General features: G+C 38.5%; 13 protein-coding genes across 26 annotated transcripts; 11 read left to right on the forward strand and 2 right to left on the reverse strand.

Moving 5' to 3' along the window:
* Positions 1–1,698: 1,698 nt before the first annotated feature.
* Positions 1,699–3,672, forward strand: LOC135678439 (PRA1 family protein F2-like). Its single transcript, XM_065191268.1, has one exon. The coding sequence runs from the start codon at positions 1,781–1,783 to the stop codon at positions 2,402–2,404; it is 624 nt and encodes a 207-aa protein (XP_065047340.1). The 5' UTR covers positions 1,699–1,780; the 3' UTR covers positions 2,405–3,672.
* A 1,988-nt stretch (positions 3,673–5,660) lies between these two features.
* On the forward strand, positions 5,661–6,807 carry LOC103990365 (photosystem II reaction center W protein, chloroplastic-like). 3 transcript variants are annotated; one of them, XM_065193868.1, is made up of 3 exons: positions 5,661–6,158; positions 6,253–6,354; positions 6,427–6,807. In XM_065193868.1, exons 2-3 carry the CDS (start codon positions 6,264–6,266, stop codon positions 6,729–6,731), a joined length of 396 nt encoding a protein of 131 aa, XP_065049940.1. In that variant the 5' UTR covers positions 5,661–6,158; positions 6,253–6,263; the 3' UTR covers positions 6,732–6,807. The 3 variants fall into 3 exon arrangements, with proteins under 3 accessions (XP_065049940.1, XP_065049939.1, XP_065049938.1); XM_065193867.1 differs by having other exon boundaries at positions 5,661–5,889; positions 5,958–6,354; XM_065193866.1 differs by having other exon boundaries at positions 5,661–6,354.
* Positions 6,808–7,601: 794 nt separating this feature from the next.
* On the forward strand, positions 7,602–17,114 carry LOC103990364 (putative uridine kinase C227.14). 2 transcript variants are annotated; one of them, XM_009409469.3, is made up of 12 exons: positions 7,602–7,753; positions 12,437–12,570; positions 12,634–12,677; positions 12,880–12,957; positions 14,280–14,469; positions 14,564–14,594; positions 14,671–14,729; positions 14,947–15,020; positions 15,361–15,447; positions 15,791–15,852; positions 15,931–15,959; positions 16,719–17,114. In XM_009409469.3, exons 1-12 carry the CDS (start codon positions 7,708–7,710, stop codon positions 16,803–16,805), a joined length of 921 nt encoding a protein of 306 aa, XP_009407744.2. In that variant the 5' UTR covers positions 7,602–7,707; the 3' UTR covers positions 16,806–17,114. The 2 variants fall into 2 exon arrangements, with proteins under 2 accessions (XP_009407744.2, XP_065047341.1); XM_065191269.1 differs by lacking the exon at positions 15,361–15,447.
* Positions 17,115–17,409: 295 nt separating this feature from the next.
* LOC103990363 (NADH dehydrogenase [ubiquinone] flavoprotein 2, mitochondrial) lies at positions 17,410–27,370 on the forward strand. Of its 3 annotated transcripts, none has more exons than XM_065191271.1 (13): positions 17,410–17,625; positions 18,530–18,814; positions 19,914–19,967; positions 20,478–21,261; positions 21,353–21,397; positions 21,497–21,562; positions 23,010–23,126; positions 25,184–25,261; positions 25,384–25,489; positions 25,582–25,628; positions 25,763–25,840; positions 26,824–26,889; positions 26,967–27,370. In XM_065191271.1, exons 4-13 carry the CDS (start codon positions 21,187–21,189, stop codon positions 27,072–27,074), a joined length of 786 nt encoding a protein of 261 aa, XP_065047343.1. In that variant the 5' UTR covers positions 17,410–17,625; positions 18,530–18,814; positions 19,914–19,967; positions 20,478–21,186; the 3' UTR covers positions 27,075–27,370. The 3 variants fall into 3 exon arrangements, with proteins under 3 accessions (XP_065047343.1, XP_065047342.1, XP_065047344.1); XM_065191270.1 differs by having other exon boundaries at positions 17,410–17,586; XM_065191272.1 differs by having other exon boundaries at positions 17,410–17,586; positions 18,538–18,814.
* Positions 27,371–28,334: 964 nt separating this feature from the next.
* On the forward strand, positions 28,335–37,004 carry LOC135678440 (basic leucine zipper 63-like). 5 transcript variants are annotated; one of them, XR_010514953.1, is made up of 7 exons: positions 28,335–29,090; positions 32,008–32,080; positions 33,781–33,949; positions 34,258–34,327; positions 34,411–34,536; positions 35,137–35,316; positions 36,197–36,224. XR_010514953.1 is itself a non-coding variant. In XM_065191275.1 (6 exons), exons 1-6 carry the CDS (start codon positions 28,662–28,664, stop codon positions 36,614–36,616), a joined length of 1,287 nt encoding a protein of 428 aa, XP_065047347.1. In that variant the 5' UTR covers positions 28,341–28,661; the 3' UTR covers positions 36,617–37,004. The 5 variants fall into 5 exon arrangements, 3 of the variants coding, with proteins under 3 accessions (XP_065047347.1, XP_065047345.1, XP_065047348.1); XR_010514952.1 differs by having other exon boundaries at positions 28,337–29,090; positions 34,258–34,333; XM_065191275.1 differs by lacking the exon at positions 35,137–35,316 and having other exon boundaries at positions 28,341–29,090; positions 36,197–37,004.
* A 1,662-nt stretch (positions 37,005–38,666) lies between these two features.
* LOC103990359 (GDP-mannose 3,5-epimerase 1) lies at positions 38,667–42,534 on the forward strand. The gene is made up of 7 exons (XM_009409462.3): positions 38,667–38,869; positions 39,713–40,129; positions 41,099–41,192; positions 41,298–41,427; positions 41,520–41,652; positions 41,843–42,050; positions 42,132–42,534. Exons 2-7 carry the CDS (start codon positions 39,714–39,716, stop codon positions 42,285–42,287), a joined length of 1,137 nt encoding a protein of 378 aa, XP_009407737.2. The 5' UTR covers positions 38,667–38,869; position 39,713; the 3' UTR covers positions 42,288–42,534.
* A 1,311-nt stretch (positions 42,535–43,845) lies between these two features.
* On the reverse strand, positions 43,846–61,969 carry LOC135678441 (protein gar2-like). Its single transcript, XM_065191277.1, has 12 exons — positions 60,894–61,969; positions 58,084–58,173; positions 57,734–57,970; positions 56,158–56,379; positions 55,971–56,076; positions 49,339–49,497; positions 44,989–45,050; positions 44,833–44,912; positions 44,658–44,734; positions 44,542–44,582; positions 44,355–44,400; positions 43,846–44,283 (listed from the first exon to the last, which is right to left on the reverse strand). Exons 1-12 carry the CDS (start codon positions 61,830–61,832, stop codon positions 44,276–44,278), a joined length of 2,067 nt encoding a protein of 688 aa, XP_065047349.1. The 5' UTR covers positions 61,833–61,969; the 3' UTR covers positions 43,846–44,275.
* A 1,459-nt stretch (positions 61,970–63,428) lies between these two features.
* On the forward strand, positions 63,429–64,477 carry LOC135678443 (calmodulin-like protein 8). The gene is made up of 4 exons (XM_065191279.1): positions 63,429–63,546; positions 63,641–63,801; positions 63,883–63,963; positions 64,047–64,477. Exons 1-4 carry the CDS (start codon positions 63,474–63,476, stop codon positions 64,176–64,178), a joined length of 447 nt encoding a protein of 148 aa, XP_065047351.1. The 5' UTR covers positions 63,429–63,473; the 3' UTR covers positions 64,179–64,477.
* An 815-nt stretch (positions 64,478–65,292) lies between these two features.
* LOC135678442 (VAN3-binding protein-like) lies at positions 65,293–69,433 on the reverse strand. Its single transcript, XM_065191278.1, has 7 exons — positions 69,000–69,433; positions 68,423–68,536; positions 66,685–67,078; positions 66,354–66,605; positions 66,219–66,268; positions 66,088–66,145; positions 65,293–65,989 (listed from the first exon to the last, which is right to left on the reverse strand). The coding sequence occupies exons 1-7, from the start codon at positions 69,294–69,296 to the stop codon at positions 65,781–65,783; spliced, it is 1,374 nt and encodes a 457-aa protein (XP_065047350.1). The 5' UTR covers positions 69,297–69,433; the 3' UTR covers positions 65,293–65,780.
* Positions 69,434–86,430: 16,997 nt separating this feature from the next.
* LOC103990355 (type IV inositol polyphosphate 5-phosphatase 7-like) lies at positions 86,431–91,503 on the forward strand. 3 transcript variants are annotated; one of them, XM_065191282.1, is made up of 14 exons: positions 86,431–87,163; positions 87,265–87,352; positions 87,661–87,729; positions 87,856–87,943; positions 88,027–88,131; positions 88,257–88,754; positions 88,872–89,007; positions 89,294–89,487; positions 89,593–89,701; positions 89,941–90,089; positions 90,188–90,446; positions 90,682–90,761; positions 90,933–90,973; positions 91,069–91,503. In XM_065191282.1, exons 1-11 carry the CDS (start codon positions 87,134–87,136, stop codon positions 90,411–90,413), a joined length of 1,692 nt encoding a protein of 563 aa, XP_065047354.1. In that variant the 5' UTR covers positions 86,431–87,133; the 3' UTR covers positions 90,414–90,446; positions 90,682–90,761; positions 90,933–90,973; positions 91,069–91,503. The 3 variants fall into 3 exon arrangements, with proteins under 3 accessions (XP_065047354.1, XP_065047353.1, XP_065047355.1); XM_065191281.1 differs by having other exon boundaries at positions 90,682–90,973; XM_065191283.1 differs by lacking the exon at positions 90,682–90,761.
* A 4,983-nt stretch (positions 91,504–96,486) lies between these two features.
* On the forward strand, positions 96,487–102,458 carry LOC135678444 (folate-biopterin transporter 1, chloroplastic-like). Of its 2 annotated transcripts, none has more exons than XM_065191284.1 (9): positions 96,487–96,911; positions 97,714–97,976; positions 98,246–98,310; positions 98,398–98,560; positions 98,736–98,884; positions 98,974–99,225; positions 100,565–100,733; positions 100,811–100,903; positions 101,790–102,458. In XM_065191284.1, the coding sequence occupies exons 1-9, from the start codon at positions 96,557–96,559 to the stop codon at positions 102,081–102,083; spliced, it is 1,803 nt and encodes a 600-aa protein (XP_065047356.1). In that variant the 5' UTR covers positions 96,487–96,556; the 3' UTR covers positions 102,084–102,458. The 2 variants fall into 2 exon arrangements, with proteins under 2 accessions (XP_065047356.1, XP_065047357.1); XM_065191285.1 differs by having other exon boundaries at positions 96,488–96,911; positions 100,565–100,634.
* Positions 102,459–104,723: 2,265 nt separating this feature from the next.
* LOC135678445 (NADPH-dependent aldehyde reductase-like protein, chloroplastic) lies at positions 104,724–105,749 on the forward strand. Its single transcript, XM_065191286.1, has one exon. It carries the CDS (start codon positions 104,770–104,772, stop codon positions 105,622–105,624), a length of 855 nt encoding a protein of 284 aa, XP_065047358.1. The 5' UTR covers positions 104,724–104,769; the 3' UTR covers positions 105,625–105,749.
* A 4,887-nt stretch (positions 105,750–110,636) lies between these two features.
* On the forward strand, positions 110,637–116,054 carry LOC135582482 (protein FAR1-RELATED SEQUENCE 9-like). 2 transcript variants are annotated; one of them, XM_065191287.1, is made up of 4 exons: positions 110,637–111,108; positions 111,225–111,292; positions 111,971–114,097; positions 115,573–116,054. In XM_065191287.1, the coding sequence occupies exons 3-4, from the start codon at positions 112,013–112,015 to the stop codon at positions 115,618–115,620; spliced, it is 2,133 nt and encodes a 710-aa protein (XP_065047359.1). In that variant the 5' UTR covers positions 110,637–111,108; positions 111,225–111,292; positions 111,971–112,012; the 3' UTR covers positions 115,621–116,054. The 2 variants fall into 2 exon arrangements, with proteins under 2 accessions (XP_065047359.1, XP_009407730.2); XM_009409455.3 differs by having other exon boundaries at positions 111,995–114,097.
* The last annotated feature ends 3,475 nt before the right edge of the window (positions 116,055–119,529 follow it).

Below are 119,529 nucleotides of genomic sequence, written 5' to 3' on the forward strand. Positions count from 1 at the left end.
TTTGGTTATTACTCATATCTTATCTTAATATTTTAATATTAAAAAGAGGGCCCATATGTCATGAGCATATTTCATTGACCCTCTCAATAAATGCTCTAGTGAAGATGTTTCACCTTCAACCCATAGTACCTTTATCCATGACGATAAGTACCATGTGCTTCCTACATTCAACACTTCTACCTCAACGTAGACTCCATTAGAATTAGTGATTATTCAGTAATTCTAATCTCATTCGAAAGACTATCTTGATTTGAAAGAGTAAATAGAAGAGCTCATCTATCACATTAGGTGTTTCATGCATAAGCACAAAGATTCATTTGCATGAACCAAGAGACTAGTGGAGAGGTAGATTGACATCATAATCGATAGTCCAACCTTCGAAGGAGACATTGCATTAACTCACAAAGAATATGATAATGCTAAAGGCAGGTAGAAGATTCGAAGATAACTTTTAAAGAATAGAAGACATGGCATCTTGAACCCAATCATGATTACACCGTTGTCATCTCTGTTAGAATAATTAATGTCAATAGAGTCTTGATCGACTAAATCGATAAATTTTATTATGATGCATTCTAGAAGCTAAGGTTGATTAACGAACTAACCAACTCTGAATAAACTTATAGTGTCAATCTATCACATATCAATGAAAGTTCTTAATAAGATCTGAGGTTGAGGAACTAAAGCATTTGGATGGAGTCTTGCTAATTCTACGTCTAATGGACCCTTGATATGCTAATCAAGCCCCTCATCAAGTGGCCCTTGACCGAGTTTGCCCTGACTAAACCATTAAATTTGAGACACATTACCCGAGGCAAAGAGGGTAAAGCACCTTGACTTAAGGTAAATGTTGAAGTCTCCCCATGGAGCTTGACCTAATAGTATACTATTAACACTAAAGTTGATAAGTTATTAGGTGCTAGTTTTATATTCTGGAATACAATTCCATAATGGCTTGCAAACATTATACTTGTTTAGAAAGTTAATAAAAAATTAGAGAATTAGTATCAATTATGATGCATTCTAGAAGCTAAGGTTGATTAATATAATTATCCTCTACCAAACATTAATTAGCCTATCCATACCACTAGGGGACACAAGTTATTGATATTTATGAATGTCTTTTGGAGATATAACTAATTCAGGCGCACACCACTTTCATCATCGACTAAGAATATATTATTATCTAATTATGTCATTTAGAAGAATAAAAAATAATGAATCAAATATCGAAGGTCCAAATGGGACATAATGCTGAAGCTTATGCAAATGACATAATCATGAAAAGTAAAACCAGCAACACACCTCTGGCTAAGTGCTTTATATTGGTAAATGGGAGTCCAATTGTCTCTGTTGTTACATGCCCAACACACTCATTAAGTTTAACTCGATCAAATTGAGCACGTTGTCTTTTCCTTAAAGAAGACTATCTAGTCATTATGATGAGACCATTTAAACCCTTAAATCTATTAGAAATTCTACATAATGTATTACATGACATCCACTGAGAACATCGAGACTCACATCTCTCCAATCTGTCAAGTCTATTTGACCTGTGTTTGATTCCTCGTTTAAGATTGACCAAAGTCAACCTGAAATGGAATAATAAATACAATTCTTTTATATATATATATTTTTATTTATTTACAATTAACGCTTGCGCAGACGACTATTATTATGACAACGACAAACCGTTTCTCTGTTCAAAGTAAGACCTCCATTTCAGATCTAGCGTTAGGGTTCTCAGCTACTTCACAGAGGACCTCCGAGGCCCGAAACCATGTCGTCGGCTTCTCGCCCTTGGCCGGGCTACGGCGCCATACGCACCGCCCCCGAGGAGGCGGCGGAGCCGCTCTCTCCGCGGGTCCCCTTCGCCTCCGGTTCCCGCGCTGTCGAGATGTTCTCCCGCGCCAAGGAGCGCGGCACGGCCCTGGTTGCCACCCGGCGGCCCTGGCGCGAGCTCGCTGACCCCTCCGCTTTCTCAAGCCCTTACGGCTACCGCGACGCTGTGGCCCGTGTCCGCCGCAACCTCGCCTACTTCCGCGTCAACTACGCTCTCGTCGCCCTCTTCGTCCTCTTCTGCAGCCTCCTCTGGCACCCCGTCTCCATGATCGTGTTCCTTGCCGTCTTCGTCGCCTGGTTCTTCCTCTACTTCTTCCGCGACGAGCCGGTGGTGTTCTTTGGCCGCGCCGTCGACGACCGCCTCGTGCTGGCTGCGCTCTCCCTGGTCACCCTGGTCGCTCTCCTGTTCACGCACGTCGGATTGAACGTTCTGGTCTCGCTGATCACCGTCGCTGTGCTCGTCGGACTGCACGCCGCATTCCGCATCACGGATGACCAATTCCTGGACGAGCAGGAAGTGGCTGATGGGGGCTTGCGGTCGTTTGTTGGCAGCCGAGCTTGACCGTACTCAACCTTCCCAATCAAAAAACTGGTTTGACATATTCTATCACCGTTTTGCTGAAATTGAGGTTTGATGGAGCGGTTTTTGTTGCGATCATGTCGAATTTGTCGGAGGGTGCTTCAACCGATTGCCACTTTGGTAGGATCAGATTCGTGGTGGATACTGACTGTGCCGGCATTTTCTGCCTTCTGGTAAAGTGATCTCTGACTTTGTTTGGTTTAGAGAAGTCAAAGTCTTCATTTCTTTTGCTTGATCTGATTACTCTTTGTGAATGCTAACCTGGAAAATTGATCATTTTCCTCACAAGGTTGATATTTTATCATTATCCTGTATTTTTTGCTCCCTCTTTCTATCATTATCAATGAGCTTTGTATTTGATGGTTATAAATTGTATAATTATTATGCTAAATTTTCATATATTGTCATTGTTGTTATTTTATTAGTTGATCATTTAGTAGATCTCACTTTCCATGTAGTTCTTGGATCCATTGAAGAGGTTTAGATATTTCAGATCTACTGTTGGAAATCATAATGTGATTCTAGGAATTTATTCATATGTCACAGCCATGTTTGTCATGATAAAATATTGCCAACATTTACACACGTGACCACTACTTAGCTGCTAAACAGTGTATTGGTTCATAAATTCTTTTATTCCTTCTAAGCTGTTCGATCATCTACCAAGATTCAATGAAACCATGTCAGTACCTCCTGAGTCGAGATCTTGCAGCGATTGAAACACTCGGCTTGTTTCCTGCTATCCTTCACGGCAGAGCAAAGAAGGATAATACATTTTCTACCTCCTCACAACCAAAGATCATAGAGATGAAGAGAAGAGCAGACATGGTCTCTGCATTGTTATCCATTGTTTATACTGTTGGCACACCAAGTAAGAGGATGAATCACACAGAAGCCGGTAGGGAAAGAGTTTGTAGATGAAGATGAATCACACAGAAGTATCGGTATGTGCTCTGATCCAGGGAAGACAAGATACACAGTGTTAAACACCATTAACTCTTGCAATTTAAACTGCAAATATCTACTGATTTGTTTGATAACAAAATCTGGTTGCTTTGACAATTATTTGTTCTCTAGTGTCTTCCACGCATCTGTGGATTTGTAGAAACTCTCATGCATTTGTAGTTATCCATCTTCCTGAGGGAAGAGACTGCTTGCTGTGCACAGCCAACAAGTGTTTTGCACTGGAAATTTGTTAGTGCTCATCATGCCATCTTAGTAATGTGAAAGAAGTAACAGTAGAAAGTTTACAGATTGGAATGACTTGTATATTTCTTCTCTCATGAACTCTTTTAAACTTTAATTAGACAAGCCTATAAACCTTTTATAAGAGAATTTTATTTTTGTTTTGGGAGTATGCACACATGAAATATTATTTTTGTTTCGGGAGGCTGCAACATTCTGGTGGATGACAATTAGTCGATTCCAAGGCCGGTGTCACAATGAAGAGTAAGGAAAATAATATAAGCTTGAACAGTAGGATTCCTAACATATGTTAGAATTTATTTATATGATAAATTGATTCATAATAAATTATTAATATAATAATATATGTAATTTAGGATAAAGATTGATTGTAGCTCCAATGGTTTTGGTCATTGACCTCTTAAGTCCTTATGATTTACTTGTGTATAAAATAACTCATATTTTCAAAAACATAATATGTAAGTTTCTCATGTCAAGTCTGAGTTAATAAATATTAGAGTTTGCTTACGTAACATGTTGACTCTTAAGACCTCTATTAATGTCTAGAGGAGGCATTGTCGTGGAAGTGACCACCAATAGCAATACAAAATTGTTGCTGCTTAGCAAGGCATCATACGCATGTAGCCTCTCTTGTGGTGACAACGAGCTTATGAGCTTTTAGTCTTGCCTCAGGTAGATGTGTATCGACCAATTCAACACTAAGCACGTAGTGGTCTCTCTCTTTTTCTCCTCTTAGGTGTTTTTGTCTCCATTGCCTTACACTTTATCCTCTCCTACCCCCACACCTACCATGTCTACGACGTGATGGTCTCTCTCTCTCTCTCTCTTACTTTTGCCTCTGGTGTCTCTTACTTCTGCCTCTTCACCTTCATCAATTGTTATAGCCTCCATCGCTTCCTTTTCCTCGATAAGCTGGTCAGGGAGAGCGAATGGGTGCACGAGGGTTACATAGACCAGCTCAATCGCTCTTTCCACTTGCTCTTTGTCTTCATGATGTCATGTTTCGTGGGGGAGGTGGCTTACAGGGCATGGTGATACTTGTCGGTATCTAAGCGGGTGTCATTCGTGATGGTAGGCAACGTCGTGGTGGGCGACGTGATGGCATACACCCTAGAGCTGGCGAGTAACATTCGAAAGCTCTTGAGCTTATCATCCGCGTGGGAGAGGTTATGTGTATACGTCACCCTACTAGGCAACAACGGCTTGGTGCTATTGTTGGTGGTCGTTTTCACGATAATGTCTTATCTCGTCATCGATTGAGATCTTAGTTTTTTTTTTTTTTTAAATTTAAATTACACATGTCATTATATTAATGATTTATTGTGAGTCAGTATGCTACATAAGTATACTCTAATGTCTGTTAACTGGGAGGGGCTTATATGTTATGTTTTTAAAAATATATGATTATTTTATATGCGAGTAAACCATAAGAACTTAAGAAATCAATAAACAAAACAAATCTTAACCCTAAATTATATATGTTATTATATTAATAATTTATTATGAATCAATATGTTAAATTCTAACATATGTTAATTTAGACTTGACGAGACAAGATTCCATGCTATGTTTTTTAAAATATAAAAGTTATTTTAGATATCAGTAAATCATAAAAATTTAAAATATGCATGACCAAAATTACATCGGTAAATCATATAACTTTAACCCTATCTTAAATAGCATAGCATTTGCATACTCCTTTCCCATGGATTGATACGTTAACATCTTCACTCTCCCTTTTCTAACTTTTTCTTTCCCTGTTTATATAAGGATATATATATAGCATTAGGATCTCTATAGAGAAACATTTAATATCAATTCGTTCGCCTAACTCACCCAGCTCGCCGTGTTCCGTTCCTCTGTTCCTGTCCATTTCTGGTTGCCTCGAAGTTTTCTTTCTTGGTGATTGCTGATGGGATCCGACGTATGAAACGGTTGTTTGTGTGTTCCACGTAAAGAGTGTTTTTGGAAGCTATGATTTCCTTCCTTTCCTTCCTCCCTCGAGATCTCTTCGTCTGTGAAGGTTGAAGCAGATACACTTGCAGACGCGGAAACGGGAATCAGAAACCCTCAGTGGCCGTCACTCTCTGAACCGACAGGACGAAGGGAGAGAAAAGATGCTTACGTGCGTCCCTACTGCGGTACAGGTCGAGGTCTTCGGATCTGAGCTCACCTCGACTATGCTCATCTCAACCTGAACTCCTCGCGTCGGCATGATCTCTATCGAACTCGCTCATCAAGAAATCTTGTTTTAGATTCAGGTCAACTTTATGGCTTTGGCCATCTTCTCTGGAAAACATACGTTAAGTCGCCGCATTTCATGCTGCAGGATACAGAGAGCAGAAGTGTTCATACAACTACACCACATCTTCGCAGATGCTCGTATTGCTGATTTCAAGTTTAAACAAACGATACAATCCAAATGGAAGGAACCGATTGGCCACGAGAGGATGAGGCCTGCGAGGAGAGCCGACCATCCCGTGTTTTCCTTCCGATGGCCGAGATTTTGTGTTTGTGTTGCATGGCTGTGGTTTGTCCGCACGCTTTGCTGCTCCTTTAAATGAGATAGCTCCCTGGAGCAAGCATGTTTCTCTGCCGCAATCACCAGAGTTCTGTTCCCTCAGGTTTAACGGTAATGGCCACCATCATCGCCGCCGTGCCAACTCCCACCATTATAAGCGCTGCCGTGCCCAAGGGCACTGTTGGACTCTCACCGTCGGTCCTCGGTATGCTTTTAGCTCATTGATTGCACGAGGACCAGTGGCAAGTAGTTCCGAGTCGGGAATGCGTTGTTGCAGGTCTGCCTCGGATTAGGACGGGACGTGGAAGGGTGAGGTGCTCGTCGGAGGCGAAGCCAGTCCCCTTCTCCGGCGCGGGAATGGGTGCGGCGCTCCTCTCCGCAGCATGCGTCATGGGGGCGTCGAGCCCGGTGCTGGCCCTGGTGGATGAGAGGATGAGCACAGAAGGGACTGGCTTGAGCTTGGGCATCAGCAACAACCTTCTGACGTGGATCCTCGTCGGCGTCTTTGCCCTCATTTGGGCGCTCTACTTCGTCTACACCTCCACTCTCGAGGAGGACGATGAGTCTGGGTTGTCCCTTTAAGCTCTCAACCGCAGAGACTGCCGTAGAAATGAAAGCATGGTTGCTTCAAAGACTGGTGCCATATTTAGTTCCTGTATGACAATTCTTGTTCTTCTGTGTAGAATGAGAGCTGAAAGGGAATCTTTCGATCTGGCCGCGAACTGGCGTGGAAGACAATGGGGGTATCTACCTAACGTAGAAGGTGATCGTGGTTCCATCCCAAAGGTTTCATAGCTATAAAAATCGATCGTTGATACATAATACAAAAAAAAAAAAAAAAAACTATAATCCCTACTCAAAATTAATATAAGCATTAGAAAGGTCGAGTCGAAAATACTCACCTTACACTAACCTACCGTTAGGGCATCGAGGAGATCGAGGTAACTCAAGCCCTCTCTCGGGACAACTCTTAAAGTTCAGAGACCATTTCAGAATAATCATTATTGGCTCATATTCAATTCGTATCTCTCATCTTACTCTTAAAAAGATTATTCAAGATAATCTTATGCCTTCGAGACGAGATAAAATCGTATTGACTCATAATCCATGTTAATGTTAAGAGTTTGACACACAAAAATTAAACTATCATATATTTAATGGTTGGATAATAGAACTTTGTGAGTTCATATATTTAATATATATCCTATATTCTTGGATTTTCTTGAACAAACAAATGAATCATATATTCGATTTTGATGTTTTAAGCCAATAAGGAAGATTTTGTGCTTATTAATTGTAGTACTTTAGTATAATACACAAATATAATCAACTAATAAAATCGATTGTACTGTCACATTATATGCATGTATGTAAATATGTATAAAATAATTAAGTTATACGGTATATATAATCAACTTTGCTGTATGTGTTGATTTAAACGAATATACTTGTTTCCATTCGCTGCTGTATTCGAGTCTCTCTCCTCCGTTCTGGGAACATCCCCTCTGCTTCTCTTCCCTCCTGTGCTGCGAAAGAAGCCGCCTCTCGACTTCCCCCCATGATTTCCTCGTCTGCCGTGGCCCGTCTCGGCTGCATCCCGCCTGGTATACCCTCCTCTCGTCTCATCCTTCTCCTCCTTTTCGCCGCCACTGGCCCGATTCCGGAATGAAGGCACACAGCTTCGTCGTCTCCTTCCCGTTGTCTCTTTCTCTTGGAATCTCCGGTTATTGGGATAGGTCCAAGCTATCGATGGCCAATTCCACTTGGTTTCACTTGCTTTTGGTCTCGTTCGCTGATGATCCACCGACTACATGGCTTGGCCTCGATCGGATTGGGTGTACCCGATCCCGATCCGGCGAACCTTTTTGTCTATTGATCGAGTACATGAAGCCTTGAGAGTGATAAAGTAAACGAGAAATAAACCGTAACTCGACTTTAGTAATAACGTAAAGCATATTTTTTTAGTTCTTCTGAAGAAAACATTCAATTAGCAACGTTTTCGTGAGAAAAATTACCTACCAACCAACCCAAACATAACTGGGTTCGATGATCCTTTTTTATCATTCAATTTGGATAAGTCAAAACTAAGCTGGTGAATTGTGTGTGTTTGTGTGTGTGTGCATCTGTCTCATTGCACATGTATTTCGTTGCAGTCCCCACTTTCTGCACCCTTTGAACATGCTTTTGACGTTTTAACAGACTTATTTCATCCCATATGCCTAATTATTCTGATCAGCCAAATGGAATTAAGATAGGCACACAGGTTAAATGTAGAGAAAGGGTGTTGTTTTTAGAGTGTTTGAATGGGGTTGGAGAGAAGGGGAGATAGAAAAGAGTTTTTGAATTTTACATCATTGAGCTCTCAACAGGCATTCCAAGAGTAATCCACTTGAGAAGGCATGCTAAATGCTCAATGATACCATGCACGACTGAGATGAGGTGATAATAGATGTGCACCTAGATAACAAAGATGATATCATATCAAGTGTTTGAACAAATGCCTAACTTTTAGCGTTTGGATTTCTGCTAGATCCTAAAGGAAACAATAATAAAGTGTTAAGTATATTTTGTTCAGTACTTGACTATAAATTAAGAATATAGCCAGGGCATAAACTAGCCTGGAAGACCATTTTTTTCTTGTCCAGACAGGGTTCAGCGATCCATTATATTGTATTAAGGTATATATGTTAGCAGCTACAATAAATTCCTACAGAATGGTTCTGATCTGGATAAAAAAATCCTGTAGTTAATTGCTTAGAAGTTGGCATAAAAACCTCTAAAAGAGTGAGTATTAGAAATTTAGGATAAAAAAAGGTGGAGTAATGAAATAAAACATCTATTAAAGAAATTGTGTACCATTAAGTTTAGAGTTTTGTTTGCTATGCGATTGGAGATTGTAAAAAGGCATTGATAAGGTAATGTATCTGGACGTCTGATGGTGATTTGGATCTGAAATATGATAAACACTTCATAAATGATACCAACATTAGTGTTAAGCCAAAGTATCTTATGTAATAGATATGGTTGTTGCCATATGCTATTAATCAGAAAATATAAAATTATGGGATTAAGTGAGGAGATGGCTTTTTATTGGAAGTGGGGATATAATATTAATGAGCTCCAAAAATGCTAAAAAGAGAACAAAGTTTGTGTTGTAATGTTATTTGGTTCAAGTAAAGAATGTCTAAATTTGCATTTATGTTGTGTTCAGAAGTGCAAGGAAAATTTTGGCACATAATATATTTACTAGGAAAGTTCTTGGGAGGATCTAGAAAAGATTGTTGGAAGGCTATAATATTAACAAGAATGGCCTTACAATCCTACTCTAGAGCTAGAAGTGAAATTGTTTTCTATTAATTTTAGTGTAGGGGCAATTCATTGGAGAATAATATAAAGAAATGAATGTTAGCCTTGGTTTTCAATTTAGGGCATTGGACCTATCCTAGACCGTTATACGTACGAGTTGTACTGGCACATGATGTGTTAGGAGGCCGATATGTATTAAGTTCAGGAAAATTTCTAAAAAAAGACCAAAAAATAAAGAAAAAAAGATGTTACTGCTCGTTATAAGTGCTGTAGTGAGCATACCAGGTACTTGGGTAGTACAAGACCTATAACAGGTGGTACAGGCCTTGAACTGTACCACTTGATCCCATGCTGGTATGCTGTCGGACCAATAAATACCATCTGTCCTGAACCATATCAGGCGGTGTTGCACACCTTAATGTTAGCAACTGTTATCTATCATGTATGGTTGGAGAGGACAAGAAGGATTTATAGAGGTCAAAGGCTTTTGGGCTACACAAGAGAAAAGACTGCTTTCGGGCTACATTATAAAACACTTGAACATCAAAATCTGTGTGCTATTCGGCTATTAGAATTTAGAACTCAGATGCCAAGAATTTCTACACCACATTTGCATCCCATCAATCTATTACTATCACTACTTGAATTGAGATTAGAAGCAGATCTCTAGTTCTCAACTTTACTAGAAATTTTACAAGGTATTAAATGGTAAATTAGGCATTCCTAGTTCCTATAGTCAAGGATAAAAATTTGGACCAATGCCAATATGGAGTGTTGGTCGATCTGTTATAGTACTAATACTGTACAATGTATCCGGTGTTGGTGTGGTCATTTACAGTCATCACTAGCCAGATCATAGTGAATGAGCGTGAAAAGAGAGAGCTATGCAAGTAGGAGCAGTAAAGCGGAGGAGTGGCTGGAGAAGGCTTGACAACACGGAGTAAAGTCGAGGAGTGGATGGAGAAGGCTCTGATGTGACAGCATGGATAGGAAGGAGAAGAATGAGGAGGATGAGATGTAGCAGCTAGAGATAAGAGGAGGCAACAACAAAGCAACAACAAAGAGGGGAGGAAGATGAGAAGGACGGAACATGGATGAGGGAGAGATGGAGGAGTGGAAGAGAGGAGGACGAGAAGCATGCAACATGGAGGAGCGATAGCAACAGGGAAAGCAGAAAATAAAAAGTAAAAAAGAAGAGCAAAATACAATTAAGATTACATTGGGTATAAATACCAGGTAGTAGTCTTACCATCCGATATAGCTGGGTACAGTCAGCTTACCACCCATAGATCTTGGTACAATAAGCTTAATTAGCAGTAAGCTTGGTTTGGACTAGGTTGGGGGAAATTGTCTGGTTCATGTACTAGTGAACCATCAACCGGTAGAAACTGGTTCTTACCGACCACTAAAGTCAAAACTGTGATCCCTGCCTTCTAACACATTTTCTAGATTAGAGGAAATCCATGTTATCAACTGCTGTTTGTCACATATGGTTAGAGAGGATTCAAAAGATATTTAGAGGTCAAAATTCTCATAAGAGAAAAGACTGCTTTCAGCTACCCTATAAAGCACTAGAACATCAGAACTGTACACCATTGGGATTTAGGACTCAGGCACAGGAATTTCCATGCTATGTTGACATTAAATCAACCCATTAAATCAACTTCACTATGAACATAACAGTGTGTTGAGAAGTAATTTTGACTTTTTTTAGTTTGCATAGTCTTAAATTCCAGTTTTCTAATATAGTCATCATTGTTGTTCTCTGGATTACCAGACCGAACAGGATTTATGCCAGCATATTTGATCTCACTTTCTATAGTTGAGTGTGAACCAAATCGATGACCTATTTTCAGTTGATCCATGTTTAATTATTGTTGATTGGATCCCATGATATCATTCTTTTAGTGTTTTCTATTTGATAGATCACAGTAGGAGCTTAGTACTTGGTGTGTAGGTGGTGAGTAAAGTTCTAAAGCGGCCATGTGTCCCACTATGAAAAATATGAACCACTTGTCTCTTGACTGTACATCAGACTATGACTTCTCTGCACAGAAGAGGGAAATAATAGTAAGAAGCACGCTTCTTTCCAAAACATCTCCTTCATTTTTATCTTTAACTTTTTACTATGAATTTATTAACCTTTTATCTTCTCCAATCCAATGTGTGCTACCCCTTTGTGTTGAAATTGATAATGTTAATGGAACCTCAACTTTATTACTGTGCTTCAATTGGAAGGTTTTCTTCCATCTTAGTTCCTTCACAGTCCTTTTTGAAATAATCTTGGCTTTATATAGTGCCATATGTTTCTCATGTGTAAAATTTTTTCATTAGTTTGCTGGATGGGTTTTGGAGCTGAACACCTGTATATCCTGATATAAATTTGATATTCCAATGTTCTTAGCCACTGATTGAAAATTTCGTTAAATTTATACTTCACGGATTTACTTGAAAATGAACTTTAATTTGATTTTCAACATATGCTGCAGAGTGTGAAATGAGTAGGAAAGAGCTTTACAGACCCATTATTCAACATGACCTAGAATGAATATAAAAAATAAACAGATAGTTGTATCCTGGGGCTTAATATGCTGTGAACTCGTGCACTGTGAAGCTAAATTGGACCTTTAAGAAAGTGCTACTAAATAGCTCCCCTCAGACACCTGCATTTTTTTTGTTGTTAAATTAACAAAATTCTGCTTTTGCATTTAATACATGTTTTTTGAGACTCTGTGTTGCAATTAAATTGATCAATGCCAACACATCTTAAGCACTTTGAAGGACTTGAATTTGGAAGTTGATTCCTGTCGAAGATTCTTTGGTACTTAGGAGGAACCATGCCAACACTTCTTAGGCACTTTGAAGGACTTGAATTTGGAAGTTGATTCCTGTTGTAGATTATTTGGTACTTAAAAGGAACCATGCCAACACTTCTTAAGCACTTTGAAGGACTTGAATTTATAAGTTGATTCCTATTGCAGATTCTTTGGTACTTAGAAGGAACCACGCTGACTCACATCATTTTCTTGTGTCAAACTTTTCACCACCAAGAGGGATCTTGAAACAGATACTTTGTCGAAGTTTGATCTTCACTCAGAAGCATAGCAATCAGAAGGTAAACACAACATTTTGTGGTTATTGTTTTGTCACTTCTCTTAACTCTTCGTGCCTATTTTAGGTTCTATGTTACCAAAAGCAAGAATTTCCTGTGCTATCAGAAAGGTATGTTTTGAGCAAGTTACTCATCACTATGAAATTATCACTAATCACACCATGCACTTATAATGCCATTTTCATTTGTTGCTCGCATGATATTTTATTTGCTAAAGTATATTTGTTTCTTTGTTCACGTTGATACTTCAATAATATTATTTTCTAATAGTAATTCCATATTACTAAAAGTTAAGCCTATTGATACTTGAAGGTCCATCGAAAAGGTATATGATTCCTTGGCTGAACGTCTTCTTTCATCTTTTGCAAAGGTTCAAGATATCAATTCAAAGTAAGTTTATTTACTTGTTACAGTAATGATTTAATTATTGCATGATACCATTTATACATTGAGTTTGTTGATTTATTATGTTCATTATTTACACATAAATTTAGATCAATGCTTGTATCTTTTACCTTGAATATAATTGATTATTAATGTACAATAAGACCAACATGGTTTAGGGTTTCAACCTTAACTGACTGTAGTTACCGGGATCCCTTTACCCCTCTTACTGCTTTTAGAATTATGACCAATGTTCCTTTTGTTATTCATGATACCTTGTATTTAGGATCACACCGTTATGCTTTTGAGAACATATAGGGATTCACTTTTGTCAATGTTATTCATGACTCATTCGTGACCATCAATAAGCAACAGTCTGAGAAGACTTCTTTCATTGCCAGCCCTCATGATATCTGGAACGATGGCTACAATGTTGATAATAGTGATGATGTTGGACAACGATCCCATGTCTTGCAACACAAAGGGGTGGACAATGAACAAAGGGTCAAGAATATAGTTATACCATCCAAGATAAAGACCGTAGTGTCAGATCCACCATAATCATTTTTAAGAGAATTGAACAATGACAATGGAAAGGCACCTGATGACTATAAGAAGAAAAAAGTGAGTACAGCTGAAATCAAGTTTGATAGGAGTTCCTTGTGATTGCAGCTTTTCCACATGGATTTTATGGCAACACTGGTGTGGAAGTTGGCCCCAAATTGTTGAATTGGAGTCTTCATATAATCCATGACAACAGCATGTTGAAATGGAGGCAGCTAGGCACACCAGCAAAGGTTCAAAGTTTCAAATCTATTGATTTGAAACTTGAGTCTCAGCTTGATAGTCTACAATCAACCAGTCGAATTTGCTTTAGGATGAAGGGCAGTTTGGGCCAGAAGAAACAATTAGTTCAGTAGGTGCTGAAGTTTCATTCTATGGGTCCTGAAAACATGTTGGAACAAAATTTCTCAGGCAATATGCCAAGAAGTCACAAAACTTAAAAGAACAATATGAAGATATACTTCATTTTCAGAATTCATTCTGCAGGTACCAAATTTGTTTCCTTCTTTTCTGTTTGCTTTTCAGTTCACTGTTGATATATCTTATGCGTTAAAGGGGAAAGCTTCATTTAGCTTTATTGTAAAACCTCCTGACTCTGATAATCTATACGAGATTATATATTACCAAAGCAGAAGAGATGGCTGCTAACAGAAATTCTTCAATAAATATCTTATTCTACGATGTTGTGCTTCTGAAAGCATTTGCTTCACCTAAAATTATAATCTTCTGGTATTGAACCCGAAGTAACTTCTCGTGGATTGCAGGTACATTGTTGGTTTGGCTGGTCCACCTGGTGCAGGCAAGACGACCCTATCATCTGAAGTAGTTCGCCGTCTAAACAATCTTTGGTCCCAAAAAGCTACTGGAAAGAATTCTGTTTCACCTCTTGAATTTGCTATAGTGCTTCCCATGGATGGATTTCATCTCTACCGTTCCCAGCTAGATGCTATGGAGGTTATGCTTCTGTTGTTGACTGGAATTTATGTTCATTCATCTTTTGTCTCAATACGTAGCAAAAGCCAAAATTGACATGATCTTAAACTGATAGAATCCTGAGGAAGCTCATGCAAGAAGAGGAGGTATGAACTGTCAAATATATTTACTAAGTTTGAGGTTATTTTTGCAAAATTTTGACCTTGAGATTGATGAAATCAGCTCCATGGACATTCAATCCAGAACTGCTCTTAAAATGTCTGCTTTCTTTACGGAATGAGGTAGAACTGCAACTTATGCACATCACTTCTTGGATTAAGTCAATCCTTTATAATTATCACTTGGGCCTTTTTATGTTTGCTAATAATTTGTCCATTTTATTTAAAGATAGTATGGTTGTATAATTCTTCAGAGCCCTGTTTAGATTTAAATTGAAACACAAAGTTAAATGGTGGTCTTCATGCTTCAATATGCTCAATGTGAAGATTGTTTTCTCAGGGATCAACTTATGCTCCATCATTTGATCATGGTGTTGGTGATCCAGTGGAAGATGATGTATTTGTAAGTTCTGAGTAAGTAAAATATTCCCTTTTGAATTTACTGGCCTATAGTTCAAACTCCAAACTATCCTTCTGTTCAATTAAACCATGGTCTATGAATAATATAAATATGTAAGGTTCCTTTATTTTGTTAAACACTGTTATTCTTGATTGTGATGGCATGTATTTTGGTTGCTCTTTTTCCTCCGGTCTGGTAGCTTGTCCAAGTTGTATTGCATTATTGTATGTACCTGTTCCCAATGTGTGTGTTGGCATATATACACACAGATGATACATTCAACAGGTTTCTTAATACGTATAGATCTTCAATGTCAATGCATCCTGTATTGAACATATCATTTTCTTTTGGCAGGCATAAAGTAGTCATTGTAGAAGGCAATTATTTGTTCTTGGAAGAAGGAATTTGGCAAGATATTTGTTCCATTTTTGATGAGAAATGGTAAGGTTGTCTAAAAGGCATCAAATATATGATTTTCTTTAAACATTAATTTAAAAATAAGTTGTAGACAATTGGTTATATCTGAGGTTTAGTTGTTGCTCATGTACTTAAAAAGATAATTTATGATATGTCTTTTCTGATTGGATTCTCCACTCAGTAAACATTGGTTGAGCATAGTTGAGAGAGTATCTTGAATGACCATGGGCTCAACCTAAGCCTTGATTTTATGGTGTAGCTAATGCTTTTTATTAGATATCTTGCTTCAGTCTACAGAACATTGATCTGATATATTATTCATTTTAGATTTTACATGTGTTAACTTATTTATATCTTTCTTCTGAAGGTTCCTTGACATTGACATCAATGTAGCAATGGAACGGGTTCTAAAAAGACATATATCTACAGGTTAGTTATCAGCGTATTGGGCGATTCATGCTTCACTCGTTGTTGGTGGTGTCTTATCTTTCTCATATTGTTCTACAGGAAAAGAGCCAGATGTTGCAAAATGGCGGGTAAGAATATTTCTAGTATTTTTCCTCAGACAGTTTGCTTTTCAATTCCTATCCCAATAGAATTGTTGGAAATTTAGATAACTCATAAGAGCAAATAAAAAATGCCAACTAATGTATCAATGTCCTTGGATGCGTGGCCATATGACCCTTGGTAATCAGGGACAGTAACTTAGCAAGGAATGAGATGTAGGGTATAACATTTAGACATCTCAAGTACTGGATGCACTTAGGACGGTTGACTTATTTGGCATGAAATATGAGTCCACTTAAATCTTTATATCTGATTCTGTTGACACTCGACACTACTCTTGAACCTATTTCAAATTTGTTTGAGATCCCTTGCATGTAAGATAGTTGAGGTTTGGAGCAGGCTTTACAGAATGTATGAATTATTGAAGATTTTTAGGCAGTAAATTCCTGTCTCACATTCAGATTTAGCTAGAGGTAATAGATCAACAGGAATGTGTTAAATGCAACATGTGAAACATTTGTGTTGATATCTATGTTTTCATTATTTGAGTTTGTGAATTCGCTACACATTCTTTCTGTTTACTTCTCTTCTAACTTGCAATTAACAAGTTTCTGAACTGCTGTATTTTCTTCATCAAAACAGCATTCGTTTTATAAATTTTAGTCTGTTTCTTGTTGTGGCCAAACTCCTAATTTATCAGTTGGAAGCAATCAAAAGTATTTTCTTATAGATCTTTCCAATATTTTCTTGAACTAAATACACTTTTGGTTTTATTCTGATTAAACCAGATCGAGTATAATGATCGACCAAATGCAGAGCTCATAATGGGATCAAAGAAAAATGCAGATCTTGTAATCAAGTCAGTGGACTTCTAATTGTGTCATGCATTTGTCAAGAGGAAACAAATCAAATAAGGCTGGTGTTTCTTCTGGCACAAAATAATGGCTGCCATGTGCACAGTCAATAAATTGCATAAGTTCATTTTTTTTCTAATTCCTATCGTGTACTTTAAGTCTTTATTATTAGTCTGGAAAAAATGTTAGCACAACTGAAGTTTGCGGAGACCAATCGAATGTATTGGCACACGATATATTGAGGTGTATGTATCAAGTTATACCGACGTGTATCGATGTATCATATTTATTATCCAGATGTATCATATTTATTATCCACATCGAATAGTACATTTTAGTAGGTCAAATCTTGCAAATAATAGAATATAGTAATCAATATACTTCGATCTGAATCCTCCAATCCGAGCAAATTAAATGAATTGTGGTTTAATTTCTAACTTTTTAAACTAAACCGCTTAATATAAATATCCGATTCAAATCACAGTAAATGCTGCTAAGTTCTACCAATTTAATCATTCGCCAACACTCACATCGCCCATTCACATATTTGTGGGCTCGTTGTGGGCTTCACGAGTTACTCCAATCAAAAGGCAGCTTGGGGCTTCGGGGAACCTATTTCTCGATCCAATCATGGCCTGATTCCCAACTTATAGCACGCCGCCGGCCTCCTCCGTCAAACCCTCCAGACAGCCGAGGCACCAGCCGCCGCTCCAGCCACCTCCGAGCATCCTCTACCAGTCTCTCCTCACCATCGATCTTCCTCCGTCGCTCCCGAGCGTGTTTTCGTCGATTCCCACCGCCGGTCCGTCCCTCCTCCATCGACCAAATTGATCTTTGTTTGGTAACACGTCGTTGAACGACTGCAAGTTCTGCTAGGATCTAAGAGTTCTTATAATTCTTGATCCTGTTGTAACTTTGTGATTGCTAATTTCTTAACCTTGCATCTGTGCCTGTTGTTCCTACAGCAAGCTGGCTGCTTTCAGTTTTCTTGTTGTGGGAATTTTCAATCTATGGATACATTCAAGTAGGTGTATGGTAGGAACCATTTAATTTGCTTTTGTTGTCTTAAAAGAAAAAAGGAAATGTACATCCGTTTTGTTGGTAGCCTTATAAGATTGTGTTCTTTACTGTTAAATAAGTGGACTGGAAATAAATGGCGACAAATTTTGGAGTTCATTTTATGCACCCTGGAAGACTGATCTCATTCCATGTATGGTCCCAATGTTGCATCTCTATATTCTGTCAGTAGGGCTTCCGATGTGGATCATAGTTAGATGTCAAAAAGCACGAAATCTGCATGCTTAGTGTCATTGTAACTTCCAATTTGAATCATACTTGTATGGAAAACAGCATAAATGAGTGCTGGATGATAAATGTTGAAAACCTATATATGTCCATACTTATCTTGAACTTGATTCATATAAATATTTGTGCTGTCAATCCAATGATTTGAGGAGGCCAAATTATAAGTAGCACCACCACCACCATTACTTAGGTTCAAGTATGAAATTGGAAATTGTTATCTGCAGAATGCTCGAGATCTTCCCGTCGTTTCCGTTTGTTAAGATGTGCAAAAAGACATATAAACTATAAAGAGTTTATGCAATTCTTTGTTGCGTTATCTTCTTTAGATTTTTAATTTGAGAAGCCAGTTTATTTTTGAATAAATTATCATTATAGTTTTCATCTTGGAATAGAAAATTTTGCCTTCTCATGCCTTTTTTATAATTTAAATTCTTTTGTAGATTTTTAGGTTTGAGCACCCATAGCTTATTTCATTATGGCAAGTGAAGACTCTAAAGACTTGCTGAAGAATGTGGATTGGAAGACAGTGGGCAATGCTGTCAATAGTGATTCACTTGGACCAGTCACTAAAAAGCGGCTTCCTAAGAAAATTAGAGAAGTCCCTGACTATTATTTTCTTCCACGAAGGTCATTACCTTCTTCTATTGCAATTTTTGGAGCTATCTGTGCAGCTGGAGTTGGAGCAGGAATGCTGCTGGAGGTTTGGATTAACAAAAAGATTAAAGGTACTTACTTGTTGTATGCAAAGTTAAGATACTTCAGATACTTTCTTTATGTGATGTTGTGCAATTTACTAATTTCCACAGTTGAGAGAACTTACATGATCAATCTAGAATTAAAATGTCTGATCTAATGAAACCATCTTCGACAACGAATGAGGGATTGCACTGCATCCTTAAATCAACTGGTCTTGAATAGTCTAGATTAAGTTTTTTAGTGTTGTATATTTTAATGCTTAATTGCTTTCAAAATGTAGCTTTTTATAATTATAGATGCATGATCCATGTTCCAAAAACCCGCCAGATCAGCTCAAAACTGGATGAATATTTGTTATCCATTGGTTTATATGCTCTGGGTCATGGTTTAAAATTTCATATAATGGACCTGTATCTGACCCCTGGCCGGATTGGTAGCGGTCGTGTACAAACCTATGTATCGACACATATGCTGGTACACACCGTGATACCAGAAGAGAGAGGAGGTGAATACCTTGGCTAGCAATGGGGATGCTCACGGGCCGACAGTGGTGGTCAGCAGTGTGTGTTGCTAGAGAGCTCGGAAGAGATAGGCGAGAGAGAGAGAGAGAGAGAGAGAGAAGGGTGCACCATGGTCTAACCTAAAAAAAGATATGGAAAGCACAAACGAATGAACCAGACCAGCCTGCTGGGAAAGGGGTAGTCACCGTGTCCCGGGTCACCACCAGATCGGTAAATTCCATCCTGTATGTACCAGTCCAGGTGAAATCAGGAACCTTGCTCCTGGTTAGCAGGTTAGCGCATTAAGTGCTTGTGCCTTTGTAAACTCCATGAATTCAAGAATGAGAATATTGTTAATTTTTTATCTCATTTACTCTTGCGACTTGGCAACTCATTGAGAAATCAGCCAAAGTATTCTGGTTAAGCTTCTGACTTTGAGGTTTGTATGGTCTACACTCACTTTTGCTAAAGATATAAATAAGGTCTTTAGAATATTTATTTATCTTTTGTTGTCTTTATTATATGCATTTTAAATATAGGAAAAGAATAAAGATATGAGATACTCACTAGTCAGAGAAATTTGGTGCTCTTCCATGCATTTGCTAAATCAAACTATTCTGACATGCAGAGGATGGTGGAGTCCTTTGGGAGAGGGACAAATTCTGAAAGCAATTACGCAGATGTACATAGTTGGTTATCCTACTATAAAATCAGCAATTCCAGCTATTACTGCATCAGAAGCAATAAGAAGTTTCTGTTTTCTCCTCTGGCATTGTGTGATTTGCAATGACCTTTATGGTTCTGTACTTCTTTGGGTTTTCTAGACATTCTTTCTTTGAAGATCCTCATTGTCCGAGCTTTTGTTGCGTGTTCTCTAGGTCCTTTTTCTAGGAGTTTGTTTTGTACTTTTACATCAAATTGGCAAAAAGTTTTGATGTTATTGGAGAGTGTTGATAATGAAATTTTGAAAGCAAGTATTTTATGTGAACTTATTTTAACTTGTTTTATGGCGGCAGGTTTCCTGTTGTCTATTTGAGCTTGCTAATTTACTCTATTTTTGTGTTTTTTTCAATTGAAATCCAGTGCAGGATAGATTTTTGGTGATTCTACTTTATCGTCTTCTTTTGATTTCTCAGAAGCATTATAGGAATCTCAACACAAAGCAAAAGTTCTTACTCTGTAAATTCCACAGGGAAAGCAGTTATATCATCGATCGTAGCAGGAAAGATTACCAGCATTACAATGAGCAATTAGCTCTCAAGCTTTCCTGTCCGGTTGCAGCAGAATCCCTACATGCATGGGTAAGCCGTCTTGTCTTTGTCTTGTTTGAGGTATATTTGTTTTTGGCTACGTAGAATGGATCGTCAACATAAACTCCATAGAGGAAAAAGAAAAAGAAAAAGAAAATTCACATTTATTTGGGATGAGTCTGACATCATGTCGAAATTTATCAAGTTTGGATTCTGATACATTGGGATGGAACAACAGACACCAAAGTCAGGCTTTGGATCCAATGTCTTCATTTCCATCACTTAAAAAGTGGATGATGGTTTTCTAATCGAATAATTCGTTCTGGTTTTTGAAAATTACGGTGATCCAACTTTTATTTTGTTATATAATTTTTAACTGTTTCAAAGTCAAAATTGGTCAAAATTGACTAGATCAAATCAGCACATACCATTTCTCATCGAGGTTTGGAGAACCACGCCGAACGAAGCAATTTTTGTAGGGTGAATCGGTCCGGCTCATTCGATTTTACGGTTTAAATGGGCGTGAACCGTAATGGGTCTTAGCAAACTGAGGACGACGTGCTGGTTGCCCATTCGGTTCTTTCCTAATACACCGCCCGGTTCCGATTTAAGTCTCTCTCTCTCTCTCTCTCTCTCTCGGGAGATGCCACCATGTTGTCGTCGGCGGCGTCCCTCGCTTCCAAACGCCTCCCCGCGATCTGTCGATTTCTCCGCTCCTCCTCTCCGGTAGGCTTCTCTCCGTCGATGCCTCTTCCAATAACCATTATTTCTCCTTCGTTTTTCATTTGGGATCCCTAAATGTTGGATTGCCTTCCAGGTTGCATTCGCCCCCGCCAGATCTTTCTCCACTGCTTTGAACTACGTGAGGCCATTTGATCTGACATTTATTTGTTGATTTTTCTTTCTGTTACGCCGGTTGGGATCAATTCGTGGTAAGGTTGGCAAATTTGTGTTCTGTCAGCACCTTGATTCGCCTGACAGCAATTCGGATCTTCCATGGGACTTTAGTGAAGCAAATAAGGAAAAGGTACGGACTTTTCTCTTGTCTTTGTAATCTATGTTTCAATCCGTGAGTGTTGGGATACTTTTTGTGCTTTCTGTCATCTTATCTATTTTAAGGCAAAAGTGAAGTAATTAGATTCTTCCATAGTACCTATTTTTTCCTTAAATTTCGGCTGTGACTACGTTGGTGGTGAAATTTAAAGCTTTCATGTTGCTTATCTTTAATCTTCGATAAATAAAGAAAATGCAAGGGGGCATATCTACTATTACATCTCTTCATTGTTGAACCAACACGCAGAGACTGGTTTAATTTCTAAATCTTGTCATCATCTATTCTTTTGCAACTTATGCATGTTTCTTCCTGAAGAGATTGAGCCACTAGGTGTCCAACAGATGATCAAGAGACTGCTTAGGAAAAAAAAATTAGAATAAAATTGGGGGAGATTAACTATGTCTTTTGGATAAGTAATATGTGTGTGAACTGGTAAAATGTGGAGCAAGGTATCATCTTGTTTACATGTTAAATTTTTTAAAACTCATCTGTGGATCACCTTTACCTGCAATAAATAGAAAGCTGCAAGTTGTTTAATAATAACAAGTGGTAGACTAAAGGATGTTTGAAGGCCCCGGAGGATCATGTTGGGCAACTTGGAATGGTATCTAGGTTGAACTCCATTTACCTTTCTAAAGCTTGTGAAAAATTACCATGAGGCTTGGAAGAACAGTTTAAAGTGAATGGAACCTATTATTGAAAATTGTTGTTCTGTTGAGATGAATTATAGGGCATAACATGATTTGGTAGATAATTATATAAGTCATACTTTCTGGACTGTCTTAATTATATTCAGATGTAAAAAAATGGAATACAGAAGTCAAAGAAAGTTGGGGGCAACTTAAATTAGGGATGATTCTGATGAGTAAATATGATGAGAATACGAAACATGGTGCAATGATAGTAGTAACTTCATAAGAGAGTTCAAAGTGGTACAATGCACCAGAGTCGGCAGTGTAGTCTTGGAGTAGATGTAGTTTGAAGCTTTATAAAAATCTAAAGAAGAACGTAGAAATTGAATAGAAGAAGACATTTTGTTCCTTTTGGTTTTTAGCCATAAGAGGAAGGCATATGGGTTTCAACTTCCTGTCTACATTCATTATCCTTGTATTAGATTATCATTGGAACAAATTATGAGGCAAATTGCAAACTCCTGTAACCTTCATATTCACAATGATGATACATAAGAAAAATGAATCCAAATTAAGTGTACTTCAATGGACCCTCTAGGTTCAAATTAGAAATATATCATAAGCAATCATTAGTTGCTCTTGAGTTTGAATTTTGTGATGTTACTCCTCGTGTATGAATTTTGCTCTCATTGTTATCTTTCTTCAGCTTTGGCAACAATGGAGATCAAATCTCTTTGTATCTAGTATAATATTTAAGACTTAGAGGTCATCTCCATGAGTAAATGCAGGTCAAGGAGATACTCTCCCATTATCCTTCCAACTATAAGCAGTCTGCTGTTATTCCACTGTTGGATCTTGCACAGCAGCAACATGGCGGATGGCTACCACTGTCTGCAATGAATGTGGTATGTTAAGGCTCTCGGAATCCGTGAATATAGTTCTTTTAGATATCCTTATCTGACCTAATTTTTAATTGATATTATTGCTAAGTTTTTTTATGATGATTATGGGCTATCAGTAAGATTCTTCTTTACCTATTCGTTTAGCATATATATATATATATATATATATATATATATATATCAGGGCTATTTTCTTTTACGACCATATTTGTTTTTGAAGAAGAATACCTTTGTGTTTTAACTTTAGAAACTGAATCTGAATGCTCGAGCAAAGAGTACCATCCATTGAGGCATGCTTGACAACAGTGGTCCTTTAAACTCAAATAATATTGTTACTTTTTTGTAGCTAGATGCAAGATTCGCAATATCGTACCGTACCGATATTTCGATCTGAGCTCGATATTGGTATGGTACGGTGTACCAAGTGATACACCGAGGTGCATCGAGAGTACTGTACGGCTATTATAACGTGCTGTATTGCTACAGTACTGTAGTAATACACTGTATTGCTACAGTGTATTGTAGTAATACACTGTATTACTACAGTGTACTAGTGTACTGTGCGGCTATTATAACAGTGCACTGCAACAGTACTGTACTGTTGTAGTATGTTGCAGTGCTACAGCTGTACTGTTGCATTGACTGGATGGATTATGGATAGAAGTATAATTTCAAATAAAAATGAAGAAAATATAGAAAATAAAATAATTTAGCAAATAGAAAGAAGATAAGAACACAAAAATGATTCTAAATGTCATCTGATTGATCCTTACCTTTCGATTGCCCATTTGTTGAAGATGAAAAATTTTCAAGTGTGAGTTCAGTCAACATTTCACATTCATAAATGGGAAACGGAGGTAACTATTATAAAAATTTGAACTGCATCTTTTTATTATTTAATTTTGTTATCATTAACTTTAATGTTATATTATTTTACTAAGCATGAACAAAAATAATGTTTTACTGTTTTATATATTGTTCTCAATTTTCTAAACATTTTATCATAAAAAACATAATAGTTTTCTTTAATAAAAGATAAATTTAAATATATAAATATGACAATAAAATTAAATAATATATAATTAAATATATTTATTTAGATATATAATCTATAACTTATTAGTTATACTTAAATAGTTAGGATTTAGTTGAGTACTAGGCTTGGCCTAATCTTCTGCTCGTGGCTTGAGAAAAGTGTGCAGGTAAGCTATGCTGGCAGTGAGCAGATGATACTTGAATACCAAAGCAAGCGATGATTTATTGATCACACTCGGATCCTCTCCCTTCTCCCCCCTCCTTTGGTTTCCCCTTCTCTGATACTCCCATCCGTCTCTCATAGGTTGCAAAGCTAGAATTACTATCAGTATTGGCTAGGTGCCGAGGCTCAATATCAATTGGTTCTGTTGGTTCAAACCCGACCAACAAAATTAAAATTTTAAAATAAAATAAAACCCATAAAAAGTAGTAAAGTCTCAAAATTAGAAAAATATAAGAGAAATGTTATAAGCTTCTCTATAAGTTTTCATGATCTTCTTCAATTGAATTTAAGGAAATAAAGAACTGACAATCCTCCATATGTACCACCAGCCTATATATGTTACATTGACATTTACTATGTACCTATTTCTTGAGAGCAGACATCTTTGAACAGTATCCAATAGGAGTCAATTATGTGGCTTGCTATATCCATTTTAATAGTTGGCCTCTCACAGAATTATTAGGGGCAAAATTTAACTACCTCATAAATCACGATCGTTGTTTAAAAGTTGCTAGGGCCAAAGGTGCCACAATTAGCTTCTGGCTCAATTGTGCTTATACCTCTCTTAGGATTTGGAAATAGTACCAAGACAATGAATGGATAGGAATTGATAGTAGTGAATAAGGTTATACTGATGTTATAAGTTCTACCCTGTTTTGTCTGTTCATTTTATTGTTTTTGTAGTTTCACTCATTCCATTCATGTGATCAACAACTTTTGATATCTTGTTCTTTTGCTAAGTTCATTCTATTTCAGCTCAAGAGCTTCATTTGTTAATTCTGTTTGATATTTGATGTTTCAGATTGCTAAAGTTATAGAGGTTGCTCCTATTCGTGTGTATGAAGTTGCAACTTTCTATTCGATGTTTAATCGGACAAAGGTGCACCAGTCTTGCTACATTTGAACTTTTCAATATATGATATATATTCAGTTTGAAGTTTTGTTTCCTGACTATGTGTTGCATTCGTTTGTGCATATTCTGATATTGTTAATTTGGTGCAGGTTGGTAAGTATCATCTTTTGGTTTGTGGAACAACGCCCTGTATGATACGTGGATCTCGTGAGATTGAAGAAGCCCTGCTAAAACACCTGGGTGTTAAACGCAATGGTGAGTGTTTTTTACTATACAATGCATAGGACATGGTATTCAAACCTTGAACAAAGGTTTCATAAACCAGTCTGTATATATGAAATCTGCAGAAGTGACCAAGGATGGAATGTTTTCTGTTGGTGAAATGGAGTGCATGGTAAGATTTATTCTTTTCAGAATATTCTGTCTTGCATTTTTTGGTATAAGTCAAGCCATTCACCCAAAAATGCTGTGAATGCCTGATCTTGCTTTGATACAACACAATTTTATGGCAATCCTGGTCTTCTACAGGGCTGTTGTGTTAATGCTCCAATGATCACTGTGGCTGACTACAGCAATGGTTCAGAAGGATATACATACAATTATTATGTGAGTACTTATGAACTCTCTTATGCATTTTAAAGTTCTTATGAACTCTGTAATCATAAAGCAAGAGAGAACATTGAACACTTAAACATTCCCTTTGTTGCTTCAAAAATATAATTGGTCTTATTCCTCAAAAAAGATAAAAGAACTAAATAAACTATCTCTAGTGATACTGGCCACACATCTAGCAAAATTATATTTGTCTATATTCATGATTTGTCATTTTCTTCTGTATTGAATGAAGAAAGACTTATTCTATGTTAGGGTAAGCCAATGACAGTTGTATCTCAGATTGTTCCTTGATTGTTTATCTTCCAGCAATTATTCTATGCCCAGTTCATCAGGGAATATCGTGGATTGCATTATTTTTGGCATAACCACAATGAAAGGGAATTGGCTATATATCTGAACATTTGTCTTTTATCTTGATCGTCATTGACTGTATGAGGGATCTACAAAAATGACACTTTGCCTCCCAGCATAGAAGCTGAATATATTGTGAGAAGATTTGTGTTTGTATCCTGTAATTACATAGGCAAGAGACTTGACAACTTGCAACTGGTGGTACTAGTCGTGAGGCATCAAAGAAGCTGATTAGTATTAGTTGAAGGAAAATGTTGGTGAAGAATGGTTGCAGTATGAGTATTAGAAGAGGCACTTTTAGCACCGATCATATTGACTCCAGCTGATTTAGGTACTAAAGAAATCATGTTGAGTATATGACGTCCATCTCATTTGCATTATTCTTGTATCATTCATGAATTCCAAGATGCCTGAATTCAGGTCATAAGCAGTTTATAGATGCTACATGACCCATGATTTTTTTCCCTACTATAGACTTTTTGACGAGTTTAAGAAATAACATTAATTTGAAATCATCTGTTATATATTCACTTGATGCTGCAGTTTGATGGTTTCTACAGACTTTTATGATCGAGTAGAAAATTATCACGTCATATAACTATTCCTTTTTTTCCCCTTTCCAGGAAGATGTTACACCCAAACGAGTAGTTGAGATTGTTGAGATGTTGAGAAGGGGAGAAAAACCTCCAGTAAGTGGTTTGAATTGGTGCCTGATCCTTTGCTTGATCTGTCCAGATGCCCAATGCTGATTTCCGACTTCTTGCAGGTAGGGACGCAAAATCCTGATCGCATTAGGAGCGGACCAGCTGGAGGGAACACTAGCTTGCTCGGGGAGCCAAAGCCTCCACCGTGCAGGGATCTGGATGCCTGCTGATCATCGGTTGAGTTGTGCCATGAATATCAAGAATTGGTGCAACTTGGCCTCAAAAAATCTTGAGAAGCTTGCCATTTCACCAGTTTCGACGATGAGCAATAGAGACAATGGTTTTGTTATCTACTTATATTATCTCAAGATAAATTGCAACCATATGGCGTTCTGTATTTAATCTTGGTTTCAATAGCCATCATTGTCAAAAAAGTGGTTGGCTTTGACAAACTGAAGTATAAACGACACCAACGAGCGTCTTAGATGGTGTTGGCCTCCTAATAAACAAATGACTCTTGGTATCATTTTGTCGTTTCAACTTCTTCATCTATTTTGATCTGTGATGATTTCTGCTAGAAGACCTAACATTTGCCACAAATCTAAAAGAGGATGATGGAGGTTTATGGTGTTTTTTCAAGGTTATTTGGACTCGATGTCTAGGTATCTGAACAGGAATCATGCCAATCTTCACCCTGATACAGGCATGCAATTATTATTTTTTCATTACTCGTTCCATATATAAATGTTACATAATCATTTATAATGTGATTTATATCCTTCTTCGGTTGATAGTACTTACAATACGTTAACTACTGGGGTGATTTTTCACAGGTGATATGAAATTATTATAACACATACTAAAATCTGGCCCTATCACGGTTTTACTTGGGATCAGGTAGGTTTCCTGTTCACAAATGTTACGAATTCTACACATCACTGAAGGAGCTCAGCCGTCGCCATCTCCCAAAAGCCGCCTGCTGATGTGGCAGCATTCCATTGGTCGGGATAGAATCTCGTAGATTTTGGACGGGGAGATGATGTGGGCTCTAAGACAGTCGCCACCAATTGAAGCAACAGTCTTCTGCCACGTATTGGTCGAATGGTCCGGCGGTGGACCCCGTTGCTCCGAGAGGCTATCCCAATCCGGCGATTGCAGCAGATCCCGTAGAGTGGTGGGTTTTTGATCGGCTGCGGACAGATGACTGTGGATGGGCCGCGGTTCCTGCGTCGATTCGTTGGACAGAATCTTGACGTACATGTGCATATCTATATGACTCTCCTGAGTGGATATGAGTGAAGTGATAGGACATCAACCTACGTGGCCATCAGACGCTCCCTTATCCAAATGCCCAAGAAAATATCAGCTCCTGATCAGGAACAATGTCAGCCTTGAAAAAGATCTCCTCGGTGGGCCCTCACCAAAAAAATCCAATTTTTTATTGTCTTCACTTCGTATTCCTCCACATCCCAAGAAACCACAAAAAAAAAGGGATACATACATCAAATAATTCAGCTACAAGGAAAGAACAAAAGATGGAGAATTGAGCCTTGGAACTGTTGCTTGTGCTGTTGTAATTTGTGCTCACGCCTGTCAAACCAAGGAATTCTGATGGCACCACCAGCATTCCTATCCAATGGTGCCACTTGCAAGACATGGGGTGTTTATGGGAAACTCCTTCGATTGTTCTTGGCATTCGCCTCCTTCCCCAACCTCCCCTCCCCTATAAATTGTCTCCCAAAACCGAACCAACCAAAGCAAAAACCGCCGTCTCCTCTTCCTTCTTCTATAGTAAATGATTGAGATGCCCAATTCTGATGTTGTTTAGCGAGATTCAGAGGTGTAGAGGAGAGATGGAGTGGGGGGCGATGAAGATCTCCGACGATGCCTGGACCTCCTCCCTCGCCGCACCGACACCAGCGGACGGCGACGACCATCGAGGGCCACGCTTTGCGATGAATCAGAGCCCGCTGGAATGGCAGTTGGAGAACGTTGTTGCCGCCCCTACCAGCCCCACCAGCCCTAGCCCGACTCCGGATCACATCCCCAAGTCTATTTCCTGTGCTCCTCCCTCTGATCCTTGCGGTGGAGCGGTGCAGGATGGTGAGATGATGGAGATCGAGGCCCATGTTTCCGTCGATGATCAGCCATCCAATCCCTTCGCTGGCGTCGATCCACAGGAGTACGCCTCGCTTCTGAAGCGGAAGCTTGATCTGTACTGCGCCGCAGTTGCCATGTCTCGTCGGGTACTTCTTCCCTCCTTTTCTAGCTGGAAATTTCTGTTCTTGGGTAATTACCAAATGTTAATTTGCTATGACCGAGTGCCTTCATCTTGTTCAAAGCACTTCAGGGCCTTGTCCTTGGAAGATTTTGCTGGCAAACTGATGGGTAACTTCAGAGTATTGTCGAATCTTAGACAGTTTCATCCTAAACAATTCAGCTTTAGCAGTTCCAGAATTTTGTTTGTCTTGGTCCTATTCTTACTAGTTCGACCTAAGCTACGCCACTAGTCTTTTAACTTTGGTGAAAGGTTTTGTTGGGTTTCTGAACTTTAATTTTGTCAATTGACTTACAAAACGTTAGTTCATGTTTGAGTCAAACCCTACTGTCAGCTAATCTCCATAAACAGTAGTGGAGATCTGGCCTGCTGCACAGTAGAACTTTTTTAATATTTAGGAATGATATAACCCCAAAATCATAAACACTAGTGTCTAAGGAAACAGCTGTAAGGAGTTAAAGGTTTCAATTATTTCAATTTTATTTTAAACTAAGTAATAAACACAAATAACTTGCAATTTATCCATATATTTTCAGCTTCAATCCAAAATTTTCTCTTTAAATATTATTGACTTCTAGAAGAATATATTGGTGACAGAATCTAGTTATTGCTACTAGATATGCATGACAATCGAGATATATGATCACTAAATTGATTTTAATATCTTTGACCATTTTTATACATTTATTTATTCTCACCCTAGTACCACTGAACATCATAGTGACAATGATGCATTTTTCTCTAGATACTTTTGTCATTTTTGTTTTCTTTGTCATCTACAATTTTCTTTTCGACTTTCTGGTTGGAACTGTTTTATCTGGAACTATTGAATCCAGAGAAACTAAAAATGTGTGACTTTGAAGTTGTGGCTGTGGCCAAAATGAAAACTGAAACATTTACTTCAAACCTGAGTCATGGCTACAGCAAGTGTTACATAGTTGCTCTTTTTGTGTTTCCCTTGGAAATATTTGGTGTAGGTTGTACATCTCCCTGTTGGTATTTTTGACCTGTCACTTTCAAGTTTTAATTCCATTTCTCCTCCATCAGTATTTGTGTGCTAACTAAGGTCATATATCAGAACAATACCAAGGAGTTAGGTGAGGTTAAGGCCAAGGTACATCAGGAGTGAGGTACATTCTGATCACATTTGAGCTATGTGCGAGCAAGTTAATTGAGTGGTCAATGACAATAAACTCAGGTAATGCTTTCATGTTGCAATTATGTTAATGTGATTGCTGCCTTGAGATCTCAATCAAAAGGCTAAAGAACAAACACATTATGTCTGTTTGGTTACTAATTTATGTGGTTACCAATGTTTTCAACTTATTGCATGGAACACGTGCCAATTGAGAAAAACCTGTGATATGCATAATAAGATTTACTTATAAGCAATTCACTGCAAGGTTCCAAATTCTGGTGACACAAGAAATTACCTGCTGTTGGAATAATTTGTTCCATTCTGTACTGGAGGTTCCAAATTCTGGTGGCACAGGGAACCAACCACCTGGAAAATAGATCTTGCAAAGAACACTTGGAATCCTTTGGCAGATATGAAAAATTCAAGCTTGTTATGTCATACATTGTAACTTTTTGTGATGAATATACTCTAAATCCATCTTTAGGCATTCTACTGTCTGTTTTTACCTTAACTATTAGATAAAACTCTGATGGGCCAAATCTTGTAACAATGGAAGATGAATCGTAGAGAAACATTTGGAATATTTATTTAAGCTATACTGAAAATTACCATATCTACTACATATTTTCATAGTAGAAAAATTCTTCATGTTTATCTCTCATTTGTAACTACATCGAGTGTTTTCCCCTATAGTTATGGATGTAATCTCTTGAAATAAAAAAGAATATGTGTTAAATGGTACCTAACAGTATTTTTAAAAGCATTAGACGCCAAAAGATGCCAAGGTCCTAAAACACACAGGCTCTGACTGAACGAAGTGAGGCGCTCCAAAATATTAAAATATAAAAAATATAAATGGAAGAAGGTGGGGGGAAGGAGAAGAGTAACCGGTGGCTACGAAGGAAGGTGGGGAAGGAGAGTGCAATGGAGGAAGCTGCGGATAAAGGCGGTAGTGGCGGAGGAAGTAGCGGACGAAGGTGATGGCGGCGGAGGAGGAAGTTGCAGACGAAGATAGTGGCAGCGACAAAGGAAGCTGCAAACGAAGACAGTGGCAGAAGAAGCTTCGGATGAAGGTGGCGGTGGCAGAGGAAGCTTCATACGGAAGCGGTGATGATAGAGGAAGCTTTGGATGTAGGGTTATACTTCAAAGACAAGCTTTGGGGGTGGTGGTGGGTTTTGTGTTAGGGCACTTTAGTTGGTTCAATTGAACCAACTTGCATGTTCAATTGAACCAAGCATGAACCCGACCCATTCTTCACTCGAGCACTCGCCCGAGCCCCTCGATGACTGGGCTCGGGCAAGCACCTAGGCGATGCTTCATTGAAACGCCTCTCCCAGAGGTTGTGCAAGGCACTCAGGGCACCAAGCAACAAAAATATCATTCTTACTATCTACCTATTTAGTCCTTGTAGACTCTAAGATTAGTTCAACATGTATTTTTAAGTTACAACCCAGATTATCACAAATAAATGCAAAACAAATGGTTAAAGAATACCTGCTTTCTTCTTTGCTTTGTTTAAATGTCCACCAAGTGAGTTTTCATTTTTTGTTTTCTTCTATGCTGTTTTTTCAAAGTTCTTTTGTTACGTGTTGTCTCTTTTAAGCAACTGTATGACATTTTTGGTACCTGTCCAGCCATAGAGTATTTGTCAAATAATTTTCTCTTATCACATTTTCCTCCATTGCAGCTACAAATTTAAGTCAAATAAATATCCACATCATGGTTTCTGGTTTGCTATATTTTCAGAGTTCTAATGCAGATCTCCCAAGTTCACCAGCTCTAGACTCTTCACAGTATGGATCTCAGACACCTACGAGGGGTATAATACTGCATACAAGTAGCTTTTACATACACCAATATTGTTAGGTTCTGTAAGTTTTTTTCTTTTTCTTTTTTGTTTAATTATTTTTTTAAAACCCAGTTACATTTTCAAGTAGGATATCATTGGAGTTCTCCTTGTACTGTATATTGTTTTCCCTTTTGTTTTTGACATATATGAAAAAAAAGTCATGTCATTTACTTAGCAGTTACTGATAACAAAAGATGAGCAGAAACAACAATTTAGGAGATACGCAAATTTTATATTTAAGATTAAAAATGTTCGAGGTCTTCACAATTTCCTACTAGTATATAATTGAAGCGAACTTCACTTATCAAATGAGCAACTAATGAGAAAGTAACAATGCTGTCGGAGTTCTTACAACTGTCATAACTCATAAGTCAACATCAAGCAGTCTCCGAAGACAATGGTACTTACTTGGTTTCAAGATAGCAAAGATACAGATGCATCCACATGTACCTTATTATATGTCCAGGAAACACAGTTTGGAGAAGCTTTGAAAATTTTCATTTTATTGATGATAATGCTATCATGCTATGAATTTTTCTTCTATATGTAGATGAAAGTTGTAGGACTCGATTAGCTTAGAATATATTATCAGTAACATGCGCAAGGATGAACATGCCTCACAAAACATGCTTGCATGTTGAGTTAGGTTTTGGTTATATCCTGATATCCCACTAAGGTGACTTCTTCTCTAGAATTGGTATTTGCATTAGCACCACTTGAATTTAGTATCTTCTCACATATGTTTATACAGCATTCACAAATGATTCTAATGTAGGCCAAATCTTCAGTTTGTTTAATCTGATGGAAAAATAGATCAAAATTTCTTCTTGTTCTAGGTCAAAACCTTCTCCTTTGGGTTTATTATTGAACAAAAACCAAGAGAAGTAACAAATGTGTTAGATGAACACTATATGAGAAAATAAAAACAGGCTTAAGCAACCAGGGTAAGAAGCATATCAATTCTAATTGAGGCTTTGAGGAATGCTTAAGGATGCATTATCAAGATGAAACAAAACCATTGGAAAATGTGTAGCTAGAAATTATATGGTGTTCTAGAGATCTTTTTTCTTAGACTATAATTCGTGCATACTTATCTGATTCAAGGTAGCACTCTGCAGTAGTAGGTATTGTCATTATTACTAGGCAAATGCTAAATTTAAATTGGATTCGTGATGGATGCTTTAAATGATAAATATTTCTTGATTGCTAAAGTTACATGTTTCTGTGGTTAGTCAATATAAAATATGTTGAAAGTTTACCAATTTATTCCTCCAATTGAGGGATGGATACTTTTTTACACTTTTACATAAACAAAAAATTCATGGTTCACCAAACCTACATGCAAGATTTCAAATCTCAACAGATCAGTTTATATCAGTCCAACAAAGTATCAGGATCGAAACATAAAGCCTCATTTTATCTTTTTCATTATTCAATGATACTAAGCAATATAGGTGAAAAAAACCATTCAATGTACTGCTCGCAGACCAGTAGGTAATCAAAATCTGCACTAACCTGATATTTAAAGCTTTGCTTATATGGTTGTTGGATTATCAAATTCTCATAACAACTATGGAGGATGGATATGCCTTATAACGTCAGATATTTCTTTTCTATTAGATTTACTGTCACATGATTAGGTAGTGGTTTTCATGTGCTATGCATCGCAGATAGTGGATCTACTGGGCTTCCATCTTTTACTGAAATGAAGAACTCAACTGTCTCAGGGAAGCCAGTTGCCAGTGGATCAACCACACATCTGTCAGATGATGATGAACTTGAGGAGGAGGCAGATACAACTAAGAATGCAGATGGTGTGCATATGAAACGTATGAAGAGGTAAACACCTCGAGATAAGAACTTAATAAGCATTCATTCATGTTGCTACTGGGAGTCAGTCTTTCAGAATTCATCTATATTTGTTGTGTCATCTGTTTTTCCGAAGGATCTATTCTTGTGTTGTGTTGAGTTTTTTAAAGAAAACTGCTCAGAAAGATTATTTTTTTATTAAGACTATTTAAAAGCTTAGAAGACATAGAATAATGGTGGTTGTTGCATAATCTGTTTGGGAAACAACTGCAGGTCTATTTTTTTATGCTTTATATCTACTGGGATTTGGTTTTGAACTTCAACTGTTTCTTGCTCAGGATGCTTTCAAATAGAGAATCAGCAAGACGTTCAAGAAGGAGAAAACAAGAACATCTGAATGAGCTTGAGGCACAAGTATCATTTAATTAGTCAGTTGTTTTTGTATCTTTAGAAGATGAGAAATCTTATCAACTAATGACATTTTTCATTAGGTCTCACAATTGAGAGATGAGAACTCATCACTTTTAAAGCGTCTTACTAACATGAACGAGAAGTACAATGAAGCTGCTGCTGATAACAGGGTACTAAAAGCAGATGTGGAAACTTTGAAAGCCAAGGTAAGCTACTTGTCACACTTACGCATATGTTCAACTATCGAGTGATGTAGAAGATTTTAAATTTTTTGTCCTTTTACATTAACATGGCCATTTTCATTAGTAGGCTTGAGGATATTATTACTGAAGAGTTATAACATCTTGTTCAAGTCTTTGAAAGTAGTAACAGAATTGATTTCATCATCTGATTCATTATAGACTAAATAGGAAGAAGAGTTAAATGTACATGTTTTCAAGATTATATAGTAAAGAAGAATGGAGCTTAATTGCAAAGTGATAAGTTCTGTTCACATTCACTTGCTCGAATCAACTTCGCACCAGGGCAAGTGTCTGTAAGATAAGATTAATCCATGAGGTTATTAGTTGGTTATCTACCATAAATGGGAGAGCTCTTTATTTTTCCTTAGTTGATTCATCCTATATTCTATACTCCCTCATGGAAGTTTTTCTAATTGCTAACTTCTGTGAATGATTGGAATCATTTGGCTATCATGAACAAATTAAGTTAGCTCAAGTGGTGGCTCTCTATGAAAAATTAATATGGTAAAGATTGACTTTTTGATCGATCTAACTAATATTATATGAAGCAACTATGGTATGCAGGTGGTACATTGCCCCATTCCATTTGCTGGCCATTTGATTAATTAGGCTGCATAAGCCTCATGAGAGGTGGGCATTTGACCTCCATTTATGCCATATTTATACCCAATGCAAAGAGAAGACCTCAATCACAACTAATCATCAATCTGAAGCAATCTGTTGAAGCCGATGATAATTGACCAGGTTTGTGTGGGTGTTTGCTTGATCTAAGATGTCTTTTAGGTTTTTTTTTTCTATGGGGTTTCTTTATTTCAGGTTTATTTATGTTTAAGTAGTTCTCTTTGTGCTTTCTGAGTCAATATTTTAGCAAATAGAAGGGTCAAGTTTTACTTAGCTGAACGCTAAATAAGCTAATATTGACTGCCCAAATTAGTCTTAGGTATAAAACAGGACTTTTAAGTTATTCTGAAAATACTCCTTTTCAATGACTGCATGACATGAATTACAAATTAAGAACTTGATGTTCCGTTAATTGGTGCTAAAAGGTCTCAAGGACAGGACTTATGAACTTATATATGACTGCTTTAATAGGACCAAGTTCCTTTCTAAATGTTGTTGGATGAGATGGTGCAAAGTGGAGCAAAGTCTTGTAAGATATTCACAATTGTGAGTTTTAGCTGATCTCTTTATTAGTAGCCAGGGTAAGAGGTAAATTGGCAACTATTGCTTGTTGAATGTCATGAATTAAGCATTATATACTAATACCGTCTCATCGTATTTGATCCAATTAATGCAAGTGGTTGAGACCGTCCCAATCTTGCAAGTGGTCATGTCATCTGTTCTTCCTATGTTATTTGTCACCTTATGTTGTTTAGCTAATACTTCAAATGACCAGGGTGATACAGATTCCTTATTGATACAACAGTAAGGTAATTAGTATTTGTTGTGTGTCATTTCAAATAATGTACAGTTGAGAGCACTCTCAAATATATTCCGACAAGTGGAAAGCACAATCACTTTTTAACTTATGTGATAGATTCTTTTATCAATCTAACAATCTCATCAGCTGTGAATCTTTAGCTGTGAGCTGATACTACTCCAAGCTCTCATCTCTGCATTTCAGGTGAAGATGGCAGAGGACACCTTAGGTAGGGTAACCGGCAAGAGTCCTCCACTTTATCGGGCGCTTTCTCCCATTTCAACGATTAACATGCCCTGCACTGGGAACTCCTCATCTGATGCCACTTCTGATACTGCTGTTGTAATCCAAGATGACTCAACTCACTTCTCCCAGGCTTTGGCACACGACAAGAAGTCCAACACTTGCTTACTGGAACTCGCCTCTGCGTCACTGATCAAAGATGTCACACATGGGACTGCAGCCAGAGGGAAGAGGAATCGAGCTGCTTCCATGAAACGGGTGGCCAGCTTGGAGAACCTTCAGAATCGGATCTGCAGAAGACGCAGTCCCTGCATGCCCGTGCAGGTGGATGCTGCTGCATGGGATCCTGAGGCCACTCTTGATAACAAGAACCAGGAATAACAAAGTTCTGGAACTGCTGGTCACAATGCTATCTTGTTAGCCCAACGACAGAGGCAGGAAATTGCTTCCATTGTCATCTCGGATGCATGAAAGGCACCACTTTTTATGCTCTGTTTGTGGTGTTCATGAGTTATATCAAAAGCCAGTTCTTCAATTTTCCACGTCGTTGCTTGACATGGAGTCCAATTCCCTCCGTGGCATACAAGCTTAAATTATCAAATGTAGTTCCTATGTACAATCACATGCTTATGTGAGCAGCATACTATCCTAGCATTACTTTGATGTACCTATAAAAGCTGTTTTATTTGGCACCAAAAAATTTTTGGTACAGCTGAATGACTTTGGGAACGACTGTTTGAATCACACAGAGAAGGATGACATTGCATCACATAGTGTCAGAATTATTAGAAAGCAACATGAGTTGGGACTTGGCTTCCCCTTCAGCCAACTTTTACTTGTAACACTGATGATTGAGTTATGGAGAGTGACCCATTAGAAACTCCAATTGTGCCTTTTTTGTGTGTGTGTGTGCAGTGGAAATTTGTGCTAAATGGTACAATGCACAGTTGCAGAGCTGTGTTGTTCTCAAAATCATGGACAGAAGATAGCATGTGAATGTGTGCAAATTTTGAGGCATTATTGATGCCCTGATTTAAGAGGACAATAACACAGCAAGTTGTACTTATTTTTCACAAACATGAGTCTAAAGTTTTATTTCCACTAAAATGTTCTAAAAACCATTTATTCTACTGTGCACAGAGGTTGGAATTTTCTTTTAAAATATGTAGGTATTTGATCCACTTAAAATAAGTTTATATATATTAACTAGTTTTTTAGCAAGATTAGTACAAAATAGGAATTCGAGTCAATGGGTTCAGATAATTGTGTAGTCAATCAGAGTTGGATTTGGGTAAAATAAACTATTTGATAACCCTACTCATCATTTCTAATATTAAATTCGTCTGATTTTTTTTCTCAACACCATATCAATGTTTTGACGTAAAGAAATTTCCTTTCAGAGTATTGATCATTCAAGCGTAAAATTTTAAATTTATCTATCACTGCTCTTAAAAGCTTAAGCTATTTTAAATAAAAATATGATTGTACTTCAATATCGTATGATTGACACGTTAGTGTCACACGGCCTACATTCTAGTATCACATTTCTTGATATTACACGACTAAGATATGCTCGACACCTCAATGCTATATGAATTATATTTTGATATTATATGATCGAGTCAACTGAATCATTATTGTATCCTAGTTTTTGCATGACACATTCACGATCTAAGACCAAAAGAAACACACAATTACCTCTCATAATTGATGTTGATCATGAGAATAATCATACCAAAAGCTTATAAAAAGGCTTCTTCAGTACATTTCTTAGACTAACTTTGACTTAGAGTCTTAGAGTCCCTTCCAAATCTTCTAAATCTCAAACTAACTTGAACGTAGACGCAAAAGGTCATGGTTGGCTCCAATTAACTACCACCTTAAACAACCAAAAAAATTGACTTAATAGGTCCTAATATAGATTTTTAAAACACTAGAAAGATTTTGTTATGATGTAAAATGTCCTCATAATCACTTAATTTGTAATGTCTTACATTGCTCTTAGTTAATTGCCTAATTGCATCAAGTGTTGCTCTAAAAATTTGCACTCTCAAGACTTCAAGACTTCACAATCACCTGTTTTCTCATCAACATCAGCTTCTTCCAGTGTGACTTTTCTCCGTCGGTTTGCTTTCCAGTGTGACATATATATATATATATATATATATATATATAGAGAGAGAGAGAGAGAGAGAGAGAGAGAGAGAAGAAATGTTGCGCCTTCTACCGACACCCACTAGGAATGCGTACGCGCAGTCGCTACGCTCCGTGATGGCATAGCCACGGCCGTTGACTGAGTAGCCACAAGATCCGACAAAACATGAAATCAGACACTTTGCAATAGCGCGTAGGAATTCTACGTACGCAACATGCGCGTTACAGGGGATGGGATCCTTTCCTCCTCTCCCGTTACTGCACGCGCAATAACAATCGATCGTCATGCGTGAGGAAAGCAGAAGATTCGACCTCCGTCGGTGCTACCTGCATCGAGACAATTCATATATTTCTCTATTGGATCATTTCTCTCTCTCTCTCTCCAATTTCTTGACGTCATAAAGGGTTGGAACTCAAAGGCTTCGTAGATCTCCTCCTCCTCGTGAGCTTCCCATCTCCCCCGTCGAAAGCTCTCCCCAGGTACCATTCTTTTTTGGAATCGCTTGATCTTATAATCCGTTTATTGGATTATTGGATGAAGATTTAGGAATCATATGGTTTTTTGCCTGTTTCTTTACAATACGATCTGATGTAACTTTCTTGTTATGACTGCAAATCTCAGAATGGTCAAGAGGGGAAATAGTTGCACCTTGTTCATGATGTTCATGTCGAAAAGCTTGAACTTTGATGACAATTTGCTGACATTTCAAGCAGTTTATTTTCCGGAAATAAGAAGTAGAACAAAAAGATCAAGTTCTTGTTTTCTTTGTTTCTTTCCCACCTCATGGGCCGTGACAGGTTTGATTCGAATCAATAATGGAAGTAGAAAGGAAGCACGATCTAGAGTTACTCTAATTGGGACTAATTCATGGATCTAGTTAGGTTGGATTTCATCAACCCTAAGTTTCTCTATAAGATATGTGTTTTATACAGGTTGAATGTACGTTTTCCCCTGTTGATTCGTGGTGGCCTCTGCTTTGGTTAATTATGGGTTCTTAGTGTTCAACTAAATGCCAAGGTGACTTTTTTATATTGGTGGTTTATCATCATAGTTTCCCAAAGTCGGACAGCTTGTCTGTCGTTGGGGAATTCTCAATGTGGATTTTAGCCACTCTTTTCTCATGGAATATTTCTCCTGTTACCATGTTACTGTTGAGCATATAAGTAGTGTAATCTTTTCTTTTGATCTCTATTTGCCAGTTTCACGTTATTGATACTGTTGTTGCTCTACATAATTTTGGCTCCTGTTGTCCATCTTTGAAGTTTTGATGTGATTCTGAAAAGAAACATGGAAGATAACTGCAAATTCATCAAATGGTGCAGGATGGGCAGCACCGGGCATGAGGGAACCGCTTATGGTGCTTACACTTACGAGAACTTGGAGAGGGAACCATATTGGCCTTACGAGAAGCTCCGAATCTCCATCACCGGTGCCGGAGGCTTCATCGCCTCCCACATCGCGAGGCGTTTGAAGAGTGAGGGACACTACATCATCGCTTCCGATTGGAAGAAGAATGAGCACATGACCGAAGACATGTTCTGCCATGAGTTCCATCTCGTCGATCTAAGGGTCATGGACAACTGCCTCAAGGTCACTAGTGGCGCTGACCATGTATTCAACCTTGCTGCTGATATGGGAGGAATGGGTTTCATCCAGTCCAACCACTCTGTCATCATGTACAATAATACTATGATCAGCTTTAACATGCTTGAAGCTGCAAGAATCAATGGTGTCAAAAGGTTTGTGCTGCTCTACTTCTTATATCTTTCCTCTGTATCATGTAGATTTTTGCTCAGTTTGTCTTAATTTTTTAATTTTTCTTTTGTGACAACTTCAAACTATCTTTCAAGTTAACTGAATAGTTAGCTTTTCTTCAATTTAATTTCTGATTCTGGATCATAAATGGCAAACGAGAAGTTTGCTTTTGTACAGCTATCTAACTTACATCTACATCAAGTTTGATTTACACGATAAAGTTTTTCAGATAAAAATGGTTCAGAATTGTCATGAAATGAAGATATACTATAAAAAGTGGAATCTGCTTGTGCTTTGAGCTAATTTTACATGCATCAATTTCAAGTTCACTATAATTTGCTTCTTATTTTGAAGGACATAGACTGTGTTAACAGAGACGATAGACGATGGTTATGTTTTGACATTGCATACTCCAGAAAAATTGCAGAGATGCACATGATCCCACAGAACCTTTGAATTCATTTCGAGGGTGCTTGTAAGCATCTTCAGATAATTATATGTAGTATGATAAAAGTTCAAAGACAAAATGAACGACAATTGTATAATCAAGTAGGTGAAAGACAATTGTCTAAGCTTTTACATACACTTTCCTGAAATACCATGCTATTGTAGACGTAGTTAACATGACGTCTTTTAACTTTTGCTAATTTAATTCTTCAAAATAATCACATTCAGCACTTATTGTAAAAAAATTACACCATTTATCGAGTTTTCTTTTCTGAAGTCCATTTATTCTAATAAAAAGCATAAGAGATTGTTGCAGTTGTTCATCTGACATCTTTGAAAATTAATCTAATTTTTCTTGCGCTGATGTCTTCATTTTACATAACTAAAATGCAAGGGGCTATGTTCTAATTGATAGTAGACCCTATGGTCTCTTGGACATTTTGTTATATTTCATGGTTTTGCAAAAGTTGAGGGTGATAAAGAGTGTTCACAATGATGGCTTGCAGGTTCTTTTATGCTTCCAGTGCTTGCATCTATCCTGAATTCAAGCAGCTGGAGACAAATGTTAGTTTGAAGGAGTCTGATGCTTGGCCTGCTGAGGTTAGTTCTGAAATATCAGAAATCATGGGTATTAGATGGCGAAGCTATCTTTTGAAGCATGTAATCTAAACTTTATGTCATGTACTAAAAGCTGGTTGTCCGTAGCCTCAAGATGCTTATGGTTTGGAGAAGTTGGCAACAGAGGAGTTGTGCAAGCACTACAACAAGGACTTTGGTATCGAATGTCGCATTGGTCGGTTCCATAACATATATGGCCCCTTTGGAACATGGAAAGGTAACCCACAAGTGGTAGTCTGTCAAAGAAATCATAGCTATGTCTTCTTCTTTGGTTGCTCGGCAACATCTGATGCTCTTTTTACATTGTAGGTGGAAGGGAGAAGGCACCTGCTGCTTTCTGCAGAAAGGCTCTCACTTCTACGGATAGATTTGAGATGTGGGGTGATGGTTTGCAAACCCGATCCTTCACTTTCATTGATGAATGTGTGGAAGGTGTTTTAAGGTAATTATTGATGCAATGCTATCAGCCACGATGTTTTGTTTGGTTTGTTCTTTCCAGACTGCGAACGAAAGAAGTTTGTAGCTCTGCTACAGAAGTAAAAGGCAGCAATGTAAATATTGCTGCAGTGTTCAAAAGAGATATCTATCACTCGGTTATTGCCACTTATCAATCTGCTGTTTTTATGTATCAGATTGACCAAGTCAGACTTTCGGGAGCCGGTGAACATTGGAAGTGATGAAATGGTGAGCATGAATGAGATGGTGGAAATTGTTCTTAGCTTTGAGGACAAGAAGCTTCCCATCCATCACATTCCTGGTCCAGAGGGTGTTCGTGGTCGAAACTCAGACAACAATCTGATCAAGGAGAAGCTGGGATGGGCTCCAACTATGAAATTGAAGGTACTCGATTAATCCAGTCCTTCATTCTTGCAGACCACCATGGCTAATGCAATTCTTGAACTTTTCCATGTAATTCCACAGGATGGGCTGAGGATCACATACTTCTGGATCAAGGAACAAATCGAAAAGGAGAAGTTCCAGGGCCTTGATACAGCGATCTATGGTTCATCAAAGGTGGTGGGAACTCAAGCACCTGTGCAGCTGGGATCACTTCGTGCAGCGGATGGAAAAGAATGAAACTGGAAAGCTTGGGCATTACTTTTGTCGCCTGTAAGGGGTAGTATGGAGTTCATTTATTTGAGCTGAATTCAATATTTGTGGCCTGTTTCATGTCATACAGAATAGGTTTTTTTCTAAGCATATTATAATTCTGTTTGAGGAAAGAATGGCTCTACCAAAGGCTTTCCTGTTAGCCTTCATGACCTTATTTCCTCTATATGAGAATAAACGAATTGTTAATCGGAAATTTTCCTCTTTTGAGTTCTGATTTGTTTGTACAGTTATGAAGCATGTCACTCTTCATTCCTTCCTTGTTTCCCTTTTCTCAAATCTGAAGTGCCCAGTTGAGCCAAATGGACAAAAAACAAGGAGCATAATTTCTGTTTGATGCCAAATAGATGAAGACCAGAATCTAATTACACGAAAAGTATTTACGCGCAGATATTGAATAATAGGAAATTAATAAGTCACTTAATTTCTATCAATATTGAATAGGTAAAGTTTTAACTTTCTATCTGCTGGTTATTCCAGTGTGCAGATTTTGGTACAGCATTCTGAAGTGGCATATCGTATGATTAGTTCATAAGCACATGGTGACAACCAATGCAAGCTCAACCTGGTTCATGAGGACAACAAACCTCTGTGTTCATCAACTTTTGAAGGACTTGTATGACACCAATAGATCAAATAGCATTGGCAGGGTCTATCAACCTAAAAGAAGGAGATTAAAACTCACCTGGTGCTGCAAGACATGCTTGCTTCTGACCATCAGGAGTAAAGTACACTGTCTGTGAGCACATCACATTAAAAAAAGAAAGGAGTGCAGAAAAAACAAGATATTAAAATTTAAAAAAATGACAAAATTCTAAATTCATTTATTAAATGTTTAATGATGGGTTGGTTACATATTAGAAGTTAAGGGAATCTCATACTTCCTTCAAAATTCCCATCAACAAATCCACCACGAGCACTCCACCGTAAGTAGGGTAAACATCAAGTATGTATGATGGACGTAGTTGAGATCACGGGATCCATTTTTAGTTTCATTTTTAGTTCCATTTTTAGTTTCATTGCAACTCGATATCCGACGACGAATATGTTTTATGCTGATCTGTATCCACGTGGTGCCACATTATGAAACCAGTCTCTCAGATGTGTTCCATCGGAAGGAGTTTGATGTCGGCTAGCGATAATTTTCCTTGTCCTTCTATTTTTTATATTCAAAAGCGATGCATCTTTAAAACCATATAATGAAACTACACAGGTAGTTGAACTCAGGATTGTAGCACACTTGCAACTAGTTTCAATGCTGACAATCCACTCTTAGATTGTCTCTGGATGGTTTGTTCAGAGGCCACATTGAAAGCGAACACACTAAATTACTTATATATATATATATACACACACGCATACACAGACACCCCAAAATCCGGTGTCAGATTGAGTCGTTATACCGACATCTCAAGGCAGAGATATCAATAAGCTAGAGACGAAGAGTAGCATACGGGTGAGGCTGATTCAATGTCCTTTAGACAATGTCGAAAATTTTCCAGGAATTCCGTTCTCGAACACAGTATGAAGCTTTTAGACAATGTCCTTTTCATGTCAGAAAGTAACTCTAACCACATGTACCATACAAATCATACTGGACAAGCCTGTACCTATCGTAAGGCTGATGCAGAGTCTGGATTAAGAGTTGATAAATTAACACCACAGTGCTCAAACCACTAACAAGTGAGATGGCTCATATAGGTGAACATGTCCATGTCAAGGGGACAAAGATGGTGGAAGATGCTTTTGCTGAGTCATCGAACCTCAGAGACGCTATTACGCTAGAGCAACTTGCTAGGCCTGAATAATACAATGGGGATTTGAAAATTTAATGGCAACCAATCAGAACTTGCCAGGAAACATCATATTTCAGCACCAAAGTTGGGATGTTCCGATGAAGAACCGAGTGGGGAGTTCCAGGCTGAAATAAATGATGCAAAGAGACATTCCAGTTCTCACGAGTCTGCACAAAGAAAAGTATCATCAGAATGTCTAAAGAGTGAATGCTGAATATTTCTTGGACATAGAACTTACATCTGGAATACATACTGCCTCCATATGGAGGAGGAACTCCTTGCCTCTGGAGAAACAAAACAAATGTGTCATGCACCGAAAGAAGTGCTAGAAGACATCATGAGCACCCACATGACCTTGCAGCAACTAAAGCATCCTAAATACTCCTATTTTGCCTTCTATCAGGGACCAATCAGTCAAAGTTTACCTGAAAGGTGCTTGAATGTTCTGCCACCCCATAGCGAGTACCTGATTTTGGCAAAACGTTATGTCATATGCCTGAAATACTCAAATTACATGGATGATCAAAATTCCAAACCATACCACTTGGATAGCCAACACTTTGATGCTGATAGTATGGCAAAGATGAGCCAGGCAATCCATGGGGATGTGCACCATAGCTGACCAGCGCATGGAAAATCACAAAGTAAATAATAGGAGAAAAAGTTGGATAAAGGTTACCCAACAAGATACAGTTCATAAGGTTGGCTAATTAAACCTTGAGCTCGAAACTGGAAAAGAACTGTCAAGACGGGCACGAGGATATCCTCTCACATCAGAGTATGCTGCATCTTCTCCCTGCAGCAATGGTGGCATATCAAGGATATGATCAGATGGGACCAAGAGAGCATATTTTTAAGACATCAGTAGTTACCATATAAGAAAAGGCACGTTTCCCTCCAGCCGCAATATGTGAATAATCTTGGACCGCAGGACCTGTTGTCAAACGATAGTGAAAAGGAAAATCCTTGGAAGAACTTGTGTGATACAGGCTGACTTATATTTCAATCATCATTTATTTAAAAAAAATCAAGTGATCAAGTCAGAATCAAAACTTTGGACCTTATGAGATCCTTAAATAGACAACAGGTCATAGAACTAAAAGACAATTTTCTAACTTTGCCAACCTAAAATATCCACATGATAGGATATCATACCAACACCAAAGATAGTGTCAATAGAAAGTGGAAAAACAATGTAGTTTTAGAAAATAATATATATTGAGCTCCTCCCAGCAAAATTACCAGTGACACTAATACCATACATTCAAGCTTCAACCAGCTTGCCGCAAACAGGGAGACACCAAAAACAAAAGAAAAATAAAATAAGTATCAAGGAATAAAGAACACATAAAGTCAGAGAAAACGAAAACAAAACAAATTCCTCTAAATAAATAGAGCCCAAAAGGTAGCACTATTGTATAAACAAGATATTTTAGTTTATTAATTCACTTGATGCTATCATTTCAAAGTCCATATTTGCAGTATACAAAGTAACTTCCTTACTTCATAATCAACCATGCCTCTAACTCAATAATCTAACTCAAGAAGCATTCTCATAAGTAGATTCTCACACAGCATCTTAAGCATTCTCATAATCTAACTCAATAAGAAACAATGTCATCGACCATACCTCCTAACTCAAAGTCACAGTGATATTTCAAATTATATCTAAAAAACACCCTTATGAAACAACTACAGTATATATATATATATATATATATATATATATATATATATATATATATATATATAATGCTTAGACATCGAAGATAGTTCATCTCTCTCTACTTCTTCAATGTATTGCCAACTGATTTGGTATCTAGAAAATTAGGTTATAGCAATTATTCTCTAGATTTCTTGAACTTTCACACCTTGATCAAAGTTCATAGATGCTCAAACTTCAAAAGATCATTGAGATACCAGGATCACATGAAGCCCAAGTGTGAAGCACAAGGTAAGGCATGTGTTTTGAAGGAATACCAGATATAATAGACATGTAAATTTATTTCATAACAAATAAACATTAATTGAGCTGTAATTAACATCAATTAAATTAAAAATAATTTGAAATGGTTTACCTCGTTAGCTCAAGGTTTGAGTGTTGTGTCAAATGTAAAATGCACAAACATAAAGGTGGACAATGAAAAAAAAGAGTAATGTAGCAAAGATTAAAAAACGATAATAGAAGAAGGAAAAGCAACAAATAAGCAAAGAAAAGAGAAGAGGATGACAAACTGATATATTGAAACCTTAATTGATGAGTCTCGTTTTTCCCTTTTTAATAAAGAGAAACATTTTTTATTGGTTGGTCTTTTTGCTCTTTCTGAAAGATGGTCACGAATAAACCTTGTCTAATCCATGGACTGCACTTTCACCTGAACCAGTATGAAACAAGTTGTATGTACCAGTGTGGGTTTGAACATGGATCCGGGAACATCGTTTTGGGCAATCCGGTCTGACTAATTAAACAAACAAAAAAAACTATTCACCCGTACACGTGCCCTCTTTCCCTTACATTCACCCGTGAGGCACTACTGCCACCAGCTACTTGTCTATTTCAGGTACGCTTCCTCTTCTTCTCCTTCTCTTCCTCCTACTTATCTTCCTCCATTGCCTCCTCTTCTTCCTTTCCTCTTCTTTCCTCCTTCCACCTTCCTCCTCTTCCTCCACTACCATTTGTTCCACCCCTTTCTTCTTCCTGCTCTTCAAGTTTTAGGTACGTACAGGTGAATGGTGTGTCGGTACATGAGTATCGACAAACCTTGATCTAATCTTTTAAATCAAATATATAATATCAGTGGTGTGAAGAGAAACTAGATATTTACAAAAGCATGCTTATAAACCATTAACGCTTTTTGAGAAAGCCCATTAGGCATATACTTAAGGCATGCCTTATAAAGCTTATGAATCTAATGTTAGGTAAAGCCAAAGCCTATACTTTCATAGTGCCTATGCGCTTTGACTTGCCTCTAATAGCACTATTCTTGATGACAAGGAAAACATCCATGAAGCTTACATCTATACAGTTATGTTCTTCAAAAGAATGAGTTATATAAACTTCTGAATTCCTCCAGTGAATGTAATAAGTTAATCTATCATCCACAAACCCAAATCAAAATTTTGCACCACCAGAATCTATCACAACAAACTAAAGAATTGTTTCACATATGTCGCATGTGTCAGATTTTGCCAAAGAGAGAATAATCTCATGATTAATAAATACCATAACAAAGTGTGCTTTTTCCAAACCAAACAATGCCCTTAATCTCATTATATGCATAAGAGTTAGGACATATGTTATTTGCTTTTCTGCTACCAATTAGTTAGACACTAGTCCTTCAAACTAGACTCAACTATCTAATCATAATTTCATTGGTCTTAACAATATTAGCAATTTGGGCCCTTAGATTTAGCTTTATTCACTTATATTCCTTAAACAAAATCGTGGAATTCTTCTCAATCTAGTTCAGAAGCATTTAGACCAACAAGGTGGAACATAGAACATTTTAAAAGAAAAGCACTATATTTAGTACATAAAATTAGTTCAATGAAGAACAAAGAAAATATATGAACACAAATAACTAGTAGATAAGTGAAGATCTTGCTTGTAAACACCACATATGAACTTTGGTATACGACAGAAAATATACAGACAGAGTAGCAATTGTGCTCACAAGATTTTTCTTTCTTGGAAAAGAAGAGTGTGAAGCCTAGAAGGATTGACAAAATAATAGTATCAAAGTGTTCTTAGGAGGAGATGATGTTGTCAGTTCTTGAGCTATCCTTGTTGAGGTAATAAAGTAATTGGGAGATCAAGTAGTAAATAATTATGAAAAAAAGTTCAAAGAAACATACTGATAATTGAAGAAAGCACTTCACCAAGGTTACTTATAAAAACATAAGTGTTTAGACTATAATAAAAAATAATCAAAGTGAAACAAGGGCAGAACACGATAGTTATCAATCTTGAAATAGCCTATGATAAAATTTCTAAAGCATACGATATGATAAATTAAAAAATAAAGAGATTTCTAGTTACTGCACCAATGTATATGATGGAGCTAACACTACTTTACAAACAATGCAAGATGTGAAAGGCAAGTTCTCAATCACTTAGCATCCACCCAATTGGCAATCTCGAATTATCACCTTTTTGCACTGGTAAAAATATCCAACACAAAACTCCATACACATTTGGTTAATAATAATACATTAAGATAAACTCTACATTAAAGTCATAAAGGGACTGTGAAGTTCGACAGTTCTGGATAAATAGGTAAGTGATGTGCAACTTTAGAATTATAATTTCATTATTTTTGCATATAATTGAAATAAATGGCCAAAAAAATTTAAAATTCAAAAAAATATATGGCTTTGAAGTTTGAACTATTATTCAACGGAAAAAATGGATGCATTACAAGAAAAATAAAATGGAATGGCTAGAATGGAGTGAGGTATCTAGAGTTTCAAGTGAACAACTAGTGTCCTTTTAAAATCAAGAGAGAATTTTACAACACAGTTGTAGGATCATCTATTTTTCATCAAGCAGGAGGTCATGTTAAAACAAAACATATTGAAAAAGCTAGAGCATAAGACATAAAGAGTGTGAGAAGGATGTATGTTATTACCCTAAAGACAATAAATGAGAAAATTGCTTATATCAGGTGTTATCATTTGATAATAAATGACTGATAAAAAGAACATGTGCATCCCACTTGAATATGTTGAAAGAATTCCTATTCGAGGCAGAATAAAGGTGCCAGGAAATATGAACATGAAATCCAAAAACTTGGTTAGGAACATTAAGAAATGGTCTGTCAATTCTCTACTAGCTTTGGCCTAAAGCAAATTACAACAAAGGGAAGGAATCATATAGAACCCAAGTGGCAGCAGAAAACAACTTGTTATATGTTCTTATAATTTTCATCTAAGTGACAGGTGAGCTTCATGGCTTCACTTGATATATCTTAGTCTAGTTAAAATATTCAACTGGCCAAATTTATACAAGTAGTATGTGGTATATATTTTTATTTCTCCATTTTGTCTTATAACATTTTGCAAAATGCTGTATCATATTTTGCACCAAAGGCCAATTTACATGGGACAGCATGAAATGGAAATAGTCCAACTAAAAATAAATGCAAATTATTTAACTTAGAAAACTCTCATGAAAGCTAAAACCTTGCAAAAGGCATTTATACCAGTTTCAGGATAAGAGATACCTCTAGCATAACCCACTTGTCCTTGTTTCCATGCAGCCTGTTCTCTCAAAACCTGCAGGAGTTCATTGGTAGTAGAAGTCTTCTTGTCTTCACCACTTGCATTGTGATCTCTTTCAGAGGACTTTCCCTTGTACGAAGAAACACTTGCTTTCACTTGGCCTAGAGAAATGATTCAGAATATACAATGTCAAATATATTTGGTTTATAATTCACTGAATCCCTACAAGAACTTCAATGGTATAATCCAAAATTAGCGATTTAAACCAACTTAATTTCATTTAGTTTCTTTGTCATTCATTGAAAACTCTTCACAAAAAAGGTAGGTTAAATAAAGCTATGACTTACTCTCAAATTTTGTCAAATAAAACTTGACCAGAAATATATGGGAAAGAAAAAACAATCATTTCATGGTTTTATTGGTGTAAAAAATCATAATGATACATGAGCTACTAAGATTAAGGCTAACTAAGCCATCTATAATGAATAAGATGGGCTCTTTAAAGAGTTAAAATGCAAAATAAATCAATTTCAAATAATTTGACTCGAGAAAATGAGCAGCTCTCATGATCAGATAAGATATGGAGAGAGGCATCTACTTTGAAAACACCTACTCATACAGGTGATAAAAGGATTTGGAAGGGAAAATAAACCTTTTTAAATCCTGTAGTGGAACACACAAGAAACCATGGAAAACTTCCTGAAAGATGAACCAGAAAGACACACACACACATACACACATACATACATACATGCATAAATACATATACACACACACACACTAAACCATGTTATCACCTAGCGAACAGGGAATGGAAAGAAAGATGGTGAAAGAAAAGAAAGACAGTAGGTGCAGCAATTGTACAGCAGGATGTGAAACGATAGAGAAAGCAGTAGGCAATACTTAATTGAATTGAGCAATCAAATATAAATTATAAATAGAAAAAGAACTCATAGCCAGTGGGTCTCAGGTCTCATACAACCAATGGATCATAGCCAACCAACCTTTGTCTATCGATGAGTCATCTATCAATCAATCACTAGTAGTGGGTCAGCAACCAGTCAATCCTTCATAATATATTCCAGAAATTGCATTCATATCTAGTGGCTGGTTGACTACGAGTAACCACTTCATATGACTTCAGCTCAGTCGAAAGTCAGTGAAGTGAAAACACTAGGTATAAAAGATCATTCAACCACCTTTAATGGAAGTGACCTTCTAAATGACTTGTATTAACCAAATGACTCAAAGTCGATTACTTTCAAGAAGCCTAACTTCCACCAAGGTTCATAATTTCGTCTCGTACCGACATTTCAAAATTTGCTCAAAACAGTATGGTAGGGGCATACCGAGCGATATGCCAAGGTGTGCCGCTCGATGCATATATATATAATATAAAAAAATAAAAATCAATATTTAAAAATATTTTTTTAAAAAAAAAGGAGGTGTTTCCTGCCTCGATGAGGTTGCCTCCTTTTCTTCTCTTCGTCGCGTCAAACAAGGAGAAAACTACTCATCGGCAGCGTTCGACGAAAACGTCAAAGGCCGCAGGCGTCTCCGACCTTCGGCGAAGAACGCGGTGAAGAAGAAGCTGAGCTGCCGCCTCTCCCTTACCTCCTGGATCGGGTCGTCGAGGGAGGGCGCCACCGAATCGAGAAGCGTCGAGGTTCTCCCGATTCTCTTTCTTCTTCTCCCTCTTCTTCAAGTGCATTCTCCCTCGACGCTTCTTCTTCCCTCGCCGCAACTAGGCTGATACCCCCCTAGTAGCGGGCGACGATGGTCGAAATCGACCGTTACCGCCCGATACAGCCTCATATCATCCGATATGAGGCTAGATCAATGGTACCGCCCAGTAGCGAGTGGTTCGCGCACCGGTCTGTTGGCGGAACGATACATACCACCCGGTACGAGCGGTATCATTCAGTATTGTAATCCTTGACTTCCTCTACTCCCTAACTAACCAAACGGGCCCTTGGGTTAGGATCGTTACCCTTCCCTATGGTTTTAGGAGTCCCAAGATGTTTATATTCATCACAGATTAATTAGAGCACGAAAAAGAAAAAAATAAAAGCTGACAATACTGTTGATAACTTGATATAACTGTAAGTAGCAATAACCCATGAATGATATGTGATCAAGTCTTTTATTCAAAGATCAACAAGAGACTACGACAAATCATAATGTCTCAACTATTTGAAGTTGATTATGCTGATATTCTTCTACCATTGAGCTCTGTACAGAACAAATCTTTTGTTAATCAAAAGCATTCAAATTCATATTTATAGCTTCTCACAGTCTTCTTGATCCTACCTCTACCAGTCCTCACACCACTAGTACTAATTATCTCATATCATCTAACTACAGCATCTCTAGATCTCCTTTGAACATGTGCATACCATTTTATAGGATTATGGCATGAATGGGAGGAGAAAAACAATAAAGGATAGGTTGCATGACCTGATTTTTTATTGGTGACTTGTTCTTTTGTCTCCTTTGAACCCTGTGAAATGGTTCTTGTCCTCTAATCCTATTTTTTCCTCCAATAATGTCTACGGACTCTACCCTTCAACCCTCTCACTCATTAAACCCTAAGAATTATCTTTATTGGTTTCCAATAAATATTATTGCCATTAGAAGCCCCCAAGCACCAAAAAATGATGTATTATGAATATAGACCAGCTGAAGGAACATAGTTATTGGGTCACATCTAGCGGCATTAGAGCAAATAGATATGTCGATGATCCAAAGAAGTGATACAAGAAATTTTAAAGGCACAACGATAGACAAGAGTGATGCTATATCACATAGATAGAGTCGCAGTATGAGAGAAGTGATGCTAGGAAGCAAGGTTTTTCGTGTACCAGTATTGTACCACTTATACCAGAAAGTGTTGATACACTGGTACGTACCAAGTTTAAAAAAACTTAGAAGAGGCAGAAAAATTAAAAAAGAAACTGAGTTACAGACACCATATCATCTGGTACAGAGTGGCACCGGCCCTATACCATGCATACTGCATGGTACCGTGCATTACAGGATGCTACTGGCCCTATACCAGGAAGAACGGGTCATACCGCATGGTAAAGATCTGTTATCGGTATATCATCTGGTTTATCTTGGTTTTGTATCAGTAACCTATTGGACTGCTAAATACCGCCAATACTGAATCGTATTGGGTGGTATTGCGAACCTTGCTAGGAAGTATACTCAAATTGGATAGATAAGAGATAAATGCTATGTCATATGGAAAGAGTACTAATACAGTATAATAGGCACATTGATAGACATGAGAGGTGCTAATTTGGATGGATACTTCGATTGATTCTCATGATAGCAAAAGTATGGTTTTTCTTATAGATCAATACAAATGGAAGAAATGATTAAAGAATAAAAAGAAAATTGAAGCAAGTGTAGACGGATGTTAAGTCAAGTGCAAAAAGGCATTGATGCAGTTGAAGTAGCCAGAAAATCAACAGGGAGCGTCACAATGTCAGAATGAACATGACATAAGAAAATAAACAGGTAATGTGGAGTTCAAAAGCTGAGGAACTAATAAGATCTTTACATATAAAGAGCCAAACTGAATCATCTGTTACATATCCTATTAATGAACAGATTATAACTAATGATGCATTTACGGCTACAAAAGCCTAACATATTTGAGATTGAAGATCAAATAAATCAGAGATTGAGCCTGTAGATAGGATTCTGCTTCTAGCTTTAAGTTCATCACTACAGATGTGCTAATTAGCATTGATATATTTTAAGCGTTCTTATAATTTCATGAATTCCTTTTATCAATGCCAAAAAGATCATGAGCCCATTGTTGGTGCACAATTGCACATCTACAATTGTTTGTGTTTAGGTTTCACAATTGAATTCAAGTCGATCATCATATACACACAGATGACTGACAAATCAGGCTAATCAAGTTGTTTGTCAGTAGGTATGGGCCTAAATGACCTTCTCAATCACTAAGTGATCACAGATGTGATCCTGTGCAGAGGAAGCAAATGATGCAACCCTGATTCTGATAGTCCAATTGCAGTTGAATATGTAAGAATGATTAAAATGAATCAGTCTCCCTATTCAAGGATTGGTACTGTATGCGGTCATATCAAAAAGGCAAGTATGTTAGTGTTAGTTTTTCTACCAATCCACAAATTACAGATGGTGCAAATGCTAACACATGCCAAGTAAGGGAGATGCTCTGAACTCCTAAGGCACAAAGTATGAACTGTGACCCAATAACCAAAATCTTTGGATAAATTTAATCCGTAGAAACAATTCCAGAATGAAACTTTGATTCAAGCCCCTGAGAGTCTATACATTCAGAACCCCACCAAACCTAGAAGAAATTGTTACCTGTTCCATTATCCAACCAATTTATTTGCATATCTGTTTGATTATTCCATCTCAACCATTAGTATTTAAATCTACGTAAAACAATATGTTTCACAGAAACCTTTACCAAATTCCAAGAAAAGATGGCATATATATTATATACTACAACATGCTAATGTTCTTATGTAAATCTCATCATGTGTGCTACTTAACTTTCAACTGAAGAAAATAGTTACTGAAGATTCCCACCAACACTAGCGAATTTATACATGGCTCACTGGCCAACATTCACCATCCTTGAGTCTCCACAGGAACTCATAGTATTTCAACTATAAAACTCACTTTTGCCAAAAGCTTTGTCCGCATTCTCTCCTTACACTTGATATTTGATTAGAACATTTTCAGATTCTCTCTCTTATTGATATAAACCATGTAATGAATAAATGAGGACCTAAAAAGATGGACTTAAACTAAAGTGCGCACTCCAAGTTCCAGTGAACAGATAGCACAAGTTAGGGCAGAATAGCACAGCAAATAGCCATGTTCACAGAGAGGTATTTGAGGAACAAAAAATAAAATAAAAGAACGACCAAAACCGAGATTGAGATCTGAAATATTAACATCATTTCACAGCCCTCATCTACTCTTCTCCAGCACTAAATAGTCTTCACCAGTCCCAGCCATTTTAAATTATTATAGAAACAATGGCACAAGGGATTCAAAATAACTAGCTTGTTCAGTATGCTAAAATGCTGGCAAGATAGTTTTTGCTGCGGCAGGTTCAGTGAAGTCTAATTTTGACATATAAAATGGGATATGGGTTAGCGAAGATTAAAACTTATAATCTTGACTAGATTTCCTAAATAACAGAGAGAGATCATAAAATTCAATATGAGATCTTTCTGAAGGACTACTAGAACATTACTAAATGTTAGGTGTTAATTTAACAATATTTATTAAAAAAATTATTATATGTATTAGAAATTTTTGTAAGAATTTGCAATCTTATTGGTCTAGTTAGTTATTGACCCCAGTTATCCTTATCTCTTGGAAAGATGAACATGTTTTACTTATTAGCATTTCAGAATTCGATATGCTGTCTGGAATTATGTATTTCATTTTAGCACCTCATTACCTAGCAAAAGAACTTTGCAACACAAACACAAGGAATCAATTCAGCACCCAGGTCTGCTCTGCTTAAATGCAACAAGAAATAATTTTGCACATGTTTAAATTAAACATTTTCCTTTTAAGATAAAAACAAAATCATTCTCCCATCTCGATTAAGATTATTTTAGACAAAAATGTTTGGTAGCATGACTTCCAAACTGAGTCCAACATATAGACACCTGACAACAGCAAAATATCAGCTCATTTTCCTATATTGAACAAATTGTGGTGATCTAATTTTAACATCAAGAAACAACAAAAACAGTCTAGGGAAAGAAAAAAAGATTCAAATACTGGTCCAATACTGGTTTCAGCACCAGTCAGACCAGTATGGTACAAAATACCGAGTGTCCATTGATTTATAACAGACTGAAAAAAAAAAATTGAGCATAATTGTGGTACCAAATGGTGTGTCCATTACCGGTGCTTGATCTGAACAATAAGTTCAAACTGATATTTAAAACATTGATCACAATCTAAGTGACAATGGCATGCAATAATGAGGCATTGTTACACTTCTAAAAATAGCAGAATAAAACAATAATTTCTAAACAGAAGACACATTGAATGTAAAGGTGATGAATATGATACTTACATGCATGGCATAAACAAAGAAGAAGCAGATCATATATGAACATTCCAAAGAGTCAAAAAATGGATCAGAAGTGATTACATCATGAAAAAGGTGGCAGCATTGAGCAAAGCTGGCATCTAGCTTATCGAAGAAAATGATATTCATGACTTAATATTCATGAATGGGTATTTTGAGAAACTTGTTGCATCTAAGGCAGTTCTTTTAACAGATGAACAGAGAAACATATTTATCTATCCACATGTTAGTAAATGCTTTGATAATCATTCGCATTGCTACAGTGTAAAATACATGTTGATTTTGGAATAGTGGATTACCATGTAGCGAAAGAAAAACATGACAGCTTTCTTACTTGAAGTAACTGTTATATCTAGTATCTCTCTGTTAGATGTTGACAAGGGATCTAGTTTATTGATGTTAACACATTTTCAGTATAAAAACCTCAAATCTAAAACAGCTCCAAGAAAAGTTAAAATGTCCAAACAAAAAATAACAAAACTATTATTTGTTGCAGACATCATAACTCACGTTGCACTGGTTTTAATTTATCCTTCTCTGTACTGGTAGACTTTAAGAACCCTTTGTTCTGCTTTCCTTTTTGCACAGGCTTAGCCAATGATACCTTAATGTTCACCTGGAAACCAGGAGAACAAAGTGTCCAGTGAAATCAACCAAAAACAAGTACAATTATATATATTCTTAGACATAAGAGAACCTTTGAGCCATTCTCAGTTAACTCTTCCTTCTCAAATGATTCAATGCAGGAAAGAGCTGCCTCTCGAGTGCTGTAGTTAACAAAGGCAAAGTCTTTTCTCTTAGCTGACTGAATATCTCGTGAGTGGACAATCCGCTCAATCTCCCCAAACTTTTTGAAGATCTCCCTCAACTTGGTTTCATGCCATGAAGATGGTATGCCCTCTACATAAACTGATTTGACCTAAATCAAGACAAGAGGAGACTATCTTAGCAACATGTCATGGTTAAGATGAGGTATCGTAACCAAAAGACAAAACATGTGGAAATTAAAATGAAGAAAATAAGTATTTGTTCCAATCAAGGTGCCAAATCATAGCCTGGTACTGCTATTGATCCTTACGCAGACAGATATAACACTAGTATAGTTCAGTGTGCCATGTATACACACATCCCAGTCCAAATAATATGGATCCAGCCAGAGGAGGTAGGGTGGAAGAGGAGGCAGCAGCAGAGGAGAAAGTGGAAGAGTAGGAGAGTAGGAGAGGTGTATTAGTAAGTGAAGGAGGTGGCGGTGGCAGCAATATGGTGGGGAGTAGGAGGCAACAGCACTGAAGGAAGGGGGGGAGGAAGAGCAGAGAGAGAGAAAGAGAGAGAGAGAAAGTCAGATAGAGATATCTACCGTTATTTTTAAAAAAAAGAGTACAGGTACAAAGCAGTAAGCCTTAATAGAAAAGGAATACAGATCAGTAAACATTCATAAAAAATAAGAAGAAACACCAAGGACCATAGGCTTGGTACAGTAGGCTTATTGGGTAGTACAGCACAAACCAGATTGAAACAAACTTGTCTGATCCACATCTTGGTTGGTTGTTGGTCACCAGACCATCAAAACAAATTTGTTTTTTTTTTTGGTCAAAGAATACTTGAAACAGTACTTGTCTACTTTTGTAAATAGCAAAGAACAAATATACAATTTTAAAATGTCAATTAGATATTAGCAAATCATGCCTCCACGTCCTTGGCCATAAAATACGGTGTGTGGCATCCATAGACTACGAGAACTGTCAATACCTTGAAAATCGATGCACTTTAAAATGGTTTGACAACAAATTTTTTTCACGAGTGCAAAACATAATCAAGTTAGTTTTACAACATGTAATGCAAAATTATATGAACCATGGTTTGTCATAACCCAATACTGACCAAAGTAACAAATCGACACAGTTAAAACATTATTTAGCGTTGAAAAAGGCGCAAGGCCCACAACATGAGATTCCTAATCCTGTAGCAATTAGGATGGTTCAAGTGCACAAATCAGCTCCACAAGCAAGAGACAACCAGTTTAGAACCCATAAAGCACAAGTTGCAATAAAAAAACCATAGATGCTCCAAGGCCAACTTCCTCTTATGTTGCCCATTTCAAACTCTCAAATTAACAGAAATCAATGTTCAACGTGGTGAAGGATCTTGAGCCAGTTTTTAGTGCTATCATAACTTCACAAGCAAACACAAACATGAAGATAACAAGGGTGCATGTGCAAACATGGAAAGACAGCAGGGAAGGAAGAGAGGGAGGGAGGGAGAGAGAGACATACCTTCTGCATTTGCTCTTCATCTGGATCATTTAATGGTTCAGCCCAAGCAACTTTGATGTTTCGGCCTTTGCCAAAAACATCTTTTTTCTGAAGTTTTCTATAAGCAAGATGCGCATCTCTGTTAGTTTCAAGCTCAAGAAAAGCAAACCCACGATTTGTATCAGCATTATAGGGATCAGCCATAACAGTAACAGTGTCAATCTTTTCAATTCCAATGTCCTGTAACATCTTAATTACCTGCACGCAAATTACACCAACAGCATGGAAAAAGGATTGTCACCAAAAAACATGAAGCGTGTAACAAGCTATTCTATTAGTTCAACTACTATGGAGAAATTATTAATACTTACATCTTCTTTCTTCCATTTCTTATCAATGTTTCCCAGAAATATAGTATCATTCCCCTCAAGAGCAGCTGCCCCACAAATCTTTCCACAGACCTTTATTTTACATCATGACAGGATCAAAATTAGTACCAACCGTACCTCTCAACACAAAGCCAAAACAATAAATAATCTTCTGAATTTCCTCCAGCACAACTTGGTATGATCAGGAAAAATCATAGAGGCAATGACAAAAGAATTATAAATTACAAAAACAATACATTGGAAGTATTGACATGTTAATTCAATGTGATTTGGCTACAAAGAATATCCAAGGAAAAATATTAAAAGAACAGGAGAAAGCATCAACAAGCAAATCATAACAAAGTTGGATAAGAATTGTAAAAATTATGCAGGATTGCCTGTACATGAACACAGGATACGCAAAGACACCTAATTAATCATAGAATACAAATGGCTTCTAAACTATATAAATCATGTCACATGCTTGTCATGTTTGCAAATTAGCCTAGGGAAACCCAAGTGATAGACCAATTAATAAGCCCAAGGGATAGAATAAGAATGTAGGTAGTAGCCCAGGAAACAACTTTTCAAAAGGTCACTTTGTGACCTTATATTAACTTATATAATAAGATATTCTATCTTAAACTTATATATAAAGTATATATTATTATATTAACTCAAGAAATACAAAATGATCATATTGCACAGCCAGATGGATTTTTGTTATTATTCTAAGAGAAGGGTTCATTAATTGTGCAGCTCATCTGCCTGGGTCCCTCTCATCATATATCCAGTTGGCATTGACAACAGGGATAATTGCCCCCTTTTCCAGTCTGATTGGAACTGTTTCACATCCATAAGCACTTAGAAGACTTGCACTTCGGGAGTCTCCCTGACCCCATTAGGAACCAAACAAGGATCACAAAACTCTGCCTGAGATCCCACAAGCCCCTTAAGGGTCTTGGCACAGTATAGCCCCTTTAGGAGCATTCAGCCAGACAAAATGAACAAAAAAAAGCAGCAGTAGGAATCAAAGAGTATTTAGACACAGATTAATTAGTCATGTTATTTTTGGATTCGAGCAACTGAAGCATAAAAAAAATCTTGTAAGCCTCCTAGTTCAAACAATTCTCATCTTTTTCTACTTTTATCTGATCTTTTCATAAAAAAACATTATCTGATCTTTTAGGAAAAAACATAGTTTCATTCCTCTAGCTTTCATCTTTGTGAGATTTTTCTCCTCAAATTGCAGAAAATGCAAGTTTGGAGGGTTGATACTCTTAACAATTTTAACATCATACATGCACATATATGTCCAGAGTCCAGACAATCAAATCCTTGGCATTGTTTACCACCCACTCGACTAGGCCATTGTCCACAACAACAATTCTCTTGATTCTTGTAAGTATGAACATATACGATGAATGATCTAGGAAACTCAAAACAACAATCACTAAACAAACTTGAAGGAAACCTTGATACTAATACTGTCATCCCAAAACTGCAACATGTTAATAGAAATCACAATCATCACATGTTGATTAAGAATAACATGGTGAAAAGTGAGGATGGCTTGTCAATAACACATCTAACATAGTGTTTTGAAAATGCGCCTGGGCGCACGGCTAGGCGCTCGAGTGAGGAGAGGCAAGGCCCAAGAGCCTAGCACAGTTATCGAGAAACATACTTCAATGAAGGGTCGCCTCGATGATCATCTAAACCCATGCGTCGGGCACCTCAGGTGAGTGCTCGATTAAAGGCAAGCAATCAAACCAAACCTCAATGAACCTTCAACCATTGGTAAGTGAGTTTGGTACACCACCACCAGACCAATGTTTAAGGTGTACAAAATCAAATGTTATCCAATGAGAGCCTAAAAGTCAAATGATACAAATGATGGGAAGCTATTCCATAAATGTCTTTTGTTTTTTATTTCTATTGTCAGATTTCTGAGTGAGCCATTGTGACTGTTGTAGTTCGGTTCCAAGGTTTGGTTATTTATTCACATGAACCATGGAAACAAAGCATGGTCTAAAAGGTAAATCAAAACCAAAATATATTATAAAAAGATTAGGCAGGTTATGCAATGAACAGATATTGTTTCTTTCACTCCTACTGATAAATCTTCTAACTTCAATTATAAAGTTTTGAGGCACAATAAAAGGCTCTAATATCCTTGGATCAATAATTCAATGTTATTCTCGTTGTTATGTTCCTAAATTTAGTTCCATCCACATGAATCACAGGAATTAATTGTGCCAATATAATATAATCATGAACCATGTTCATCATGTTTTATTCAAAACACATTGTACCACCAATGACCCATGCAACCAATAGAACTTGATTGATAACATAACAGTAACAACAAATTTTTCCTATGGTCTAAAACAGCATAGAAAAGCTTGGACTGATTCTTAAAGCTTGGGAACCAGGATTTGCCATTTAGGCTAATAGATCCATACTAGTCCCAGTTGACACTCGGACGGGTAAACACCAAGTGGTCCTGGAGAGATGACATTCTGTGATCCAAATTAGACCTTTGTGTCTGGTTACAATGCTTGCAACTAACTAACAATAGCTCTAACTATGGCAGTTAATGACAAAAGATTATGAATTCTCATCATTATCTCCAAAATACAAGAATCCCATTCTTGGCATCATTGCCCCACGATGAAGAATCACCATGTCATTTCACAAAATTCTATAAATTTGATTCAGAAAAAAAATGATATAGGGCAAGACAAAGTCGCACACAAAATCAGAGGTTATGAAGATGAAATTGAGCATAGATGCACAAAGAATGCAATTACCTCCACTTTAGAGAATTCAGAAACGGCCTTTTTAGCTTGTGCTGCATCCTTGTACCTCAAGAAAGCAAACCCCTTGTTCTTCCCAGTCTGTCCATCCATCATCATTCTTACCTCCACAATCTCGCCCACCTTCCCAAAAACCATCCTCAGATCCTCCTCCTTGACATCTCTACCAAGTCCTCCAATAAAAATCTCTGTCTTCCTCCTATTCTGCCGTTCTGACATCCCGGCCTCCTCATCAGCCGCAGTTATCACTGCCTCCTCTTGCCTCTCCTCCTTATCCTGCAGCGGAACATCCTTCTCCTCTTCCAAAGCAACATCCTTGTGCTCTTCGAAACCAACATTCTCCGTCTGTGTCGCCCCTCCAACTGCAACATCAGAACTAGGGTTCTGAAGCCCCGATTCGGTAACCGGGGTTTCTAGGTCTGCGGCTTCTGTCGGCGGTTGCAACGAATCTTTCTTAGCTAACGACACCACCTTCGGAATCCTCTTTTTGATGATTTTCTTTTTGATCACCTTCCTCACTCGGACGATGGTCTTCTTGGGCGCTTCAGATGGCACCACAGCTGCAACCTGGGTTTCCTCGACGGCGGGGGAGGCGTCAGTGGCGGAAGGTTCCGAGGGCTCCGGGACAGCCTCGGGGACAGCAGCGAAGGGGGTTTCCGAGGGCTCCGGGGCAGCAACAGGGGCGGGGGGCTCGGGGGTGGGTTCGACGAGCTCGGAAACGGGGGTTTCGGAGGCGGTCGAGGACGGGGGCGGTGTGGCTACCTCGGCGGCTGCGGCCGGAACGGGGGTGATAGGGATGTCGGAAGCGGCAGCGGGAGGGGAGGGGTTATCGTCGGCGGGGGCGGCGGCGGGGGCGGTGGCGACGGGGGTTTTGGATTTGGACTTGGGGACGGTTTTGCGCACGGTTTTGACGACTCGCTTCTTCGGAGGCATTCTTTCGGTCTGGTGTCTTGGGGGAGGTTTGGAGAATAGCAGCAAAGGAGAGAGAGAGAGAGGCAGCGAGGAAGAGAGGGGAAAAGGGAAAAGAATTCACGATTGTGAGGAAATAGGGATACGATCCGGTGGCGTCGCGCGAAGGGATGAAATTATATTATTAGTAACCACGATATACATATATATATATAAATATAAAGGCAAAATCTTGCAGTTTCAATAGAGTTGTCGATTTCCTCTCATTTAATTAATAATTGGACAATTTAACGTATTTTAATTTTCCATGTTTCTTATTATTACATGAAGAATTCCAGATTTTCTAAAATGCCTAAAAGCGACCTTTTTTTCCCTCGTTTTCATCTGATTGGGGCTATCAAACGTGTTCGAGATCTAAAGAAAAAAAATATATGTTTTTACAAATCTTAAAGCAGCTAACGCTATCTAATAGATGTGACTTAACTGCGTTATGTACTAATAGACAAATCCTATTACATCGATTACGGCTAAATGATAACAAATCTATTTATCATAAAGAGATTGAATCTGTTATCGTAAATTCAAATCCCGGTAACGCCACGGGTTTCATTGTCAATGGGTTTAATGCCCATTAAAGGTATATTTTCTTGCTTTTCTCCGAAGAAAAATAATCTTTAATCATTTTGTTTTTATTTTCGACTGTTATCGATTTGCAAGTACTTTAAAAAATTGTCTGTTTAGTCCGAGTATTTCATAATATCAATGTTTGATCCTAATCAATATGTTTTGTATTCAAGGAAGGATTTCTTATTCCTAATCAATAGGCTTTTTATTTTTATCATTACAGTATTCTTTTGGAAAACTATAGGAATAGTTTAATAATATTATTCTTTTGCCAAAGAAATTGAACCACCGATCATTTTGTTGATTTCCGAATATTATTTATCTAATTCATTTTAAAGATTATATCCAATTATTTAGTCCAAATACTTTAAGATATTATTATTGATTGCAATCAACATGCTTTCATGAAACTATTAGATTCACTTTATTGAGGCAAATCAACATGGTTTTCCTAGTCAAAGATATTGGGTAGATACAATCTTGTATTACCAACCTAACATTCACTATAAACTCAAACAGAACAAAAGTGTTGTTCTATGACTACTCATCTTTTCCTGATAATTATGTATAGTTTGCCGAAGAGTCTCTAAATCATACTGCTAGCCAAAGCACACCACAACCTCATCACATTCCTTTAGTGACTCAAATGTTTGCATATAATAAATATCATGTTCTACATAGGTTCATAATCCATAACATTCCTTTCTATTGGCTTGATATAGAGAGAGAATTCCTCCTCTTCTTCCTTCTCCGTCTCCAAGCCGCATATACCTGCATGACAAAGGAGAAAATGTCAACAAGTAGAACAGGAAGCAGAGAACCAGTCGTGATCACGCCGACCCGGTTTCATGGACCGGACCAAATCGCGTTTTGCCTCCTCGATCCCTTGGATTATAAGCAATGGAGATGCGAGTACTGACCTGGAAAAGTCAACATCGTTGACTAATTAATATGGAAGAAGTCAAAGCCACCCGAGCCTACATATAATGCCCAGTCCTGGCACAGGTTTCTGTAATCTTACTCTTCTTCAAGGAGTTTGGTATGGATCTCTTCTCGGAGGAACAGATCACCGAGTTCTACGCAACCTTCTGCCTCTTTGACAAGAATGGAGATGGTTGGTTCTTCTTCTTCTTCTTCTTCGACACCCACCCACCCACCCATCTTTGATCTGTTATGCTTCCTCTCATGCCTTTCACTGGATTTCTCAGGGTGTATCACGTTCGAAGAATTATCGACCGTCATCAAGTCGCTGGGCCTGAAGCCTAACGAAGGAGAGGTGCACAAAATGATCAGCGAAATCGATGCGAATGGCAATGGGACGATAGAATTCCACGAGTTCTTGAACCTGATGGCCAGCAAATTAAACAAGGTAAAGCAAGACTTCTTTATGGCACGCCACCGAATGGTTTCTCCTCGATCAATCTTCCTTCAACACACGTTCTCATGGCAGGGGATTGACTCAGAGGACGAACTCAAAGAGGCCTTCAAAGTCTTCGACAAGGACCAGAATGGCTTCATCTCCGCGACCGAGGTGCGTTATAGGTCTCCCTGAGCTGAAGGAAGGCGTACGTGGGCGTGCATTAGTATCTGATTGGTATTTCTGTGTTCTTGCAGCTAAGGAACGTGATGATAAGTCTGGGAGAGAAATTAACGGATGAAGAGGTGGCTCAGATGATCAGAGAGGCGGACTTGGATGGAGATGGGCAAGTCAACTTCGAAGAATTTGTGAAGATGATGTCTGTATGATCACTATATAAAGAGTAGGCATTACCTGTACATGTTCATGAAGTTTTCATCTTTTTCTTTGGGGGGGGGTACAAAAACAGTGGATGATTCTTTTGTAGTTTCAGACATTGACATACAAATTCCAAGTTCCAAACTCGGTTTTCCTTTCACAACTTTCCTCCACACTGGTCAAAACATGATGCAAAGACCAATGTGCAGCTGGAAAAGTACTAAGAATATCATATTGTCAAGTTCATATTGAGCAAAAAGAGATGGACATTTATGATCTTCTCAAACGATTACATGGTACAGAAAATAAAGAGGCAATATAATTTTTTTTTCCTTTTTAATACTATTTATCATAATGCCAAAGTTTCCAGCATCTGAGAAATGTGGACATCCTAAATGCTGATGCTACTACATCCAGTCCTAATTGCTACAAGTGCATGTTCTCCTTCATATAATGCATAGAGATTGTCTCTTGGTCCCTTCAGGTACAATTCCTTTGGTCACTCTTTGTCCCTTTCTTTGGAATAAGGATGGTGAGAACTCAACAAACACATGAATTTTCTTCTGCAAATGATTGATCTGAAAGCAATGAAGAGGAGTCTGTCCATAAAGAATCTTCATTTTCTTAAAGATCAATGATCCTGAACTCTTACCTGCATGACCAGATCAATAGGAGGATTCTGAAGCAGAATGAGCAGTAATGCCACAAGCAACACAACAATGGAATGGTTGAAATGAAGGCTTGAGCATATTTAGACTCCTTTTCTCCCTCTTTGTCTTCTTCAAAAGCCAATGCAGGAAATAGTTGGAGGAAGAAGAAAGTAAGCATTTATCAGGTGCCATTCTCACCCTCTACGTGAAGAGGGCGACTAGGGACGGGTGATGATTTCCTTGGCCACTCATGGCTGCAGCAATTATGGTGGTGGTGGTGCTGCTGCTGCTGCTGCCGCAGGAGTGGTGTGAATCATAATCATCCAGCTCAAGTGGACATTCCCACCAGGCCACCAGCCTCATGGTTGATGGAGATGGAAAAGCCTTGGATGCTGCTCATTAGTACAACAAATGAGACCTTCCACTCTGAATTAACAATGCATGTTACTCAAATAGTGACAATACACCAAAACTCTCAATCCAAATCCAACCCTCTTAACCAATTTGATATGATAGTACAAACCAAACCTTCATGTTTACAACCTAATCAATCAAGTAATGACACAATTTGATACATTTATGGGACTCAAAAGTTACCATATTAATTCTTAAACCTGAACCCAACTCATGAAATAGTAAGGTTAAACATAACAATCAGTCTGTGACAAGAAGACATTTAGGCTTAATCCAAACATAATATCTCTCCACTGACTTGACTTGCTTTGTAGCAGTCAAAGATTGTGCCAGCCACAATCTTTTCTTCCTTCTTTCCTGTTTAAGTATATGTATTATACCCCCAAACACTTCAACAAGAACAAGGAATGGATATGTACCTAGTAAATAACCATTATGATTGATCTCATTATCTTCCCTTGCACTCTTTACAAATGGAGAGATGGAATTAGCTTCACATGCATTCTTATCCGGATCTTAAGTTAAGATGGATCGTGCAGCATTCCTTCCTCAGGTGAGGAGCTTCTTCTCGTTGACGATATTGAGCAGGCGCGACACTCCCTGAGTCCACATCTCGTGCTCCCTCTGGCTCAGGCACTCGAACTCGATGACACGGTGCTCCGCGGTCCTCAAGCCAAAGTAGCGGCGCTGCTCGCCACCTTGGAGCAGATGTCGGCCCGGCCATGCCTGGATCTCCTTGCAGACTTCTACAACTACATCTGCAATTAAGCATCGCCCAGAACAAGTCAGGCTCACAAGGAACTTGGAGTCCAGGCCTTTGGGGGATTGTCCTAAAGAGAACTGTGTGGCCACTTACTCTTCTTCTTCTTAGTGATTGTCCCAGCAACATGCCTACTCTTCATCTTAAGCATGACCTGCAAATAGAACACCATTGATCGGAATTGGCATCTCAAACCTGGAGGACAAAAAATTGAAAGATTTTGTTACCTGACCCACGCCATTAATGTAGATTGAGACTAACTTCCAGTGAAGTGCACCTAAAATTAGATCAATCGACAGAAATGAATCCTTTGATATGAGCCTTTATAAGAAAACCATGAGAATGATAACTAAATTCGATACCTTTTCGGGTGCGTTTGAGCAGATCAGTCCCCTTGGCGAGGAATTCCTGGCTACAGAGGCCTAAGAAGTTATCTTCCTCTGGGACGAACTCATCGCCGAAACTGCTGCCATTGCTTTCCAAGTCCTTCTGTTGCTTGTTGCGGTGGTGATTGTTGTGGTTTCCCATGGCTCCCTTCTCCACTGGTATGACAGCAGCTATGTTCCACACGTCCTTGAGCGCCCTAGCCTTCAGGGTTGCCGCCCCTCGTAATGCTGGAACCCATTACAGTCTCATGGATCTTACCACACAAACAACGTGAATTGAAAGGTTTGGTAAGAGGGCGGTAATCACCAGTTGCAGCAGCAGCTGTAAGAGTAACGATATCTCCGGGAGTCCTGACATTAACAGCAGAGCCGACGACTGACGCCAGGTGCTCGCGCTCGGCCCCCATGGACTCGGCAGCCTCCACACACTGTGCGGCGACGAGGGTGGCAGCCGACGCGACCGCCATATCGATCCTGGCCGCGCGGTCATCTTTACCAGACCCTGAGGCGGCAGCGGTGGCGGCTGCAACGGCTGCCACCGCTGCAGCAACCCCAGCCACCGAGATTGCGGCATGGAGCTGTGCATTCTGGGCCCGGGTCTCCTCTTTCTTCCTCTCCCTTCTGTCCTTGAGCCACCTTCCCACGGTCTTGCTCGTCCCTCTGTAGTGCTGCGGTTTGGGCGTCGCAATTGCCCGGCAATACTGCATTCATTACATTGCACCCAACATGTAACGATCCAAGATTGTTCATTTCTTTTCAAGCGATCACTATCAGACATTTATTAGCATCCAACGTAAAGATGTGAGGTAAAATAATAATCTTAATCCGGTGTTGAGGAGCACTAACAAAAAGAACCACTGCATGAGAAACCTGTTTAGCTGAAACTACTGTCCGTGGTATTGCCCAGAGGATAGAATGGACACTGAGTCCTCAAGCTGGGCAGGGAGAAGGACAAACATTTGAATGGCAATATTATCCTTCGTGTTGCATACAGGATGAAGGACATCAGATAAGCCACAAGGATAACAGATGGTGATAGTGTAGCAATCAAAGACAGAAGACAGACATGGAGGCAAACACTGGGATGCTGTTTGCTTTTACTGACATGGGTTGCTTCTTTACCCAGGCAAGAACTGAGGAAACAGGATTCTTTTGACCTCAAGCAACACAGATCCCATTGTCCAATGCAGGCTTTGCTCAGGGAGCAACAAGACAAAAGAAAGAACCTTATTTTATTCATCACAATGCATCTTTGGCTTCACTCTAACGCCTAAAAAGACCAATCTCATCTTCTTTATCATCCTCACAAGATCTTTGACTCTGTCAACCCCAACTTTGTCTATTACTCAACATCTTACAGGATTAAAAACTACCAATATAGATGACATGGGGAGAACGAGGACTAAAGGGGGCAAAAAAAGCAATGAAGCTAAAGCTCGCAAAGTAGTAAAAGGGACCGTCAATTAATTACTCTGCTAATTATAGAGGTGTCAGGAATTTTATTGGAGGAAGAGAAAGGCATCTTCCTCTTTCTCCTTTCTCTTTGACAACCTTGTTTCTTCCTCCAAAATATTTCAAAAGGCATTGATAGCTCGGTGCCATTGGCTTGGGTACTCCATCTTCCAAAGAGACCATCTGTCTCCTCGAAGTCTGTAAATTACTCACCAAAGTTTCTGGGATTTGCATGTTAGACTTCCAATTTGGTAGCTTTGAGGAGCAAATAAACTTGATATACACTAAACAAATTAAAATGAAATACTAATATGTTTCTTTCAGTTCTGCTGCTTCCTTGCCCATAGAAGTCTTAACACAGTGTATTACTAACCTTTTTCTACACAAATTTATATTTTGTTTCAATGAAAGCTCTGAAAATTAATCAAGTAGATTTACAAAGGAAGGTTAAGTGCCATGAGAGAAAAAAAAATGGAACACCAGAAGATAGTTTTCTTCTTTTCGATTTACAAACCAAATAAGCATTAGTTTGGGAGAGAAGAAACACATCATGGTGAATTAGCTAACATAGAGCGTTGGAGAGAAGAAAGTACCTTAAGGTCATCCATTTCACAGGGGGAGACGGGAGGGCTGTCCGAGAGCGATCCGCCGCCGTTGAGAGGGCCGCTGCTGTGAGAAAGCCGGCCAGACGTCAGAGGAGACACTTCCTGCCATTGTCCAAGTAATGAAGAAGAATAAGAACATGGGATCAAAATTAGGCGCGGAGGAAGCTGTTCCTGCGGCTTGCGAAGGAACAAAAGACAGAATCTAACAAAATAGCTCAGGAATGAGGGTGTCAGAATTCGAGAACGTTCAACTATAATTGAATGCATTGAGCAGCAAGCGTTTTGTTGCTTTCCAGACTTTTCTACTACTAAAAACAAGAAGGAGAAAGGAAGAATTACTTCGTGGAGTTTGTCCAGAGAGAAATTTCGACTGTGCGCGTCACAAAACATGAAGAACAGAAGCTAATATGTTGTACTTTAAACAAAAGCAGCTTCTTTTTCATGAAGAAAGTTCTCAGTTGTCTGTCTTTGCAAGAAATTAAAACTAAGAAGAGGTGAAGAACAAGTAGAAGGACGCCCATCAGCGAGCTAGAAAAAGATGTGATTTTTAAGCAGCAGCACCCACCGACTGGGACATTATCCGCTCCATCACCATCTGCGAGGTGGCAGACGACGCGAAGGTGAACGGATTCCCAGCGACCACCACCAGCTCCTCTGGCTCCTCCTCTGGAATCGCCCCTGCCGGCGGTGGGAGCAGCGACGGAGGAGGTGGCGGCGGCGGCCCCAGGGCCTTGGACACTTCGAGCGCGGAGGCGCTCCAGGACCGCGACAAGAACTCCATGGGGTCCTTGGGGACCTCCGGCGGCCGAAGGCCGTATGCTAGCGCGGCTTCCGCGCGCCATTGCTCTCTGTTCCCATCCATAAAGCCAAACAACAGCAGCCGCAGTAACAATATCAATAATGATACAACAAGAGGGCGGTGGGCAGTAGTAAGTGAAGATGGTAGTCGGGAGAAAGAGGCCGATGGTAGTGTTTTTATAGCAGAAGAGACGAACGGAGGCACGACAGATGGGTTGGAGTGGAATATCAGGAAGGGGGTTGAGACTGTTTTAGTGACTAAGACCAGTTTGCTCCTCTCACAGAGAGAGAGAGAGAGAGAGAGAGAGGGAGTTGCTTTCATGGCTCCAGTGCCACTGTCCCTCTTATTAATTGCCTCTCTTCTCTCTCCCTCTCTCTCACCCAACTTGCATGGGATGTTTGCCACAACAGTTGCCTCAGTGATTGCAGCAGATTCTACCAAATACACACTGTAGCCAAAAAAACAAAGGATAGGGAGGGAGAAAGAGTATGTATTTTATTTTATGTTGAGAGAGAGAGAGAGAGAGAACAGAGTGTGTATTCTATGTTATGGGGTGAGAGACAGAGAAGAGTTGGATTCATACACTTGTCTGGCTTTTTTTACATGTACAAGTCCTCTTACTATTGATCCTGTGATCCAAGCAAAAGACTGCTTCCAATGAAACAAAGAACACAAGGGAATGGGATGGACTAATTCCCTGAGTGTCCATTGAAGGGAGAGGATGGGGTTGTGCCATGCACTGACATGGGAACCACCCTTGCAATTTGACTACTTGTCTGCATCCAACTAATTTACATACATGGAGGGAGAGGCCACATCCACCCAGTGTGGGTCCCACACAAAAGGTTGTGCCATTATAAATCACTGCACCTTTTCCCTTCCATTCTCACAATCAACATATTTCATTTTGTCACCAAGTAACACCCACATACATAGGGTTCATTTTTGCCCCCAAAAAACCCAAAAGAAATACTTGGTATTTGACCAAAAACCAATGTACACTAAATCTTCCATCTTTTTCGATTCTTGGCTGGCCCAATTGTAGGTCAGTCCAATCAAAATATGATGAGTTGATTATTGATTTGGACAATTGTGTTGATGCTACTTGGAGTTATTTGGGGCTTATTGAAATGGCATGTATTTAGCTGTAAGAAAAAGATGTGAAAAACCATTCTGGTAGGTCCAAAAATATATGTCTTTATCAGTAATTGAATTAAAAATATTGAGGGACCAATATCTATACAGATCTTAAATGTCATAGTTGGCTCCACTGTACTGATCTCACCTTCACAGTGCTTATATTTTGTTAAACCATAGCATACAGATGACCTATCAACATCCAAGCATTGGTTTTTTGTTTGTACATATGAGAAACACAAGACAAAAAAGAACAAATTATGAGCCTTCTTCCATGCAAGATAAAATTCATCATGAAGATGTGCTACTTTAATTATTGGGTTCTTTAGGTTTCTATGCCATGTTACAAGCAATCTCACAAGCCTATAGTCAGTCATACAGTTCCCACTCATGAGCATATTATATTCTAAAATTTCAACTCCTCATTTAGCCTTTCATAGTCATCTTTTCTTTATCAAATTAACGATAATGAGACATATAAAACAAAATTATTTTGATTGATAGTATGATTTCTTTTTATATGAATGTCTTGTCTTCTCGTAGAAATATACATACAGTACCATTGACATATATTTATCACAACAGTGAAATGAAATGGTCACATTTGAAACAGTGTTTTCTCCCCTCTCCTCTCCTCTCCTCTCCTCTCCTCTCATCTTTCAGAGTTCCACTCATTATTCTCATCTCAGAGCAAAGGATTTGAGTAAATAGAAAGTCCAACGACACACAGTGGCGTCAAAGCATAGAGTGCACATCCAACGAGAGGGAGAGAGGAAGTCGGCCACTCGGGCACTCCACCCACCTGCGACTACTAAAAGAAGCACCACCTCACCAACCATCAGTCAAATCTATTTGCTTGGAAAAGATTGATTGGCTTTCACTTCGATCGCCTCGACTATGGACGCATTGATTGCCTTCTCCGAGGCTCTACGTTTGCCATTGCCACAATAAACAGCAAAACAACGACAACAAAACAAAACTCCTTTTGTGATAATAAACGAATATAATATGTTTTCTATCAATTTTTTTTGTGTATGTATTTTTAATTGAGTCATTTTTCTCCGAAACTCTCTTTTTAGAATTTTGCTTGGAGGTATAATAAGTTTTATTTTTTTCATATAGTACCTGTTATATTCTATAATATTAATATCGACGTTATTGTCTATCGTCTTTGTTTTACTTCGTTTTATCGTATGGTTTTTATTGTCATTGTCAGCGTCTCCGTTTCGCTAATGTGTGAAGAAGAAGATGAAAGATGAACAAGAATACTTCACGATAATGCCATGAGAACAAAGATGACGATATAGAGATTAACAATTGAGGGCAAGCACGATAAAATTACTATAAAAGTGGGATGAGGTGGAAGTATAATGGGTAAAGAAAGATAAGTGACTACACAACGAAGAATGTGAAGAACATTTACTATATTAAAGAAAATAAGAGAACATCATTTGAAAAATAATAATAAGGGCATTTCTTAGAAAAAAATTAGAAAGATGGGTTTTTAAAAGAAAATAATCATTTTTAATTTATTCTAACTAATTAATGTCAATTACTACAAAAATGATTAATCAAAGTTGATGGTTGGAAACTTAGACAAATCAAGGAATAAGCTATTGTGTTTTGGCTATGGTTAAGGAATATAAAAAAAGGTAAATTATGCTCCATAAAATGAATAAGAACAATCATATTATTTCAAACCCATAGAGTGATCAAGAAAAATATATATATATTTTTTATATCAACAAATATTTCATGTCTTATATGATCGTTATAGATTTCAAACGCATCTAATGACTCCATAAGCATATTATGCAATAAGAATTAAATTAGAATTAACATTCCATATAACTACAACCACAAAAGAGACACTCCATCAACCATCACAAAACAATCAAACTCAATTTCCATCAAATACACCTTTTTTTTCAAAAAGAAAAATTATTATAAATCAAAGAGTTTGTTCTCTCTCTCTCTCTCTCTCTCTTTATATATATATATATATATATATATATATATATATATATATATATATATATATATATATATATATAGTCACTCCTTAATCAACTCTCCTAAGGTCTTTATGATCTCGAGACATCAATTGAAATTGTACCAATCGGAGGCTTAATGTGATTTTCTGCACACCTTCCATCATAAATGACATCAATCACATCAAACACACTTTATGTATTGGCCACAACTTGATGAAATTTCATAGAAACATAATTTACATATTGGTCACATTTTATAAATTATATACTTTCATTTAAGAAATGATTTTCTAATGAAAAAGTAGGAATTACATTAAAAAACCACAATTTGGGACATTTAAATAAATAAATATATTTTTTTTTCACATAAACAATGTTTCAAATGTGTAACAAAAATCTAAAAGAAAACCTATCCCTAATCTAATTATTGTTGATTGTACCCATGAATTGTTTGGTTTTCCATAGTTTCCTAATGTTATTTGAGAAGAGAAATTCAAAAGTTAATAAAAAAATATATAAATCTAAAAATAGGTTATTATAATATTTACATGATCTGAAATTAATAAAATTTAATTGAAAAATTAAATTATTTATTACAGAAAAATAAAAAATATATATATATACATATATATAATAATTTTCTGAGCTAATTCAGGTCATAGCTCAAAAAAAAATTTCACATAAATCTCAATTAATTCTTTCTCTTCCAACTCTCTAATAAACACTCAAAAGTATTTTTTTGGATATTCATAGAGTAACAAATCCTTATTTTTGAAAAGGAGTTTCTTCTTCTTCTTCTTCTTCTTCTTGAAGCAAAAGTTCTCCCAATATTTGAATTCAAGCAACTCAATAGTCACTCTCATTTTCTTTTGGTAGGCATCATATCATGTCTCAAGAAATAGGCCAGAAGATTACAATGATGAGTCATCGAAATAGTCTTATGAGAACCAACATATCATATCATTAATCTCCTAAGATCGCAAGTATGTGAAGGTTTTGCGTACTTTCATGGACATAAATCCCCACTTTCGGAAATAGCTGCCAAATTCCCGCATCAGCACGGGGAACACACCGTCCTTTCTGCCTCGAGCCAATGCAACCCTCCATGGCTGCATGCTAACGAGTACATCTCTCTCTCTCTCTCTCTCTCTCTCTCTCTCTCTCTATGTATATACTTCTTTATGAGGAAGAAGTACATGCGGAAATACGTAGCCACCCCATGATCATATACAACTGTGTAAGGGTACAACATGATAGTACGGAGGAAGACAGGACTCATAGGCTTCGGGCCAGTTAGAGCGGAAGGAAGGATGGATGGAGTCCGACGCTGGGCTCCACCTCCCTTGTCTTGCCAATATCCCGACGTCCCCCCACACTGCATGCTTCTCCCTCTCTGTATTGGCATGTTGGTCTACAGCAGCCTTAGACCGGAGTCCACTGAGCAGAATAACACTTAAAGTGCACAGAGTCAGTCTAGAGAGAGAGAGAGAGAGCATGGGAGCAACGTCATCATGTGCGCCTCAAGAGGCGAGCATTCTGAGCAAAGGGCAGAGAAGTCAGTGACCATGGCAGTGCATGTTTTCAAGGATGGCTCCTGATCTGCCCTTTCCCTGTCTCCGTACCCATAAAGAAAAAGCTTGTGGTATCATGTGAATCCTAGTGTGAGAGAGAGAGAGAGATGAAGATGAAGACGAAGAGACACTAGGCATCTTCTTCTACTATCGCACAATCTCATTAGGCTTGTTCTCATTTGTCAGCGTTGCTGATACGATAAAACTTGGGTCCTCGTCGGAAAAGCTTCAAGTAAAAATCAGTAGAAGAATTATATTATAATATTCAAGTTCTGAAGTTTGGATTACAAGGGAAAGAAGACATTAACGTCATACAAAGATGGGCATGTAAACATAAAAAGGTTTTCCTATGTTCCGAGCACATAAGAAATATTATAGCACAACTTTGTGAAACATGAAACATCTTTTGTGGTGCTTTTGGAGAGTTCGGCATACTAATGGTTTTGGAACTTGAACAGCACAACTACGTGATTGAGAGGGAGTGGACAAGATTGACCAACTGATGGTCAAGAAGGGGAATCCTGCAACTTGAAAGGTACAATGGAATAGAGAAAAAGGAATCTGAGAAGGTACAATGTTGGATTGCATGAACCCTCAAAACCCCATTCGAGATCAGTGTTCAGGGTACCAGCGGGGATCTCCTTGTCTAGGCTCGTATATATGTTCTCCCACCTCCCTCACATGATGTTGTTGTCGTTGTTGTTGCCCTTCTTCTTGTGTTTCCAACCCCTGTGGGACTTGATACGATACGACAACGAGGGCAAGGGAGGAAGGCTTGCCATCATGCTTTCTACATCTCTAGGTGTTGGGTATGAGAACTTGGACATTAGCCTTCGCACATCTGACTTCATTATCAGAATGCACCTGCCGACAGGGTCACCACCTTATAATCCCTTGCGAAAAGGAGTGTTCCCCTGAGAGGGTTGGTCGGATAATATCTCTGCACCTCTCTCTATTTCTCTCTTTCTTAAATGTCATATTATCATCAACAGTTTCTCTTTTAATACATCAAAGTTACTGTCTGAACTCTGAAGTGAAACAACAACAGTGCAGTGTCTGTAGTTTATTTGAGGAGCTGATAAGTGAAAGAGAAGAAGAAGAAGAATGAGGGTTTGTGGAGACAAGAGCATCTGGCATTCATCATGAGCCCGTGGCAGGCCCTGTTCTCATCTCAACAACACCACCAGGCAATAGAATCATAGGCTCCACTGAAGCTGGTACGAAGGAATGTTGCAAGAAACTTACATCATTCTTGGCTTATGTAAGCAGGAAAAGCTTCTGAATTCACCACACTTTACAGCCCCCGTTTTACCATATCAGCGAGCAATTATGAAGTCTTCTTTTTCACCTTTCCCATAGGTCCGAAGGTTTAGTGAAGTGAAGGCTGCTGAGCTCCAACTTTTATTGTTTGGCTGAAAGTTCACATGTCACGTATCAGAAGGAAAACTTTGTTTCTTATTTGAAGTCTTTGTATATTTCTCTTTTATGGACTTTATGCAGCAGATTTCAATTAAATGGACTATTAGATTATGCAAAATGACAATCAAAAGTGCAAATTTCTATAGGAAATATAGATGTATAAATCCTTTTAACCTTCCTTGTCGAATGCCATAGGAAATGAGTTCATAAAAGAGGACCAGAGACTATGTCAATTTGACACTGATGTCGAAGAGAGATAGAGAGAGAGAGAGAGAGCGGGGGGTGGGGGAGACTGTAGAAGTAATGGCATGAGCTGATGGCTGCAAGCAGCAAGACCACCAGCATTGTCCGCTTGGTTTTCTAGGAACCCACCACCACCTCCAGCCAGTTGGATAAGAAGCAGCTGACTGGTGAAAGATTGGACAGAGTCGGCAACAACAGGCTGATGGGATGTCAAATCTAAGATGGGTGTGCCATTGCAGCTCAATGCCTTGTGGCCCTTACTGAGCTGTTCAGCTCTGTCACCAGATGTGATTAGACCAAGCTGGAACTTACCTCTCCTGATCATGTCTTTTATGATGAGAGAGAGAGAGAGAGAGAGCCTAATTCAAAGTCAAACTTTCACATATGTAGATCAAAGATTATCTTCATAGAAGGGGTGGTGGTGGTCACCTGAGAGTGACAGAATTCCCAATATGATGTGTGAATGGTTGTGTTAGTTTTCAGTCAACAACACAATCAAATTATATGTCCAAGAAAAGCTCATCATCAGCTGGCCACGCTCGCTCAAAAGTAGGGATTTAACAGTTTGTGCATCTGATTCAACCTTTCTTTCTGTGCATCTTTGACATGCAGACTCCTCAGCATCTTAATCTTCTGAATAACTCACTCTTCTTACTACCGGAAGAATTAATCAGTATCCAACTCCATCTATCAAACTAAAAATTGACGGCTTTCTAGCATCCTCTTTACACACGATGCAATCATACAAGTGGTCGATGACATATCGGAATCACAATGGGTCACAAAAATACGATCCTTTTAGCAATGGACACATCGGAATCACATGCTCGATTTGTAACTTTTGCCGACATTGATCATGCTTAGGATCGTAATTGCGTCGAAAGGGAAAACTAAACATGTAGCCCAAAATATGAACAAAATTGCTATCAAGTAGGTCTTCATCAAGAGTAACTTCACACTGTAACCTCATGACAACAAATGTTTGGCCCACCTTATCTCAACTAGGCTTGACAGAGAAATGGGTGGGTATTAGTCTAAATCACCTACTAGAATTTAATGTACGATATTGCTTGTTCAACTTGGCTTCCCTCAAATCTAATCCTTTGCCAGTCCATGAATTTTAGATGGACATGCAGAAATCTTGTATCTGATACAAATTGAGTAACTTGAATCCATGTGTTGTTGTCTTTGAACATCAGATCATGTCCTACCATGGCAGAATGAAAGAAAAAAAAGAATCCAAGAAGCAACAGTTAAATGTATCTGAATCCTTTCCAATCATCCTTTCATTCTCTTTGGTGAGTTATCTTCCTCTTGATGAGATATGATGCATCCAAGTGAGACCTCAAATGAAAAACAAAGAAGAGACAAAAGTCCTTCGATTGTTCTAAATTAGATGCAGGGAAAGTAAAGGGAATTGCCTCCCACCCTGACCCTCTCTCATAGGTCTTTTGGAAATAGCCTTGAGATTGGAGCCTACCATGGCCTAGGGGATGGTGAAAGAGAATGAAGAGAAAGATGTTGCAGATCCATAAAATGATTTCACACTGTTTGTGGTTCCTGTCCTTCCCAAGTAGTATTTAGATTTATTCTTCTCTTTCCTTCATAAAAATATGCACACAGAGAGCGAGAGAGAGAGAGAGAGAAAGAGAAGACAATTAAGATCTCTTACATGCAAACAATCAAACAAGACAATCTGCCTTAACTAAGAAGGGACAAGTCATGCCAAGGTCAATAATTTTTTGATCTCAACACACATTTGCCATCCTCTAATCCACCTCAGTGAGCAAGAAATATAAAGAGCTAATGCAGTTGAAGACAAACCATGGTACCAAGTTCAGTGATGACTCGGTCTGAGATCAAACAAACATTAGTGCGATTGAGACTTGCAAGTTTGTCTCGAACTTTACGTAGGAAACCTGGATCTGATGTTGATGTGGATGAAGACCTGGGAACCCTGCATGGATGATCAGTCCAATCCATCTTGTTCTCACGATACTATGCTCCTCCTCCTCCTCCTGTATCACCCACGTATCGAATGCCACCGAGATCCAGTCTTTTGCATTTGATCCTTCCTGTAAGATTATCCTTTCTTTGACAGTAAGCTAATCGATCTGTAAACAAAATTATTGATAACACAAACATAGGTGAGGATGCGATATAAGATCCAACCATGATCGAATTGAAATAGGTGAATATTCATTCTTGTGCTATCCCTTTTATATGTATATATCAATCAATCAATCAATCAATCATGTTGCAATCTGGCACGGCTGGTGGGAATTATTCAGGTGGGCCACAGTGCAACGCAGGTTCATCTCCCATCCCACAGTAGCAGCATCCAAAGCTTGACGAACGCCTTGCGAGTAATGGCACCGTTCGTAGTGTAGCGACATTTGGAGAGCCCTTACGATCGAGCGATCGGTGCTGTCGTCTTCTACGGAGGTAAAACTTGAAAGACGGGAAGAACGGGGTGGAGGTTACTGTCTTCGATCGCAATCAGATTGCGACATGCTTGATAAATGGATAGATCGCAATCCCAAGGAAGCAGGATCACGTGTGATTGATGTGATCAATATACTGGGGCCCCTCGTTTATCTTTTATTTTCGTTCCACTATTTATCTGTTTCCAATCCCATAATTAGCTTATTATTTATATAATCAAAATAATAATGGATAAATTTCTTAAAAAAACTTAAATTTTTTTATGAGATATTATATCTTTTTATTTTATTCCTATATAGTTTTTTTATTTTCTAAAAGATGAGTTTATTTTTTTATCTTTGTCTCATCGGTCATCGTCTCTGTCTTGTTGTTTTATCGTGATTGTCTTTACCCCTTGTTGATAAGGCTTCGCTCATTATCTCTATCCTGTTACCATCCTTATTCCCTCTGCCAAGACTCTCATTGTTATCTTCATAGCCTCTGCCTCTACCATCATCCTCATAAGTCTTGTACCCTTCGTCATCATATTTATTCCTATGGTGTGTCGTAAAGTACCCCTTCGAACACGTTGGCCTTGCTCTTTGCCTCGTACTCTCAACTCTCGCTTCATGCTTGTACCCTTGAGAATATAAAATAAGAATACGGATAGAGGCAATGTAATAACTCAAAAGACTTGCAAATATGATTACGAGGCCTTTGAGTGAGGCAAAGATTGTAACGATGACAACAAGGACCCCGTGTGGCTTGCGAGGGTGGCGATAAGATGATGATACGTCCTTCATGAGTGATGTAGAGGCAACGAGACAAAGGCAAGGAGCAAAGATGGCCATAGCAGGATAGCAAGACGATGGTCGGAAAAAAAAAAATATTATAAAAAAAAAAGAGGAGAGGTTTTTTTAGGGAATTTCTTCAACAATAATACTATAACTCCTTTATTTCAGGAAAAAAGAGTGATAACTTTGCCACAAATAATGACTTGGATAATCATATTATAATGAATTTGGAAGACATCACCGTTGTGATTCATTAGAGCGAACGTTCTTACAAGTAGGAAAAAGAGAAAAAGCATCGGATTTCAGTACAATTCGAAAGGACAAAAAAAGGTTCATTTTTGGATTTGGGAAGTCAACTCGTGTGATTTCTGTTAATTGGCTTCCACTGTTGTAGCAGTGATTTGGCTAATGGCAGCCGTCATTTTCCACTATTCATTACAAACAAAGCCACCAGAATGCCTGTTATGTTCATAAAAAATAATTGAATATATCACTCCAAAATTAGTAATTTTGGTATTTATCATATATATATATATATATATTCAAAACATAAAAAACTTTTTATTTCCATCACTGTATCTAATCCACATTGTTACTGTATGAAAAAAAAAGTGAAAGCTTAAGATTTTTTTTATGAATTTGCCTTTATTTTAGCTGTCAGCAAATAATATTAATCATGATTAGAAGTGATTAACCTACATTCCTGGATAGATATTATCTTAGTATTTGGAGGGATATATATATATATATATATATATCACATTGGTTCATCATCAAACAAAGGTCAAAGCTAGCAAGCGCAGCTCTACAGCTCCTCGTGATCATGGAGATGAGGCATGGGCATCGAGGTGGGTACGTGGGGAGCAGCAAACGTCATACAGCCAAAAAGACAGGGAGACAGGGCCATGGAGCAGAAGAACAGGACCAGGGTTCGAAGGAAGAGGATAGAGAAATGGAAGACCAATGTACGCGAGTCCCGAGGTGATGCCGCTGCCGCTGCCGCTGCCGCTGCCGCAGCACCAGCACTCGACCGGCCGAGCCCCCCCTCGCAACGCGCCGTCACAGCCCCCGATAAAGCAAAAGGCGCTGCCACGAGGGAGGGAAGAATGCACTCAGAGAAAAAGGGGGAGGCAGCTGATACAACCGATGCAGTAGTGCTCCAGTTGTTGCAGACCGATGTCCCATCGCCACAAAAGGATCGGTAGGGCAAATCACGTCCAGTTAACCGGTGTTCGAGCAGCTGGAGACTCGATCATTCCTTCTTAGATAGAGATGTAAACGCTCCGATTGGGGCCATGAAATGACAGGTTTGACGGAGAACGTCGTCCTGGTATCACGGGATCAGAGTGTTTGCTGACTCCTACTGTAGTTGGCATCAGAAACCACACAGTGCATGCGCAGTATAGGAGCTGACCAATCCACAGGTCGGAGTAACCTACATACTGCTTGGTAATTCCAATCGGTGCACAGATGGACAGGAGGACGATGGCCTCTCTTCCTTTGTTCCAACACTAGGCTGAGTCATGGGTTACTGTTTGATGTGGCAGTGTTGGATTCACTTGTCACTGTAGTTTTCTTCGGAAAAACCACTGTTAATTGTCACTGTAAGTCTAATAGGACAAGACTGCAAAATACTGGGAAATCTTTAATATGATATTGTCTAATGGGAAAGAAATAAGCTGTTCTTATGAATTCTCCACAATTAAGCAAGTCAAAAAAATGTGCTGGAAATGTTCTTCAACAACAAGAGAAAACAACCCTATAAGCGTTCGCAAATTATAGTCAATTCTGCATCATTAGATTGACAAGCCTGTAAGTTGGGGCTCAAAATACAAAGGATTCGTTGGGTTCGATCCGAGCTATACCAATGTCAATTGCGCTATGCCAATCAATATGGAATGGATGAGAAGGAAGAAGATGATGTTGCCACATATCAGTGCTTGCAATGGAGATCATAATAACAATAAATGCAATTCCTAGCAGTGAACAGTTCTAACAACATTCGACCATTGTTACACCACTAGTCATAGATATTGAAGAAGCTTATTGTGGTTGTTTGGCTTTTCCAATCATTGTGCAGATGATGTCTCCTGCAAATGCCAAGCAACATCAGCTGCCACACTGGGTTGTGATCGTATAGTCTATAATTACACACCTCAAGTAAGAACAGATCAATTCAATCTCCTATCAACAAATTATGCTCTTTAGTATGCAGTAAGAAGTTAGAAGACCTTAGACATCACAAGGTCTAGAATGGATGGCCCAAGTGCCAAGTGAACAAGGCTCCAATAATATGTATTGGAACTTAAGCTGCCTGTTTCTTTCTAAAACAGAGAGTGAAGGAAATGCCATGAGAAAGTCACATTTTTACTGGACATCAGTAACTTCAACAATTTGCAAAATCAATTTTATTTAATCATATATTTTGATACTGACAAACATCCATTAAAATGACTAAGATTAACTGATTATAATTGTCATGGAACAAAATGGGAAGCTGCCATATGACATGAAATAAAAAGTTCTAACAGGATCAAACTTGAGAAATCTTTGGGAAAAAGAGTGAGAAACAAATAAGTTGTGCATTCCTATGCTTCAGAAAAGGGAAATCTTCTGAGCCATTGAAGTGTCCTGACACCTTGGTTATCCTTGTGCTTATGTAATTGAGCTTGAAATAAATTATCATATTATTGTTATTGTTAATGTAACTGGAAAACATAATAATTTCACAAAGTAGATACCAAAGAAAAATCAGAAACTTAGAATGAAACATAGCTACAACAACATAAATATAAGTGAAAAAAATTCTTGCCCATTGTTGTGGAGTGAACAGGGAAGGAGGATAAGGACATGAACAAAGCAAAGAGAAATAATCTCAGTGTTAGGAATGAATGTGTAAAACTACAAGTGCCATAAATTTATTGTAATGGAGATTATTTCTAGCATTGGCTTTCTATGCTACATCTGCCAACAAAGAACCAACATTTGGAATGACTGCTTGTAGTTGTTTTAGAAGAATTGAAAATATGGATGGAAGGAACAAATAGCATAAATCAATAGGTATTCACTCTTATACAATTTTGAGAACTTGTAGACAAAGCATTGGTCAGCTTGTTTCATGTAATTGCTTAGGGTCATTAATCTACTTGAAGCACTTGGCTGTATAGTAGATTTAGAAGTGATCTTGCTAAACTTAATTTAGATAACACTTAGGTAATGGACACTGATAAATCTCCCAAGAGTTAAACAACTGGCTGTGGTGCCCAATATAAAAAATACTTACTACCAAGATACTAAATCATCAGGTAATTGACCAAATATCTATCACAAAACATACACAATCCTATTTCACAGCATTTCCTATAATTCCTGAAAGTTCAAATTATTCTAATTGTTTCTATAGGACACTCCATGAATAGCCTGTGTTGATTTGTAGCTGCCGCATGTTCTGTTTCCAAATTTATGGTTGTCTGTGTGTATAAAGTGAGTGGAACAGCAAAGAGTTTCTAAATCTAATATCATTGTTTCTTTTACATCATCTGAATTTAAAGTAACTTTAAGAGATATCATTGTGCATCCAACTTACTAATTCCCAGAAACATTTTTGGAGACTTGCAACCATCTGTTCTTTTCTATACATATTTAAGTAGAGTTTCCCTTGAAAACATTCCTAAACCATCTTATTCCATTCTCCATCAACTCATTTTATGACTAGTGCAACAAATAACCAAATTCCTTTAGATTCCTATGATGAAATATTATGGTTTCATTTGACCTCATATACACCTTCTCGAGTGCAGAACATTGTTGTCTTTGGAGTGATACTATTGCTTTTTATTAACATGTAAGATGATAATTAATAGTTTTATATTTAAAATAATTTTATAAGACTTTGAACACCCACTAAATGGATCATCTGAAGCATTCTAATGAATTCTACAAATATTTTGATCTCCCACTAAATGTAACCCACTATATTAGCACGATAATTTAACCAACCGAGCTGATATGTCAGTATATTTTATTATCAATTTTATAAGGTATTTAGAACTCAATACATCAATTAACGATTTGCGATTCGATTCATTATTATTTATCACTACCTCAATATTGAGTTTAAAAATAAATAATTTCTTTTTCTTCTCATCGTAAACTAAAAAATGACTTTTATTTTTCTATTACATTCGAAAGAAACATCTCTTTTATTTCATAAAGTGTTTATTTTTCTTAAGATTTTAATGATTTCTTTACACTACAAAATGTGCTACACACACACACACATATATATATATGCTAAAATGGAGAAATATGTTAACTAAGTTAGAACATTAAGGAAAAACTACACCGAACAAAAACAAGGTCACCAAAAATAAAACCAAAGCCTCCTTCCCTTTCACCATTCAAAGTGAGTGATCTAAACTTAAATTAATGAATCAATCATCGATCGGATTATACCAAATATGAGTAGTCTAAAATTGCTATTAATCAAAAAACTAGGATAGTATTTTGATTCTTTTTTCATGGGCAATCAAATTTAGGTCATTCATTACTCATCGTGTTCTAAATGGCTCGATTCTGAAAGAGACCACTCCGAGTTCAATGTTGACGAATGATGGAGACATGCGCATAGAATATGAGATATGTTTGGGCCCCCATCCTATCCTAGTTGTAGTGTCTTCTCTACCCATTCACTCCTTCCATGTCAAGGCTTTGGTTTCTAAGGTACACAACTACGCAACAAAGGCACACTAATGGAGGATGCGTACATTATTCCTATGATGTCATAGAGATCGGATGATTCCATCGTGGAATCCTAGAATATGACAATTATAATGATCAAAATATTCCATTTGTTCTCTGTTTGAGCTTTGTGGCATTCACATAACACATCTCATTATTTGCTAACCCAAATCGAATCGGGTGAATTGTTCAACGAAAACGGATGATCCTAAATCGATATAATTAAAAATAAAATATAAATTATTCGATAGTATAGTGATTAATACTTTAGATTTAAAATTTATTAACTTTTAATTTTTATCAATCAAAATTAAACAGACGACGACGATATTAGATGGTTTCGGAACCAAAAACCATCTAGAACTTGATTCCAGAATCATGATCACCCTTAGCCTCATCTCACCATATGAGTTCAATATGACCTTAAATTCAAGTTATGATTCTTGATGTGTGGACACATATCCAAACATTGAGAGAGAAGCGAGCACTATATCAACACGCACTGATTGGCCTTCGAGAGAGCACACCTACGTGTCTTATTTTAGTGGAGATGAGAATGACACAAACAAAAAGCCGAGGCCGAGACGAGAGTGGCAAAGACTGGTAAAAACCGTTAGTTGAGCAAAAGCTATGCGAGATTGCTTACAAGTCTTTAAAGCTGGAAAAAGGAAAAGAGAACGGTAGATACTTTGCTCCAAGTACGGACAATAACACTCTTCTTTGACTACCTCTTCCTTTTCTCTCTCTCTCTCTCTCTCTCTCTATATATATATATATAAATACACATCGCGGTAGCTTAAGATTCGATTACGGTATACTTTAGATACTTGATCCGGTGATGATATGTCAAGTTCATTTAAGAATCTATTAGATTCGCTTAGGATCTTATCCGATAAATTTTTTGAAAATATTAATTAACTTAGTCGATAAAGATTTGAACTTTTAGTAATAGTTGAGGATAACTAGGCAAAAGTCACTTGTTACTGGTTGACAATTATGTTTGACTTGTAGATACAGGTTTTGGATAGAAACGAAGTATGATACAAACAAATAGAATTGAGTAGCAACAATGGATGAGTGATCAAAAGAGAATCTTCCATGAGTTGTACAGTTTCTTCCTTCATTTGTTGTCATGTGAAAGAAAATAGTGATCGATGCTTGTTTTGTGTTCTTGAGATATGGTATGGTATATATTTGCTACTCGCTGACTCTGTGATTTGACTCATCCACTGCCATTTCATGGCCTCTTACACCTTGTTGTCGTGTTACTCACAACCTAGCAAACAACAACTGATGTCTCCATTCTGAGAGCACTCACAAGATGGACATTGTAGCGCTGCTTGTTTCCACCATGTTCCTATCGCAAGTGCTCTTCTAATGGAGAGCTGCCATGGGCGATGTGGCCTTCACTGTGGCTTGGACTACTCTGTCACCTCAACAGTCGCACGTTGGACTCTCCTTTGTGATGTTAATCCTTCCCAAACCATCGTTTCCATGCTAAGCCGAGCAGATCAGAGCAAAGTCTGGTGTTTGGGTGATGGGAGCAATGGCCGTGCATCATGTCTTCGTTGAATCCGAGCTACCATTCAACGCCCATCGATGGTGGATCATCAGTTTGACTTCTCTCCCTGCCGGTCATCTCCCCCAGCAACTTGTGCAACTCATGCTGCCCCCTGTCACCTCCATCGTCCATGGCCTCAAGAGGATTCTTAAGCCCCCACACCGGTCCATTATTAGGACAAATGATACCTTGTCCTTGTGATGGCTCATGGAGGAAAGAGCCCACCATTACCTGTTCTTATGGTGTTACTGTTGGCCATTGTCGGAGGGATGGGATTGGCTGGTCGACAAATCAGAGCAGGCAATGCCCAGTGATGCAGCAGCACCACCATTGCTGCGTGCGTTTGATTTGTGGCCAGGTCATCAGGTGGTCAAATGGTGATCTCGAGAGTGGTCGATCACCATTGCAAGCGCAATAAGCATGCATGAGTAGGAGGGTGGTGGTGATGTCGGTGGGGACTCCTCCATCGAGGCCATCACCTCCATGCCCATCTATCTTCTCGAATGCTTCGCCATGTCCTCGATGCTCTACCCGAGTTAATTAATGCTAGGTTTGCTCGCTAAGCTCTAGTTTTTGTGCTGCTAAGCTCCCAATGCACGGTCTCCAATGCAAGATCCTTTGAGAATGGTCAAGCAAAGGTTCCTAGTTGACGACGGAGGCCAAGATTTGCGATGGGAGTTAATTCTCCATGCAAGAACAAACACGACGATTAAGAGATGGCTTGGTTGCGGGGGAAGAGAACCTCTCGAGCGTCCCAAGGAAGGTCTAGGAAGAGGTGATCTCGAAAGCTCAGTCACTCCCACAGACCTATGAGAGGCTTCTCTTTCCATGCAAAGAAAAGGAGACATTCCTGCTCAAGCACACTCATAAACACCTCCATGGATCTCTCACAATGAATACAAAACTGGCACTCCATGGAGGACAAATTAGAACCAAAAGCAAATGATGTGCATTCCACTTATTGCCCCAACCCCTTCCCCCCCCCCCATACTGATGCAAAACACAGTCACCCAGACACATTGAAACTCCAGGAACCAAAGTTAGAGGAGGACATCTCTCGCCTCTCTCTCTCTCTCTCTCTCACTCACTCACACACACACATGGTCACCTTTATCTTTTTTGTTCCTTCAACTGCTTTTCCTCTTCTCCTGCCCCCATGGTAAGACTCCATGGAGAGGTGTACATCAAGCTGCCCGGGGGCAGCGGCATGAGTGCAGATGCTGAGGACTGACCCGGGCAGGGCAGCTGCTCTAATTTTCCTTTCTTGTTCGGCTGTGTTTTTAATGCATTGCCCTCTTCGAGTTTGGCATTGGATTTGGGTCCAAAGGCAAAAGGAGAGAGAGATAGAGAGAGAGAGTCTCATTGTGGCCACTTTATTCTCCTAAATGGAGTGCTTTGTTTGCTGTACCCTGTAGCCTGTACCCTGTGAGATGGTGGTTTAGAAGAGCAGAGAGACGGTGCCCTGCCTTGCATTCTTCCTGGTGGCTGCTTCGCATTGTCTTGCTTCTCTTCTAAATCAGAGGTGCTTCTGAGCTTCTGCACCGAGGTTTTGGATTCCATCTGCGTTTCCAAGCTCCTTTGCCTCAAGACCAAGTTTTTAGATTCAAACCTTCTGAGGAAGGGCAACAATCCTTTTTCCCCCCCTCTCTCTCTCTCTCTCTCTCTCTCTCTCTCTCTCTCTCTCCCCTATGGATTTGAGTGGCTGGTTGTGTTCTTGATCCATTGTTCTTGTTGGGTGTACAGAGCCCACGATTAATGCGGTAGATCGCAAGACATCTCTGATTCTAGGCCTAACCCTGGGTTTCTCATCCTTCTCCTTGAAACAAGTTTGATACCAGTGTTTTGGGTTTCTTTCCCTTTGGTCCTCTTCGGCATCACCAAGAGGGGGGAAAAGTAAGTATTTTGCTGCGGGGTTTTGTTCTCCCCATTTTGCCACCGCAAGATCCAGATTCCTGCAGCGCCTTCGGAGGGGCTGGGCAGCTACCTTGTTGTGGCTGTATGCAGGAGTGCTGGAAAGATGAGAGATGAGAATCCGAAGAAAAGCAAGGTTTTTTTCGCAGAAAAAATCGATCTTTGTTCACCTGCTGTGTTTGGCGTATGAGATTGCTGATGTAGTCATGCTTTATTGTCTCATTTCTCTGGGAGCAGCTGTCTTGGCCCAAGACCCTTGTTAAAAGATGGTTCAACATCAAGAGCAAAAGTCAGGAGAGTCATTCAAATGATGCTAATGGCAAAGGTACGCTTGATATCTTCTCTTCCTGTTGCTGTTCTCCTTCGATTCACTTGCAGCCAGTTGTTTAAAGTAGTTGGTTTGGTCTAGAGGACTCTACTCCCTGAAGTTTGGTTCATGCTTCCGTGAAAGATCTCAACTTTCCCTTTGCTGCTTGCTAGATATGTGCCAATTGAGGGCTTTATAGTTGTTTCTTGAGCCCAGCTGATTTTTTTTGCTACAAGAACATCAACTCAATCCTCCTCCCTTTTTCTTCCCTTAACCTGTTGAAAAGTCGCATAGAACACTAATCGAATCCCTGCATTATCCCTCAGGACGGAGTGGGCAATGGAGGGCCAACCTATCTGAGAAGGTGGCATGTACAGTCAAGAAAGGCAGAACAGGTTACACTCTCGACACTCCTTTGCTTGTCAAATTTAGACGACAACTAGATGACCCTTGCCGTTTGTTTCTTTGATTCATCTGCCATATTCCTTCCTTTCTCAGTAATTATCTGCTCTGTTCCTTAGATGTATCATCCAAGAAGGACATCGAACAAGTTCAGCGAGCAAGGTTTGATCTTCATTCAGCTCGAATAACAGATGTTCAGGACTACAAGTAATTCAGTTTTACTTCCCACACTTTGATTCTTGGCAACATGGTAAATGAGTCTTGAATCATCCTGTTCTGTTGGTCGGCAGGATCTTTGCTGCGACCTGGAATGTGGGTGGGAGACCCCCACCAAAAAACTTGAATCTCTTGGACTGGATTCATGCTTCTTCTCCTGCAGATATATATGTTTTGGGGTTAGTCTCTGAACTCTCCTCCATTAACCAGTTTAGATATTTTAGCACTATCAAGAAGCTATAGCACTACAAACTCCCAAAATACATCCATATGTCTCACCAGACTAATGCTTCTCAATTTTCAGGTTTCAAGAGATTGTTCCACTTAATGCTGGAAATGTTCTTGGCACAGAAGACAATGGTCCAGCTAAAAAATGGTTGTGGCTTATTAGAAAGACCCTGAACAGTCCCGACACCTGTGGCTCTGATAGCTACCACACACCATCTCCTGTTCCAGATCCTATTTTGGAGTTAAATGCTGATTTTGAGAGGTCCACAACAAGGCAGAAGAATTCAGCATTCCTCCACAGGCGTTCCTTTCATTCTCTTAGTCGTAGTTTAAGAATTGATGGGGATACCATGGTGCCTCAACCGATGCTGGATCGCCGATTCAGCGTTTGTGACAGGGTCAGCTTTGGGAGTAGACCAAGTGACTTTGATTCCAACTTTAGATTTGAAGGATCATCTGATGATGAGAACATCGGGGAGGAGTCACCTACTACCATCTTTTTCTCACCGTTTACATATGGCTATGGAGCTCCCACATATGTTGAAGAAAGGGATAGATTATCTGCAAATTCTAGGTAATCCTACCATCAACAATTTCTCACTGAGGTCTCTGTTTGCTCCATTAGGCATCCCTAGTCTAGCACATGTTATTGCTTGATTAATATACAACTTATTCCCTATGATTTTGTCAGGTATTGCTTGGCTGCAAGCAAGCAGATGGTTGGAATATTTCTTACGATCTGGGTGCGCAGTGATATTAGAGATGATGTGCGAAACTTGAAGGTTTCCTGTGTTGGCCGGGGACTAATGGGTTATCTTGGGAACAAGGTAACTCCACAGTTCTTGATTTACCAATCTGTGGTTGTTTATCTCTTTGGGTTAGCAATATAATTGTTGGCATATGATTTCACAGAATATGAACTATATTCTTTTCCTGTATTAACTCAGACATGAGACATGGATATTCTTTTTTTTTTTTCTGTGTTTTTCTATTGGAATCACTAGACTCAGGCTAGATCTTCTTTCCTTTTTCTATAAAATGTGCAGTAGCCTGTAATTCTCCTTGCTTTTGTTAATCACCATGAATGAAGGAGGACATTGTTGCTTCTTGCAGGGTTCTATATCAATCAGCATGTTGCTGCACCAAACAAGCTTCTGCTTCATCTGTAGTCATTTGACCTCAGGGCAGAAAGAGGGGGATGAACTACGGAGAAACTCAGATGTAATGGAGATTCTAAAGAAGACTAGATTTCCGCGAGTGCAGAAAGGTGGCAATGAGAAGTCACCTGAAACGATTCTTGATCACGAGTAGGCCCATTCTTCACATATATTTGAACTTGTGATTCTTTCCTCTCGAGAAGGAATATGCCAGTACTTTCACTGAATTGACTTCCATTCCTTCTCTTGCTCCAGTCGCATAATATGGCTTGGTGATTTGAATTACCGCATTGCTCTTTCATATCGGTCAGTGAAGACTCTAGTGGAAATGCGCAACTGGAGAGCATTGTTGGAAAAGGATCAGGTGGTTTACCAATTATTTTTGAAGCGTTATATGTGTTTAGTTGTAATCACTATGTTTCTTAACATGGTTTCCCATGTATTCAGCTATTAACAATTTGACACGGTTCGTAGGTCGTTGTTTTATGGACAGTGCATAAAGATTTTTGTGGCATAGAGATAGTTATGATTCTTGCGATTCTTCTTTTCTTTGCCAATTATGAAACTGTGGTACCATAACTTTAGTTACTTCTTGTAAAACAGCTCCGAATAGAGCAACGATGTGGCCGTGTATTAGTGGGATGGAAAGAAGGAAGGATATATTTTCCTCCCACTTATAAATACTCAAACAACTCAGATCGTTATGCAGGAGATGACATGAATCCTAAAGAGAAGCGACGAACACCTGCATGGTAAAATTTGAAACTTTATGTTTGGGCTTGAAATATTTTTCTTTCAGATTGCCTTAATCTGAATTTTGAATCTCATCTTACTATATATTTGTATGAAGGTGTGACCGCATATTATGGTATGGGAGAGGCCTTAATCAGTTGTCTTATGTTCGAGGGGAGTCGAGGTTCTCTGACCACAGACCTGTATACAGCATTTTCACAGCAGAGGTTGAAATGATCAACCATAGTCTATTCAGGAAGAACATGGGTTATTTTAGCTCTCGTGTAGAGGTGGAAGAACTCTTACCACACTCGCGTGGTTACACAGGACTAAACTACTACTAACATGGATAAACATGCAAAAAAAAAAACCAAAAGGTAATTTTTTGTTGATAAAAGAAGAATCATTCACAACAAATGTATTTTCTTGTTGCATCCATAAGGAAAAATCTACAGAAGTAGTTGTATGTTCTTAAAAGAGAATGATTTTGGTTAAAGATGCCAGATAATATTTTTCTTTCTTTTTCTTTTTTTTTCACCTTTCAGTATTGATAACTAGAATCTTTTGAATATCTTGTGATGATTGAACCACTCTTTACTGTCTTTGTTGTAGACTTTCAGCATCATTTTCAACTAAAAATATGATCTTCAACAACCTCTACAGATCAGGGTGCAGTTCTTCCGATCAAGCATGTATTAATTATACTTAATCAGACTACTCTAGAACTTCAGTTGTTTTACTCCTTGCAACAATACTCCTTGTTTGTTTCCATCAGTTTTTTTTAATACTTTTTCCACCGTGTAAGCAAATAGAAATTTCTATTGTAATCTTGGACTAATTTCATTCATGGCTTACAATCATAGGCCAAAGAGAGCAGCACATTTCTTGGAAACTAAACCTGAAGGTAACCCTTTTCTCCATCAGAATTTTTTTCTGCATTACTTACTACCATCAGATGATTCATTCTTTGCATTTTGTGCTTGTTTCTTTCGGTTCTAGTGGGAAAAGAAACACTGCAGTTTTGATGCTGATAAATTTCTAGTCAAGAAAGAAGATTGAGAGTTCCATTCCAGAATAAGTCAGTCACTAACAACATCTATTAACCAGCTTGTTTCACCCTTGCAAACCTAAGCAGTCTCCCTAGCAGACAGTTGATAGTTCTCAGTAGAACAAGAATACTCCAGAAATAAAGAAAACAGAATGAACCAACAAGAAGAGGGGACTCTTGCCTGATCTGAAGCTGCCAAGTGGGAGTGATTTATTTCCCTTTTTATTTTAGTTTTTACATGACTTTATTCTTCTGAAAATGAAGGTTTTTTTCCTTTTGATTTTTGTAGAGTGAGAAGTAAAGGTGAATTACAGACAAATAATCATTATGTGCATAGTTTCTTTTCTGTTATAAATGTTGACAAGGATGGATGAGTTCTGGGTTCATACTCATGGCAGTCATGATAAAAGATTGTAGCTATTATGTGGTGTTCAGAAAGCATGGCTTGTGTTTCCTTGCTGCAAAAGCATGTGCCATTCACTGTCTGTGGAGGATCAGAGGTTGCATCTTTGTGTTTCTTATGTTCTTTTACAGGGGATGAGTGGTGAGGGCAGAATTTGGTAGCAGATATGGGGACATGTTTTCTTGGGCACTTAAAAAACATTGTCAGAGGTATTTAAATAAGCAGAAAAAGAAAAAGCACATATTAGTCGCATTATATACATAAATGTTTGTATGTGAGGGGTGTCAAAATTAAAAACCATCTTATAAATTTATTAATTATTATTATTATATAAAAGGAGCATTAATTCCAAAATAGGTATTAGAAAGGCCACCCACCCCATCCAACCATCTGAGTCCAAGTTGAGATGTGAATCATTGACCTCAGTCGGTTTAATGTATTGTATGATATGCTTGACAATATTTATAAGCATCAAAATGAAGGTTCTATTTGATCCGTTTTGTTTTCTTCTAGTAGGGATGAAACCACATGACATAATGATTTTGATTTTGGGAAACAAAATTAAAACTTTGCTCCAAATCTTTTTAAAAAATTCTTGAAGATGCCAACAAACTTAATTGTAAACGTATCAACTAAGAATATAAAAATCAATCAATCAAATACATATTATAGGAAATTTAGCAATTCAAATATTTAGAGATCCAAATAAATGAATATACATAGCTTTGTCAAAAGATTTATAATTATCATGTTTAAATATAAATATAAGACTATGTTCTTGTTTTCTCGCTCTATCCCTATATGACATATGAGACTGGTACTCAACGCTGCCATCTTGTACGAGATTTATTACAAGACATCGCTCGTGTAGGGACTCTCATCTTTTTGGAGGCGTATAGAAATGACATTGAGCTTTTCATCAGGTCTTGGCTCTCAATTCTCCCATCGATGTGATGTGGACTCAATGTCACCTAATCTGCTACTTGTGCTTCTATCTTAAGTCCCTGTCACCTGTAGTCCCCGTGTTCCAATCACAAACGCCCATTAGCGCATGGAGAATGGGGAGCCACACATTTCACTGTAAATTGGATCATCCAATGCTGCAATTTTGTTCAGAGGGTTTCTTAAAGAATCAAACCTACTAAAATGTTACCCTTTCGATTCAGTGTTGAGATCCAAAAATGGAGAAAGAACCACTTACATGGCTTCTCCTCTGTTGTAATGGTTCTATGTCCCGTCACTGTCCAAGACTTGCAGATGAAGAAGCCGAGGTCTGCATTTGCTGCAGCAAGCTGACACTATAGACACAACAACATTGCTGTTCTGTGTTACGTCCCGATCAGTAGCAGCAGATATAGCCGGTGAGGTGGAAAGAGACGGTCGCCACTAGAAGCAGGCCTCCGAGGCTGCAGACCGGCGCTTGGGCGGATGCAGAAGTCGGGTGAGACACCACTGCACGAAGAGAGACATGCGTGCGCACGAACTCAACAATTGAGTCAAAATTGTGGTCAACGTTAGGTACTGTGGAGAAGCTTACCGACATCTGGGCCGGAAACCCGGCCCGGTTCGTCGTGGGGTGGAGTTAAGGCGTCGCCGCTACCTGGCAAAGATAAAGAATTGAGAGACCGTCTACAAGGTCGGTAATATAGAGGTCCCATGTGGGCCCCATACAGTATGGCCAATTACTAGACGAGTAAACAAGCGGCTGAGATTGTTGGAGACAATGATGCATATATACCTGGCTCGGTCACTGTAGTGCTAGTGTTGCTGCGACGCGGCGGCAAAGCTCGGGCTTCTGCAACGTTTCCCAAAACCAGAAAGCAAAAAACATCGGATGATAGTGAGACACCGAAAGCAAAACTGAGAAACATAAAACAAGAAAACACAGATCTGAAAGATCCGGAAGAACAAAATGACGAAAACAAAAACATAAAAAACCCGAAACAAAAAGAAGTAACAGAAACGCATGTTGGAGAGCAAAAGAACAAAGTCACAGCGTTTGCTTTAATCCAAAACATGCAAGAAATGCGTGACACGAGAAGAGGGGAAGGGTTCCTCTGACCTCGGCAGAATGCCGTAAAGGAATCGGCGGCGACGGGGGGCCCGAAAGCGCTGCAGGAGGAGAAGAGCGCGGCGATTCGGGACGAGTTCACGGGGAAGCCGAAGAGGCCAGGGCGGCGGATCAGGTGGCAGAGGCAGGCGGGGCCGCCGTCGGCGCCGAGGACCGCTGCGAGGACGGCCTTGCAGCATGCGCGGAGGGCGCCGGCGGTGCTCGGGCTTCCTCGGGCAGCGCCGCCACGTGGGGGAGGCAGGCGGACGCGGCTACCAGCTCCTCGACGCAGCCGATCGGGGCAGGAGGCGACTGAGCGGCGACGATGAGGGCGATCGCCGCCACGGCGAGAGCGAGGGCGACGGCGACGGCGCGGTTCATCTCGACCTCCGGATCGGGTGCTATCTTGATCTGTCGATAATATCTTGATCTGAAATGAAATGATGGTAGTTACGAATTAATAACCACCATGCCGGGAAATGGGATTCAAATTAGAAGATCTGGACCGCCCATCTGATGTGGTTGAGCTTCTATGATCGTAATTTAATCATTTATATTGCGTCGTATGTGACATCGGACATATCCCCTCCATTTCAAGTCGGATTTGAGTCTTTATTGGATTGCACACTTGATATTTGCTATACTGACACAATTTTGCTTGATTTGAAAGCTAATAATTCTCATTCAAAGAGCCCAAGTTACACTCCGTCGATCTGATCCTTTAACTTCGAGGCATTTCCGGCGAGCGAACGACGTGGCTAAGAAAGTCCCGGTGATCGGCCTGGCATTAGCATTGGTGACAGTGCTGCTCCTGGGGCTCGCTTCGGCGCAGTCGGGCTGAACCACCGCGATCATTAGCCTTGCGCCTTGCCTCAACTACATCACCGGCAACACGTCCACGCCCTCCTCCACCTGCTGCTCCCAGCTCGCCAGCGTCGTCCAGTCGCAGCCGGCGTGCCTCTGCTCGGAGCTCAACGGCGGCGCCTCCTCTCTCGGGGTCACCAACAACCAGACCCGCGCCTTGGCCTTGCCCGGAGCTTGCAAGGTCCAAACACTACCTGTCAGCGACTGCAATAGTGAGCACTCCATCAACGTCCACAGACATTCGTATACTCCCAACTCGAGGGTCTCGGTATCATCATCACTACATGGACTAAACAGTCGATGGCTGTGGTAGCTGTGGCCGGTGGACCGGCAAAATCTCCGACAGCATCACCGACGACTCCGGCAACACCGTCAATGCCCGCCAATCCCGCGCCGGTGACCCCATTCACACCAGCAGCTCCAATACCAGGTTCTACTGCTACTACTGCGTTGGATTCTTCAGAGTCAAATCAAGAGCAGTTGAAGTGATATATATGTTAACTTCTGTTCCTTCAAGCAATGTTTGATCAAATGCTTCATTAGTTGCTGAACACAAAGAAGAAATGGTTGACTTCCTTAACAAGGTCGTCTCTACATGGGGCAGAAGGTGAATCGAAGGCTACCCCATCCACGACCTCAGACAGTAAGTACTTCTTACAAATCATCTGGTTCTCCGATGCTTACCATTCTCTTCCTCGCCTCTTGCGTCTCCTTCACCAACCTCTGAGTCTCCTGTGAGAGTCGATGATTTGCTTTATTGTCGTTCGTTTTTATGCGTGAAAACTATCAACTTGAATTCTTTCTCCTTCCTCGTGTTTGCTCCCCACTGAAATGATATGTGATTTATTGTACTCAATTCGTTGGATGATTTGAATGAGAAATCATTCATTCTCCTACAAGCATCGTTTATCATAGAAAAAAACCCGATGTCAGAGTTCAGAAGAAAATTTCATGGCTAAATCCCCAAATTAAATCTGCTCTACTGTTCCGAAGCTTCTTCGCACGTACTAATCTGATAGTTTGAATCCCGCTGGAACATCCAAGTTTAATATGCTTGGTGATCCCATATATTAGAATGTGTGAGGTCTTCTTTTGATCAAATTTGGACTGTCCAATTAAACTGAGAGAACTTAGCTAAAGAAACTAATTGGAAGCAGAGTTCTTGCTTGTCTTTGGGTTGACACATTTTCCTAGTCAACAAAACATATGTCCCTAAGAGTTATCTCTGCTTTTTGATATATCTGGCCAATGAAGACGACTCTCAGCGGAGCAGCAGCCATTCGTACAGCATCAGGCTTCCAAGTTTTGAGCCAGGAAAATGGATCAAATCCCCCACCTCGGAGATGATGAAGAAAAGAAGTCGCTTCGATTCCAGCTCTCCGATCTGGACGAGTTCATGGAGTGGGCGTCCGACGACCGAGTCATGCGATTCCTCCGCGAGCCACGGACGGACAGAGCAGCGGCGCTCGGCCACCTAAAAGGCCGCATCATGCCGCACCCGTGGTACCGAGCCATCTGCGTCGAAGACCGGCCCGTCGGCTGGGTCTCCGCCACCCCGGCGCCGGACGACAGCCTACACCAGGCCTCGCTGGGGTACGGCCTTGCTTACGACCACTGAGGGAGAGGAATCATGACCGCCGTGGCGAAGAAGGTGGTGTCCGTCCTCTTCGAGGAGTGGTCGCAGCTCGAGAGGGTAGAGGCGTTTGCCGCTGCGGAGAACGGGAGGTCTCAGCGAGTGCTGGAGAAAGCTGGGTTCACGAGAGAGGGAGTGTCGAGGAGGTACGCCATGCCGGGGGGGGTGAGCAGAGATGTTCCCGTGCACTGATCCCATGACTGCTTGACGAATGCTTACGTAGGCAACTCAGAGCGACTGTTATATTACCTTAGCCAGCGTTGAAATGATAAGCTTAAGCAACTCGTCATATCAAGACATGAGATCGGACGGATGCTAACGATCCCAAAGATTTGACGTGGCACTGTAATAGCCATGCTCTTATCATTTATTTTTATTTTTATGATTTAAGAGCTCTGGTTTAATTTCTACCCGAAAAAACCAAATAATTGGTTTTTGACGTGCCACCTCAACCATGTGACGTTCGCATGGTTGCTGCATAAAAGCAGGATGACGAAGTGCTACCGAGAACGGCACAACCGCTTGCTGATGGCCTCCCTCCTCTTATTTAGTCCCGTGAACTCCTCCCCCTCCTCTTGCGCTCTTAATCCACTTCTCTCTACCCCACCCTCCCCGCTTCGGCGGCACTTCTGCACTGCTGCCCGCACCCGCAGGAGATTCCGGCGCCGCCCCCCGGTGGGCGACGGCATGGCGTCCCCCTCCGCCGCCCCCCTGCCGCCGCCGCCCCGCCGGAAGGAAGGCGTCGGCGGAGGCTTCGAGGGGTACGACGAGGAGGAGGCCGCACTACAACCTCTGGAGCCCGATAGCGCCGAGGTCGAGACGCCCTCCTCCGGCCGCATGATGGGTGGGTCTGTCGGTTTCTCTTGGGCCGATCTCACTTGTCTCTTGGTTTTCGATCGACCTCCATATCACGATTTCCGTTTTCCTTAATCGGGAAGATTTTTTTATGTTCGAGAACCATGGATTTTGGAATAGTTTTTACCTTCAGATAACAAAAAGGATGTTGATGATGCTCTGAACTATTTTATGTATATTGTTCAGTTCATGGTGGATTATGTGAACTCTGCTGATTCTGGTGGGGGCTAATTGAATGTCCAGAGGAAAGAGTTAAAACCACTCGCTTGCCAATATTTAGCAGTTAACTAATATATTTTTTCTTTTCCCAAGAAACATTTTGCAATCTGGACGGGCAAGAATTTTCTAACATATGTTACCGTGATTAAAGGAGATACTTTTTCTTAAAATTTTCTGTCCTGTTATCTAGCATAGTTACTTTTAGCTCAAATGCTTTCAAATAATGGACAACTCCTACCCTGCCCCAGATGCACCTGAGGCTGCTCTATTGTGGTGATGTTTACGTATGTGCTATCTTATATCAGAGTGGATTTACATGTTTACTTGGATAGGTGATTTTATCAAGTTATTTTGTTAATAATCACTGTGCTTCAGTTTGATAATATAGTATTGTAAAGGTTTGTCATGCTTCTATTTCCTTATAAGAGACTAAGAGTTTCATAGGCATTCTTCATAGGTTCAAAGTAGTTAAATTGTTGATTAATCATTCAAGGTTAATCATAGAGGACTTTTAGTATTCTGAGCTTCATTAGGTCAAAACCGGTCTTAATAAATTGTCATGCCTACTGTAGGGACTTCCAGGTCAAGGAATCAGCTACTTGTAGCTAAAGGAGATAAATTGTCTAGTTATACTGCAGGCGAGGCACAGTTATCCAAAACAAACATTCCTCAGAGGAGCAGGTCCAAGATTAGCAGCATAACATGTTTTGGAGTGGATTTGACACCAGACAATTTTGCAGTAGCAATTGTGTATTTTGTGCAAGGAGTTTTAGGCCTTGCTAGGCTTGCTGTGAGCTTTTACTTGAAGGACGATCTTCACCTCGATCCCGCAGAGGTCAGCCATCGTATTTTAATGTCTGTTACTTTCTAATCCAAATTTTAGAATGCATTCCTAATTTGCTTCTCCTTTTCTGAAACATTATAATTCTAAGTGCAACTTTTGGTTTACATTTTATCTTCATTTTAGGAATACCAGACATCATTTAAATTAAATATCTGACTACCAACTGGATGTCCTATCTGGAAAGTAAAGATACTAAAATATTGTAGTTTCAAAAGTCATTTCTTCAATTAAAAATTGACACTATTTTTTTATTGGTTTAGACAGCAGTTATAACAGGTCTATCTTCTTTGCCATGGTTGATCAAGCCTCTTTATGGGTTTATCAGGTCTGCAGAATCTTTTATTGCATTGCTTTCTATAATTTCTTTGCCATCTACATGCATATGCTTGCTTAAATGTTTGTCTAATGGCAGCGACTCCTTCCCACTCTATGGCTATCGAAGAAGGTCATACCTTTTCTTGTCAGGAGTTCTTGGAGCACTTTCTTGGAGCTTAATGGCTACGTTGGTTGACAGCAAATATAGCGCTGGAATTTGCATTCTTCTTGGATCTCTTTCAGTTGCCTTTTCAGATGTTGTAAGTCTGATAGGTTTTTAGTGCACTTGATTTTGCAAATGTTGTGTTGTATTGTTTTGCTACTGATATATCCATTTATCTGGTCATCAAAGTTTGTGATCTTTACGATCTCTTGTAACTTTTTTATATTTCACACTAAGATGAGTGTATTTAAAGACTGAGATATGTATTACAGGTTGTTGATTCAATGGTTGTTGAAAGGGCTCGTGGTGAGTCACAGAGCACATCAGGATCCCTTCAGTCTTTGTGCTGGGGATCTTCAGCCTTTGGTGGGATCGTGAGTGCATATTTTAGTGGTTCACTGGTGGATGCATTTGGTGTAAGGTCCGCTGCACCAGCTGAGGTCTATTTGTTTCTTTATAGCTTCTATATGTTTATAGTTTGTGACTTGTTATTGTCTTCATAACTTTCAGATTTGTTTTTGGTGTTACCGCCTTTCTCCCACTAATGACATCAGCAGTTGCTCTTCTTGTAAAAGAACAATCTTTCAATGCTACTAGAGGACATAATTCTTCAAGTGCCAGTTCAGGCTTTCTACAGAGTTCCAAGCAAAGTATTCTGCAGTTGTGGGCCACCATCAAGCAGCCTGACATCCTTTATCCAACATTATTTCTATTCCTGTGGCAAGCAACTCCACAATCAGAGTCTGCCATGTTCTTTTTTGTGTATGCATCGGAACATAATCATCTATTTCATTCTTAATCTATTTGCAACAGAATTCTTTTCTGGAAGCATGCCTCTTGTTTCTAATCTCTTGCAAGTTATTTCTGTAATGGTATTGACTGAAAGAAGCCACATTATGTTCACCATTACATTTCTATTGTTGGACTATACTTATATTATATTCACAATGAAAGATATGGTTGTTTCTAAGTAGAGTTGGTCCGAATCCATCTTTGTTTAAATAGTTTAAATATAACTGCTAAAAAGGTACCAATTTTTTTGGGACAGTAGGGAACATATAATAACTTTTGTTCATATCTGAGAAAAAGAAATTGGAATCTACTAGCAGTGCTTATACATCTATAACATCTGATCTTTACCCCAATTTTTAGAATCTTGTGAAATTATCAGGATTAAGTTATCTGATTTTGAGTTCTTTCCTGGATCATTTGTGTGGTTCTTTTTATTCCATGGGAAAATGTTATGTGGCATTCAGGGATTTTGTTTACTTGAGTTATAAGCCTAGAATTGCTACATGAAGTAGCCACTAATCTAGAGATTGTTTTAGTAAGGCCAAGAACTGGTACAGTAAGTATCCACTATCTTCTAGAATCATTTTTGTATGCTTTGCTGCATTTTGGTACACATGGTGTTTGAGCTTTTTTTTTTTTAATCTCTGAATATTTCTTATTCTTATGAAAGATGGTATATAATTATATTAATGAACATGCCAAAGGAAGTTAGTGTTTTGTGTCTATGAGACGTATTTTGAATTTATTATCTGAGTCTGAAATTTCAGTAAGGAAAAAGCTTTATTTTAATATTCATTATATCCATTTCCAAGTCCATTTGATTTGCAGTTCTTGTTGTATAACTTCAATTTCAATAATGAAATCTAACTGGAGAAGATTGCACCTGAATCCACCCACAGTAGTCAAAACCTATATTTGTACCTAGAAGTTATGTTACCTCCATCTGTTGACGACTTGTCTGCATTTGGACTTGCTACATTAAATTTGTGTTTCCAAAAACTCTCTAAAATTGTTATCAGGGTAACATTTAGTAACATCCTTGTAAGATTCTCATTTCTTTTATCTAGAATACATTGACAAATGCCTTCTGCAGAAATTTCTTCGTGCCTTCTAGTTTGCTGTCAATGAGAAAGGTTCAGTGCCAATATTACATATATGTCTATATATATACTTATTATGATAGATTCTTTAGACTTTCTCTTTCTTGTTCATGACTGATAGGTAATTTTCTTGTTGGTCTTCTGGTTTATATTCTGAAAGCTAAACTGTGTACACTCTCCTATCTTTATTATCTCTGCTTGGATTTCAGCACAAATAAGCTTGGGTTTACTCCAGAATTTCTTGGCCGTGTCAAGCTTGTTACTTCAGTGGCATCCTTGGTAGGTGTTGCACTGTATAATTCATATCTGAAAAATGTTTCACTAAGAAAAATCTTTCTTATGACAACAATTTTTGGTTCAGCCCTTGGGATGACACAGGTACATATCATGTATTCTCCTACAGACTATGGACATTCAGATTTCTGTTGTCACTAAAATTTCATTATACTTCACAGGTTTTTCTTGTCACTGGATTAAACCGACAGTTTGGTATTAGTGATGAATGGTTTTCCATTGGGGATTCTTTAATTATAACAGTTCTCAGTCAGGTCAGTGCATATTATGTGTTCTGTCTGTTATGCTTTGTTGTCGTAACTTCTGATGCATGTATTTGTCTCCTGTTTGGCATCAATAGCTTGAGTTAGACAGAGACTGTTCAGAGAACATGAAGCTAAATTTGCCCTTCTTTTCTGCTTATAAGTTTGTCCTTTTGCCTGCAATATTAATCTCTATGACATGTAAAAACATACCCTTCATCAGACAAATCCTGTATTTCTGACAACAGCCATACATTTCTACCTTTGGTTCTTAGATTGATTAAGAAGAAGAAAAAGAAGGAAAGAATCACCTTGAACAAGAAAAGAAGACTATTAAATACTAAAAGGAAACATTACTTTCCAAGAGAAATATAGAAACTTATCTTCCCCAAAGAAGAAAAAATATGATCTTTTTTTTTTGTGTTGGACATTTTTATTATTATTTCTATTTGCTAACAAGTGAAAGTTTGAATATGCCGCATCAGTTCTCTAATTTTATCAGCTGTGGGACTGAATGGTCAGGTACAATTTATAAACCCACCAAAGATTTCAAAGTCATCGTCTTCACATGATACAAATGCAAGAAAGAAGTTAATTAGTAGATATATAATTGGTATAACCATTAGACATCAATATAACAAAATATGCTAACACATGACAGGGTTCCTATTTTTCAATTGTTCTAGATCTACTAGAACTGCACTACATGGAACTTTTAGCTAGTCATTTTCCCTAGACTATGAAATTTCAAGCTTTAGTCATTCTTTCTGTAGCCGATCCCAAATAGTTGGGACTTACGGCTTTGTTGTTGTTGTTGTAGTCAATCTTTATGATCTAAATATAGATGATTCCGGTTTCTTAATATCCACAATCACTGAAATTTTGATATGTGATGCAGGCTTCATTCATGCCCGTTTTGGTATTAGCAGCCAGGTTATGTCCATCTGGAGTGGAGGCCACCCTGTTTGCTACACTCATGTCAATATCAAATGCGGGCGGTGTCACTGGTGGCCTCATAGGTGCTGGCTTCACTCAACTTCTAGGTGTCACAAAGGACAACTTCGAAAACTTGGCTCTGTTGATTGTGATCTGCAATCTCAGCTCGATGCTGCCTTTGCCTTTGCTTAGGCTACTTCCAGAGGATGAAGAAGATCTGAAGAATCTCGACATCGAACAAGCAAAGTTAAATTGAGCATCATATTTGAGGGAACATCTCTGTGCCATAGTCACTGCTAGATCCAAGATACCAGGTTGGAATTCCCACATAGTGATTCATGTAACAACTAACCCACATACACAGTCCTGCATTCATCCAGTGTTTTAAGATAGCAGGCAGCTGTAGGTTCTTTCATATTTTACCACACATTAAGCAAAGGAATCACCCTCAGTTTTCAGATCACGGCAGATTAACATGTATTAGTGTATTATCGTTCTTTCCGATTCTGTTATTGTAAATATTTGTAAGTGAAAAGTAGCTTTATGCTGCTATATTTTTACTGTGTGCTTACAGTCATTCAAATACTTAGTTGATTAATCTGTTTAGGGATATCCAACCTGTTAAAAGCTAGTTCATGTATCTTTTAATTTGGTCAGGATGAGCTTCTAAGGAACTCCGGTGCTTGTAAATCTATCATGCAGTGCATCGCATGATTTCAGTTGCCATATCTCTTCGATCACATCAAATCCTTGCGACAAGAATTCCAATGCTTCCAAGCTGACATCGCTGGGGACGTTCAAAACAATGAACATAGTGATTGATGTATAATGATATCCATTGCTATTCGTAACCATCTTTGCTGTTTCAGATGCAGTAATCACTTCATGGGAGGTTCAGCTGTGAATTTTGTTGAGGAATACAGAGACAGATCCTTAGCTATTTTCGGAGAGAAAAACCTGAGTATAATCCCAGCTGTGAGTTATGAAGAATGTTGCTGGTTGTGCAATTATATATTACCCTTATAATTAGAACTGTCAATTATATATTATCCTTATAATCAGAACTATTTAGTTCGATCTCTAGACTTAAAAAATTTATATTAAAATATCTATAGTTATAAAAATAAAATAATTAGTCATATTTATCCTAACATCGTCAGTTTTACCAACGGAAGATGCAGCACATGTAGGAATGATAATTTTAACGTCATAGTTATGTTTTCTTTCTTCATAGTGGTGGTGGCGGAGAGTGGCGTCGCTAGAGCTACGGGTGGCTGTTGTGGTTGTGATCGATGAGAACAATGTAATGGTCGATGAGAATGATGCGGGGATATCCTTCGAGATGAGCTGGGTGAAGTCATAGAGGTAGAGTTGAGGACTTCTATGGTTTCTTGCGGAAGGAGGAGAGTGACAACGAGAGGTGAGACAATTAAAGATGAGGGAGAAAATGATGTAGATGTTGAGCGACGCCGACGCAGATGCTGAGCGTCCAACATGTGTCGTCTTCTTCCTTCTCTCGTTTTGTTTTATCTCTTTTCATCGCTCTTCCTCCTATTCCTCCTCCTCCTTCTTCCTTCTCTCCTGATCCCTTATCCTTTTTCTCCCTTTTATCACTTTGTATCGGCACCGATGCAGATGCTTAGCGATCATTTCATTGCTCTACATCCATGTTAGCGTCGACGTCTGCATCTTCTTCCTCCTCTCCCTTTGCCTCACTTCTTATCATCATTCTCTCTTCTCTTCCTTTTTCTCCTCCTTCCCCTTTTAGAAGCCACAAACGTTCCTTAACTTGACCTTGAGAACTTCACCTGACCCGTTTATAAGGACATCCCCACATTGTTCTTATCGGCTACTGTATCACTCTCATCAATCACAATCACAACAAACACCCGTGACCCCATCGACATTATCGTCCACCACCATCACTAAGAAGAAAGAAAACATAATTGAGATATTTAAATTACCTTTTTACCTATCAATTTTGTATCATTCCTACACTGTGCTCTGCATCTTCCATTGGTAAAACTAATAATATTAGGATTAATAAGATTAACTATAAAAATTTTAATATAAATTTTTTAAGTATAAAGATTGAAATGTTAAAGAGATCTAATTGTAAGAAATATTATTCCAAGAATATTTTAAGTCAACGTGGCACCCACTCTCCCGGTAAAACAATTCAACACCGAAAATGTTTGGCACCCTTTTTTTTTTTTTTCTATTTCGTAGGATTCTCCCGATGCAACTTCGGTGGATGCACCACTTAAGGTGGAACGATAACCCCTTAAAATCTTGATGTTCCACTTAATTAGTGGTGTGATCTAAGGGGAAAAGTTGCTCCTTTGAAGTGGTACAAGTGCCGTAGAATTCGTGTATATTTTTCACCCCTTCTATCGCTAATTAATCGCAAGAAACTTGTATGCAAAGTTTATAATCTTGATGCGTGGGTGTTCACGAATCAACGTAGTCATTCGAACTTTTTAGTACAACGACTCTCGGTGATCGATAACGGTCTCAAGATTCCTAAGCATCGGTGTTCAAGAATCAAGAAAAGCAAAAGATCCGACTTTCGAGATCGCATGCTTTGACGATGTCTGGTCGGACTCCAACATGAAAGTCCATCACCTCCGATCCTATGAGAAACGAACGAAGGTGGTTAGTGTTTGGATCTCCAAGATACAAGTAGAAAGCTTCAAGTAGAAAAGAAAGAGAAGCAAATGCATATTTCGAATATAAATTGATGTTTGATGATTTCTTTTAAATTATATTTTTGATCTAAAGGTCTGCTAACAGTAGCATTTTAGCATTTATAATGATATTTATATAATTTATAAATTTATTAAAATATTTTATAAAATTATTTAAAATCATAAGATTATCAATAAGATTTAGTAATCTAGTCAGACAACGCTATCTTGCGCGTGGCTTCTTCGTAAAGATATATGGCGTGGCTTCTCCGACGATTACCTCCCAACCCCCGCTTGCACTGCGAGTCCCTTCTCATCCAATTGGCTGCATCCGCCGCCCTCCCCCTTGCCGGCCGCATTGCCATAGTCACCGGCGCCTCCCGAGGCATCGGCCGCGCCATCGCCGCCCACCTCGCCTCCCTCGGTGCCGCCCTTGTTCTCGGCTACTCAACCAGCTCCGCCGCCGCCGACCTCCATGCTGCGGAGATCAACTCCCAGTCAATCTCCTCCGTCTCTCTCCGCCCCCGCGCCGTCGCCGTCCGAGCCGACGTCTCCGATCCCTCCGCCGTCAGATCCCTCTTCGACGCCGCCGAGGCCGCCTTCGGCTCCCCTCCCCACATCCTCGTCGCCGCCGCGGGCGTCCTAGACTCCCGCTGCCCCGCCGTCGCCGACACCGCCGCAGAGGTCTGGGACGCCGCCATGGCCGTCAACGCGAGGGGCGCGTTCCTCTGCTGCCGGGAGGCGGCGCGCCGCCTGGTCCGCGGCGGCGGGGGGCGGATCGTGTGCGTATCCTCGTCGCTGGTGGCGGCGCCGGGGGCGGGATACGGGGCGTACACGGCGTCCAAGGCGGCGGTGGAGGCGATGGTGAGGGTGCTGGCGCGGGAGCTGCGTGGCACAGGGATCACCGCAAATTGCGTGGCGCCGGGGCCGGTGGCGACGGACATGTTCTTCTCGGTGGCGGACGGCGGAGGCGAGGAGGCGGCGCAGGGGAACGCGATGGGGCGGCTGGGGGAGCCGCGGGACATCGCACCGATGGTGGGGTTTCTGTGCACCGATGCAGGAGAGTGGGTCAACGGGCAGGTTGTCGGCGTCAATGGTGGCATTTTGTAAATTACACCAAACGCATAAGTTGCGGATCCTATGCAACGGTCTCTCTCTATCTGTAAGAATCATGCTTCCCTTGAATCAGAGCCGTCCATTGACATGCACCGCAGCAAGTGCAGTCATTCTACGAATCATGCTTCCCTTCGCACCACTGTTATCATTCACAAGTCGTATCTATTGTTCTACCACACGGCATGTTGTAGTTTATCTTCTCGTCCTTCCTGTTTAGGTAGGTCATGCATCCTCACTTTATAGGGCTATACTCTCACTGTAATATAATTGAATCTACAAAATCTATTCAAATGAAGTCTATAATTTATTAATCAGCTTAGGAAGTCCATACGACGAAACGTCTCTTTATTTTCTTTTCAACGAGGTTGCTGAGGCTGATGTTCTCATGAAGTCGTACGTACATCTGAAGGCGAAAAGAAACTTTTATGCCGTATCGGTTTTCCTGTAGAACATAAGATATGTTCATGTAAACCACTGTAAGCAATTCACAAAAAAGAAAAAGGTGCTAAAGAAATATCAAGACCTACCAGAAATAAATAGGGAGCAAAGTTGTAATAAAATTTTCTGAGGCAAGAAGATTATATAGTTTGTCTTAAAAGACCAACTAACTATTTGCTTGCAGGCATTGACATGAGCAACACAATGGTTTAGCTTTTCAAATGTAGTTGGAGAAATCAGTGCTTCGATGTTATCACGTCGATGTCAACAAAAACTAGTTCTAAAAATGTTGATCCATAATTCCAAATAAAATCATTTCCTCAACCTCTCCACACAGCATTAATCTAATTAGTCTCTTAAGCTTATTTCAAACTGTTAAAACCACCAAAAACAGGGCGGTTCTCAACGTTAAATGCTAAAAGAAAAAGCAGCAGCCGCAGCAAGAATATATTTGTTCTACAAGTCTGCAGAAACACATGAATTATTGTTTAATCAATTGAAATCATGCCATATTGTCTGTCAATCAAACTGAAATAGAGAGACTATTCCTGTTTGTCACGATTTCTCTCATTTACAAGGTTACTATGCTATCATATAAATAGTTGAACAAAGTTATTTTATGGAATTTCAATGGAACATAAATGATATATACCTGCATGGAAATGACTTTTTGCTTGGTTCATGGTGTTTGCAAAAGCTCAGTGATGGTCGCATGTTCTCCACCAGAGGAAAATCACAATGACAAATGGATCTAATCAATGTGACAAAAGAAAAAAAAAAAAAGGCTTCTCCACACAAAAGGCCAGACTACTTTTCTGCAAAGTACCAAATCGATGCTATTTCAAGTGAAGAAAGACATTCTTTTTACTGGATGCAAACACCTAAAGCAGTGAAATGGCATACTACGGATATATTTGATCATTATCACCATATTACAACTTGGACAGGAAAAATGAAAAATATTACAATCTTCATTGCAGATGATGCTATGAAAATTGATTAGTATCAAGTTGTGGTCCTAGATGTTTCATACTTAAAACCTACATGATCGACAAACTGTTGATAAATATTATTACATGATAGTTTCACAAGATTAATTATGAAGTGGTTAAATGAGGGCAACGAGGAGAAAGACTCAATTAGAAATTTCAATCATGAATTTCAATTATTGTACACAAAAGCCTAATAAGATTTTGCAAAAATAGCAACTTCATCAGCTGGATTACCAGTCATGAAACCCTTGAGGCTGTTCAAAAGGGAAGCATCTTATTGTTGCACCTGTCTATTCATTTACTTTTAGTTCCTCAGCATCACTGAAATTTGCCTTGTAGTTAGTAGACAGGTTCTCATCTTATAGTTACAATTTCCATAGTTTGATAAAGAATAGAATAATAAGCTATTCGACTTCGCACCTAGCTGATCATGGACCCCTTGCCCATTTCCCTTCAGTAACCTCCTTCAACACCTCATGCGAATTCACATCTGTAATATTACTGTAAAGGCACCCAACCACTCTCAGCAAAGTCAAAAGGAAAATATATGTGCAGACAATGCAGTTCTATCATGCTTCACCACATAGATGAGACAAAAAATAAAAGAAACACATGGAACATCTAAATTAATATTCTCTTCTTGGTTCACAGTATAGGCAATATTGCTGGAAAAATGCTAGAGTGCGTAGTGTGGTTTGAGGATACCTAGAAGCAACAAGAAATGTCTTCATAGAACTAATACAGAATAGATGGTGGAACATTAAACATACTTGCGAAATTACTGGCACTAAGAAATTTTTTTATGTAGTAGGTCTCCTTATCAAAGCACATCAGAGGACCATGATTACCTATCTCGAGCGATGCCTGGATGTCCTCCAACCTGCTCTTTACATGAGACACCAAAACTGAAGGCTCCATGGATATCCCAAGATCTTTACCTGGCTTCCCAGGTACATCTCTCCTAGATACCACCACACTCCTGTTAGCAACATCAGGAGGCCCAACCTCTAATTTTAAAGGGACACCGGAGATCGATTGTCCAAAAGGAAGTCAGATTGAAATAGACAGCTTAGTTTTTCAGATACTGAATGACTCCTCAATAAGATTCAACAAAGATGATTTAATGAAACAAAATGCAAGAATCAACTTATGCAACAATCAGGCTTACACACACATTTCAGATGGATTGATGAAATAACAAAAAAATCCTGTGTAGAAGGGACACAACTGAAAAGGTAGAAATGGAGAAAATGTGTAGATCACATTCAATAAAAAATTCAGCAGTTGGGATAGAGGTTTAGATTTCTCCATCAACTATATTGGTGGTTTAAACAGTCCAAACTGACTGATTCAACAAGAAAGAAAGACAAAGCAATGAAATTTGTTTCTCAGATGAACCGGTAAGAGCACACAGCTCGCATGAACTAGTAAGGACACAACTGTTGTTGAAGACATACGAGAATAACATCACAAATGAGTGCCCTGTTGCACTGTGATGGAGATGCCATTAAAATTAGGTGGAAACATACAACAAATAAGCAAATGATACTATCACTGAGTAACAATCTTACCTTCATCTCCCAGAAGTTGAATTTCCATCCTGGAGTCCTTTGTTCTGAATCATCAACTTTGATTTTGACTCCTGTTTTATGCAGTACTTCCTTCAGTAAGGTACTAAGGTTATGGCATCCATGACTCCATTTTCTCATCAGCTGTCTTCCAGATTGGCACTATTATCACCTGATGATAAATTGTCAAAAATAGTACCTAATATCTCATAAAATACAAAAATGAACAGATAATACTAGCAATAAGGCTGAAGCAATATATTTTGTGGTCCTCTTTCTAAGTTTTTCACCATCAAATTCATCAACAAAAAACTACACAAAAGACAAGTGTGTAATGCAGATTACCAGAATCATGCTAAACTCAAAAGTCAATTCATTTTAACAAAACTAAGTCAATATTTGTGAATCGATCCGAGATTCCCAGGTACATCTCTCTTAGGGTTTAGAGTTTAAGGTTGTTAAAAGTCCTGTCTATACTAAACTCAAAATGATCACAGATTTCCAGAATCATTTTATCCATGTATAAGTTTCTCCATGATCTCCTTCACAACTCACATAAGTCTTTAAGTTTAGAGAGAGTATATAATACGAGAATATGTATTCGACAACAAATCTTGTGTCATGCAAATGCAATCACAATCAGCTATTTACATTGTGAAACACAAATAATACAAATTCGATTTATTATATCTTCAAGTTTTTAAATCTTCAGGTAACAAACCCATCCTCGAGATTTTCCAATAAATTCCTCAAGTTGATTGTAATCCTTCTATTGAAGTTTCTCAAATAATTAATTTTCAGCAATTTTAAGTTGTCATTAGTTTTCTAATCTTTCACATTAAAGCTTGCTGAAAGTACTCAAATAGACTAAAATAGACTATTAATATATAGATCAGTTAATAATTTGTTAGCAAACGCACCTGAGCGAAGTACATGTTGCTGTGGCCGGTTTCTTTAAACTTCACGTTCAGATACTCCTGAAAAATAAAAGGGGCACAAAGCACATTTTTACAGAGAAAGTCAACAATTATATTGAAAAACAGAATAAAGAAGCATCAGACCTGTATTGCCTCCCATATGGCGTAGCCGAAAGCGCGGATGTCCATAGTACCGCGAACGGGGCCATAGTCCGCGAGCTCGGCACTGGCGATGACGTCAAGGTACCACGAGTTGAAATCCACCTATCGAGGGGTGACCAAACCCTCGTAGATCTTGGAGGGCTTTCTATCAGGGACGGAGGCGGGGGCGTGGGTGAGAGCAAGGAAGGCGATGGCTCCTCCTTCGCGACGCTCTGGGCGGAGAGGCCTCTGCTACCGGCTCCGCCGGAGAGGGAAGCAGAAACATTGGGAGAAGTCGGCCGGAGGCGGAGAGAGAGGGAAGGGGGAGATAGGCGAAGGGATTCTGATGGGGAGAGGCGAAGGGCGAGAGACGGGATTCGCAGAACCCCCATGGAGAGAAGTAGAAGAACGAGATGGCGAGGAGGAGCCAACGCTGGTGATCAGAACTGATTGAAAGGAGGGGTTTTATAGTGTAGGCAAAATTGCAAATATATATATAATTATTCCTTAAAATTATGTTTATCATATTTATCCCTCTCAAATCCAAAAACTTATGTATATTCCTGTGATTAATCTTTATCAAGCGATCATTAGAATCAAGAAATTAACATTTTGATTTCCAATAATGTCCTTTAGAACTATTATACCAATAAGAATATCCAGAGTATTTTACGTATTATCTTTTTATTTTTTGAGTTCAAAATAACTATTAGTAGGGTGTAATGTGAGTTTTTCTAGACGTTGTTTATATATATTTATATATATATATATATATATATATATATATATATATATATATATATATATATATATATATATATATATATATATATATAAGGAACACTTTATATTAAAAAAAGAAAATAAAAAAATAAGACTTGGGATAAATGATAAATCGTGAAAAAAACTATTATTTCATAGGATATAAGAAAGGGCCCCAATTTACACAGGTGGTATAAAGTGCCACCCCCGGTAATCTCCTCCGCTTCTCCCCCGTCTCGATTTATTAGGGCACGGCCACCAGATTACCGTACTCCGCCTCCACGCCGTCGCCGGAGTCACCGCACGCACCTTAGCTGCCTTCCGATCCACACCATCTCCCTCACGCTTGGTCCCTTGGCACCGTGCTAGCTACCTGCAATTGTCCGTCTTCCCATCCTTATTCCTGCTTCAAGCACCGCCAGCGGCGTCCGCGAAAGAGCATCTAGGTATGGAGCGCCAGAGACGTCCCGCCTGATCTGTTGGCCGTGTTCGTGTACAGGATGGAGACAATCGAGGTGCTGGTGTCGTCGGGAAGAAGACCGGCGGTGGGGCCGGCCTGTCCCCGTGTCCTTGCTGGGTGAACGGAACCCGTTCCTGCAAATTTAGTGGCTTCTTTTTTCTGTATTTTACTGTGCAAGAATCCGCGACAAACTTATGCTGGTAATGGGTTAGCAAATGTTTTTTGCTGTCTCAGTTTGCTTGGTTATCCTAAAAATTGAATTTTGAACTGGCTTTTGCTTGATATATGGCTATGGCTGCCTCGTACTCCCACCCAGTGCCTTACCAAATAGGTGCGAGGAAGACTGTGACAAGCATCTGAAGCCTATATTCGGTTCTTGCCCTGGTGAGTTATTTATTCCTTCTTTTTTTCAATCTTCTTTATGTTAAAATGATTGTTAGCAAGACTTTCGTCTCGCATCATTCAAACGAGACATGTTGTGCTAGTGAATTTTCAAGATGAAATGGTTACCTTCATGATTAAATAATATTTGTCAGGCTTCGTGTTAAGAATGATTATCCATAATGTGATAAAAAAAGATGATCAATCATTCCTGTGTCAGGAACTACCTGCTGATCAAACTTACTGTAGAGCTCAGAAGTAGATCTGTTGTTTATTCCTTTGTATTGATAGATTAAATTTGCCTTACATTTGAATTGATGGAGAGGTTAGAGTTACCTAAGCTGTATAGCAAGGATTCGATGATTTAATTGTTGATGTGTTATATTTTATTTTTTTTAACATCAAGATAACTAACATTGTTTTTTACCTGGATAAATTATCATTCTCATTTCTTCTTTTTCTTGCTTTATTAATAAATGACACTGCTTTTTATGTTATTTAATTACTGCAGGACCAAGTAAGCTATATTTAATATGGACAAATTTTCTTGCTTTAATGCAGGAACATTTCTTGCTTTGCTTACCAATTCTGGTTAATATTAGGTTCATTATAATAAATCCAACTTTACTCATAACCTTAACCACTAAACTGGTTTATGATTGTTAACTTTCTTGCTTATAGCTAAGAGGGGTTGGCTATGTGCAGTCAGTAATTTCCATATTCATGGAGAGTACTAGAAGTGAAGGAGATGAGTTAATAGAAGATTATGTGGAATGTCTCATGTCACTGGATGCTAATGCACGCCCATGTGAGAATGATAATTCCTCCCTTGCAACTCATGCTGAAGATCCCACAAGTATTCCTGTTGGAATAATCGTGCAGCCAATAAGAGAGTTGGCACCTGTCGGTGCAGAGGACAATAAAGAACCGACATTAGGTATGGAGTTTGAGTCTGATGAGGCTGCAAAGTCATTTTACAATGACTATGCCAGGCGATTGGGCTTCCCTTTCCGGGTTGGCAGGTCTCGACGTTCTAAGGGTGTTGAGGAGGTCCTTATAATGAAGAGGTTTGTGTGCTCTAAAGAAGGTATTTATCGGAAGAAACCTTCAAGTGAGGGCACGAGGAAACGTGAGAGAATATCGATGAGAGAAGGTTGCAAGGCAATGATGGAGGTGATACGTGATTCTGATAGGTGGGTGGTCTCAAAGCTTGAGAAGGCTCACAATCATCACCTTGGGACTTGTAGTCGAGTGGGCTACCTTCGTGCAAGAGGCTTTATTGACACCTCAGACAAGGCGAGCATAGTGGCATCAGATGCAATGACTCTACTTCGACAAAATGCTTTTGGCGAAGGTGGAGATGCTCAGGGTCTTCTAGATTACTTCAAAAGGATGCAAGCTGACAACCCTGCGTTCTTTTATTCCATACAGGTTGACAACAATAGCTGTGTTACCAATGCTTTCTGGGCAGACTCTAAAGCTAGAACTGCATATGGCTACTTTGGTGATGCTGTAGTCTTTGACACAACATACAAAAAGAACAAGTACATGATGCCTTTTGTTACATTCTCTGGAGTCAACCATCACTTGCAGCCCATTATCTTTGGTTGTGCCTTGCTCATCGATGAGACTGAGTTCTCATTTATTTGGTTATTTGAAACATGGCTAGCGGCAATGGGGGGTCGCCCTCCAGTGTCATTGATTACTGATCAGAACAGGGCCATGGCAGCGGCAATTGCAAAAGTGTTCCCCAATACATGCCATCGATTTTGTAAGTGGCTTATTTTGAGTAGAAGCAAGCAGAAGTTAGCCCATGTCTATTCTGCACATCCTACTTTGAGAGGGGAATTGGAAGAATGTGTCATCAAGTCTGAAACTATTGAAGCCTTTGAAGCTAGATGGGCGTCAGTCATTGATAAATATGACCTTAGGAAGAACACATGGCTTCAGGCACTATTTAACATCCGTCAAAAATGGATTCCATTGTACTCGAAGGACACATTTTTTGCCGAAATATCCTCAATGCAGAAGTTAGAAACTATGAGTGACTTATACAAGAAATATTTTAATACGAAGACCTCGTTAAAAGTATTTCTCACACAGTTTGAATTAGCCATGGCAGACCGATTTGAGGATGAAGCACAAGCAGACTTTGAGACACTTTGTACAAAACCAAATCTAAAGACTGCCTCACCAATAGAAAAACAAGCATCAGCTATCTATACAAGAGCAGTATTTAATAAATTTCAGGAGGAATTTGTGGAGTCGTTAGGTTATAATGTTTACAAAATAAAAGATGGTGCTAGTAGCAAATTTAGTGTGACAAGGGATGAGGATTCTCTTGAGACGTTCATTGTCTCATATAATGCTGGTAAAAAAACAGCAACTTGTAGTTGCAAAAACTTTGAGTTTTCTGGCATTTTGTGTCGCCATGTTTTGGGAGTATTCTTAATGATTGATGTTCGAGTACTTCCTAAAGAGTACTTCTTGCAGCGTTGGACGAGAAGTGCAAAAGTTGGTGCTATAATGAATGAACTTAGCGCTGAGCCTCAAAATAATTGTCAAGAATCCATTACTTCACGATATAATGATCTTTGTCGTGATGCAATTAGATGTGCAGAGAAAGGGGCAACATCAGTAAAGATATATAAAGCAGCCAAAGATGTTCTAAAGAAGGCTTATGACAATATTATTGCTTTTGAAAAAAACACTTCAAAAGGTGCACAAAGAGATGTAATCAACATTAATGAGGAAATCACTATAGATGATGCAATAAATGATCAATCTTTACAAGATCCTGAAAGAAAGGTATGCAGTTTTCTTTGTTGTTACTTCTTGTTATTTCTTCTTCTGTTGGTTTATACACTGTCAAATATTGCTTTATGATTCTTTTGATCCACTATCTATTATTGTGCCACTGCCAACTACTGTAGTTGAAAAAGATGTCAGGGCTGCATCATGTTTCATTTCTTGCTTATGCTTCTTAATTCTTGTTGCTATCATATTTTTGAGCTACATCGCTTGCTAGTGAAATGTCAGATTTCTTTTACGTGTTGTAGACTTGGATAAAAGCAATCACTAACAGGGATTGTTGCCAAAAAAAAATTTATGGTTGTATGTTCGGGAAGCTTCTATTGCAGTTTTGTTAAGACATTATTTATCAACATGTGGACATCAATGCTGCATCTTGAATAAACTAAACGTGATTGTAAGAAGCATTTTGTTTGTTTATCCATGAAATGCTTACCACTCATGTAATTTATTAGTTTTTTAGTTTGTTACATGAATCTACTTAAATTTGAGTTGATAATTATCTTTGGGGATAAGTTGGCTAGTCATAGTAATATTCAAATTGTAATAATCAACTAGTTTTTTCTAGTATCTTATGGAGGTGGAGAGATTGATGGAAGATCTCCTTTGTGCTTGCTTATTCATAGCTGCCACGTAGTTCTCTGCTTGTGATACATGGCATGTTTCTGGGCATATTTTTAAGAACGGATGAAATGTTTTAAAAGCATTTGTGTTATGCTGTTCTGACAGTTTGATGGTTTGTCCCCCACTTTCATTTGCCAACTTCATGAATAGAAAGTGAAAGTGCTTTGACATGTTATGTAATTCACCATTCAGTACTTTTTCTTTTGTATTGATTGTTGGGATTAACAAAGAATTGTGAGGTCAATATGCTTATTTTACTTTGTCATCATCTGATGCATTTCTGGATGACTCTTGCCAAAATTGACCAGGATCCATGAAATTTTTGGTAGAATTTGTGAGATCTTGTCAGCCTGAAACAAACCTGAATCTGGTGGCAAGACCCATAGCTGGAAAACTCTAGGCAAGAGAGAGATTTTCTTCAATCATGACTGATGTTTGGTGAGATTAATTATTCCCTTGGGACTCCTTAAGCATCCAGGAGTCGGTCCATCAAAACTCTTATAGATGTGAAAAATTGGAAGGGAGAATTTTTAGTTTTTAACAGGGAGAAACATTTATTTCAAAGGCACAAATACATACACAGTAAATGCAAACACAGTCTTTTTTTTAATAAAAAAATTATCCATTATAATAGCTTCTAAAAAGTATCGGATGCTCCATGATAGCTTGAAATTAGATAATTCTCTTTCTACATAGATGGAATGTTTCTGCTTATGCTTTTAACCTTTCAGATCTAATATAGTTTACTTTTTATTCAACTGACTTCTAGAACTTCTAGATCAATACCTCTAGTTCCATGCAGAATGTTATTTGCTTTGGATATTGATCGATATTATTTAAGTTCTCAGGTAACTAACTTGCTTGGCCAGTTACTTGGTTCCTCTTGGTCACCGTAAAACATTTTCTCCGGTGGATTTGTAAATTGTTTGCGGTGCTTTTGCTGCTGCTTGGTGTCCCCTACCGCGAATCCTTGAGCTTGCAGCAGGTTGCCAAAGAGGCTTGAAAAAGCGTTGCTCTCATTGCTTCATCGAAGCAGAGCAGTCTCATGATGCTTTCAGTACCTTTCAAGACTGGAGCAGCTTAGTCAACAGAAGGGAAGATGATATGGAACTTTGATGGTGACATCTCCAAGGCAGATCTGCAATGCAGTTCACGATCATGTAGATATACCAGTTCATTATGTTTGTGCCTTTTTCTTCTTTTTCTCCTTGCTTAACTCGACCTTCATTGCCTTAGAGCTCTAGATCAACATGTCAGAACCTGATCCAAACTTGTGGATTGTAAAATTTGGACTCTGTGTAGACTGTCAAGAATTCCAGCTTACAGTAAAGCTTCTTCATTGCTTACAAAACCAAAATTTTAGTGGTTTTCACAAGGTGACAGTAAAAGGTCTCATGAGTTAGTAATCTTGTGGGACTTGGTGGGAATGTTTTTAAGATAAATGAGAAAAAGAAAGGGATTGCACATTCTAATTACTTAGGTTTAGTTAACACAAGACATGCAATGAGGTAAGCAAATCATGTAATTATATATATATATATATATATATATATATATATATATATATATATATATATATATATATATATATATGTGTGTGTGTGTGTGTGTGTGTGTTAAAAATATAATAAGTATAGTCCATACACTCCTTAAGTTTACTAGTGACGAATCTTTTATAATTTAATTTTTAGTTAGTACTATGTTTTTATTTAAAATTATTTAATATAAGGAATTATTTAAAAAAAATATTAAAATAATTAAACATTATTAATATCATAAATAATTAAAAAAAATAAAAGATTATTAAATAATATTTTGATGACTCTGAGTTGTCTTTAATTTATTTCTTATAACTTGAATTTTCTTAATAATTTTTTGTACTTTGTCTAGTGTTAACCGTTTTTTGTCGTCAATTTCTTCCCAACATATTGTTGTTTTACATTTTCTTGCATATAAAGTTTTATAAGGAGTCATCTAAATACTTGAATGATAATTATTATTATAAATAAATTCGAGAAAAATATCTTTAAGTAAATCTTCAACTGTTTAAATTATTCTTTTTGATTGATCATCGATTTAAGAGTGGTAAATAGTGTTAAACTTAACTTTAGTGTACATAGATTCTTATAATTTTCTCTATAATCTAAGAAGAAATCTAGAGTCTATGTTAGTCTTACTATTTCATTAATATATAAGTTTAAAAATCTATCAAAAAACTAAATCATATTGATAGGTAAAATTTATAAAGATTTGACTAACTTATCAATAAAATAAGTTAGTCAAATACTTTGAAACATATTTCTATAGGTCCTTGATAAACCTAAAACAAAGTCATGGTAATACTTTCCTATTTCCATTCAAGAACATACGAAGATTGTAACAAACCTTCGTATCTCTAATGCTCTATTTTGATTAGCTAAAACTTCAAATACTTTGAAACATATTTTGTAATTTTTTTCCTCGTTCCATCTTACTTTTTGATATCTCTATATATCTTAGTGCTCTTAGGATCTATTATGTACTTAGATTTATGTTTTTCCTTTTAACATTTGGTTCTAAATGTTTGGATCATTGAAAATGTATAGTCTATCCTTAGATCTCAATACGTTATCCATCAAAATTTAAAATTTAAAATTCAGGCTTCAATTCCTTTTTATACTTTGTTCCACATCAAATATGGATCTCTCGCTTTTCTTTAATTTGGTGGGTGAGATCGGAATGAACCCGAATAAATGCCATCAATATTCTTTCTTTGTAATATTTAAATCATAATTTTTTTTTAACAACTTCTATTGCTTTATAATCAAGCTAATTGTAAAAATTATAGATTTTCTACCAAGTGCATCAGTTATAACATTGGCTTTACCAAGTTGATAATAAATAGTATAATTATAATCCTTTAGAAGTTCTATCCGTCTTCATTGTTTTATATTCAGTTTTTTTTAGATAAAAATATACTTTAAACTCTTTTGATCAATATCGATTTTAAATATTTGTCCATGTAGGTAATATCTTTAAATCTTTAGACTAAAAATAATTATTGCTAACTCTAAATCATTAGTTAGATAGTCTTATTTATAATTTTTCAATTATATGAAAGCATAAGCAATCATTTTCTCATCTTATATCTAAACATAGCTAAATTCCTTTCTCGAAGTATATCTATAAACTACAAATCCATCATTACTATTAAGGATATGTGTACCAATCAATATTCCTTTTAACTCTTAAAAACTTGGCTTATAATCTTCACCATCATTAAAATTGTATATTCTAAAACTTTTAACTTCTATCACATTCATTGGTCTAAAACTTTTAACTTCTATCACGTTCATTGGTCTTTCCCATTTAACTACTACTTCCCAAGATCTTGAATTAACCCAAAATCCTCAAGCCAAACTAAGCACACTTTACTTATTCTCCTATTCAATCCTCAAATACAAGGTAGAAGGTAACAAACTCTAAATTGGTAATATCTTTCTCTTTTTCTCTCTAATTACAAGTGTTTAGATAACATAAGAGTGACACATGATCTTTCATTTTTCTTTTTTCTTTTTTTATATTTTTCTCCTCCACTAATTTAATATGAAAACTTTTATAAATTATATCAAAATTCTAGGATTCATAATTTGATCGCCAGCATTAGTCCTCCAATATAAAAATTACCTAATGTAAGAAATTATTAAATAAATTCTCATATTAAAATAATTAAAAATTTTATGTTATCATAAATAATTTAAAAATAAAAGATATTATACTCTCTCGCTCTTAAAGAAAATTTAGTCCTCTAAATTATCATATCTCAATCAATAAAAGATGAGCGTAAACCTTCTTCGTTTAAATATCTTTATCCCAATCTCCTTTTCTATCAATATCATAAGCATTAAACAAATCTTTAAGTACTTTAATTTTTCTCCCTCTAAAATTTATGACGATAGCTACAAAGTGAGGTGTGCTTGTAATAACTATGATTTAGTCTCACCTCTACAAGAATTGACTGGATTATATAGCTGCGATAGATGAACTAATGTTACTTTGAATTTATAGCATTTTCTTCGGATATATGATTCTATTTTATTTATTTAAATCGGGTTTGAGTACTTTTAGTTGAATTTGGGATGCCTTCTTATAAGTAATTAATCAAGCCGGATTTAGATACCCAAATTATTAGATAATATTAATTTTATCTAAGTTTACTAGTCTTCTTATCAATCAAGTGTTGTAGAAAAGGAGTGTTCTTTGAGGGCACATATAAGTCCAAGCCTTTGGAAGAAACACATGCTGCATTAAGTCAATCACAGTCGTCTGGTGGAACGATACCTTCTTCGGTTGGTCTGCATCCTGCAGGATCTCCAGAGCAGAAACTTTGGACCGGGAAGAGAACGACGACTTGAGTTCCTACTGGCTCCCAGTCGAAGTAGCGGCTGTCCTTTACGTGATCCATGTGTAAAAGAAGAAACTCCATTTTTTTGTTTTTTGTTTCTAGACTGGAAACTTCATCTTGCAGTTCTTGCGTTTCTTCCTCGGCTGCAGTCCTACAAACTTCTCTTTCTTGAGGAATGGAGGAAGCTGAGGTTGAAGAGGAAAGCATCTGATGCGTAATTGCCTTCAGGAGAGCAATGAAAGGACTGGCCAGTATGGATTAATTGTCTTCAACGGATGCAAGTTGCACCGGATGATCGTGCTATTTGATAGTATCATCCTGGTATCTCCTCCTCGTTAATGTGGAGTGCTGATGTGATGAACCAACATAGGAGGTCGACTAGGAAGATGATTCGTCAGATTTGATCTTAAAGTGGAGAGGC

The sequence above is a fragment of the Musa acuminata genome, chromosome BXJ1-7, assembly GCF_036884655.1.
Source record: "Musa acuminata AAA Group cultivar baxijiao chromosome BXJ1-7, Cavendish_Baxijiao_AAA, whole genome shotgun sequence".
NCBI lineage: Eukaryota > Viridiplantae > Streptophyta > Magnoliopsida > Zingiberales > Musaceae > Musa > Musa acuminata.

Coding starts and splice junctions, on each gene's coding strand:
- LOC135678439 (XM_065191268.1), top strand. CDS start 1,781: ATGTCGTCGGCTTCTCGCCCTTGGCCGGGCTACGGCGCCATACGCACC.
- LOC103990365 (XM_065193866.1), top strand. CDS start 6,213: ATGTTTCTCTGCCGCAATCACCAGAGTTCTGTTCCCTCAGGTTTAACG. Junction 6,355..6,426: donor ACTCTCACCGTCGGTCCTCG/GTATGCTTTTAG, acceptor GCGTTGTTGCAG/GTCTGCCTCGGATTAGGACG.
- LOC103990364 (XM_009409469.3), top strand. CDS start 7,708: ATGATTTCCTCGTCTGCCGTGGCCCGTCTCGGCTGCATCCCGCCTG. Junction 15,021..15,360: donor GATGTATTTGTAAGTTCTGA/GTAAGTAAAATA, acceptor TTCTTTTGGCAG/GCATAAAGTAGTCATTGTAG. Junction 15,448..15,790: donor TCCATTTTTGATGAGAAATG/GTAAGGTTGTCT, acceptor TTTCTTCTGAAG/GTTCCTTGACATTGACATCA.
- LOC103990363 (XM_065191271.1), top strand. CDS start 21,187: ATGTTGTCGTCGGCGGCGTCCCTCGCTTCCAAACGCCTCCCCGCGATC. Junction 21,262..21,352: donor TTCTCCGCTCCTCCTCTCCG/GTAGGCTTCTCT, acceptor ATTGCCTTCCAG/GTTGCATTCGCCCCCGCCAG. Junction 25,490..25,581: donor CCTGGGTGTTAAACGCAATG/GTGAGTGTTTTT, acceptor TGAAATCTGCAG/AAGTGACCAAGGATGGAATG.
- LOC135678440 (XM_065191273.1), top strand. CDS start 28,662: ATGTTGTTTAGCGAGATTCAGAGGTGTAGAGGAGAGATGGAGTGGGGG. Junction 34,334..34,410: donor TGAATGAGCTTGAGGCACAA/GTATCATTTAAT, acceptor ATTTTTCATTAG/GTCTCACAATTGAGAGATGA. Junction 34,537..36,196: donor TGGAAACTTTGAAAGCCAAG/GTAAGCTACTTG, acceptor TCTGCATTTCAG/GTGAAGATGGCAGAGGACAC.
- LOC103990359 (XM_009409462.3), top strand. CDS start 39,714: ATGGGCAGCACCGGGCATGAGGGAACCGCTTATGGTGCTTACACTTAC. Junction 41,428..41,519: donor CCCCTTTGGAACATGGAAAG/GTAACCCACAAG, acceptor TTTACATTGTAG/GTGGAAGGGAGAAGGCACCT. Junction 41,653..41,842: donor TGTGTGGAAGGTGTTTTAAG/GTAATTATTGAT, acceptor TTTATGTATCAG/ATTGACCAAGTCAGACTTTC.
- LOC135678441 (XM_065191277.1), bottom strand. CDS start 61,832: ATGCCTCCGAAGAAGCGAGTCGTCAAAACCGTGCGCAAAACCGTCCCC. Junction 58,174..60,893: donor CTGAATTCTCTAAAGTGGAG/GTAATTGCATTC, acceptor TGTAAAATAAAG/GTCTGTGGAAAGATTTGTGG. Junction 44,735..44,832: donor TTTCCAGTTTCGAGCTCAAG/GTTTAATTAGCC, acceptor TGCGCTGGTCAG/CTATGGTGCACATCCCCATG.
- LOC135678443 (XM_065191279.1), top strand. CDS start 63,474: ATGGATCTCTTCTCGGAGGAACAGATCACCGAGTTCTACGCAACCTTC. Junction 63,547..63,640: donor CTTTGACAAGAATGGAGATG/GTTGGTTCTTCT, acceptor TGGATTTCTCAG/GGTGTATCACGTTCGAAGAA. Junction 63,964..64,046: donor GCTTCATCTCCGCGACCGAG/GTGCGTTATAGG, acceptor GTGTTCTTGCAG/CTAAGGAACGTGATGATAAG.
- LOC135678442 (XM_065191278.1), bottom strand. CDS start 69,296: ATGGATGGGAACAGAGAGCAATGGCGCGCGGAAGCCGCGCTAGCATAC. Junction 67,079..68,422: donor GTGAAATGGATGACCTTAAG/GTACTTTCTTCT, acceptor TAATGAATGCAG/TATTGCCGGGCAATTGCGAC. Junction 66,269..66,353: donor GCTCAAACGCACCCGAAAAG/GTATCGAATTTA, acceptor ATCTAATTTTAG/GTGCACTTCACTGGAAGTTA.
- LOC103990355 (XM_065191281.1), top strand. CDS start 87,134: ATGAGAGATGAGAATCCGAAGAAAAGCAAG. Junction 87,944..88,026: donor ACAGATGTTCAGGACTACAA/GTAATTCAGTTT, acceptor GTTGGTCGGCAG/GATCTTTGCTGCGACCTGGA. Junction 89,488..89,592: donor GAAACGATTCTTGATCACGA/GTAGGCCCATTC, acceptor CTCTTGCTCCAG/TCGCATAATATGGCTTGGTG.
- LOC135678444 (XM_065191284.1), top strand. CDS start 96,557: ATGACGAAGTGCTACCGAGAACGGCACAACCGCTTGCTGATGGCCTCC. Junction 96,912..97,713: donor CTCCTCCGGCCGCATGATGG/GTGGGTCTGTCG, acceptor TGCCTACTGTAG/GGACTTCCAGGTCAAGGAAT. Junction 100,734..100,810: donor CAGCCCTTGGGATGACACAG/GTACATATCATG, acceptor TATACTTCACAG/GTTTTTCTTGTCACTGGATT.
- LOC135678445 (XM_065191286.1), top strand. CDS start 104,770: ATGGCGTGGCTTCTCCGACGATTACCTCCCAACCCCCGCTTGCACTGC.
- LOC135582482 (XM_065191287.1), top strand. CDS start 112,013: ATGGAGAGTACTAGAAGTGAAGGAGATGAGTTAATAGAAGATTATGTG. Junction 114,098..115,572: donor TACAAGATCCTGAAAGAAAG/GTATGCAGTTTT, acceptor TTAAGTTCTCAG/GTAACTAACTTGCTTGGCCA.